Below are 131,746 nucleotides of genomic sequence, written 5' to 3'. Positions count from 1 at the left end.
ACACCCGGCTCTGCATGGCCTGCAGGGAGCCGCCCGTGCGCTGGGCCAGCCGCTGCAGGCCGCCCGCCTCCAGCCCCAGGCCGCGGCGGTAGCCGGACAGGGCCCGCACCAGCAGCCCCAGGTCGCAGGCCACCTCGGGCACCCCGGGCACCGGCAGCGGGTTCACGGTGCAGGCCACGGTGGCCACGAGCCAGATGTGCTGGAGCATGGAGCCCGCCTTCTTCTCCAGGACGGCGTTGGACACGTTGGGCAGGGCCAGCAGGAAGGCGTGGCGCTTGGAGCTCTCCAGGTCCCTCACTATGACCTCGCTGAGCAGCTGGAAGTCGAACTTGTCCAGCTCGAACGTGGACAGCAGGAAGACCTTGGGCTTGGTGACCCCCTCCGCTGAGGAAGACAAGGGTCCCCGCGTCTGCCCGGGCCCCGGCTCCTGGGCGCCCCCGGCCGCCTCCTGGAGGCTCAGCCCGGGGGCCCCTCGGCCGGAGCTCGGGCAAAGCCCCCCCCTCCCCGTCCTGGGGGGCCTCCCAGGATGCTCTGGGCCGGGGGCTGCTCTCTCACCGCACCCCGATTTGAGAGTCAGGAGTCCTCAAATTCTGGGGGACAGAATCAGAGTCCCGGCGGGAACTTCGGGGAGGGGAGGTATCCAAGGTAACCCATTCCTGAGTGGGGCCTCCATCCACCTCCCAAGACGGGACACTCACTACCTGCTTTCCTTCTCTGAATCACTAAATCCTGGAGCAGGAGGGATTGGGAGGCCCCTGACTGTGCACAAACCCAGAATCGGAAAGGAGCGATCACCTGGCTTGGATACCTCCCACGGTGGGGAACTCACCCCCTGACCAGACATCTACATCTGGAGAGCTATTATCAGGATCCTGGATCTAAAAGTGGAAAACACTCCGAGGCAACGACCCCCTCCTGTGGCTGAGAAGGAAACTGACCAGCAGAACGTGTGTGATTTAGTCACGTGGTGGAGCAGGACTAGAACCCAGGACCTCCAACTTGGAATCCGGCCTCCTCCCCCCCAGCATGAAGCTGAAATCCACCTCTCCGCCCTTCGGCTCCCCGTTCTGCCTCAGGTGCAGACAGAACCATCGCTCCACTCTGTAAGCTAGGGTCCCGAGTTCAAATTCAGCCCCGTGCCCTCGGTAACTGAGTGCTTCCTCGTCCCGGACGGCCCACAAACCTCTGCCCAGTGGAGCTGTCTCCGGAGGGCTGAGAACGCCCTGAAAGCTGGGCCTCCATCCCACCTGCCGTGTTCCGAGAGCACCTTGTCCATAATTGAAGACGTGCACAGAACAGAACCCGCTCTCCCGCTCCCACCTGCCCCGTGAAACCCCCTAAGGCTGAGCATGAAGGGGGAGCTAACCACTGGTCTCTCCAGAGGAAGTTTCTACACAGGAAGCCCCTGCGCTGATGAAATCCCAGGTCTGAACCACTTCCAGACAATAAAAAATAAAAATAAAAAACCAGCGCTCTTTAGCAAGTTGTTGTTTCCCCTTCCTGTCAAGGCTTCTGATCAGAGCTGTACCTAAGGTGGAGTGAAGGGGGCTTTTTCCAAATTATTGCCCCTTCCTGTCAAGGCTTCTGATCAGAGCTGTACCTAAGGTGGAGTGAAGGGGGCTTTTTCCAAATTATTGCCCCTTCCTGTCAAGGCTTCTGATCAGAGCTGCAACTAAGGCAGGGAGAAGGGGCTTTTTCCGGGGCACTTAAACGTAAAGGGTACAAAGCCTTGGCAAGTGGGGGGCAGCTTCTATAGCAATCGTTGGCTGAAATACAGCTTAGTGCGGGATTTGCTGACCCGAAACATGAAGGAACAGAGATACGGGACTCAGCGATCACTAAGTAAAAAAACACCACCAGAAAGAAAGCTGAGGACAGAAAGCTGGCTGCGACGGACCCATTTCTGTATCCCGGATGACGTGACCACATCTGAAGGATCTCAGAAGATTCTGAGAAATGGGAAGGGCTTTTCTCAAGAAGAGGTTATGCAAGTCTTACGCAAGGACATCTATTATTTTTTTTTCTTTTTTTGGCTGAGGCAACTGGGGTTGTGACTTTCCCAGGGTCACCCAGGACATCTACTTTCTAGTAAACTGCAGCAGGACAATTGTCAACTTTTTTCCCAGGAAGAAAAAAAAGTTCTCCCCCAACTAAGGATTCCAACTGAGGCCAGAAATTGGCAAGTGAGAGAAACTCCCACAATTCCCGTGGCCCTACCTGCCCCCGAGCAGCCGGTGCTGGCCACAGGTCGGCCACAAGAGGCCGCTAGCGAGCAAAGCATCTTGTCACTGGTACCCTGCTCCATGTGTTGCCTAGCTACAGGAGCACATATTGGTGCCCTGGGAAGAGCGGGTCTCGGCCACACTCGTATTGTCTGCGTGTGCCCCTTCACAAGTGCATCTTCTCCCTCCCCCTCCCCCGACTGCGGATGCAACTTGTGGGAGCCTGATCCGGGTCCGTGGGGACTTTCCTTACCATGTGACCTCATCAAATGACTTTGCTTTGGACCCGTGGCCTCGCCGGCTGCTTTTACAAAGTAAACACACCTGTGGGGGCTCGTGGAACACATACCCCTCCGTGGGAGACACAATGCGCAAACCCAGGCCACTTCCTAGTGGTACAAGGAAGCATTTTCGACTAATCAGAGCGCCCTGGAAAATTTCCCACTCCCGGCCCATCTCCAAGATGGGAATAATAGCAGCACCTTCGTCCCAGGGTTGGCATATGAATAAAATGATTTTTTTTCCTGAGGCAATTGGAGTTAAGTGACTTGCCCAGGGTCACACAGCTAGGACGTGCTAAGTGCTTGGGACCAGATTTGAACTCAGGTGCTCCTGACTCCGGGGCTGGTGCTCTACCCACTGCACCACCTAGCTGTCCCCAAATATTTCTAAAACGTGTTGTGAGTCTTGCTTTAAGCAGCATGTCAATGTTGGCTGTTTTACGTAAGATCTCAAGAAATGAGATCTCTTGCCCTGTGGAGACCTGTTTCTCTATCTGTACAATGAGGAGACCAGTCCCTTCCAGCTTCAAAGGGATGAACCCATGATCCTTTGAAGACTTTTTTTCCTTTCCCTCACCTGTAGCTGAGTCAGTGAATGGAAGACATAAAGAGTGGACTCAACACAGAGATGTATCCTGTCGAGATCTTCAAAAGTGAAAGGGGCTCCCTTCAGGAAAGCTAGATGACTCAGTGGATAGAGCACCAGCCCTGAAGTCAAGGGGAGCCGAGTTCAAATATCAGACACTTAACACTTCCCAGCTCTGTGACCCTGGGCAAGTCACTTAACCCCAATTGCCCCAGCAAAAAGAGAAAAAAAGTAAGTGAGTGAGTGCAAGTAGTGAGCTCCCTATCACCGTGAGTCTTCAAGCAGAGGCTAGATCATCATTTGTTTTTCTGGGAGTACAGGAGTAAAGGTTTCCATCGGGGGTCCCTTTGGGGCTTTTTAGTTCAATGTCCTTTTTTTCCAGATGAGGAAATTGAGTTCCAGAGAAAAAGAATGACCTGCCTAAGCTGAGGGCAGGGAGAAGTGCTGTTCATGTATGAACCAAGCTAATAGCCCCCTGGGGAGCTCCAGGTTTGAGATTTCCTATTCTGGGACACTGAGGATACCCACATCCTTCCTGGGGAGACTCCGAGACCTTAAAGCTGAGCGTTTGTCACTGAGGTTGCAGGACTTCCTGTTCAGACCCTTTGGGGACCCATTTGATATTAGGATATGAAGGTAGTGAGTTCCCTGTCTCTAGAGGTTCCAGGTGCGGGTTACATGCCCATCTGTCACTGAATCTGCAGGGAGGTTTCTACCGGGTCCGCCTCAGTCCTGAGTGCTTGTGGGCTCCCCTGGCTCTATGAGTGACCACGGAAGGCAAAGGTTGGGGAGCTGCCCCTCCCAGCTTTGGGATCATGATCTTGGGGCCCTCACGTCGCTCTCCGGCTCCCGGGCCTCTCAAGTGTTCCCGGGTCCTCACGCGCCCCCGGGCTCTCACTTTCCTTCCCGCGTCCCCGGCCCTCACTTTCCTCCCCGAGTCTCTGGCCCCTCACGCGCCTCCGCCCCCTACATCGCTCCCCGCGCCCTCGGGCCCTCACGTTCCTCCCCGCGGCCCCGGCCCCTCACGCGCCCCCGGGCTCTCACTTTCCTCCCCACGTCTCCGGCCCCTCACGCGCCCCCGGGCTCTCACTTTCCTCCCCGCGTCCCCGGCCCTCACTTTCCTCCCCACGTCTCCGGCCCCTCACGCGCCCCCGGATTCTCACGTTCCTCCCCACGTCTCCGGCCCCTCACGCGCCCCCCGGATTCTCACGTTCCTCCCCACGTCTCCGGCCCCTCACGCGCCTCCCCCCCCTACATCGCTCCCCGCGTCCCCGGCCCTCACGTTCCTCCCCGCGCCCCCGGGCCTCACCTTGCAGGTAGGAACGGCAGTTTTCCCGGATGTCCATGAGCACGCCTTCCTCAGAGAAGGTGCTGGGTCGGCGCTGGCGGGAGGCGGCCACGTCCACGTCCACCTTGGAGCGGACCAGGTAGCAGGGCTTGTCCCGGGCCTGGAGGGCGCGCGCGAGCCGCGCGTGGCCGGGGCTGAAGCGCTCCGCGCTGAGCAGGATGAAGAGATCGTAGCGGCCCATCAGGACCTTCTCCAGGTACTGCTCGGCTGGCAGGGAGGACGTCCCCAAGTCGGGCAGCTCCCAGACGATGACGTTGGGGTACTTGGGGTGCGGGTACGGCGTCGGGGCCGACGTGGTCTCGGCCAGCCCGGTCTGCGCCGAGCCCTGGTCCTCGTCGCCCAGGCCCCGCAGCGAGTTGACGAAGGTGGACCTGCCCGAGCCCGCCCCGCCCGTGACGGCGATGTCCAGCCGCACGTTCTCCAGGGACTGGAGGGTGGAGCGCAGCTTGGTGGAGGTGGCGGACAGGCTGTCTCCCTGGAAGACCTCTCCGATGGACGCCATCTTCTCCGGGCTCAGAGTCAGGGTGGTCTTAGACTCCTGGGTCTTCGGGGCAGCCATCGAGGGGAAAGATGGAGGTGTCAACGTGGGGAGGATGGTGACCTTCGGGGCAAGGAGGGGGCGGCCGTCAGCGCCTCCCTGCTGGGAGGGGCTCCCGGAAAGCCTCCTCCCCCCTCCGGGTCTGCAGCGGGCAGAGGCCCAGCGAGGGCCCGCTCCGACCCCGTGTTCCAGGTTCCCCTTGTGCAGTTCCCTTACGCTTATACCCCATGTTCTAAGTCCCTGCTCAGGTCTATACCCCATGTTCTAAGTCCCATCTCCACTCATCTCTTCTAGATTCCCCTTGTGCTTACATCCCATGTTCTAAGTCCCTGCTCAGGTCCACATCCCATGTTCAAGATCCCCGTATTGGTCTGCACCCCATGTTCTAGGTTCCCTCTTGAGCCTATATCATATGTTCTAGATTCCCACTTAGATCTACATCCCATGTTCTAGGTTTCCCCTCCCCACTCTGATATTCCATATTCTAGGTCCCCCCAATCTGACATTATTCTAAGGCCCCTCCAACTCAACATTCCCCATCCTCTGTCCTTTGCAGCTCTAACACGATAGACTGGGACAACCTCCAATCTCCGGCTTCTAAATCCTGACTCATGGTTTCCTGTCCTAATGTGCGCCTGAGTGGTGCAGGACCTCTAACCCGCCTAGGGCGGACTCTGGGGCTCCACGTTCTCACCCTGGGCCTTACGTCCACTCTGACCTAGGGGGACCCCCCCCACCGGCACCGAGTCCTTCCCTGGGCCAGGCCCCTTATCTGACCAGCACTCCCACACTGTGCCGGGCGCCCGGGCCCCGAACGAGGCCATAAACACATTCTCATCCATTCATTCCCCGGCCCTGCAAGGTCCCAAGTCGGGGAGAGGGTGGGAACCCGAGGGAGGCCACACTCCGGGCTGGGCGGCCGCTCCCTCCTCACCCTGAAGGGTATTTTTCCCTGGCTCGCTCTCTTCAGCCCACTTGGCTCTGTAACAAACTGCACACATCCCCTCCTCATCCCTACCTGTCCCCCCCCAGCCGAGTTCTGTCACTCACCTCCTGGGAGCCCCGTCAGGCTGCTGAGCCCCCCCCAAAGGCCCCCACGCCATACTAACCACCGCTCCTTGCATTGAATTGGGTCGGAAAACCCAGACCTGCCAGCAGGGAGTCTCCAGCCTGGAGCTTTGCTTTCAAGGTTACAAAATAATCCCAGTGATCTTCCTACTAGTGCTGTAATGTGGACGCTGTCGTCCCATCTTACAGATGAAGACATTAAGGCTTTGAGACCAGTGATTTACCCAAGGTCATTCCTCCTTGGGTCACCCTGGACCCTGAGGCCAAAAGTCTTTCCTCTCCTTATCAGCATCCTTCCCACCAAAGCAATGACAGTAATAAGGGTTTCCATTTCCGTGGAGTTATCCCGGCCATGACCTCATGAGCGCCTCACATAGTTCTGAGATGTATGTAGGGCCATTGTTGGCTCCATTTTGTAGATGGGAAAGTGGAGGCTTGGGGAACGATCTGGGCACCCAGTGAGGCAGGGGATCTGAGACGTCCTCCGGGGGTGAGGGGAGCCGAGGGGAGCAGAGAAGAAAATGGGAAGACTCTCTGGAGAAGGGGAGAGGGACTTTCTCTGGAGTGAGCCCATGAGGGTGGTCCTAGGGCAGAGGGGAGGGGGAGGTGCTGGGAGCCGCTGTGGAATCACCTCCTCATCCCCTCCCCACAACAAACTCCCCCCATCCTTTCAAAACAAAGCACCCTTCCCGGCACGCACCGCTCCCCCACCGTCACCTGGGAACCAGCCACCCTCGAGAAAAACCTTCCTGTCCTCAGTGTCGCTTCTCAGCACCCACCGTCTGGCTTCTCTAGCGCTCTGGACAAGAGGGATTCGCTCTCCCGGGTCTCTGCCTCTGCCTCTGTCTGTGTGTTTCTCTATCTCTCCATCTCTCTCCCTCCCTCCCTTTCTCCCTCTTCATCTGTCTCTTTCTCTGTGTGGTTTTTTTCTGTCAGTCTCTTTTTCTGTCTGTGTCCCTCTGAAAGGAAGAAAGGGAGGGAGGGAGGGCGGGAAGGAGGATAGGGTGGGAGGGAGGGAGGGAGCAGGGACTTAGAACATGGGATGTAAGCACAAGGGAGGGAGGAGGGTAGGAGAGAAGGAAGGAAGGAGGGATGGAAAGAAGGGAGTAAGGAAGGAAAGAGATGGGAGGGAGAGGAGGAGGGAGAGGAGAGGGAGGGGGAAGGAAGGAGGGAGGAAGGAAGGAAGGGAAGAGAGGGAGAGAAGGAGGGAGAGGGGAGAGAGGGGGAGGTTAAGGAGGGAGGAAGGAAGGCAGGAAGGAAAGAAGGGAGGAAGGAAGGAAAGGGATGGAAGGGAGAGAAGGAGGGAGGGGGAGGGAAAGCAGGGAGATGTGTTCTTGAGGGGCTGGGCTCCAAGCTGAGAGCGAAGGAGTCCAGAGAAACTAAGAGCTAGTTCCCAGAGCCTCCCAGGCCCGGGGGCCACCAGTGCCGAGGGGAGGAGAGATGGGCTGTTGGGTTCTCTATTCTACAGCACGCGGCACAAAGAGGGGCCAAAGACCGGAGAGGTAGAAGGGCCCAGCACAGGAAAGGCTCCAAAAGCCCAACAGAGATTTTCTATTTGATCCCAGAAGTAATAGGGAGCTGCTGGTATTTACTGAATGGAGGTGGGAGGTGGGTGGGAAAAGGAAAACCTACTATCCTATCTTCATCAAAACTTCCTCAGTAACTAGATCTTGAGTGTTGCTCCCCTGGCTCAAGAAACTGCTGTGGCTCCCAGCTCCCTCTGAAATAAGATCCAAACTCCTCTATTGGGGCTTTTAAAGTATTTCATAATCTAGTCTGTCTTTCCAGGGTTATTTTATATACTCCCTCTCAAGCAACTGATTTGGCTCCTCTTATACATCCTGTATTCTTGATGCATAATAAGGACTTAAAAACAGTTGAACTGAAGTGGAGTGAATTGAATTATTGAAAAATAGTAATAATAGATGTCCCTTACTACCTTGAGATGTGATTCCACCCCGGTAGGGACTGTCTCCACCAGTACAGATGGTAACCCCCTCTATTTTATTTTATTTTTTGTGGAGGCAGTTGGGGTTAAGTGACTTGCCCAGGGTCACAGTCAGGAAGTGTTAAGTGTCTGAGGTCAGATTTGAACCCAGGTCCTCCTGATTTCCACAGCTGGTGCTCCATCCACTGCATCCCCTGGCTGCCCCCAACCCCCTCCATTTCACGGGATGATTTTCACGCTGTGGCAAATCTGGTAATGAGCCTCCGGAAGCTCGTAGAGGCTGATCCTCAGGGGCCGGAGTCTCTTATTCCCAGGCACATCCCAGCTGGCTGAAAACGGAGCGGGGGTTCTGCTAAAAAGGCCTTAGAAGGAATACTTAGGGTGAAGGCATGTGAGGAAATACTCAGTAGAGGAAACAATGCATCTACTGACATCTACCTCGTTACTACGCCAGAGCATGACTGTGTCCCACGTACAGAGGCTGCCTCTGTACCTTGCACAGAAGACTGGCCTCGGGCTTAGAAAGCTCTGGCCTTGGACTTGGATTTGGAAAGCTCCAGCCTCAGGCTTAGAAAGCTCCGGCCTTGGACTTGGACTTGGAAAGCTCCGGCCTCAGGCTTAGAAAGCTCCGGCCTTGCGTCCCTCGGGTCCATCCTGGCTGTCAGTAAAGGAGAGTTTGCTTAATGGGGCAGCTAGCTGCCGTGTGGGTAGCTCTGTCGGGAGGACCTGGATTCAGATCTGGTTTCAGAGGCTTAGTAGCCGTGTGATGGGAAAGTCATTTAACTGTCTTAGTTTCATCTGCAAAATAAGCTGGAAAAAGGAAGGACGGACCACGTCAGCCTCTGCCCAAGAAACTCCCAATGGGGTGGGAGGGAGCGGACACCCTGGAGATGACTGAAGCGCCATGAGGGGAAGGATCTGAGGCAGTGTCTGAGCTAAGTCAGGGTGGAATCCATCACAACAACTCATTGGCTCACAGGGTGAGCAGTACTGGGCGACCCTGGACAAACGGCCTCGGGTAATTCTCTCCTGAAGAATGGTGCAAATCACTTCGGGCAGACAGCTTTCCCATACTGGGAGTTCCTACCCGGGTGAGCTCAGATTGTGTTCAAAATGATGCTCTCTGGGGGCAGAGCTCTCCTTGTGTGGGGGGCTCTTCCATGGAGGCAAAACAGCTCCGGAAACCTGCTCAGGTTTGAGACGTGTATGGAACACAGGGCTCAAATCCGATCCCAAGGCAAGTTCGCCCTTGGCTGCTGCCACATTGCCCATTACTCTAATAATCTGCCCTTGGATTCTAATAGTGAGAGTGTGGAGTCGCATCCCCGCAGGGAGTCCCAGGTGTGAATGCGCTTGAGCGAGGCCCTGAGTGTGAGAAGGATCCCCCACCTCTGTCACGGGCGGGGGTTTCCTGGCCCATCCTGCCACACACATCCCAGCCCCCAGCAAGCCCCCCTTCTCCAGAGAGCATCAGAGACGTGACTGGGGAGAAAGACTCCTGGGAACCAGGGCAGGCGAACTGGCCGGAAAACAAGCCGGGCCTTCCCCCACCTTCTCCCTCCCCCAGCTCACTCCCTTCAGTTGCCTGAAGCACTAATGCTTCCTGCGGGCTGGAGCCCTGCCTGCCTGAGACTGGGAGCCCTGCTTCTGGCCAACCCTGTCAAGGACCTAGGCCCGAGTGGCCTGAAGCACCTAGATCCCAGTGCTCCTGGGGCCGTCCCGGGAGAGACGGGATCTTACAAGAGCTCAGAGCCCCGAGTCCCCGTCTTGGGCAAGTTCCCTGACGCCTTTTTTCAGTAACGGTTTCTTCTGTAAAATAAAGGGATCGGCCTAAATGGCCCCTAAGGTCTCTTCCAACTCGGATGGAAGGAAGTTTGGTCCAGATTTGGCTGCTCTGGATCCTAGGGCACCTTTCCTGCCTCCAAATTTCACAAGCTGTGCTTAATCTTGAACAATTATTTTTCCGTCCCTTGCTGAGCTGGTTTCCTCGGTAAAATAGGGATAGTAATGCATGTACTACCAGGAGACAGTGGGAAAGGGTAAATTTGTTGTCAGTGGTCCTGGGTTCAAATCTTCTGCTTGCCATCTGAACTGACCAGACAAACCACTTCCCCCTGTCTCAGTTTCCTCATCTGTAAGTGAGCAAATATGACTAGATGGCCTTGAAGGTCCCTTCCAGCTGTAGCTCTAGGATCCCATGGCCCTCTCCATGTGATCGATCCTCCCTCTGAGCCTCAGTTTCCTTATCTGTAAAGTGAGGTTTCTAAACAAACTAGCTCTAAATGGATCCCATAAAGCTGTGAAGCTGGAAGACTCTTAAGTCCTCATTCCCTGTCCTCCCCCTCCACTCTGCTTTCTCTTCTGAGCCTCCTCATCTCTGTTTCCTTCGGTTGAGAGGCCCTGGCTTCCTGGCTGGTCCTCTGCTCTCCTCACGTCTGCTTCCTGCAAGTTCCAGCTAAAAGATATATATATATATATAATTTAACATATACTTTAACATATTTAACATGGATGGGACCGCTTGCCATCTGGAGGGGGGAGGGGAGGAGGGGAAAAGTTGGAACAGAAGGTTTTGCAAAGGTCAATGCTGAAAAATTACCCGTGCATGTGTTTTGTCAATAAAACGCTATAATAATTAAAAAAGAAGTTCCAGCTAAAATCTCCCTCTGTCCAGGAAATCTTTTGTGAGCCCTCCCAGTACCAGCATTTTGTTTCCAGTTTCTCTAACTCGTCTCTAACTCGATCGTAGCTGGGTTTGTGCTGCTCTCCCTCAGACCGTAAGCTCCTTGACAGGAGACATTGTCTTTTGCCTTCCTCTGTATGGCTGACACACAGTCGGTCCTTATTGCTTATTGACTGTTGGCGCTCTTCTCCGAGTCCTCAACAAGAGGACAAGTAGTGAGTCTCCCCCGGCTTAACAGAGTGGGGGCCCCAGGAGGCTGAAGTGAGAGAGATGCTTTAACACAGGTACTCTCACTCTCTCTCACACTTTCCCTTTCTCTGTCGCTCTATGTGTCTGTTTCTTTGTATCTGTCTCTTATTTGTCTGTTTCTGTCTCTTTCTGTGTCTCTGTCTCTCCCTGTTTCTGTTTCTTTGTCTCTGTTTCTTTGTCTCTTATCTCTGTCTCTTTTTCTCCCACACACACCCCCCAAAAAAGAGCAGTAAAAGCCGGGCCAAAAGCTCATTCTGTGTTCACTCAGCCAACCAAGTAACCATCACAAAGTCACAATAATCACCAGCCTAAATTACCCTCCCAATCATCCTCAAGAACTTCCTACCTGGCCCAAATCCCAGCCCAGGCCACAGACCCCTCACTACTCAGTCACTCAGAAAGCCTTCCGACCACCGTTACACAGATTCATGCGCCTTCCCCCCCCCCCCAAAAAAAAAATCCTTCCCCAGAGTTGCCCTTTGCAGAGATGGAGCATGAAAGGGGCCGGGGCTGAGCCACACTGGACTGGGGCCAGTTGGGGGGAGTTTAGGGAGTTTTTAGGGGCTGAAACTCCTCTGAAACTTCCCGCTGGAAGGGTATAGAAGGGGGTGGGGGCAGGGAGTTGGGGGCCGGGGGCGATTCTGCCTCATCAGCCCCCTCCCTAACTCACATTTAGCAGGGCCTTCCTTTGACCCTGGCCCCTCTTGTGCTTCCTCTTCTAGTGCTGGAGCATCTTATCCCCACCGATTCTGTTGGCTTCTCGGCCAGACCTGTTGCTAGGGTCCATTGTATTGAGAAACGAACGCTGATTGGTTGGCTCCTCGGGGAGGGGGAGGGGGAATCTTCGAAGGAGGGGGCGGGGGTGTTGGCGTGGAGCCAGAGGATTGCCATCAAAGGTCCCTTAGGAATCCACAGAAGGAGAGATTTTGGGGGGTTGGGAGGTCGCCCCAAAGGGACGCCTTTTCTGCAGGTTCCCCAGTTCTAATTTCCCTCGTTTACACTTGCTTCCCGCCGGGAATCCCCGTCTCCCTAGTGGCCCCCTTCCCCGCAAGGACGCGTCTATGGGACAGAGAAAGTGAAACCAGCCCTTGAATGGGCTCTCCTCCCCCCCCCCCCGCTCCATCCCAACACCCCTCCCTCCCTTCCCCCCCCCGCTCCATCCCAACACCCCTCCCTCCCTTCCCCGCCCCCGCTCCATCCCGACACCCCTCTCCCCTTCTCTTCCCCCTCCCCCCCGCTCCATCCCAACACCCCTCCCTCTCTTCCCCCTCCCCCCCACTCCATCCCAACACCCCTCCCTCCCTTCCCCGCCCCCGCTCCATCCCTACACCCCTCTCCCCTTCCCTTCCCCCTCCCCCCCGCTCCATCCCAACACCCCTCCCTCTCTTCCCCCTCCCCCCCCCGCGCCATCCCAACACCTCTCCCTCTCTTCCCCCTCCCCCCCTCCATCCCAACACTCCCCCCTCCCTCCCTCCCGCGCCGGGCCCCGGCCGGTCTGGAAGCAGTCGGGAGCCTTCCATTGGTTTCTTCACATGAATTTTTTTTTGGTAGGGACAGGGGACAGGGGTGGGGGAATGGGAATGGGGGATGGTGGGGTGGAGTGGTCAGGAGGGGGGTTTTCTTTCTTTGGGGGAGAGGTGGCCGTTTTTATTTGTCTTCGACCCCATCCCGTTTTTTCCAGCTCTCCAGAATGTACTTGAGCAGCAGTCCAAGCTTCCGGCGGGCTGAGATTGGAGGATCCTCCCCGCCGCCCTCGCCTGCCCCCCTCTTCTCCAACCCGGGCCCGCTGGCGACGTCGAGGCGGGCGTCGGAGCCAGGGGAGGTGACCTCCTCTTCCAGGGCTTTGATCCGGACACGCTGGGCGTCCTCGGCCATCTCGTTAAGGCAGCCCTGTAGCATGGTGTAGACGGTCCCGAAGGAGATCCCCCCGGCCACCAGTGTCCCGAACACGGGGATGCCCTTCTCGAAGGCCCGGGCCACGCGCATGGCCCCGTCCGATGATTGGGCGTACATGCGCAGCACCGCCTCCGGCGAGACCTCGGTGGCCAGGGGCGAGCGGATCACGGAGCGCAGGTCGCCGGCCTGCTTGCCCACCTGCTCGGCCAGCCTGGCCAGGGAGTCGTCGTCCAGGCCGAAGCTGCGGTGGTAGCCCCGCAGGGAGCGGATCAGCAGGGCGTCGTCGTAGGCGGCCGCCAGCCCGGGCACGGGCAAGGCCTGGATGACCCCGGACACCAGCGCGGTCTTCAGCACCTGCTCCTGCAGGGCATCCTTCTTCTTCTGCAGGGCCTGGAGGGAGATGTCGGGCAGGGACAGCAGCCCGGCGTGGCGGCGGTGGGCCGGCAGCTCCCGCTCCCAGGTGGCCACCAGCAGAGGGAAGTCGTAGCGGGCCGGCGACAGGTTGGACACGAGGAAGATCCGGGGGTCCTGGACGCCGGCGGCTCGCAGGCGCTCCGCGCAGTGGTCTCGGATCTCCTGTAAGACAGCGCTCTCGCTGTAGCCCGAGGGGCGCTGGGTGCGAGAAGCCGCCAGGTCCTCATCCACCTTGGTGCGGATGAAGTAGAATTTCTTGCCCTGACGGAGGATCTCGGTCGCCAGCCGGGTCTCCACGGCCCCACAGCGGCGGGGTGAGACCAGGAGGAAGAAATTGTAGCGAGCAAAGTCTACCTGCTTCAGGTACTTGTCGGCTGGGCAGCCGGGTGAGCCGGCCCCTGGCAGGTCCCACAGCATGAGCTCAGGCAGCTGGGGGTGGGGGTAGGGGGTGGGCTGGGTTGTGGTCTCGATGACGCCAGTCCGAGCCGCGCCGGGATCCTCGGCCCCGATCCCTCGAAGGGCGTTGATCAAGGAAGACTTGCCGGCCCCGGACTCGCCGGTCACGCCCACATCGAGGCGGCTACTCTCAGCTGAGCCCAGAAGCTCCCGGAGGCGGGAGGCAGCCTTCGGGATATCCCCCAGCTCGAAGGCCGTCCGAAGAGCTTCGAGCTCTTCCTTAGCCATGAGGATGGTGCTCTCCTCCTCGGTCGGGGGGGCTTGTGACTTGGACGCCATTGCGCCCCTGGGGAGAGTGGGGGGGAGTGGGGGAGTCTCGATGCGTGTGCTCCTTGGGGTAGGGGGCAGGCCGCTCACACCACCTAGGCCCTGAGACGGGCGGGAGGGAGAGAGAGAGAGAGAGAGAGACGGGGAGGGGGGACGGAGACGCGGTTAGCGGAAAGGCGGCCGGCCCCAGCGGCCCAGCAAACGCCCCGTCCCCTCCCTTACCCAGGCTACGCTACGGGAGGTAGCCTCGGAAGCACCGGCGGATGGCGGGGTCTCTGACCCGGCGTCTCTGACCGGGCCCTTGGCCGGGCGGCCCGTCCCTGACGGATGGGCCTGAAACGGCTCCCAGCTCGGCCGCTCGCTTGCGGATCCTGTTCCCCTCTTCTCTCCTCGGGCTCTGCCTTCTCGTCCCCCTGCCCGGCCCCCAGACGCTCCCGTCTGCGTGAGGGTGCGGGACCTCCTTACATCTGGGGTTTCTGGAGGCCTTGCCCCATCCTCATTTCAGTCTCGCTGCCTACCATCTTTGCCGGGAAAGCAGGGATTCTTCTCCCAGTTTCCCGACAGGTAAAGAAAGCAATGGAGGGACTCTCAGAGCAAATCAGTGGGCAGCTGGCTCGGGAAGCAGTAGACATTAAGACTGGGGAAGGACTGGGAGAACCAGCTTCAGCCAGTCCCTACAGGGAAGGGAAACTGAGGCCACAGAAGATGAAGGATAGGAGATCTCACCACTCAGGTGGGATCTTTTAACTCCAGAACTATTGTCATTCCCACAGCCTTTCACATTTAGACCCACGAGGCAGTTTGGTCTGACCCCAACATGGCGCCAATGATAGGGCATGTGGATCCCAGCTTTTAATCCTCTCATACTCTAGACCTCAGTTTCCTTCTCTGTAAAATACTAGAGGTCAGACTAAAAGTCCCTTCCTGTCTGAGAGATCTCTGAGCCCATGGTTCTGACCCCCATTTCTCCCCTTTATTACCAAAGGGAGGGATGATTCCCTGAGATGGCCCACCCATTGGAATTCCCCATCCCATCTCTTCCTCTCTGGGTTCCCTTCCACTGGATCTCCCCATCCCATGTCTTCCTCTCTGGGTTCCCTTCCATTGGATCTCTGCATCCCATGTCTTCCTCTCTTTTTGAGTCCCCTTCCACTGGATCTCCCCCATCCCATGTCTTCCTCTCTGGGTCCCCTTCCACTGGATCTCCCCATCCCATGTCTTCCTCTCTGGGTTCCCTTCCATTGGATCTCTGCATCCCATGTCTTCCTCTCTGGGTCCCCTTCCACCGTATCTCCCCATCCCATGTCTTCCTCTCTGGGTTCCCTTCCATTGGATCTCCCCATCCCATGTCTTCCTCTCTGGGTTCCCTTCCATTGGATCTCCCCATCCCATGTCTTCCTCTCTGGGTTCCCTTCCATTGGATCTCTGCATCCCATGTCTTCCTCTCTGGGTCCCCTTCCACTGGATCTCCCCATCCCAGGTCTTCCTCTCTTTCTGGGTCCTCCTCCATTGGATCTCCCCATCCCATCTCTTCCTCTCTGGGTTCCTTTCCATTGGATCTCCCCACCCTATGTCTTCCTCTCTTCCTGGATCCCCTTCCATTTTGCCTTTGTTTCTATCTCAGGGTCCCCAGGAGATGGAAGACCAGGAAGTCTGAGATGAGAGGAGATATATAAGCAATAGAATGTGGGGAACTCCGACTATTTCTCCCCTGTAAGCATGGGGTCCAGGAGTGACAGTTTATCAGTCAGTCTCTCCAAAGAGACGGGGGAATTAGCTCTACGTCCCATTCCTTCCCCCAGTCTCATGGATGGCTCTGGAGTTTTTGTTTGTTTGTGTTTTTTTTTTTTTGGAGGTGGGGTTTGAGTATGATTGAGTATGGAAATGAAGGAAGGGGACCCCAACCACACCCTTCCAACACTTATAAGCTGTCTTCCCCTCCTCTGGTGCATGGGGGGCCCGGGATTGTCTAAGCAGCAAGCCACAGTCCATAAAAAGTCAACAGAATCACAGTCTCGCTTCTCTGCCCCTCTCCCACTCACCCCGACCCCTCCTCACTTGAGATACTTCAGGGGCTAAGGCTGGTTCCCTCCCACCCTGGCCTGGCCACGGCCCGGCCACCACCTCCCTCCGCCTCTCTCGACCTCGAAAAGTTCCGAGTGTTTGAATAAGCAGTCCGGAGGGCCCGTGGGACAAAGGGCCTTGGACTCCCACGTCTAGGATCTAGCCCTTCGTAGAGAGCTCCAGGTATTCAGGTGGGGACCTCATAGGAAACCCTTCTTCCCACACCCCAAACTTCTCTCCACGGGCTATCTGAATTGATAGAGGGGATTGGGCTCAAACTCCCCACACCGGGGATTTCTCTTTTCTGAGCAGGGTCTGGGGCATCGGAGCAACAGAGCTAACAGCTGGGGTCTGGAGAAGGAACTGTGGAGTGGGACTTGGCCACAGCCCCCCGATTTCTCCTGCCCTCGTTTCCACGAAGGGCCTAGCATCTCTGAGACAGCTAGCACAGGCAAGAGAGCTCAGCCCAGGCCCATATGGACTCTGCCTCAAACCCGACGGTCTCTCATCTCGAGAAACCGAGGGGCAGCCGTGCGGCTCCATCAAGACTAGACCGAGAAGCGGACTCTTTCCTCTTGGCCCTGACCAGACCTCTCCTCTCCCAAGTTTTCGGGGTCTGTTGGAGAACTTAATGAGGTTGAGCTCTTGCTACCTAACCCTGGGCTCCCTCCTCCCCTCCACCGTGTGATTGGCTCTGGGTGGCTGAGACTACGGGGATCCAAAGGGCAACCGGGAGAATTGGACCTAGCGTCTAAGTACCCGGGACTTCTCTTCCCTTCTTCCCTCGGAATTGCCCTTTCTCACCCACATTGGGTACCATTTCCCCCCAAATCAACTCACATTCACAGAGGAATTTCCCACACCCCTCAGACTCTCCCCGCCCACGGGGTCTCTCCCCGTTTGCCTGGACTCATACCCCGTTGCTAGGGGCCATTATAAGAGGGACTAGCGGCTGATTGGCTGGCCCCGCCCAGCCGGGTAACACCAGCAGGGACCCAGGCCAACAATGCCCACTGGGGTGACCTCATGAGTGGAGCCCGAGGGGGGAGGGGAAGGGAGAGATGGGTCCCCCCACTGACCAAATGATTGGCCCTTGATTCTTTCAGCAAACAGTTACTGAACTACCACTGAGCACAGGGTTCCATACAGGAAACTGAGGTAAATAAGACATGGTCTCTTTATGTTTAAGGAATTCACAGTCTAGGGAAACCCACGGCCTACTAGAGAGATGTCAGTCACATACATGAATGTCTCTCTCCTTGTCCTATTCACCTTTCTCTCTCCTCTCTACCTCTCCTCCCTTTCCCGTCTCTTTCTTTTTCTCTGTCTCTCTCTCTCTCTCTTCTCCCTTTTTCCTCTTCTTCTCCTTGTGTTTTTCTCTCTCTGGCTGTGTGTGTGTGTGTGTCTGTCTGTCTGTCTGTTTCTCTCATCATTTTCCTCTCTGCCTCTCCTAACAAAATTTGCCTGGGTGATCTTTGCCGTGTCCATTTCCTTCTTTAGTCCTGGTTTCCTCAATTGAATGGAAATGGCTGGAGTGAGACTGGAGGTTTAGAAGTGCTGAGAAATCCTTCTCCTGTTGTTTCTCTCTCTCTCTGGCTGTGTGTCTGTCTATCTGTCTCTGTCTCTGTCTCTGTTTCTCTCATCATTTTTCCCTCTCTTCCTTATCTAACAAAATTCGCTTGGGTGGTCTTTGCCGGGTCCATTTCCTTCTTTAGTCCTGTTTTTCTTAAATGAATGGAAATGGTTGGAGTGAGACTGAAGGTTTAGAAGTGCTGAGAAATTCTTCTCCCTGTAGTTTTTCTCTCTCTCTAGCTGTGTGTGTGTGTGTGTGTCTGTCTATCTCTCTGTCTCTGTCTCTCTCATCATTTTTCTCTCTCTGCACCTTCTAACAAAATTCGCCTGGGTGGTCTTTGCCGGGTCCATTTCCTTCTTTAGTCCTGGTTTTTTTAAATGAATAGAAATGGTTGGAGTGAGACTGAAGGTTTAGAAGTGCTGAGAAATTCTTCTCCCTGTAGTTTTTCTCTCTCTCTGGCTGTGTGTGTGTGTGTCTGTCTATCTGTCTGTCTCTGTCTCTCTCATCATTTTTCTCTCTCTGCACCTTCTAACAAAATTTGCCTAGGTGGTCTTTGCCGTGTTCGTTTCCTTCTTTAGTCCTTGGTTTTTTCAACTGAATGGAAAGGGTCGGAGCGAGACTGGAGGTTTAGAAGTACTGAGAAATTAAGGCATCCTCATTGGACAGATGAGGAAACAAGTCTAAAGAGATTAAGTCCAAGATCACAGAGCTAGGAAGTGAGATGGAGTAGGGAAACGACCTAGGATTTGAACCAAAGTCCCGACTCCCAAGCCCTCCCATGATTCTGTGCCTGTGTATGGTATATGCGACGCCTTGAGAAGTTCCAGGTGGAGAGCTGCTGCTGTTGGAGGTGCTCCAGGAGGATTTCCCGGAATGGGAGGTAAGGCGTCCTGTCTAGCCACGGAGCCCATCGGCCCATCAGCTCAGCCCAAGCCACTTTCAGGCAGCCTAGGACCAGTACCGGGTCCTGAATAAAACATGGGTTCAGTTTAGCCTAACAGCAATTCGAGGTTCCTGAACCCCAAGACTCCCCAGCTGCCTTCTCCTCCCAAGCAGCCCCAGGCCCCATCTCCTCAGTCTTCAAAGAGAATGTCAGGCTCAAAGGCTGCCCCTTGGGGACTAAAAATTCCCAGAGGAGCCGAGGACCCAGCGCAGGTGTGAAGGACGAGCCGAGCGGGAGAGGGAGGGAGAGAAGTTGAGAAGAGACATTGGCCGTTTGAGGAAACTGACCGATGTATAATTTATTGGCTGCTGTGCACGCCTCGGGGTTCTGAGATTTGGGGCGGGGTCCTCCGAGCTGGGGTTTGTCCCAGCAGGCTCTGAAGGATTCTAGACTCGAGGTGAGCCCCTGCTGTCAGAACAGGCGGCTGCTCCTAGCTGGGCTGGGGAGGGTGGTGGGAAGGCTTAGGCCAGCCAAGCGGCCATCCCCGCGGCCAGCAGGGCCGGGAGGAGAGCGCCTCCCCCAGGGCCAGCGGCTGCGTTGTGCCGGCACTTGGAGCCCAGCACGGCCCGCCGGGAGGAGCTGCAGTTGGGCTTCCCGACAAGCTGGTAGTCCAGACCCAGGGTGAGGTTCTCGGGCAGCTGGCAGAGGTCCTTCGAGCCGCACCCTCGGAAGAGGCTTCTCTGATTCCCTGGGGAGAGGATGGATTGGGGAGTTTGGAGCCCACCAGCCCGGGGGCAGAAAATGGCCCCTCCCGGAGCACCAGCCAGGACCTTCAGGTCTGATGCCGTCATTTTATTCATTTATTTCTTTGTCTGTTTTGCTGAGTCAACTGGGGTTAAGTGACTTGCCCAGGGTCCCTAGGATGCGTTAAGTGTCTGAGACCAGATTTGAACTCAGGTCCTCCCGACTTCAGGGCTGGGACTCTATCCCTTCATTTTAAAGATGGATGGGCAAAGGGGGAAGGGCTACTTGTCCAGAGACTGAGCAGCTCCCTCTTCCCTACGTCCAGTCCCAGGCCCTCCTGGCTGGGGGCCCCCAAACCCTCTTGCCTCTCCATCGTCTCTCCCTCCTTCCTCCCATGCCCGTTACCTCCGAGCTGAGCCACGTTCACGCTAACACAAGAAGTCTCTCCTCGAGAGCAGAGCATGTATGAGTTTTCATCACAGGAGGGCTCGTTTGGGGAGCAGACGGGACACAGGAAGTCACTGGCGGTACCCTTCGGCAGGGACTCTGGGGGGTACAGGAGAGGAACCCCTCAGAGAAGGCTCCCCGGAGTCTCGGAGGCCGGTCCCTGGCTTCCGTGCTCTCAGACACCCTACGCCCCACACACCCGCCCTTCAGGAGGTTGGTGCTAAGGGGCATCTGGTCCTGGGGAGCAGCACCGAAGGTGGGGGGCTGTCTCATGGGCCTGCCCTCCCAACCCCCCTGATCCCCCTTAACCGTTTCTCCTTCTCTCACTGCCCCCCGACCCCCCTGAGCCGTTTCTCCCTCTCTCACTGGCCCCCGACCCCCCTGAGCCGTTTCTCCCTCTCTCGCTGCCCCCTGACCCCCCTGAGCCGTTTCTCTCTCTCTCGCTGCCCCCGCCCTGCCCGGGCACACGTACCTGGCTGGGAGGGCTCACCGCAGTGGCCGCCGCTGCAGCAGGTGACATTCGCCCAGAAGCTCCAGCTGGGGCTGTAAGACAGGCTGTAAACCCCGGGCCGGCAGTCCCCCGGCGCCACGCAGGAGCCCTGCCTTCTGAAGACAGGCTTGTCCTTCCCCCGAAAGTCACCTTGGGGGGAGAGCGGGGGGAGGGGACGGAGCTCAGCCGGAGGCCAGCAGCTGGGACCTCCCCCGGGCTCCCTTCCTCCTCTCAGCCGCCAGTGGCCTTGGGGGGGAAGTGTCCCCCGGGACAGGAAGCGGGTGCCCGAACCCCTCCCCACCCCCCCCTCCCAGGGGCCCCGGCAATCCTTGTTCTTTCTCCCCTGTGCTTCCTTCCGCCATCCTTCCTCCCCACGTGCCTCCTGTCTCTGGGATCATAAGGACCTTAGGAGGCCTCCGGTCCAAATCCCCCTTCACACTGAGCCTGAGCCCCGGAGGGGGAGGGGGGCTCGGTTTGCACCCAGTGGCCCCGGGCTCACAGGCTGCCAAAGAGAGCCATCGCTAGACGCCTGACAAATTAAACAGAATCAGAATTCCAACTGGAGACTTGTGACTCGGCGTTCCTCCGTCTCTCCCCCATCCTGCTCTGCCTCTGCCTCCTTTTCCCTTCGGGCTTTCTCCTCCCCGTCCCCCCTACTATCTCCTCCCTGTCTCTCTGTCCCGTTCCCCTCCTGTCTCCCCCTGCTCTGCCTCTGTCTCTCAGCTCTCTCTGCGTCTCTGTCTCTGTCTCTCCGGGCTCTGGAAGGCGGCTGGGACTCTCTGCAGGCCACGGAGGGAGTCAGAGATCCCCTTGGGCTTCAGCGGGGGGGACACGAGGGAGGCTCCTCCCCGTCCCCGCACAGGCCTTTGCACCAACAGCAGTCCCGGCTCCAAGGACGGCCGGCCCAGGAGTTCTGCCCTGGCCAGGAAAGGGCGCTCGTGGGCCCCCAGGGAGCTCCGGGGCAACTCCGGCCACTCACCTTGGGCCTCCACCATGCTGAGGCAGGTGTCCTTCCCGGCAGGACAGAGGAAGCTGTGGCAGGGCCCAGAGTCTGGGCAGGAGAAACAGGTGGTGTTCTTGTGTTCCCCTGAGGTGGTGGTGGGTTCTGCGGAGAGAGCGAGGAGGGGGCTTAGAGGCAGGAGGGGGAGGGGGCAGGGCCTAAAAGTTCTCCAGAACTTCCTGTCACAGTCAGGTTCAGTCAGTGGCTGGGACTCCACCCCTCCCCTCGGGAGATTCCTCCTCCTCCTAGGGCCCCCGAAGTCCTCCCCCTGAGGCACTGTGGTCCTCCCCCTGGGGCACTGTGGTCCTCCTCCTGGGGCACTCTGGTCCTCCCCCTGAGGCACTCTGGTCCTCCCCCTGAGGCACTCTGGTCCTCCTCCTGAGGCACTGTGGTCCTCCCCCTGAGGCACTCTAGTCCTCCCCCTGAGGCACTCTGGTCCTCCCCCTGAGGCACTGTGGTCCTCCTCCTGGGGCACTCTGGTCCTCCCCCTGAGGCACTGTGATCCTCCCCCTGAGGCACTGTGGTCCTCCTCCTGGGGCACCCCGGTCCTCCCCCTTCCCTCCTCCCCTTGGAGCTGACCATACCTGAGCAGTTTCCTTGGCAACAGGAGACGTTGGTATGGGACATATTGTTCAGCTGGTGCACATAATCCCAGCAAGTCTGCTTATCCATGCAGAGGTTCTTCAAGAGTTCTTTGTCTGCGGGTGGAGCGGTGGGGGGACAGCATCAGGGGGTGCGATCAGAGGCCCCCCTCCCTCCCATTCCAAAACGCCGCCTCCCCCCCTGCCCCCGACCTCTCACCCGGCCCTTCCCCTTCCTGGCCATTCCCTCCCCGTCCCTAAATCCGGGGGCTGCTCCCAGGCCCCTCCCGTCCCTGCCCCCACCGGCCCCCCTCCCCAGGGCCTTCCCCGCACCGGAGCCGGAGTAGTTGAGAAGGCAGAAGCTCTGGTTCAGGGAGCACGTGATCTCGTGGCACTTTCCCGGGTCGGAGCAGGACAGGCATGTCGTCCGATTGGAGCTGGAAGCTGGAGAAGAGAGTCGTGGGAGACCGTGATGGGAGACACTGGCCCGCTCCCCTCCACCGCACAGGAGGGGGACGGGCCCAGAAACTGGCAGGGGCCGCCCGCTCCCCGTGGCCCGGGATCAGAGGCTCCCAGTGGTGACGCGGTCAGAGATGCATCCATCCGGGAGTTCTTAACGCGGGGCTCGTGGCGGGGAGAGAACTGCACCCTGAACATCTATCATTTCCTTCAAGTAGTAAAAAAAGGGGGATTTGAGAAGAGATTCCTAGACTTCCACAGACCGTCTAAGGAGCCCATGACAAAAAAAAGGGAGGAAGAATCCCGGATTACTCTTTGTGCCCCATTTTGCAGAGAAATGGGATAAATAAATAAGGAAGGAAGGAGGGAGGGAGAGAGGAAGGGAAGGAAGGAAGGAAAGAAGGAAGGAAAGGAAGGAAAGAAGGAAGGAAGGAAGGAAGGAAGGAAGGAAGGAAGGAAGGAAGGAAGGAAGGAAGGAAGGAAGGAAGGAAGGAAAGAAGGAAGGAAGGAAGGAGGGAGGGAGGGAGGGAGGGAGGGAGGGAGAAAGGAAAGGAAGGAGGAAAGGAGGGAGGAAAGGAAGGAGGAAGGAGGAGAAGGAAAAAGAGGGGAAGATGTAATAGGAAGGAAGGAAGGAAGGAAAGGAAAGAAAAAAAAGAAAAAAGGGAATGACTGGGTCAGTCATACACCAACAGGAAAATAGGATTTTAAGCTGGCCTGAACTTTAGAGGTCACCAAGGTCGTCATCCTCAGCTTACAGAGGAGCCGTAGAAGACCCAGAGATTTTTAAGCCATGACCCAAGTTGAGAGAGCAGTCGTTTGCTCCAGAACCCAGTTCTCTCGGTTGGAATCCAGTGCTATCATTCTGGGTCAAGACAGAGGGTAAATGGGAGTGGGGAGGCCAGCGGGAAGGCGTGTTGGGCAGAGGGAGCAGGGGCTGGGGTTCGGAAGGGGAGGAGAGGCCGGGGCGACCATGAGAGGGAGAATCTGAGGGTCACGGGAGAGAATCCACCCCCTCATTTTTGGAGGAGACCGAGTCCCAGAGAGCTCCCTCAGATCTGAGAGAATTCTTGAGATCACAGAAGATCAGCGCCGGAAAGACCCCTTAGAGATCATTGTGTCCAACATCCCATAAGAAACGGAGGCTCGGGGGAGCTCGGAGGGGCCCCCATCATATCTCAAGTCCAGGGTGGGGCTGGAACACGGACCCAGAGCTTCCAGGGAAGAGAAAGAGGGGAGCCACAACATAGAAGGGCAGGCAGACATCTCCCCCCGGAGAAACCCCTCTACTCACCTCCAGGGGCAACTAGGATACAGAGGAGCCCAAGGACCAAGATCATTGTGGCTAAGGACGGGAGGGCCCGGGAGGAAAGTCGGGACAGAGGGCATTGGGTCCTTTTATCCAGGTACCAGGGGCCGGGCGAGATAGAAAAGCAAACAGTGGAGCCGAGGCCGGCCACCACCCACACCCAGAACACAGTAACCCCTTAGATTCCAAAAGGATGCTGAAAAGGCTTTTCTCAGGCCCGCGCTCAAGACGGGGTCTGAGCCAGCCCAGGATCCGCAGGGAGCCTGACATGATTCCCTGCGTAAACCTGGCCACGGCCACTTCTTTCTCTCTCCTCAGTTTCCATAAGATCATAGACGCACAGCAGAAAGGGACCTTGGTGGACATGGACCTAAAGCCCCCATTTTCCAGGTGAGGTTAAGTGATGAAAATACCGTCTCGTACCTGAGGGAGCATTTGAACTCGGATCCTTCTGCATCGAAGCCCCATATCAAGCTAGTCCCTTGTTTTTGAAATAAAGGAGACCAATAATTACAAATGTTTTGCTTTTCTTTTTTTTTCCTAGTGGGGGGTGGGGAGCCACGCAAAAAAAAAAAAAGTGGTAGTTGAAAAAGATAAAATTTAATAATTAAAAATAAAATCTGTAAAGTATCAGACCAGACGATCTACCTCTGACTCCTATAATTCTATAAAAAGTTGATTTACCTTCTCTAGGTCTTAGTTCATCTTTAAAGTTCTAGCAGCAGTTCTTAATCCAGAGTCACTGAACTTGTTTCCTTAATATTTTGTTAACTGTACCTCAATATATGTATTCTGATGGAAGTGGCTCTCTTTGTTAAAGAGAGCGAATTCAGTGTCAATTAATCAAGGATGGACACAAGCAGCTACACCCAAAGAAAGAACACTGGGAAATGAATATAAACTGTTTGCATTTTGGTTTTTCTTCCCGGGTTATTTTTACCTTCTGAATCCAATTCTCCCTGTGCAACAAGAAAACTGTTCGGTTCTGCACACATATATTGTATCTATACTGTGACATATTTAACATGTAAAGGACTGCTTGCCCTCTGGGGGAGGGGGGTGGAGGGAGGGAGGGGAAAAATCGGAACAGAAATGAGTGCAAGGGATAATGCTGTAAAAAAATTACCCAGGCATGGATTCTGTTAATAAAAAGTTATTAAAAAATAAAAAAAAAAACTGTGCCTCAACATAAGTTGGTTTCCTTGGGTCAGCGGATGTGTTTAATATTCTAAATGTGCCTCAATATAATTGGTTCCCTTAAATCATTGGACTTGTTTTATATTTTGTTAACTGTACCTCAATATAACCGATTTCCTTTGTCGTTCTATGCATTTTGTTTTGTGCATTTAAAAACCTTTGGAGAATGGGCCTTCAGGTCTATGGTATAAAAAGCAAACACACAAAAAAGATGAATTCCTGCTCAAAATGGTCTGGGAGCTAAAGCTCCTCAATGGACCTTCTGTGTTCTGCATGACAGCCCATGTAATAAAAGGTGGGCGCGCTCTAAGCATTTATTAAGTGCTTACTGTATGCCCATTGGTGGGCAAACACACGCTGGCAAGGAACGACCTCTGTAACCAGTCACGGAAGCCTTGGTCTTCCTGCTCAGGAACCAAGAGCAAACACCCGTCCATTCCTCATTTTTGTTCTGTGGAAAAGTCGCTGCTAAATTGGGGGGAACGGGGCCCTCTCTGGGGCTCATCCCAGCCCCCTGTTCTTCAGTCAGTCCTGCAGGGCAGACGCCAGAAAGGGAGGGAAATGTTTTCCCTAGAAGGCTATGGAAAAACAGGTTTTCTGTGTGCATAGGGAAATGGGGAGGAGGCCCGAGCGAGGTTGGGCCGGGGGGAGGAGGGCTGCCACCCACCCAGCATCGTGGATTTGTGTATTCCTGGACAGCATCGAGGGGAAGGGATGGGGACTGGAGGTGGGAAGCTCCCTGGGCTGGAGGCTCACTCTGTTTCAGCCCTGGGGGTTTGGGGGCAGAAAGTGAAAAACTGGGACCCGCTCCCAGCTCTGCGAGTCCTAATCTTTTTTGTGCCTTTATTTGCCTTTCTGCAAAATGGAGTCAGGGTGGGTATCTGGGAAACTCCGAGGGCCAAGCTCCTGTATGACCAGGCCCTAGTTCTTCCCCCAGGGCGTGCCTGGCCAGAGCAAACACCTACGGGGGAGGAGAGAGGGTGGAGGCCCTCAGGCAGCAAGAAGGGAGGTGGGGATCCCCCCCATACTCGGGACTCGCCAACCTTGAGCTAGCCCGGCCCAATCTGGACCTGCCAGCCGAGGGAGGGCCCTGGAGGAGGCGAAAAGACCCGGCCGATTTCCAGGTTTAGTTCTCTGGCTAACTGACCTCACAAAGATTCCCTTAAAAAAATAAAATAAAGAAAAAGAAAAAGAAAAAAGAAAGATTCCCTTCTCTGAACCTCAGTGCTCCCTGAGAAGGGGGGTATTAGGTGGAGACCTGGCCCGAGCTGCCCTTCCTTGTCCCTCCGGTCTCGGGCCCCGGGCACTAAACGCCAGCTTCATAGACCTCTTCCCTTGAGTCCTGGGCTTCCGGTGACTTTGAGCCAGGAAGGCTGGGGGCACAGCCCCTGAGCCCACTCCCCTGGCCCTTCAGCTATGGTGAGGAACTCTCTCTGCCACATGAGCCAGGCAGGAAACAGCCAAAAGATCGCACACTTTTATTTTTTGTAGCAGTCGAGCTTAAACGACACTGGGTTGCTTTCCAGTCATTTCGGCCGTGTCCTACTCTTTGGGACCCACCTTGGGCTTTTCTTGGCAGAAACACTAGAGATTTGCCATTTCCCTCTGGACCTCCCTTTATAGATGAGGAACTGAGGCAAACAGGGTGAAGGGACTTGCCCAGGATCGCAGAGCCGGGACGTGTCGGAGGCCACATTTACATTCAGGTCCTCCTGACCGAAGAGCCAGAGATCTAGCCGCTGAACCACTGAGCTGCCCTCGGGGACTGAGCTCAGCGACATCGGGGGGGTCCCTCCCAGAACTGCACTCTATGATTAACTGATTCCTTTCCGATCGGATCTTTCATGAGGGCTTTTAGCCAGGACCTAACACTGGGAGACTGGAATCAGAGGAAACCCCGGAGACCTTGGATCCCAACCCCATCTGCCTGCCTGCCACTGAAGGGAAGGTCCCAGGTCCAAGGTCCAGAGGGAGTTAGACCTGAATCCCTGAAGTCCGGGCCTAAACCCTCCATACAGCCCCCTCCCCCTCATACGTAACAGTTCCATGTTCACAGGAGATGCTGAAGCTCAGTGAAGGGCTGCATCTGTTCTAGGAAGAAGGCAGAGAGTGGGGTGTCCCTCATCCCCTCCCCTGGACAGAGGGGGTGCTCTCAGCGCCAGGAAGCTCTGAGGGAAAGGAGCTCAGAGGAGTTGCCAGTCAGCAAACATTAAGCACCTTCCACGAGGAGTGACTACAAAACCCAAACCAAGGGCTCTGCGCCCAAGGAGCTGGCCTTCTAGATGGGGGGGGGGGGGGGGGAGGGAGAGGGAGGGAGAGAATTCTCAGCTGGTATTATCAGGAAAGGGGTTATGGAGGAAGGGTAACCGAGGGCAGAATTCTAGGCAGCAAAGTGAGAAGGAAGAGCATTCTGGGAAGGAAAGGGGGTCGTACCGGGAGCAGATACGCTGAAGGGTTCAAAACTCAGCCAGCTTGTCTGAAATTGAACCCCAAAGCCTGGGGGTTAAATCCAGACTGCCAGGGCAGAGAAGTTTCTTCCTGGTGGTAATAATCCCAGAAGGGGAAATCTGTGTATCAGATTATTCTGGAGCTGAGTGAAAGAGGGGAAAGGCTAGAATAAAGGAACCAATTAATTACTGATTCCAATGAGAGGCAATTAAGTTGTTGGCGGGAGAATGGAGATAAGGGCCGAATGTGACAGGTGTAATTAGCAGAGATGGCCATCGATAGACTTTACAACTGATCGGACACGGTGAGGGGGAGCAGTGGATGATAAAGGGGAAAGAGCTCTGAAGCTAGATTCAAATCCCTTGAGCGCTTGGACAAGTAGCTTGACACCTCCAGCCTCAGTTTCCCTCTTTGATGAAATGAGGATGGGACTGTGGCCTGTGAGGTCCCACCCCATAAGTAAGTCCAAGTTTATCTGGAGCAGGGAGAGAAGGTGCCAGCCACTGAGGGAGGGGATTAGGAACAGGCTGGTGAGGAAGGAGGTAGAGAAAGGAGTTTCCGAGGAGGCAGGAGGTCCGGGTATAGATCCCCCGACATGTGCCAGGCAAAGGCCCGGAGACTGATGGGACATCACGCAGGGCTCAGCCCGGCTACGCGCCTCTACCTCCTGCCGTTCCGAGTGGGTCAGTCTGCCTCTGTGCTGACTGGAAGAGGAACGGCGGGCCGGGGGCTGGGAGGGAGGGGGGCTTTGAAGATCAGGGTCAGGGTCAGGGTGACACACGCCTGATCTGGGATGGCCAAAGCTGAGGTCACTTCCTGGGGGGAAACAGAGCAGGAGGCCTGACTCAGCCCTCACACCACACCCTACCTGCCCCCTATCCCCACGGCTTTGGAGTCTCAGCTCCGGGATGTGTCTCCCTATAACCCTTCTTTCTCTCAAAGTTTCTCCCTCTTAAAGACTGCCATATTAGGCACAAAGGTCCTTTGGGCTAGGAATTTGAGTTCTGTGAGTGGTTGGGGTGGAGCCGGCCCTGCCCAGTGTGACTCAATCAGTCACACATCCAGTATCGCAGCCCAGGGCCTTCCCCGGAGGCTGATGGGGGCACTTGGGGCTGCTCCTGACTCAGCGAGACTGGAGGAACACAGAGACACAGGTGGAGACAGACGGAGAGACCTGGACAGGAAGACAAACACTGGACTTGGGGAGAGACGCTGATGGGGGGGAGGTGGAAAGAACAAATTCACACAGACACCGAGATAGGGAGAGCCAGCTGTTGCAGCTGATGAAACCAAGGCAAACAGAGGTTGATTTGCCCAGGATCACACAGCTGGGAGGTGGTTGAGGCTAGATTGGAATTCAGATCTTCCTGATTTCAGACCCAGCACCCTGTCTGCCACCCTGCCTAGCAGAGATAATTAAGAAATGCTAAGTCAGACTGATACATTCATGGTGGAATTGTGAACACATCCAGCCATTCTGGAGAGCGGTTTGGAACTGTGCTCAAAAAGTGATCAAACTGTGCATCCCCTTTGATCCAGCAGTGTTTCTACTGGGCTTATACCCCAAAGAGATACTAAAGAAGGGAAAGGGGCCTGTATGTGCCAGAATGTTTGTGGCAGCCCTGTTTGTAGTGGCTAGAAACTGGAAACTGAGGGAATGCCCATCATTGGGCGAATGGCCGAATAAAGTATGGTATATGAATGTTATGGAATATTAATGTTCTGTAAGAAATGAGCAGCAGGAGGATTTCAGAAAGGCCTGGAGAGACTGACAGGAACTGATGCTGAGGGAAATGAGCAGGGCCAGGAGATCATTATTTACTTCAACAACAACACTATGCGATGATCCATTCTGATGGACGGGGCCCTCTTCAGCAACGAGATGAACCAAATCAGTTCTAATGGAGCAGGAATGAACTGAACCAGCTACACCCAGAGAAATAACTCTGGGAGATGACTAAGAACCATTCCATAGAATTCCCAACCCCCCTATTCTTCTCTGCCTGCATTTTGGATTTCCTTCCCAGACTAATGGTGCACTATTTCAGAATCCCACTCTTTTTATACAGCAAAATAACGGTTAGGACATGTATATTTATATTATATTTAACTTAGACTTTAACATATTTAACATGTATCGGTCAACCTGCCATCTGGGGGAGGGGGTGGGGGGAAGGAGGGGAGCAATTGGAACAAAAGGTTTGGAAATTGTCGATGCTGAAAAATGACCCATGCAGATAACTTGTAAATAAAAAGCTATTAAAAAGAAGAAGAAGAAGAAATGGTGAGTCAGATGCTAAAAATGGTCAGTCTCTCTAAAGGAAAGAGAAACTGAGACTTGGAGAGAAGGACAAGGAGAGGAGAGAGAGGCTGGGAAACAGAGAGAGACCAGGAGCTTAAGAGGGAGACAGCCCGACGTGGGAAGACACGGACAGGTGAAAAAGCAGACGGAGATACAGGCAAAGAAACCGACGGAGGACAGGTACGAGGGAGCCAGGAGGAGAAGGAAGACGCAGGGAGAGAGAAAACGGGCTAGAAGGTGGGAGAACTCGGACGTCGGGACGCTGAGCGATGGGGGGAGGGACCCGGGCGGACGCAGTCCGAAATGGGGGAAAGGGAAAGAGCCAGGTAGCCGCAGGCGGAGAGAGAGGGCGTGGAGTAGGAGGGGCCCGGGCTCGGCCGCGGGGGCGGGGAGGGGGAGTTCCTGCGGCCTCAGGGAGGAGCCGGCCCGTCCGAGAGCGCGTGAAACCTCCCTCAAGAGATGGGACAAATCGGTTCGAGCTCAGTCTCAGCCCGGCGGAGGGGGAGAGTGTTTGCAATTAGCTGGACATGAGGGCGCTGACCCTGTGCCTCCTGTGGCTGGCTTCAGCCCGGGCTCCAGGTGGGTGACCCAGAGGATTCTGGGAAGGGGGTTCTGGAGTTTCTGGAGAAAGGAGGGGAAAAAGAGCCTTCTTCGCGTAATTCTCCTGAGGGGAGCCCAAGACAGACCGAAACTCAGGAAGAAATAAAGTATGGTAGAGAAAGGGGAAGAGACAGGCAGCTGGGGGCAAGCACGCCCTCATTCAGGGTCCCCGCTCCCCAGGGGGATCCTAGATCTGGGGGGTGAGGGCTGTCAGCCCGCTAATCCAACCCCGTTATTTTAAAGATGAGAGAACTGAGTCACAGGCCGGGAAGGGGCGTCTCTGGGTTGGCCCGGGGAGCCAGCTGCCGACCCCGGCTTTCGAGCTCGGATAGACTGGCGGACTCGGAGAAATCAGGCCGTCGGGACCCTTTGGAGGGAGACACGGAGGATGGGAATAGGAAGAGGGCAGCCCTGCGGACGCAGGGAGGGGGGCCGCCAGTCCTCCGAGGGCCCGTCTGAGACTTGAGGGCTTCGACGGGAGGGATCGGGCGCTGGTGGCGCTTCAGGAGGGGTCCTCCCGCCCCCTCCCCCGCCAGCTCGCACTCAGATCAGACCCGGGGTTGGGAAACCGGAGATAGAGGAACTTAGTCAAGCTGGGGGCGGGGGAGGGGGTGCGGGAAGGAAGCAGCCCCCGGGGGGGGGGGGATGAGTAACCCAAGGGAAGCGCAGCTAGGGATGTGAGTAAACCACGAAAGAGGGTCCACTGGAGGGATCGAGGGCGGGGAAGGCGGCCGGGATCCAGAGGTGGGGGTTGGGAACAGTCAGGGCTAGGACACCGGCTGGGGGGACTCGAGGGCCCTGGAATAGGGCCAGGGGTGGGTCCGGGAGGGGACAGAATACGGGTGGGGGGAGGGCAGAGCTCGAGTGAGGGACAGGGAAAGGACGCAGGTGAGAAGCCGCTGAAGGGATGGGGGAAGGGGAAAAGGGGGGAGACAGCGGGAGGGCCGGGATGGAGAGACTTCGAGGGAGGCTGAAACAGGGAGGGACAACGGGGAGGATAGGGGCCGCGGAACGTCGGGGCGGAGGAAGAACCGAGGCTCAGCGGGTGCGAAGCCCCGGCCCGAGCAGCCCCCTCACGGAACCGTCCCTCTCTCCCCAGTTTGCTCGGGCTTGAGCTGTTACCACTGCGAGAGCCACGGGCCGTGCTCGGTGGAGGAGTGCCTCCCGGGGCAGGAGCTGTGCCGGACCACCGTGTACCGCAACCGCTGGAAAGGTGAGAGCCCGGACCCGTGCCCAGCTGTCCCCCTTCCTCCCTCTGGGGGACGGGGAGGGCAAGGCCCCTGTGAAGCAGACAAAGGTGGATGCTCCGCTCTAATCCCTCCGTTTGACATACTGGGAAACTGAGAAACTCCCAGAGCCCTTTGCGTATTAGCTGCCCAAGGTTATACGGTCACTTAGAGACAGAGACAGGATGCCAAAGGCCTTGAATGCCGAACCCAGTTACCCTGCCAAGCCCATAGGAGATGAAAATAGGAGGTGGCAGCAGGGGGAGCCAGGCTGAGGACCAGCTTATTTGGACCAATCCCTGGGCTCCATTTTGGGACTAGAGGAACCCGCTATAAGGAACCTGGGCTAAGTGCCCCAAGGTACTCTCCTCTGAGGGAAGGGCAGAAGCCTTATTGCTACCACTTCTCCCATCTTAAGCCTCCCAATAAAATAGTCCTAGCAGGACCCTGGAAGCCCTTGGAGATCATTCCTTCCAGCTCTCACATACGATGGAAATTGGAGGCCCAGGGAGAGGAGTCTTTGCCAAATGTCACCCAGCGAGGCCCTGGAGGAGCTAAGAGGAGGAACTAGAACCAGCTGTCTGGCAGGGTTCCTGGCCAAACTGCCCCCCCCACACTATTACCTTGAGTCTAGCCTCCTCCCTGCAAGCTGACTCCATCACTGGCTTTATTATTTTCAGTCTCTCCCCCTCTCCTAGATTTCTCCCTTTGCTCTTTAAACCTCAGTTTACAAAATCACAACGTGTCTAAGCTAGAAGACAGTTAAGTCTCTGAAGTTCAGAGAAAGGAGTTGACCCCCCAGTCACTTCCTAATGGAAAATTCACTTTAAGACTTTAAGGCCCCGAAAAACATTTTACAAATATCTCACTGACTCTCCCAACGATCTTGGGAGGTGGGTGCTGTTATCATCCCCATTTTACAGATGAGGAAAATGAGACACAGAAGGATTAAGTATCTTGTCCAAGATTACACAGTTGGGGAAAAAAATGAGACAGAGGTTAAATATCTTGCCCAAGATTACACAGCTGGAAAATGTCTTTCATGGTCCTCCTGACTCAGCGTCCAGCACTCTACTGTGCCCCCTAGTGTTCCTCGGCACAAAACAGCATGTACAAAATCGGGAAACTCTAATGGAAGTGGTTTTGGGGGGCGGGGGGGGATACTAACAATGGGGAAGAGCAGGAGAGGCTTCCTGTAGGAGGCAAATTTTAAGGCCACTGAGGGGTTTTAAGAGTCAGAGATGAGGAGCAACTGGAGAACAGCCAGTTTAGAAGGTACCCATAATTCCCACTTCCTCCCATCCTCCATGCTGGGCTAGCAGGCTGTTTCCCAAACTTCTCATCTATTTCTTCGTTGGTGGTAGACCATCCCTTTCTACATATAACCGTGTAACTTCTGTTTTCTGTTTCAACCGCTTAATCTCCATTGGAAAGCTCTTTTATCTTGCTTCCCCTTCCAGCACTTAAAAAAAAGTCTTAATATGCAATTCCAGCTGACACGTTTTTCTACTCGGTTCCTTTTCAAAATATTATAGCCTTCCAGGCCATACTGAGTCTCTTTCCGCTCTACAAACCTCGACATTATTCCTGAAGTTTGATTTGCTTCAGAGAATCGCAAAAATTGGAAGGTCCTGGTCCTGAAAAAAAAATCCCCGATAAAACGTCTGGGTCATCCCAACCTCCTTCCCCCATAATCTGGGGGTCTTTCTCTGCTTCCCTTTTCCCTCTACCCCTAATATTTCAGACTGTTTCTTCTCTTTTCTCTCTTACCTCCATATTCCTTCCCCATTGAACTTCTCAGCTTGAGGCTTCTCAAAGCTTTCTAAAGTAGAACCTTAGACTTGTCGTCAAGAACGCCTGAAATTGTCTCTAGCCTCAGACACTCACTAGCTGTGTGACTCTGGGCAAGTCATTGGAGCTCTATTTACCAAAAAGAAAAGAAAAAATAACCCCGGCACTTTCCCGTCTTCATACATCTTATTTGGCTATCATGTACTCTACAATTCGGTGAATCCGGCTTCCAGGTTGTTCTTGGAACAAGCCATTCCTTCTGCGGATTTTCCACGGGCTGTCCTCCATGTCCGGAAATGCTCTGCCTCCTCACCTCCACTCCCTGGCTTCCTTCAAGACTCAGGGTTTTCATCTTACCTTCTACAGGATCTCTTATCCTCTCACTTAGCCCTGCCATCCCCCCACCTTCCCTCTGAGGCTACCTTCCATTTACAGTATAAACATCTCTCATGTACATGGTTGTATGTTGTCTTTTCCCAATACACTGTGAGCTCCTCCAGGGGAGGAGACTGAGTTTGGTTCGGCTTGATTTGGGTTTTTTGACTGTTTTTGCATCTTTGGGACTTAGCACATGCCTTGCATACAGCAGGAGCTTGATAAATGCTTGTTGACCGATTGGCTAAAGATTGCCCCCAGAGGCAGCCTATTCCACTAAGAAATGCCCGCTAGGTTTTTCTGTACTGGAGCTGAAGTCTCCTTCCCGGTCCTGCTCTTTGGGGTCAGACAGGACATTTCTAATCCTTCTTCCACATGACAAACCTTCCACTATTCAATCAAGTTTTCTCTTCTCCACGCTAAATCTCCTGGGTCCTTTAATTCTTCCAGTTCCATCTGATCCTCCTCTGGGGAACACAATGATCCTTTACCATCCTTTCCACTGGATCTTTCCAATATTCATCTTGAACTGTCACGCTCAGAGCTGGACATGAATCCAAAACATGGCCTCAATTAAGGGTGGGACCCTCACCTCCCTCCTGCCCCTCCCAGGATCCCATTGGTTTTTGTGGCCGCCACGCCACATTAATGACTCATCCTGCCCTGGCAGTCCACTAAACCCCCCAGATGTTTGGCAGACAGAAGTCTGTCTCACCAAGCTTCTTCCATCTTAAATCTGCTGGTTTTCTCTGCTTGTAACCCTCACTAAATGCCGTAGAGTTAGCTTTGACTCAGTGTCCACGGACTCGTGGATTTGTAGCACTCAGAGGTGACCCTCTTCATCTTAAAGATGAAGGCATAGATTGGGAAGTGACTTGGCCAAGATCTCAACCCATTTCATCTGTTGCCAAATCTACTGGTAGTCCCACCATATCCCACAGACCGTCAAGGTCATTGGAAATGTTGAGCCAACAGGAATTGAGTGGTGGAAGAAACACGGGGCCTGGAGTTTGGTGTTCAAATCCTTCCTCGGACCCTTTCTAATGGTGTGATCTTGGAAAAGTCACCTAAGTTCTGCTACTTCATTTCCTGCATCTGTAAAATGGGGACATTAGTAGCCCCCACCTCCCAGAGTTGTTGTGAGGAATAAATAAGCTAATATCACAAAGTGCTATCCAGATGCTAGCTATAATTATGCATTAAGTTAGTATTGTGTTCTTAGCATGAACATGTTAGACATATTTTTATTCGAGTGTAGTCAGGGTGTGAGAGGGCTTATGATTTGCTACAATGAGTAGACACCCTTGGAACACATACCTCAGTGGAAGGATGTGATAAAAAATCAAAGGTTCCCCCGACTACCAACACCACTAAGGTAACATACTAAATGGCACAGAGCCAAGGGCAGAACGCTGGGACTTCCACTGGAGATCTTTTCATGAGTGGACCCCTAACCATTAATGGCAAATCACTGGGCCACTTAATGGGTTCCAATTCACCTCGGCTGTATCTTTCTATTAGACTAACTGGCTCTAAAGGGAGTTACGGACCTTTCTCTTCCCCAGCCAACTCTCCTCATGGCCTTGCTTCCCGGTTCCATCCCACAGAAGATGTCCACCATGAATAGGATGGTGCTTTCCATATCCCCATCATTGCTGAGTTTCCCAGAGTTATAACCCTTGAACTCATTATCCTCTTGCGGGGGGAAGGGGGTGACCATCTGCCTTGCCATAACTCCCAAGGGTCCTCTGGCTCTTACATCAGTCTTCTCAAAGTAAAACTTCACTTCTCCATCTGCCTTGAACCAAGCCCCCTTAGATAATTTATTTCTCCTCCCCCCCCCCATTAGAAGGTAAACACCTTCAGTACAGGAAGCGGCTCCTTTTCCTATGTGCATCCCAAGCACTTACCCCAGCCAGTTTAATAAATACTGTTCCAGATCCAGAAGCAACTGGAGAACAGCCAATTTAGAAGGTACCCATAATTCCCACTTCCTCCAATCCTCCATGCTGGGCCAGCAGGCTGTTTCCCAAACTTCTCACTCTGCTACTACACTGAATGCATTGCTTTAATCTCTCAGATTAGGAACTTTGTCAAAAAAGGGCAATCAAGTCAGCCTCAAAGTGACTTCCCAGTTTGGTGGAAACCACCGCTGCAATGACTGTTTTTCCCTAGATTTTCCATAGCTCTCTCTTTCATTATACATTCCAGAAACAGTCAATCAAAATCTTGGGGTGATTTTTGCCCTTTTCTAGGGCTATTCCCCATCTACTACTGAGTTAATCCTGTTGAGACTATAGCTCATCTCAGCTAGGGAACTTGTTTCTTCAGGGCTCAGGGCTAGCTAGTTTCTTCTTCCTGCTTCCTTATTTTTCTTGGGCACAAATTTATTTTCAATCTGTCCTTTATGGTCTAGAAGAGTTGTTCCTTGATAAAGAAAACAGACAAAATCCAAGCAGCCCTACTTGTATTCTGTTGTTCATTTCAGGACCCCATCCATCCTGGACAGCGGTCCTCCTATTCATTCTTTAGTAGCTATCCTTCCCTGATATATAGTTCCCCTCGCCATTTTATTTTATTTTTCAATGAACAAGTTAAAAAACAAGTTTAAAAACCTTGTTTCGGGGGGACTACCATCCCTGAAATAAAAAAAAGAAAACTCTAACAATACACATTAATAAATTAACAAAAACAAATTTCTACATATTTCATGGCACCCAAATGTGCCGCTTTTCTGCATCTTGAACCCGTCACCTTTCTGTTAGGAGCTAGGTTATCACCTTCATCATCAGTGAGTCATGGTTTCTCATTGTGTTCATTAGAATATCAAGGTCTTTCAAAGGTCTTCGGTTCTTACCATGTTGTTGTTATTTATCCATTGTTCTCCTGCTCCTTTCACCTTCCATAAATACATAGAAATCTTCCCAGGATTCTTAGTATCCCTAACCACACCCAACCAACCACCTTTCTTACCTACTTGACTTCATTCTGAACGTTAGCACCCCTGGCAAAATCCTCAGAAGGGAAGCACTGACCACTATTTTTCTTCCCTTCTTTTTTTTTTGTTTTTTCCTGGTTAGACATCTTTAAATATATGTTTCTTTGTGAATTATGTCAGGAGAGAAAAATCAGAACAAAAGGGAAAAACCACAGGAGAGAAAAGAAGTGAACACAAATCATGTGTTGATTTATTTCAATCTCCATAATTCTTTTTCTGGATGCAGATGGCGTATCCTACCCAACGTCTACTAGAATTGTCTTTTTCTTCCCATCTTTGTCTTCTGACTCATTCTAGGGATTCCAGTCCATATTCCTAAAAACCCGAGAAACCAATTTCTCCATAGACAGTCTATCTCTCCCCTGCAGAAGAAAAATACCCCCTTTTCCACATGACTCTACGTTTCCATTTGTCCTGGCTCAGGTTCCCTTTGCCCACGTTCCAGTCAAATCTTGGGTGAAGGGCAGAGTTGATGCTCCATAATGGCCCAATGATATCATTCACCCGAATTAGCGGTGGGGAGATGCTAGCTAAGACCCATCTTAGAACTTCGCTTGAATCCCTTTTCCCTCTAGGCCCCAGTTCCCACCCTTGATCTATACATATTCACATGCTTCTTTTCTCCCCAATAAATGGACTTGAGCCATTTCAACAAATAATCATTGAGCATTTCTACTGTGGACAGAACCCAGCTCAAGACTAGGAGGGATATGGATTCCAGGTAGAACACCTCCCTAGCCCTCATGAAGCTCCCGGTCCAGGATGGGGAGGAGACATTTATTTATTTAATCCACAGCTGGGAGCTGAGACGTGTGATTAGCTCTGAGGAAGATATTCAAGTTAGTAAAAATACGCCCCCAGCTCTTGTCTAGGAGGATGAGACATTTGTTCATCTGGTGGTGCAGTGGACGGAGTTCAAATCTGGCCTCAGAGGCTCCCTAGATGTGAGACTTTGACGTCTAAAAAATGAGCAATACAATAAGGTACCCTGCAGAGTTGTGGGGAAATATTGGCAAGCACTTTGCCAAACTTAAAGTGCCATATAAACGCTGGCTGTTATTGTTGTCTCACTGCTATTTATTAAGCCCCTACTGTGTGCAGAGCACTGTACTTGCCACAGGCCCTGCCCTCATGAAGCTTCCAGAGAAGTTCAGAGAAGTAAGCAAAGGATGGAAAGCCTCGAGTCCCTGGATGAGCTACCAGAAGGAGACCGAGGAAGGGCTTACGTGTCTCCCTGCATATATTTTCTCCCCAGAAGGCCAGGACCTGGAAGTGGTGGTGAGAGGCTGTGTTGAGATGGGGAAAGAGAACAGCTCCATGTCCTACCGAACGAGCCAGGAGATTATCATGCTGAAGGAGACCGTGTGTGACTCTGACCTCTGCAACGAAATGGAAGTCCGTGAGTGCGGCCGACCAGCCCAGAGCCACTGAGGAGGGAGGAGTCAGCCTGGGAGAGTGCAGAACTGGGAGGGCTTTTAGAACGCAGAACACAGATTGTAATGACTGGCGGGGACCTAGAGGCTCTCAGAGATGAGAGGGACCATAGAATGTGGGATGGCAGGACTGGAAGGGACCTCAGGGCCCAGAACCTTAGCACAGAGAAAGTCACAGCTGGGAAGGGCCTGAGAAGAAAAGATGTTGATGGTCAAAGCAGGACAGAACCTTAGATCATGGAATGGTAGACTGGGAGAGATTTTAGAACCTAGAATACAGGTGAATGAGACCTCAGGGTGGAGAAATCGGGCAAGGAAGTTATAAAACTTATAAATTCAGAAAAGTTCTCTTCCTGCAGCTTCCAGGTGAGAGATGTTAGAGTAGGTACTCCCCACCTCCTCCTCCTCCTCCTCCTCTTCCTTCTTCTCTTCCTCTTCTTTATTCTCCTCCTCCTTCTTCTCTGTCTCTCTCTCCTCCCCCTCTCTTCCACCCCTTACCTGGGGCCAGCAGACTTACTCTCTTCCCTCTCCCTGATTCAGAACCCAGCCCTACTTTCCCTGGGATTCGGACCTTAGAGTGCGAGTCCTGTGCCTCCTCTGACCAAAGCTGTGAACGAGGCCGGCCCCGGCCCCTTCGCTGCCCAGACCCCACCGACCAGTGCTTGGAGAGGATCATCCAAATCAGCTCTGAAGGTGAGGGCGGGTAGGGGACGCTCTCTCTTTTACTCTCCCTATCCCTGCACCCCACCCCCTCCCGAGCCTCCCTCCCACCCGTCACTAGTGACCCCCGCCATGTGACCTCAGCAGCAGGTCCCTCGGACGAGCGTTATGTGCGTGGCTGTGGGACTTTTCCTGACTGCCTCGGCACTGTCGGCTTCCACAACAACGAGACGTTTCTGTTCCTGAGATGCTGCAACTACAGCCAGTGCATCAGTGGCCCAAGTGAGAGAAGGAAGAAGGAGGAGTGGAAGGGAGGAGGGAGGGAGGAGGGAGGGAGGGAGGAGGAAAGGTGGAAGGGAGGGAAATGGAAGGAAGAGAGGAGGGGGAGGAAGAGAGGGAAGTGGGAAGATGGAAGGGAAAGAGGAGGGAAGGGGTAGAGAGAGGAAGGATGGAAGGTGGAAGGGAGAGAGGGAAGATGGAAACTGGAAGGGAGGGAGGGAGGAAGCTGGAAGGGAGAGAGAAGAGAAGGTGGAAGGTGAATGGAAGGTTGAAGGGAGGGAGGAGGGGAGAGGAGAGGAGGGAAGGGAGACAGAGAGGATGGAGAGGAAGGAGAGAAAGTGAAGGGGAGCGGAAGGAGGGAGGAAGATCAGGCAGGCCCTGGAGAAAAGGGACGGGCTCCTGGGGACTCAGGCTCGGGAACCCACCTCTTTTGTCTCCCCTCATTGCCCCCAGTGATGAAACTCTCAGACCACCCCCTGAATGACCTTCAGTGTCACAGCTGTGAGGGGAACGGGACCCACGGCTGCTCCCCGGAGGAGACAACCCTCACTGCCTGCCGGGGACCCATGAATAGGTGCTTTGAAGCCACTGGCACCCACAGTAAGGATCCCACACCCCTGAGGCTGGGGAAGGGGACATGGAGGGCAGGGCAGAATGGGGAAACTGAGTCAGAAATTCCCATGGGAGGAGGAGTAGCTTCTTTTGGGGAAAAGGGAGGGCAGTACACCCATGGGCAGAGGTGTGGGTGGAAGAGTCGGGGTCCCTTGGTTCAGGGGATCGTGTTCTGGGCTCAGAGTCAGTCCTGCTCCTCGTGACCACGTGCCTCAGCTGCCTCCCCTGTACAGGAGGGCCTGGGGCCTCTGAGGGCTCAGGACGCTATGACCCTCTAAGGCTCGGAGAGAGAATCACCAAACTTCAGCCAGAGACAGGACGCCCTGTGGGGGTGAGGGGAGGACGTCCTGGCGAGGGCTGAGGGATGGGGGCTAATGAGAGCTCCCTGCATGCACTCACAGCCGCTCTCACACACACCCCCCGCCCCCCCCCCCCCCCCCGCGCTCCCGCTCCCGCCGTTCGCGTCCCAGGGCCCGGGCAGGCAGCCATTGTTGGGATGCCCCCCTCCCCCCGGGGCCGCCAGGCTGGGCCGCTGACCCCTCCTTCCCCTGCCTCCCCCGCGCTCCCACAGAACACTGGGGTCCCGGCTACACCGTCCGCGGCTGCGTGGCGCCCGCCTGGTGCCAGGCCCCCCATCTGGCCGCCACCTTCTTCGACCTGGTGCAGCCCCAGACCTTCTGCTGCTTCAGCAATGAGTGCAACGCCGCTACCGGAGACGCCAACCCCCGGAGGGGCGGGGCCGGGCCCCGCCTCCAGCCCCTCCCCCTCGCCCTCGGCCTGCCTCTCCTGCTGCTGACTCGGACTTGAGCCCGCCCCCTCTGCTCCCCTCCCCCCATAACGTAAGGTTTTGTGTGTGACCGAAGCTTGTTTAGGAATCTTGGCATCGAATCCCCCCCACACACTCCCACCCCCAGCCCCCGGGAGGCCCAGGCGCTGCCCGTCGCGGGGAGCCAGCGCCCGGAGCGGAGGAAAAGGCTGGAGGGGCCTCGAATGCCCGCTCTGCCGGGTGCCCCGTCCCGGGCCTTCCAGAGGCCGGGGCTGTTACACGGGCCACACCTCCCAGCCCCCACCCCCCACCTCCCAGCCCCCACCTCGCAGCCCCTCACCCCCCACCTCCCAGCCCCCGGAGGCCCAGGCCCTGCACGTCGCAGGGAGCCAGCGCCCGGAGCGGAGAAAAAGGCTGGAGGGGCCTCGAATGCGCGCTCTGCCGGTGCCCTGTCCCGGGCCGTCCTGAGGCCGTCGAGGCTGTTACACGGGCGCCCCACCTCCCAGCCCCCACCTCCCAGTCCCCACCCCCCACCTCCCAGTCCCCACCCCCCACCTCCCAGACCCTCACCCCCCACCTCCCAGCCCCCGGAGGCCCAGGCCCTGCCCGTCGCGGGGAGCCAGCGCCCGGAGAGGAGGAAAAGGCTGGGGGGGCCTCGAATGCCCGCTCTGCCGGGTGCCCCGTCCCGGGCCTTCCAGAGGCCGGGGCTGTTACACGGGTCACACCTCCCAGCCCCCACCTCCCAGCCCCCTCCCCCCCCAGCAAAGGAGCAGGACCGGCTCCCGTGGTGCTCTGGGAGAGGACTGCCTCGGCAGGGGCACAACATCCCAGCCTTCTCGGGGAAGCCCCGTGTCCCTTGTCCGCAGACAAGGTGCATTTATCAAGCGCCTACTGTGTGCCGGGCTGCAATCTGAGCGGGGGATTGCCAATAAAAGCAGAAGGAAGGAGAGTCGCTCCCTCCAGGGGCTAAGAGCCGAAGAAGACCTGCTGAGCAGGAGGAAGAGGTCCGGTCCAGAACATGGCGGCTAAGTTCTCTGAGGCCCGAGAGGGGAATGGAACCATCTCCCAAATGGGCACCCGCAAGGAGCTCGTCAGTGGGAGTTCCCGCCCTGATCTAGGAGGACCCTCATTCCGGGCCTGTTCTTCCTGACACTGAACCAACGTTTGCCTTTGCAACTTGTGCCGCCTTCGTGGCCGTGACATCCCTTGGGAGAGTGGAAGACATTTCTTCTGCCCCTTAAGGCTTCTTTTCTCCAGGCCCACAATCATCATATGGTCTTCGGTGGGATGCCCTCAACGGTCTCCACCTCCCAGAATGCTGCCTTCCTTAAACCTGGTACCCAAAATGGCCTGACCGGGACAGGACAGAGTAACTCATACCCGCCTCCTGGAAGCTGGGCCCTCTCCGTGCAGCCCAAGAAGGAACTAAGCTTTTTCAGCAGCCCTAACACTTATGATTCATATTGAACTTGCAGGGCCCTGAAAGCCATCAAATGTCTTTGTTTGTTTTTTTCAGGCAAATCCTCTCCCATCTTGTACTTGTGAAGGTGATTTTTTTTTTTTACTTCATATTTTTATTCCTTTCAGCAATCTACTGACGGCAGGATTTTTTTAATATATATTTATTTAATATTTTATTTTTTCCATATTCCATGTAAGAATAATTTTAAACATTCATTTTCTAAAATCCCTGAGTTCCAAATTCTCTCCCTCGCCTAGCCTTTTATTGAGAAGGCAGACAATTTGACACAGGTTATACGTGTGCAGTCATGCAAAACCTATTTCCATATTAGTCATGCTGTGGAAAAAACAGACCAAAAATAAACAAGAAAAATAAAGAAAGCAAAAAATATGCTTCAATCTGCATTCAGACTCCATCAGTTCTTGCTCTGTAGGTGGCTAGCATTTTTCATTTTAAGTCGTTCAGAATTGTCTTAGATAATTGTATTGCTGAGAATAGCTAAGTCTTTCACAGTTGATCACGGGTAAGAATAGTGCTATTACTGGGTACAATTTTCTCCCGATTCTGTTCATATTCCTTTGCTTCCGTTCCTGTAAATCTTCCCAGGTTTTTCTGAAAGCATCCTGCTCATCATTTTTATAGCACATTAGAATTCCTTCATAATAGTGAATTTGTTCAGCCATTCCCCTCCGTTTCCAATAGGTCCTTTTCTTTTTTGATTTTTATGTCCTTGGACCATAGACTTAATATCAGTATTTCTGGGTCAAAGGGCATGTATATATGTTTTTTTAATCCTTTGGCTATAGATCCAAATTGCCCTCCAAGATGGTTGAATCAGTTTCCCATTCCACTGACAATGCAGTAGTGTCTCAATTTTTCCATGTTCTCTCCAACATATATCATTTTCCTTTTCTGTCTCATTAGCCAATCTGATAAGTGTGGGATAGTACCTCAGAGTCATTTTAATTTGCATTTAATTTATTTAATTTAATAATAACACAGAGTTATTTTAATTTGCATATCTTTAATCAACAGTAATCTAGAGTATTTTTTCATATGAGTACTGATAGCCTTGAATGTTTTGTCTGATAACTGCCTGTTCATATCTTTTAAACCATCTATTCATTGGGGAAAGTGTCATATTTTTGCAAATTTGACTCAGTTCTTTAAATATTTGAAAAATTAGGCCTTAATCAGAGAAACTTGCTACAAATATTTTTCAGTTATGATTGATAACTGTGTTCTCTCTATTCTATTTCCTCCCCTGTTTATCCAACTCTTTCTTTTCACCTTGTCCAACCTTAGAAGCATTTTGCTCCTGCTACCTCCCCCAATCATCCCTCCTTTCTATCAGCCCCTCCCTTTTCTTATCCCCTTCCCATAGGGTAATATAGATTTCTATAACCAACTGAATGAGTATGTTATTCCCTTTTTGAGCCAGTTCTGATGAGAGTAAGGTACAAGCACTCTCCCCCACCTCCTTCATCTCCTCCTCTAGTGTAAAAGCTTTCATATTTCTTTTATGCAAGATAATTTACTCTATTCTGCCTCTCCCTGTTCCCTTCTCCCCATCCTTTTTCTTACCCCTTAATTTTATATTTTAAAATATCATTTCCTCACATTTGACTCAAATGCCTTCCATCTATGTGTACTCCTTCAATCTGCCCGAACAAAGAGAAAGTTCTTAGTGTCATCCTGCCAGGTAGGAATGTAAACAATTTAACCTTATGCTTTCTCTTTCTTATTCACTTTTTTATGTTTCTCTTTTTTCTGGGGTTTTGTAAGTGTTCAGTTCTTCCAAGGCTATATAATTTAAGTCACATTTTCTATTCATCTCTGGTCTTTTCATCAGAAATGCTTGAAAATCCTCTATTTCACTGAATATCCTTTTTTCCTTGAAGACTTATACTTAATTTTGCTGGCTAGGTGATTCTTGGCTGTAATCCTAGCTTTTTTGTCTTCTGGAATAGCATATCCCAAGTCTTCCAAACCCTTAAAGTAGAAACTACAAAATCTTGTGTTATCCTGATTGTGGCTCTAGGATACTTGTTTCTTTCTGGCGCATGCAATATGTTTTCCTTATCCCCATCAACTCTGGAATTTGACTAGTTTTCATTCTGCAATCTCTTTCAGGAGGTGACTGGTAGATTCTTTCAATTTCTAATTGAGTCTCTGCTTCTAGAATTCCAGGGAAGTTTTCTTTTGATGATTTCTTGAAAGATGATATCTCAGCTTTTTTTTTTAATTTATCATGACTTTCAGATGGTCCAATAATTCTTAAGTGATCTCTCCTCAACCTAAGCTCAGTTGGCTTTCCGATGAGATATTTCACATTTTCTTCTATTTGTTCATTCTTTTGATTTTGCTTTTTTATTTCTTAATGTCACACGGTATCATAAACTTCCCTTTGACAAATTCTAATTTCTAAGGAAATGATTTGCTTCAGAGAGATTTTGTACCTCTTTTTTTCCCCTTCTTTTTTATTACAGCTTTTTATTGACAAAACATATGCATGGGTAATTTTTCAACAATGACCCTTGCAAAGACCTCTGTTCCAACTTTTCCCCTTCTTCCCTCCACCCTCTCCTTTAGATGGCAGGTGGTCCCATAAGTATATCTTAAATGCAATATATGTATACATATTTATACAGTTATCTTGCTGCACAAGAAAAATCAGATTTATAAAGAAGGTAAAAATAACCTGGGAAGAAAAACAAAAATGCAAGCAAACAATAACAGAAAGAGTTGTACCTCTTTTTTTTTATTTGATCGATTCTGCTTTTTAAGGAGTTCTTCTTTTCAATGGATTTTTATGCCTCTTACCATTTGATCTATTATGTTTTCTAATGTACTATTTTCTTCAGCATTTTTTGTGCCTCCTTTACCAAGCTGTTGATTTTTTTTCATTATTTTCTTATATAACTCTAATTTCTTTTTGAATTTTTCACTCCTCTCTCCTAATTTACTTATTTTTTAAAGCTTTTTATTTGCAAAACATATACACAGATAATTTCACAACATTGATCCTTGCATAGCTTTGTGTTTCAGATTCCCTCCCTTCCTCCACCCCACCTCCTATGGCAAGAAATCCAATATATATTATACATGTTAAAATATATATTAAATCAATATGTGTAAATATATTTATACAATTCCCTTGTTGCATAAGAAAAATCAGATCAAATAGGAAACTGAATGAGTAAGAAAAAATGCAAGCAAACAACAACAAAAAGAATGAGAATGTTGTGTTGTGATCCACATTCAGTTCCCACAGTCCTCTCTTTGGATGTAGATGGCTTTCTTCATCACAAGATCATTGGAACTGACATCAGTCAGTTGGAAAGAGTCACGTACATCAGAATTGATTGTCATATACCTTAATTTATTTTTAAGATCCTTTTTGAACTCTTCCAGGAATTCTTTTGGGGTCTGAGACCAATTCACATTCTTCTTTGAGGCTTTGGATAGAGAAGTCTTACCTTTGTTTTCTTCTGAGGTTGTATTTTGATTTTCCTGTCACCATAATAACTTTCTGTCAGGTTCTTTTTGGTTGTTATTTGTTCATTTTCCAGCCTATTTCTTGCCTCTTATCTCTGTGTTAAAGTGGGGCTCAAAATTACCCTGGCATGGATTCTGTCAATATAAAGTAATTATTAAATAAAAATTAAAAAAAAAAGTGGGGCTCTGCTCCCAGCGGTGGAGGGAGCACTGCCCCAAGCTTCAGGCCTTTCTTGCTGCTGTTCTCAGAGGTAGCTCTGGGGTTTTTAAGTTTTCAGTTCCTCCAAGGTGATATGATTTACCTCCTCTACTACTGTTTTGGCCTGTGGTCTGTGAGTAACCACAAGCACTCTTTTCCATCCTAGAACTATGACCATGGTCCACATTTCCCTAGAGCCACAAGTTCTGGTATTGTAAGGGCTGCAACCTGGATCTGAGTGTGGGCCAAGCAACAGAGCCCTGTCCCCGGTACCAGCAAAGGGGCCTCTCTTGAGCTCAGCCCACATATCCAGTCTATATAACGTCTCTCCTACGACTCCTCCTCTCTCCACTCACCCAGCCGCCACCCCGGTGAAGGTTCTCATCCCAAAAGTCTTCAGCTGGCTGTCCCCAACTCAAGTTTCTCCTCCTCTGGCCTATTCTCAACTCATCCCCAAAAGCGAACTGCTAAAGAAAGCCCAGGTCTGACTGCAGCACTTCCCTGCACACCTATCACTCCCTGATCAAATACAAAATCTTCTATTTGGCACTAAAGTCTCTTCACATAAAAACGTAAGCAGCTGGAGGACAGATACTGTCTTTCTGCCTGTTTTTATATTTCCAGAGCTTAATAGGTGCTTCATAAATAGTGGCTGATTTCACATCCTTGCCACTTCCTACTTTCCAATTTTCTTCATACTTTACTACACTATATATAATCAATAATACAGTGACATCGCTGTCCCTCAAACATGACACGCCATCTCCCCTTTCCTTGGCTCTCCACAATACCTAGAATGCTTACCTCTGCCTCAGTTTCCCCTGATTTCCTTCCGTAGTTAACTTTAATCCCACCTTCTGACGTTCCCATTCCCATTTCCCATTCTACCTTTCATGTGAGATCAGCTTTCATGTGTACTGTGATGATACTTATATATCATTTACAATGTGACAGATAGATGGATAGAGTTACAGCGATATAAAGATACACTGTGTACGTCTTCTACGAACATAATTGTTTCCATATTGTCTCCCTGATAGTGAACTTCTGGACCCCAGGGATTGTCTTTTACCTCTCTTTGTATTGTCAGCGCCTTAGCACAGCACCTGAGACTTAGTTGGTGCTTAATAAATGCTTATTGTCTTGACTTTGAAGCGTCAGTTTAGCTTAGTGACTGTAGGGACTAAATACCCGTTGTCTAAAGTTAGACATAAACCTATTAAATTCTATCTTATTCCACCTCAGTGTTCCAGTCTGTCAAGGTCTTTCTAATTTCATCATGCAGTTCTTAATTTTTTCTCATTCTCACATTAGATAAACACACTATCTCTGACTTTATCCAAGTCACCACCACAAGGCCAAGCTGAGCTGCTTAGAATATCCCCATTCCCTTGGGAAGAGGAAAGGAGAATAAGCATTTATTAAGCACCTACTGTGAATGAGACATTTTATTTTATTTTTCTGAGGCAATTGGGGTTAAGTGACTTGCCCAGGGTCACACAGCTAGGAAGTGTTAAATATGAGATCATATTTGAACTCAGTCCTCCTGACTTCAGGGCTGATGCTCCTTCTACTGCACCACTTGGCTGCCCCGAATGAGACATTTAATTGACTTTTTTTATTATTAGGATTATATTACATTATTAATATTAAATTATGCAGAATGACCTCCCTTAATATTCCTCTTTGAGACATTCTTCCCAGTTGACATGGAAACATTCAATTATGACTACTCCTTTTGGATCTGACCACTCAGCTAGTTTCAAATCCGCCTAAACAGTGCTATTTTCCAGACTCGGTTTTTTAGTCATTCCCTCAAAAAAAACCGCTTTGTGGAAACCTCTGCAAACTCTGTCTGTTTCATTTCCTGATTTGCCCCTCCACTAATGACATTAATCTGTCATGGCCAGGGCTAGAAGAAACCACGACTTTTCCACATAGGTGACTCAGCTTACATCAGTCGACTCCCTTTTGGCCCCTTATGGCACAGGCTCTTGGAACTCCGTATACTCTTAGAGAGATTAATATCCATTTCATCACAAATCTCCCTTTCTCCCTTAGCCCTCCAAGGGTTAACTCCTGATTGCTGAAAATCAAGGCCAGAATACAATTTCTCCCTCCTTGGGTCACATTTTCTTAAGATGGCTGCTTCATTTTGCTTGTTTCTCATGCTTAGGAAATTTGTATAGAGCTCTCTGAAGCTATGGGCTTTGTTACTCATTTCTTGGATTTTTGCCTCCTCTGAATTTATGAGTTTCTATATTGTCCTTTGTCCCAGACTTGGGGCGATGAAAAGGGCCATTCTTGAGAGAAATGAGCTAAAACTCAGAGCAATGATGGAGGAGAGGGATAGGGAGGTAATCCTGACCAGAGAGTGAGCTCAGCCTGGAGCTGAGGCTGAACCTCACAATCTCTCGTATTTACAAAGCATTTGGTGAATTAGAAAGCAAATTCTTCATCCTTAGAGTATCTGTGATTTTGTAGTGTGAATTATCTCTCCACCGTGGTCTTAGGGTCGCAGATTCAGGTCTACATACAACTGTGAGGCTCAGTTCAACTCCTCTCCTTTTCCTGAAAACTAACTGAGGTCCAAAGAGACATTCCAATTTCTTTCTACTCACACATGATCTTCAGGGGTTGTCTTTTTTTTATAGCCTTTTATTTACAAGTTATATGCATGGGTAATTTTTCAGCATTGACAATTGCAAGACCTTTTCTTTCAACTTTTCCCCTCCTTCCCCCCACCTCTTCCCCAGATGGCAGATTGACCGATACATGTTAAATATGTTAAAGTAGAAATTAAATACAATATAAGTATACATATCCATACAGTTATTTTGCTGTACAGAAAGAATCAGATTTTGAAATAATGTACTATTAGCCTGTGAAGGAAATCAAAAATGCAGGAGGACAAAAATAGAGGGATTGGGAATTCAATGTAGTGGTTCATAGTCATCTCCCAGAGTTCTTTCGCTGGGTGTAGCTGGTTCAGTTCATTACTGTTCTATTGGAACGGATTTGGTTCCTCTCATTGTTGAAGAGAGCCATGTCCATCAGAATTGATCATCATATAGTATTGTTGTTGAAGAATATAATGATCTCCCGGTCCTGCTCATTTCACTCAGCATCAGTTCCTATAAGTCTCTCCAGGCCTTTCTGAAATCATCTGTTGGTCGTTTCTTACAGAACAATAATATTCCATAACATCCATATACCACAATTTGCTCAGCCATTCTCCAATTGATGAGCAGCCACTCAGTTTCCACTTGCTGGCCACTACAAAGAGACCTGCCACAAACATTCTTGCACATACAGGTTTCAGGGGTTGTCTTGACCAAAACTCAATATGTGGATAGCCAACCCAGGGATGAGCTGCTCCTAGGTGCTCCCGATCCCTCTCAGCTACTGGTTCCCAAGATCCAGCCCGTCAGTCGCTGCCTCTCACACGCATCAAAAGGAATTGTTTCAAAGGGCCACCTTCTACCAATTCAGGGGTTCACATAAACAAGATAGGATTGTTGTGCAGTCATTTCTAACTTTTCAAGCCCATTTGGAGGGTTTTTTTGGGCAAAGATACTAGAGTGGTTTCCTTCTCCAGCTCATTTTACAGATGAGGAAACTGAGGTAAATATGGTTAAGTAACTTGCCCAGTTAATAAGTCTCTGAAGTTGGATTTGAAATCAAGACTCTAGGCCTGACATTCTATCTGCTAAGCCATCTAGTAGTAGATTGAATGGGAACATTTTTCAAGTTTTAGCGTCAGGCAGAAAATTAAAAGGATGGATGGATGGATAGATAGATATATAGATAGACATCAGATAGACAAATAGATAGATAGAAAGAAAGAAAAAAGGAAATATATATGTTACTTTAACATATTTAACATATATGGGACTACCTGCCATTTAGGGGAAGGGGTGGGGGGAAAGAGAGGAAAAGTTGGAACAGAAGTTTTTGCCAGGGTCAATGTTGAATGTTGAATGTTGAAAAATTATCCATGCATATGTTTTGTCAATAAAAAGCTATAATAATAATAATAATAATGTATATATATACACATTTATATATGTGCTTTCTAGGAAAAAAAATATATGTGGGTATGTATGTATATGTGTGTATAAATGTATATGTGTATAGATATTCTCAATACCATAAGGCCAAGGGAAAGCTCCCTCCAACAACAACACATATCTTGCCTCCAGTTCCCAAAGAGCTGCCAAAGTGATTGTACTGATCATGTTACTCGATAAGCCCCAGTAACTTCCTATTGCCTTTAGGATCAGCCATAAACCCCTCAAAACCTCCCTTCGAGGCTCTCTGAAGAGACCTGAAGCTTCCTTTCCTCAAAGGGTTGAAGCGGTCATTCCCCAATGCACATACTATTACTGGACATTGTTAGTTTCCCAGTGGGAACTCCAAAATCTTTCCAAATTCTCCTTTCAAAGTTCACAAGGTCACTCTCTAGTTGGAAAAGGGGAGGAAGAGAAAGAAGAGGAAGAGGAAGAGAAAAAGGAGGAGAAGGAGGAGGAAAAGGCAGAGGAGGAAGAAATTCTGCTTCCCTCAAGAAATTCCTTCAGGGAGGAGGGAGCTGTTCTCTCCCCCAGGGCTGGTCCTCCACTCTGTTCCAAGTTCCAGATCAGTTCCTTATTTTAGCCGAACCACACCAAGCATGACTCCACCTCCTCAGTGGAGCCCGCTACACTTCTCTAGCACCATTTCATTTCCTGGAATGCCTTTCACTCCCTCTACACTGATTAAGAAGCCTTTTCACCTAGTCCAACGCGTCTCATTGATAACTTAATTCAGTAGATATGTTCTCACCAAATTAACAAAATTACTTAAGTGGCTGGATGAGTGATGGATTCGTTCCCTTGTGGACCTTTCGCCTCCTGTGGTATTTGAAGGCAACTTTGTTTTGTCCCTGGCACATAGTAGAAATTTAGTAATAAATGCTTACCCGGTTGATTGATTGCTTCAAAACAGGTGAGAAGAAGCATTGACTTCCATTCCTACTTGGCCAAGGTTATACACACTAAAGCTGTAAAAGGATCCAGGCTCCGAGACACAAATATTATTGTGTTACTGCGTGCCTACTGTGTGCAAGGCACTGGAATAAGGCAATGGACATTAAGATGAAAAAATAACCCTTGCCCTCAGGGAGTTTATATTCTACTGCAGAGACTAAATCATGTCCACAGATGGACATAAATCATGCATGACCTGGGGCTCTTTTCTCAAATCCAACTTGCATATGTGTGGTGAGTTTCTTCTTTAAAATATAATATAATAATATGATGGTTCTCTCTGGGAGAAAGCAGGTTTCTCAGGGAGGTTTTCTGGAGGCAACCTTAGTTGCAGTTGAAAGTAATAATCACCCAAAACACAGCCAGGTGATAAAATGCAAACGTTTATTTTCTCCCTCCAAAATAGCCGGGTTAGTTGAGGCCTATCTCTCTCCTTGGTTCTAAGAGCTCTTGCAGTTTTGTCCTTTGCGTCTGCCTCTGCTTTCTTCAACCTCCAGCCAGCACCAAGGTGAATCTGTCTTGCCTCCAAGAGAGGGCTTCTGGCTCTCAATCTCCCAGAGTGCTCTCTCCAATGTAATTCAGCTGAACTCTCTTCTGCCACCAACCAGCCAAGTGAAAAATGGAATGAATCTCTCTCTAATCGGGACTCTGCTTTCTTCTTATATATCAGAGAGCGGGATTATGGGTTTTCTCCCAGAGTGCTCTCTGGCCCTAAGAGCTTCAAAGGAGGTGTAAATTCACAAAGTTACAAAGTTTACTTTGTAAACCTCCCATACTTGTGAACTCCAATGAGTAAAGGTGTGAACACAAGCATTGTATCAATTAGTTCTACTTAGTACCTTATTTCAGGTTCTGGCCCAAAGCATCTTGTAAGATTAGATCAAGGATACTGAACGCTGCTAAATTAGATAATTATTGTCTGTATCAACTCTAACGACTTAACAATTTGTAAAGATTCCAACACACATGCATGCTATTATTTCTCCCTCTGGATTCTAGCTCTGCAGTGGTACTTAGGTGGTACAATCGATAGCGTGCCAGTCCTGGAATCGGGAAGACTCATTTTCCTGAGTCAAATCCAGACTCAAATACTGCCTAGCTGTGTAATCCCAGGCAAATCACTTAAGTCTGCCTCAGTTTCCCCATCTGTAAAATAAGCTGGAGAAAGAAATGGCAAATCGCTCTAGTATCTTTGCCAAGAAAACTCCAAATTAGGGTCACCAAGAATCAAACAACAAATCATTAAGTCAGAGGGTTAGATTTTTGAAACAAGTGTTTACTGTTGTTGGACAGTTGGTATTAAACATGTCTCCCCACAAGTTTTCCACCAGTACGTATAGAATTCAAAGGAGAGGGGGTTTAGGCTTCCAGAGCACATATGGCAAATCGCCTCCTGCTGGGTGTACCTGCAGGCCCCCTTCGGCCATGGGGACAGCTTTTCTGCTGGGCGCTTGTAATGGGGAGGTGGGGGACATGACCAGGGTTCCACAGCTCCTAAGTGTCTGAGGTTGCACTTGAACTGGGGAAGTTGAGTGTTCCTAACTCCAGGCCTCTCCATCCACTATGGCGCCACCTAGATGTCCTTCTATAGAGTCTCAAAGCTGACTTTCCTCAGCATCTAGCTTGTCTTCAGCTCCAGATGCAGACACTGAGTCAGTTATTCCACAGATGCTGCTGGGGACTCTCGGACTCCTAGGGAAGTCCCAGACCCTGCAAGTCTCCAAACTTCAAAAGGGCTTCTTCTAGTCTAGGCGTCTCCGAGACCAAGGTCAAGGCTCCTCTTCCTCCCCCTCCCCCCAACCAAGCACCAAACAATTCCTTCTCGGAGGCTTGGCTGGAACGGCTTTCCTTGGGGACGCTACTGGTCACTACTAGAATTCTCTGCTCCAAACTAGCTCCTTGCTTTTATAAAAAAACCCCCTTTCCCCTTGGCCAAGTCCCTTAACAATCCCACCAGACCTCCTAGTTGAACTGCCTTTTGATTGATTCATTCCTTCACTGCCGGGGCCTTGTTCTCCCCTCTGATTCAATGAAGATGTGTTCTTGCGGCATACAAAGCAGGATGCTGCCCTCCCGGTCTTACTCCAACGGTTGTGGATGATCAGGGAAGGCTTCCCGGAGGAGGCATCCATACTGAGTTTTTCGAGGAGAATAGAAATGTTAAAAAGAAGAAATAACGGAAAGGACAATTCCAGGAATGGGGGATAGTCTGTCCACTAGAGACCATAACACTTTAGAGACCCCAAACATTTTTAACTGGGACGTGGCTCTTCGGTCGTTTCAGTCAGCTCCAGCTCCTCGTGACCCCATTGAGGTTTTCTTGGCAAAGATACTGGAATGGCTTGCCATCTCTTCCTCCAGCTCATCGGACAGACGAGGAAAACGAGGTGAAGTGACTTGCCCAGGACCACATGGCTACGAAGCGTCTGCGCTCGGATTTGAACTCGGTCTTCCCAATTCCAGGTCTGGGGAGTAATGCGCTATGGCGCCACCTAGCGGCCATGAATCATAACAACAGCTAGATTTTATACACTATGTTAAGGTTTACAAAGCACTAAATTTATATATGCTATAAATAGAAATTTATAGTTGTGAGATGGGCGCTGTTATCGCCCCATTTTAAAAACGAATAAATAGAGGTCGAGGGGCATTAGGTGACGTGCCCAGAGCCACAAAGCCAGGAAATAGCCAAAGTCATATTTGAATTCAGATTTTTCCGACTCCAGACCCGATGTGCTATCCACTGCGCCACCTACTGGCCTATGCTTGAAATGCATGGAAGGAAGGTCAGGAGAAATCACTCTATTTTGAAAATAATGCGATGAATTTGATACATACTTAAAGTAAGCAATTTACTTAAAACCTAAATTAAAAAAGCAATTTTATATATAAGATAAAAGCAATCTGCACATAATGGAGAGCTGTAATTTCATAGACAACCTCTCTCTTCGTAGCACACAGTAGGTGTTTAATAAATATTTATTGACTGATTTTAATGGATGTTTTTAAAGTAGAATTGTTTCTAAATGGGGGAAGGGAGTTAGGGTAAAGACACAGAGAGAAGATGAAATCATGAGTCCAGCAAATAGAGGTTAACTGGAAAGTAGATTTCAAGAAGGGGGAATACAAGAAATTTAAGAAAGTGGGTGGAGGACTGACTGTGGAGGACCTTAAATACCAAGCTGAGCACTTCCTATTTTATTCCAGAGGCAATGGGCGGCCAGTTAAGATTTCCTAATTGGTCTCAGTTGGCCGTGGTCAGATTTGTGTCTTAAGAAGATAATGTTGGCAGCTGTATGGAAGATGGATGGAAAGGGCAGAGACCAGAACCAGGAGAACAATTGGTCACCCAAGCAAAAGAAAAAGAGGACCTAGTTATTGGAGGGTGGTGGCCCCATTGTTAGCCAAGAGCGTGAGAAACGTTGTAGAAAATGGAAGTCATAAGACTCGGTAACTGGATACGAGGAATGAAGGACAAGGAAGAGTCAAAAACAATGCCAAAGTTATGACAACGAGTGGCCAAAAACATGATAGTACCCTCAAAAATATAAGTGGAAATTTTTGCTGTATCCTCTTTTTAATAAAATGATTATTATTTAGGGTCTCTTTCTTCTCTAATCTATACTCTACCCAGACATCAAATTGTTTTTTCCTAAATCACAAATCTGTCCGTGTTATTCCTCTGCTCAGGAATTTTCAAAGGCTCCCTATTGCCTCAGTAATTAAATACAAACTGATTTCAAATTGCTTAAACTTTCAAGGACAGCTGAGGGGAGGGAAGACATAAATTTGGAACTCAACTAAAACAATAAAAATGACTAACACGGAAATGTTTTACATGATTGTGCGTATGTAAACTATAATAGATTGCTTACCTCCTCCAAAAGGAGGGAGAGGAGGGAAGAAGGGAAGGGCGGATATTATTTGAAACTCAAAATTTTATTTAAAAGCTTAAAATTTTATTTTAACACATAATTGGGGGAAATAAAATAGTATAAAAATTAATGCTAAAATTGTTTCTCCATGTAATTGGGAAAATAAAATATTGTAGAAAAAATTTTTAATTAAATACAAACTCCTCCATTTTGACATTTAAAGTCTTTTGCGATCTGACTCCAACTTGTCTTTCCAGTCCGGTGTGTCACATTAGTCCTTCTCACTCTCTAGATTCTATTTACATTGGCCTGCTTCCTGGTCACACATCATATTTTGTTTCCATTCTCTGGCTTAGTAGAAGTTTTAAGGGCTACCTCCCCTTAGGAGTCTTTTCTGATCTTCACTAATAAAGTACAATAAGTATTTATTAAGCATCTACTAACTGCCAGGCCCTGGACTAAGAATTCAGAATACAAATAATAAGAAGATAAATAGCCTGAGTCTACTGCAATCTTCCTCATCCTATGATTTGAATTTATTTTCATCTTTGTTCACATGTTCTTTCCCCTAAGCAGGATATAAGCTCCTTGAAGATCGGCTCTATTTCATTTTTAGCATGTAATAAAGTTTCCGGCATGTGGTAGCCCCTTAACAAACGCTGAAACTGAATAGAAATAATGAAATTTCCAGGAAGGCTGGATTTGGAATAAAGACTGGGTCACTTTGCAACATGGTGAGTTGGAAATGCCTATGGGACAACCCAATGGAGGTATCCACGAGCTGCTGGTGATGTGAGACCAAAGAGAGGTGAGGCTGGTAGTATACTGTCTTGTGTATTCTGTGAGTCAGGGCCTCCCCAAGGACTCTGGGCCTATACTAACCTAGGCTTGGTCCTGAGGGCCCAATCTCTAACAGAGTCACTTCCTGGTTTTGGCTCGTTGCTACCAATCAAGAGTAAACTCCAGGGAAATATCTGTATAAGTTTAGGGAATGACTGAGTAAATCAACCAAATCACCCATATCCCACTTAAAGTAAGCAATCTAATGGGAAACTCTGATATCTCGATCTCATTCAATCAATCAGTTATAGGCTTTAGACGGAGTCATTTATTCCCCGGGAAGAGTGGTCAGAATGGCTGGGAATATCTGGCCCCACTCCGTGAGGTCTATATAAAACCAGGTAGTTCAGAATTCAAAAGATTCACACAAGCAGAAAGGAAAGATCACTAACTGCCTGAGGAAGAATCCATCGGGGAAGAACAGAGTGTTGATTTTCGGTCTCCCCTCCCCTCTTTAACCAAGGAATATCCCATGAGCTTCCAGTCTATTGATGGAGGGACTCTACTAAAATGGTGATGAATGGTCAGTTGGAGTGTATCTTGAGCAAAGAATAAACTGGACTTTAATTCAAGGCTCTACAAAGAAGCTAATGGAAATCCCATACCTGCCACGTCCCAGAGGAACATTTTAAAGACTCCCGAAATAGAGAGGTAGACAGAGAATATCGCAGCAAAGGGACATTCGGAAGCTTTGAGTGACTCCTTTTGCCTAACCCCTTCTGAACTTAAGCCTACATTTCCTTAAACTACATATGTACTTGTAGAAGGGGTTACCTCTGCTTTGGGAGGGAAAGGGGAATGTGGCAATACCAACACCTTCGTAAATATCTTTTCCTATAAGCTGAATCTGATTGGCTAATTCATATCAACTGATTATCACGATGGGAAGTACACAAGTTGTAGTATCAGGAAAGCATCTCTTAGCCCTCCAGAATGAGATGTTGAATGCCTGCAGCTAGGTATCAAATAGTTGGCATAATTACCTCAGAGCATGGCTCATGGCGTTAATTGTGGGTAAAAGTCCCTTTGGCAAAAGTACTCAGTATAATGTGGGTATCGTGTAAGGGACAACTTTTATTTCACCAATCACAGAAAACGCACAAGATACAAAGCGGAGGCCAAAATATAGATACATAGAGGACTGGGGTCTCAGGGGTTAGTCACCGGCCCCTCAGGGGGGAGGATGTTCAGATCACAGACCTCTCACAGGCAGCACCTTCAGAGATGTTGCTGTTGATACCCAACCTTCCAAAATTCTTCATCATTCCTCTTTAATGTCTGGGTTGGGACTGAGACGGAACCGATTTCAAGACAGAGCAGTTGTTAAAGGTCACAACAGCAGCTGGTTAAAGTTCACAGGCTTTACAGGAAAGGAAAGATTCTCAGTCAAGTCTCCTGGTTTGTTTTTTTTTTCATCCATCACAGGAGAGTTAGGAAGACACCGGGTATTGGTAGGAAAGGGCCTTCTATCCTACCTAGGTAGTGCAAGCATGGGGTATGGAAATTTCCAGAAAATTGCAGGAAGAGAGAGCATCACTCCCAGGGTCCAGAGCAGAAAGAGCTCGAGACAAAAGAGTCTAGTTGGTCTTAGAAAGCCTTATAAGCAGCTAAGTTTTTTGGTTGTTATTATTTTGTTTTGTTTTTTTTTGGATACTCATAGACTACATTTCCCATGAGACCATGGTAAAGTGGACTACACCTCCTATAATGCTCTGAGAAGACAGAACTACATCTCCCATGGTGCTTCGAGTCTAAAATTAGGGGAGAAGGAAGCAATATCTAAATCTATCTTATTACCCCAGGATTCATCCCTCTTGGTGGGCCAGGGATCAGACGAGACAGGGGCATCTTCCCTGGTGACTGTTTTGGAGAGAAGTGCCAATAGATCTTGGATGCCTTGGGCTAAGGCAGTGAGTACAATGGGGCAGCCTTAGCCCTTACCTCTCACTTTCCCACTCGCTCAGGTTCACATTCAGCCTCTCCAACGCCCCCATGGGTCAGTCATTTCCTCACTCTCACAATGATTCCTACAATCAGGCATGCGGTCCTTACGCATTCAGTCACTCAGTTTCACCCCATTCCCTTTTCATTCTTAGTTTCTCTACACAGAGAATTGCGCAGTCACCTCTCAAATATTTCTTTTCTTTTATATTCAAGGCTTTCACTCACCACCGCCCTTCCATAATCCGATTGCTACAATTTACACACCCAGGCTGGAGCCACTCTCGCACATACTTAGCTCCATCACACTGACATACTCCATACTCACACACTTCTTCCCACGCACATCCGACCCTTTCACACTCTTTAGAACACTCTCCCTCTCACAGTCCCATGTCCTTATCTTTTTCCACACTCGCCCTTTTCCCTACTGATCTGGGACAAAGTCTGCCTCTCCTTTGGAACCCTTTTCCCATGATCCTTAAATTTACTATCTCCCCTGCTCCTTCCACCCTTCTCCAGGAACTTGTTCATCACTTATATAACTTTAACATATTTAACATGTATGGGTCAACCTGCCGTGAGGGGGAGGGGGTGGGGGGAAGGAGGGGAAAAGTTGGAACAAAAGGTTTGGCAATTGTCAGTGCTGTAGAATTACCCATGCATATAACCTGTAAATAAAAAGCTATAATAAAAAAAAAATAAACTTATATAATTCACATTGATTCAATCCGTGTACACTCACCCTTTAGTCTCCCATCATGAAATAAAGGAAAAAACCTGGGCCAAGAGACCTGAGATCAAATCATAATGTGGCCACACATGGCTCTGTTGACCTTGGGGAAGACATTTTCTCATTTCTGGATCTCCGTTCTTCAATGTGTAAAATGAGGGAATTGGATTAGATTTTTTGTACCTCTAATATTCTATTTCATTTTCCTATTTCTGTTCAGAGCAGCCCCATCCTCCCCTCCCCCAGTTGATGACTTCAATGTCATCCTTGACTTTCTCTTCTTCTCACCTTCCATAGCCAATGCTATACCAACTCTTGTGGCTTCTACTCCCATGAAATTTCTCATGCCTTCCCCACCACCACCTAGTTCAGTCCCTCATCCCCTCTCCTTTCTTTCTTTTAAAAAAAAAATTATAGCTTTTTATTTACAAGTTATATGTATGGGTAATTTTACAGCATTGACAATTGCCAAACCTTTTGTTCCAGCTTTTTCCATCCTTCCCCTCATCCCCTCCCTCCACAGCAGGTTACCCAATACATGTTAAATATGTTAAAGCATAAGTTAAATACACTATATGTATACATGTCCAAACCATTATTTTGCTGTACATAAAGAATCGGACTTGAAATAGTGCACAATTAACCTGTGAAGGAAATCCAAAATGCAGGTGGATAAAAATAGAATCCCCTTTCCTTTCAACTACTGAAAGAGCCTCCTACCTGCCTACTTCCAGCTTCTCCCTTCTCCCAGCATACTTCTGACCATATCACTCTGTTCCAAAACTTCAGCAACTCCCTATTGCCTCTACGATAAAAAACAACTTCCTTAATCTGGCGTTCTGGCTCTTCCACACTCTGGCCCATGTTAACTTCTGCTCTTCTAGCCAAACGATAGGACATGTATTTTTTCTGCTCTTATGGGGCTTCAAGAATTCCCAGAAGTCCAGCCCCACCCCCAGGCCTTGACATAGGCTGTTCCCCAAGTCTGGCTCGCCCTTCATTTCCACGTTTCAGCATCCTTCCCTTTCTTCCACTCACTTTCCCGGTGACATTTTCCCTGATATCTTCAGCTTGTAAAAGTTCTCTTTCTTTTCCACTTTTCCCGGTCTCTTGTCAGAATCTTTGTCCCCATTATATTCCATTTTGCATTGTTCTCATCTGTGTACTCGTCAGTTTCCACCCTTCGTCCTCACAGCGTCCCTTTCCCATAGGGCCATATTCCAGTGATCACATCCCGTGTTCCGAGGACTGAGGTCACTTTCATGTGTGATAGAATCCATGTGAACACCCTGCCCTCCTTTGTGGGTCCCCTCAAGCTATTCCAGGTGAATGAGTCCCCTTATTAAGGAGCCCAAGACACAGCAATTCATAGCAAAGCCATGTAATTAAGGGAAGAGAAAAGGGGGAGGGAGGGAAAGGGCTAGTATTGAGAATCCACGGTGTGCTAGCCACTTTATAAATATTTGATCTTCATAACAACCCCGAGAGATAGATGCTATTATTATCCCCATTTTATAGTTGAGCAAACTGAGCATACATTGGTTAAGTAACTTGGCCATGCTCAAACTGTTATTATCCCCGTTTTACAGTTGAGTAAATTGAGGCAGACATTAGTTAAGTAGCTTGGCCATGCTCATACTATTATTATCTCCGTTTTACAGTTGAGTAAACTGAGCAGACATTGGTTAATTTGACTATGCACATACTATTATTATCCCCGTTTTATAGTTGAGTAAACTGAGGCAGACATTGGTTAAGTAACTTGGCCGTGCTCATATTATTATCTCCATTTTACAATTGAATAAACCGAGGCAGACATTGCTTAAGTAACTTGGCCGTGCTCCTGCTGGTAAGGATTTGAACTCGGGTCTTCCTGTCTCCAGACTTGCACCTAGCCATCTACTAATAAAATAGCATAGTAAAAGAAAAGAAAGGCCAAATGAACATCCCCGTCACAAACGTGGGCTTCACGTCCCACAAACGCACAGCTCGTGGGTGCGGAGAGGACAGAGTCAGGGCTCCCTGTGCCCAGGTGTACCTACGCCGGAGGGACAAATGCGTCAGGATTGTGGGGGTCAGAGGGCACGGCGCTGGGCGCCGTCCTGCAGGGCTGACACACGTCGGTCTCTGAAGGCAGGGGTGGGACTGGGCTGCCCCTAAGCTTCCTTCTCAGAGGTCCCCGGTGCCAGTGGGCGGGGCACGTCCCCCGCGGCGCCCTCTGAGGGACCCGGCCGGGTGGTCTCCTTCCGGCTGGGCGGCCCCTGCCGGGGACAGCGGGCGGCGGAGCCCTCGGGCCGCGGAGTCCTTCGCAGGGAAAGCGAGGGCTCTGCCGTCGCCCACCTGGGCCGGGCTGGAGAGCATCCCTGGCAGCTTTTCCCCGCCCCCTCGGAGGAGCGGCTGTCAGTCACGGGCCGAGAGACGCTTTTTTCCTCGGCAGGAGAGCGCTGGCCCCAGGGCTCGAGCCTGCGGGAATCCGGAGCGCCTGGGTCCGAAAGCTCGGGAGCCCGCCCCGCCCCCTTCCCTCCCTCCCCCCGCGGGCGGCTGCTGCGCCCGACAGCTGGATGTGTCTCGCTCCCCGAGCCCCGCGAGCCCCCGCGAGCCCCGCTCTGGCCGCTCGCCTTCATTACCATTTCACAGGCTGCCCTCCAAAGAGCCGCCAGGCCGCCGCGTCTGCGCCCCCACCCCCACCCCCCGGCCCTCCTTTCGCTATCTGAAGTTTCTTATCGCTCTCCGGGCCAACCCAGGAAGGCAGCGGGGCTTTCCCCGCCCGGGGCCCGGCCCGGGCCCTGCCCGCGTTCTCGGTCGTGGCTACTCGGACACCTTGACTTTCGATGGTCCCAGGGACCTCCGGGGCTGACGTGCGGCGTCCGGGGGACTCCTCCAGCCCTGACAGCCCGAGACTCTTCCGGTAATAATACCGGGGGGAAATGACAATCGAGACTGAGACGTACTGGCCGTGTGACCTTGGATAAGTCACTTTCCCTGTGCATTTCGGGCAAACTCCTCTAAAGTGAAGGAGGCTAAGTGACCTCAGAACTCCCTTTCAGCCGTAAACCCTGTGATCCTACGATCCTCCTCCCCCAACTTTGTCCCCGCCTCCTCATCCCCCCCCTCCTTCTGGGCTCCCCAGGCTCCGCCCCGCGCTCTCATTAGGCGGTAGGGGGCGGGGCCGGGCCGGGCGGTGCAGGTGCGGGGCCGGAGCAAGCCAGCGGGCGGGCGGGAGGGAGGGAGGGAGGGAGGGAAGGAGCGGGCCGGGAGCGAGCGGCGGCGGCGGCGGCGGCGGCGGCGGCGGCGGCGGCACCACCATGGGCCCGGCCCGGCGCTTCCCGTGGCCGCTGCTGCTGGTCTGGGCGGCCGCGGCCGGGACAGGTAGGGAGCGCGGTCGGGGCGCCGTGCTGGGGGGAGAGGGCGGACCGGGGAGGGGGGAAGACGGTCACGGCTGCTGCAAAGGCCAGAACAATGCGATCTATCCGCAGACACCCCCCAGCACCCCCCGCCACATCCCCGCGGCCCGAGCTCCCGGAGCATCCCTGGCCGGGCAGACCCCGCACTCTCTGCCCTTTCCGCGTCCCGGCCTGCCTTCCTCCCGCTCCCGGTCCCCTCGGCTCCCGTCCTCCCGCTCCCGGTCCCCTCCGCTCCCGTCCTCCCGCTCCCGGCCCCCTCCGCCCCCTCCCGCTGCCGTTCGGAATCGCTTGCCCGCTCCGCGTTGCACCCCCTGTCTCGCGCCCCCCCCCCCCATTTCCTCCACGATCCATCCCTTGTCTAGCGCACTCCCCCCGCCCAGCTCCAGCTCGAAGCTCCGGCCCCTGCGCGATCTCCCCGGCCCGCTCCCCCCCGCCCGCTCCCCTTTCGGATTTCCTGTCCTCGGCGCTCCTCGCCGTCCCCGGGCTCGCTCCCTCCCGCCCGCTCCGCGGCAGATCCCGGCGCTCGCGCCCCGAGCCCTCCCGGCTCTATTTCGAATCTCTGGCACCCTCCGCGCTCGAGCCCGAGTCTCGCGCCTCCCCGCCCCCGCCGCCACACACCCCCGACAAAGAAAGGACCGGAGCGCAGCCCCGCAGGACGGGTGGGGGTGAGGGGAGACGCAGCCCCGCTCCGGGCGTCCCGCGCCCCGATGCGCCGCCGGCCGATGCTCGGGCTCGGGGTCCAGGGGGAGAAGGGGAGCGGGAGTTCCGGAGGGAGGGATGCGGCAGCCCACCTATCCCCCCCATCCTCCCCGGCACAGCCGCGCAGGCCCCGGCTCGGCCCCGGGACAAAGAGGCCCATCTTTGTGGGGCTTCCCCGTCCCTGTCGCCCACCATTCCTTCCAGCTGCCCCCGGCTCGCGGTCCCCTCGTTCCCTCCATCCCCCTCGTCTTTCTCCATCCTTTGCTTCCCGAGAGTCAGATCCCTGTCTCCGTCCCTCCCCTCCTTTTCCCGTCCTCTCACCCCCTTTGTCCCCCTCCATCTCTCCGTCCCCGTCCCCGTCTCTGTCTCTCCCATCCCTGTCCTCTCCATTGCCGCCTCCGGGCCCCTTCTTCATTCCCGTCCTCCCTTGACCCCTGCCCCCCTGGCCCTTTCCCCATCCCGCCGGATCGGGGGCTGAGCTGGAGACGCTGGGGTTGGATGAAGGTGGATGTGAGCAAGCACACAATGGGGGAACTTGTGTCAGCGCCGGAGGCACCAGCAAATCCATACATTCCCACACTGGAAGGCAGCCGTGGGCCAGCGGAAGGACCGCTAGACTCGGAGGATAGAGAGCAGGGATCAGATCCCAGCTCCCGTAGCCACTTACCTGGGTGACCTTGGACAAGTCCCTTCCCATCTGGTCCTCCGGCACTGACCCAAGTCCCCCCATTGTGTGAATTTCTCCCTCTGACAAATGCCTCCACTGCGTTCTAAGCTCCTTCCATATTGGTGCTCCATGTTCAAGATCTCTTCCATCTCAGACACCCTGTGGTTCTGTCAGACACCGGGATCTCCACTCTGCCATAGCCTCCTCTTTCACAAATCCATAGCCCTTCAAAGACACAGAAACCGGGCGGGGAGAGGGGCCCGCTGCGGCCTCCTGATGGGGCCAGTGAAGAGGTACCTAGTGTGGGTGTTGGGACCTGCTGAGCCTAAAATCCATCAGGGATGTGTTCTAGGTTTGAGGCGGCTGAGATCTGTTGCCAAGGAAAGAGCCCCAAGCTGGTGGCCAGGGAGCTGGATTTGTAGTCTTACCTGTGCCCCTGACGTGCTGGGACCTTGTCCAGTCCCTCGTCCCCTCTGGGCCCGTTTCCCTCTAACTTGAACAGACTAAGAGAACTCTCCTGCCTTTCCCAGCTCTGACATCCCATGTTCTTCCTAGTCTGCCACTGTGCCGGCTCTTAATGTATAGTCTAAGCTCTCTTCGAGACCCTTAGGTTCCTTACGTTCTGTCTTAAGGTCCCTTCCGGCTCTGACAGCGCAGGAGTCCTCCCGTCCCTTCCAGTTCAAACATTCTAGCTTCCAGGCCCCCTTCCAAATCCAAGTTCTCTTGCTTTACAGGGCCCAGGCGGCTCCAGGCACGGGGCCAAAGAACCCAGTGCCCCGAGGTCTCTGGCAGAAGCGTCCTCTCCTAGGACTGTCCCAGAGACACCCCACACCACTCTCCTCAGCAATTCCGCATTCTTCCCCGGCCTTGCAAACTCCTATCATTTCCTCCCATCTCCTGGCAGGCCATTCCAATTGTCATAGAGCTTAGATCTTCACAGAATCGGGAGTTCTCCCCCTTGCAGAGTCCCCGACTCTCGGGATACAAAATCAAAGCTTCCAAATCCTAGCCTTGAGTGTTAGACTTAAGCCCTCGGAATCTCAGACTCGCAAAGCAGGGAGTTACATGCGGGCTCCAGAATCAGAAAAGACTCCCCGGTTCTAGCTTCTTCTCGTGAACTCTGGCCTGGGGTGAGAATCATTAACTTTCTTCACCTTGGAGAAGCAGGCTCTAAAAACAACTTACAAACCCTATAGATTCCTCTCATCCTGAGCTCTGAAAGCTGAAGCCTGGAGCTAGACAAGCACAGCTTTTAGGATATGGAAAGACCAGTACTCTCAGCCTGCAACAATAATCTCCAGAATCTGAGCCTTATGGGCTCTAGAATCGTCCCGCTGAGTCTTAGAATCTCCGGATGAGAGGCTCTTAGAATCCCAGAGAGAGAGACAGCCATCCAACTTCTCCTGGCTCTGAGGGTGGCCACCTTCAGGGCATTGCCTTCATTTTAGAAGCAAACTTTGCGCCAAAAGAACACAGTGAAAGGCCAGTTGTGATGGGAGAGATAGACTCTTCTGGGAATCAGACCTGAACTCTAGCGCTGGCTCTCCACTAGAGATTCATCCTATGGGCTTGGGGAAATCCCTCCCGCTCTTCTGGGCCTCAGTTTCCCTACCTGGAAAACAAGAGGGTTGGGCTTAATGGTGTACCTATAGGGCTTTCTAGTTTGAGAATCCCTCCTGTTCTTTTGGGCCTCAGTTTCCCTACTTGGAAAACAAGAGGGTTAGGCTTAATGGTGCGCCTATAGATCTTTCTATTTTGAGAATCCCTCCTGTTCTTTTGGGCCTCAGTTTCCCTACCTGGAAAACAAAAGGGTTAGGCTTGATGGTGTGTCTATAGGACTTTCTAGTTTGAACACGTATGACCTTGTCTCCAGATTTTAGAGACTAGGGGGGAGGGAATGAGTAAGGAACACACTTATTCTTTAGGCTACTGGGAGCTGCTATGGAGGCGCTGCTCTGGCTCCCTACCTTTTCTCTAGCTCCCCTAACACAGAGCCACCCTACTCGCCACTGGGAAGGACATTTGAAAGGTACCAGAGGGAAAGGATACACAGAAACACCAAGAGATGTGTGGAAACAGACAAACAACAAAGAAAGGGGAATAGAGACCCTGGAACACAAAGGCGCTCAGTGGTCACCGCCTCCCACTCCCCGGGCCTGGCCGCCGGGCCGCTGGGTGCCGGGCTGGGGAGATGGAATTCTGGTTTTTTGAATGGGGCTCTTCTGAGTCATCCACGGGAGGATGCCCTGGGTGTGGGTGAGGGGTGGGCGCGGGAGACGAAGGGAGGGAGATGTTAGGGGGGAAAGGAGTCCAAATCTTCCAGCTCTGCAATTCTAAGGGCTGGGGTGGGGGGGATCAGGCCACCTGGGTCCCCGATGGGCCCGGGGGATGAGGATGCGCGGGTCCCCGAGGTGACCGAGCTGGGGGGTGGTTAATGCCGTGCGAGGCAGCTCTGTCCCCGCCAGGACAAAGCAGGCTTTCTCTCCCCCAGGGAGGGAGACAGACAGACCTATTAGTTCCCAACCCCTCATGGCACCAGTAAACTTTTTTTCTCCCTCCGTCCCCACTCTTCAAGAAGCCGGGCACTCGGCTGCCCAGCCCTGCCAGGCCCCAGGTACCCCCACCTTCTGTCCCCTCCAGCCCCTCCGGGTGCCCAGGCTGGTCAGGGTGCGTCCCGGGTGGTATATTGGGACACTTCTGGGGAAGCCTCCTAGGAATCCCCGCCCCCGGCTTGGGCTCCAGCCCAGCATCTTGGGAGCTCGGGGAATCCCAGGAATGCGGGGGCCACAGGGGGCTTTGTGTGACTCCAACTGCTGACTCACCCTCCCCACCCCCACTGACATTCCCCCGTCAGCCCTGGGGCTCTGGGTCCCCGGAGGAGCTGGGCCTGGGGGTGCTCGGGCCGGCTGAGATTTGGGGGTCCTGGGACTGACCCGCTGACCGAGAGCACTACTCCCAGGATGCCCTTCCACCTGACTTCTCAGAAGGCTGGAACTTGGGGTCTCTGAGCCTTGGAAAGACTATCAGAAAGCCCAGGTGCTGGGGGGCCTCAGGGACTGAGAAGGCAGGTACCTGCTCCCTGGAGCCCAGGACTCCCTGGCACTGGGAGCTCAAACTGGGGGGGGGGGGAGGGGGGCGGGGTGGACACCTGAGCAGCTGAGCACAGTGAGAGCCCAGAGACCCGGATCTCTCAGAGGAAGGTGGAGGGAGGGGCGTTCAGGTGCCTGCTTCATGTCAGGGAGGGTCCCTGGGGTGGAACAGGAACTCAGTTGTTTGGATGCTTGGAGTGAGGTGAAGGGGGTTTGGGGCGCCTGGGTCCCTTAAGGCAGAGGTTGCTCTGGGTGCCCGGGTCCTTAAGGTTGGAGGAGGAGGAGAAGGAGAATCTGGCGCCTGGGTCTTGAAGACTGGGGGTGGAGGGCGGTCGGGAGCTTGGGTCCCTGGAATACAGGCGCCTTTACACCCAGAGCTGGAATAATCGGGGCTTTGTGCAAAGGATGCTCCGGACTCGGCCACTGATGGGGGGTGGGGGGCGTGGAATGTACCACCTCCGGAAACCTGGGGGGTTGTTCAGAATCTTGGGAGCCGGGGTGGGGGGGAATGACCTTCTCCGCCGAGCGACCTTGAGCTCCCGCGGGGATTCGCTGACTCAGCGTGAGGGGCGCCCCCCTCCCCCTCTCCTCCTTTTTGATTCCCCCCTTCCCTAGGATCGGTCCATCACCACGGAAACCCGACTGGTGACAGCTGGGGCCCGGATGCCTGGGTCCGGGGAGGGGAGGGGGGGAGGGCGGTCAGGACTCCTGAGTCCCTGTGGAGTCGAGGCTAGGGGGGGATCAGGCTAAGCCGTTCTATGAGGGGAGGGGAGAAGAACTGGGGAATCGGGACGCCTGGGACTCAAAACTGAGCGCGAGTGGGGAGAGAACGCTCCTTGGGTTGTCGTCCCTTTCCTTCTCATCGCTCTCGCTCCCCTCCTCCTCCTGCTGCTCCTGGCACTATTTCTATGGCAATGCCCCGGCGCTGTCAACACAACCTCGGGTTTAAAGGGCCCGCGCCCGGAGCCTGAGCCCTCTGGCCCAGCCTTCAGCCCCCTGGCCCAGCCTCCTCCCTAGAGCTTTTAGGCTCACCCCTCCCCCCCCAACTCCCAATGGACACAAAGGCTCGGGGGACATTAACATTCCTGCCACGAGCCCTGCTTGTTACTGAGCCCGGGAGGGAGACGCACAGAGACCCCCCAGGGACAGGAGGGGGAGGGAGAGGAAAGCCATGAGGCTGGGGAGGGTAGCAGGGAGATATGGAAATGCGGATGAAAATGAGGATGGGGTGGGATGGCAACGCGATGGAGCATTTGAATAGGGTGCTGGGGGGAGCAAGAAACTGAGGGAGGCTTTGGGGAAAGAAGAAGATATTTCTTTCTGCATAAATAAAAAGAATAAAATTGGGGTGGAAATGCTGGGAATAGGGTGGGGATGGAGCAGGGATGGGGCATGTCTCAGGGGTGGAGAAAGGAGAGAGTCTGGATTAGCAGAGAGACGCCAAGGGTGGCTTGGAAGACGGGGAAGGGACTGGGGATGGAGAGGAGGAAGAGGGTGGGCTGTGGCTCAGCCACGGGAAGCATGAAGCTCCAAAGGGCCAGAGATGGTTGGGGAGTCCCGGCTGCCTCTGAGGACCGTGTGTTTCCACGTCTCTCTGGTGAGCAGGGTCGGCCCAGGGGGTGCAGACTGAGAACGTGACCGTGGCAGAGGGCGGGGTGGCGGAGATCACCTGCAGGCTCCACCAGTACGACGGGTCCATCGTCGTCCTCCAGAACCCGGCCCGGCAAACGCTCTTCTTCAATGGCACCAGAGGTGAGGCAGGAGGCTCCCGGCGCTCTCGTGGGGTGGGAGACTAGGCGAGCAGCGAGCCTGGGGCCCTGGGTGGCAGGTGCTGCTGGGACAAGTCCCTGCAAGCCGCAGAGGCACCCCAGCCTTAGGGTCTAGACTACGGAGGGAAGGATGGGTCAGGGAAAGGATTAAAAGGGGAGGGGAGAGGATGGTCCAGCGTGGGGAGGTGAGCAGGGATGGACGTGTGGGTTGGATCAGTGGAGAAGAGTCAGTTGGAGAAAAGAAAGGTGAGATGGAGTCGGGAAGGGTTTTAGAAAGAGCAGGGGGACCAGAGATTCAAGATCCCTGGGGCTCCTCTCACCCTCCTTCTCTTCCCAGCTCTAAAGGACGAGCGTTTCCAGCTGGAGGAGTTCTCCCCCAGAAGGGTCCGGATAAGGCTCTCGGATGCCCGGCTGGATGATGAGGGCGGCTACTTCTGCCAGCTGTACACGGAAGACACCCATCACCAGATTGCCACCCTCACTGTGCTTGGTAAGGCCCCTCAGAAACTGTCTGAAGCCTGAGAAACTTGGGACTCAGCGAACCTTGATATCTCTGTGACTCGGACCAAGCTCCCTTTGATTTATCAGTCTTCTCCCCTATCACGGTTTGATCTCTGGGCAGAATTGCTCTGATTCCTAGAACTTCCATCCCCCTGCCCTCTTATTGTAGACTAAGACTTTCATTTCCCCGATTAATTTACCCTGAAGTTTATAAAGTGTTTGTGTCCCACGTAGCTGGAATCAATAAATATTTGAAAATATTAAGAAAGAAAAAAGATAAGAAAGGAAAGGAAAATTTAAAAAAAAAAAAAAAGAAACAGGCTCTATCTTAAAGAAGCTTGAATTCTATTAGAAGAAGCCTAAATGTCCATCTCTATGGATAGGCAGCTAGGTGGCACCACAGTGGATAGAGTATGGGAGACTCATCTTCATGAGTTCAAATCCAGCCTCAGACACTTACCAGTCATGTGATCCCGGACAAATCAGTTTCTTCGTCTGTAAAACGAGCTGGAAATTGAAATGGCAAACCACTTGAGTATCTCTGCCAAGAAAACCCCAAATGGGGTCACAAGAGAATGGATAGACATGACAAGACCAGCTGGCTCAAGGTGACCTTGGATGGAGAAGGCACTAGTTCCTAAGGAGACAAGGGGAGGTTTCCTATAGCAGGAACACTTGAGTCAAAAAAAACTAGGTGCCCTGAGAGGCAAAGATGAGGAGGGAAAGACTTTCAGGCCCCCTTCTCTACTCTGACACTGACCCTCTTCTGCTGCAGACCTTTACCATCTTGCACCGGGACTACTGCACTAGCCAAATCTCTCCCTGCTCCAGTCCATCCTTCACTCAGCACCAAAGTGATCTCAAAGCATAGATGTAACCATCCCATCTCAGTGAACTCCAGTAACTCCCCCTCTTGCCTCCAGTATCAAATATAAAATTGTCCAATTGGCATTCAAAGCTCTTAGTAACCTGCTACACACACACACTCACATCACAATCACACAATCACACACACACACACACACACAGTTCCTAAGACATCTTCCCACTCCGGGCATTTTCTCTGGTTGTCCCTTATGCCTGCCGTGCTCTCCCTCTTTTCCTCTGCCTCCTGACTTCCTTCAAAACCTTATTTTCCACAAGAAGTCTTTTCTGATCCCCTTTAATTCATTCTAGTGCCTCTTTCTGTTGCTCATCTCCCTGCCTCCAGCTGTTCTGTAGTTGTTGGTACTCTCTGCCTTGTGAACTCCTGGAGAACAGGGACTGTCTTTGCTCTTTCGTTGTATTCCTAGTGCTTAACACAGTTCCTGGCACACGGATATTCATATTTATTAAAGAGGCAGAGGGGCGAGATGGCACAGATATTGTTCTTCTAACATGGTGTGCCGGGAAGGCAAGTGGACTGGGCTGGTGGCCAGACAGTGGATGAAGAACAAGAGCTACATGTGATACCAGACACACAAAAGGATCAACCTCTGCCCTCATGGAGTTTACCTTTTATAGTGGAAGGGGAAAACAACATGTAGAGATGAATAAATTCAAAATATATGCCATGTAGGGAGTGAGAAGGCATTAAATTTGATGAGCTCAGGAAAAAAAAAGATTGAGGGAAGTGAAGTGAGCCTTAGGAAGCTTGGGGACAGGCGGTGCAAAGGCTTTGAGGAGACATGGGATGATTTGTGTGGGGAACAGCAAAAGGGAAGTTTTCTAGTATCGGTCCTTTCTCCAATCAAGAAACCGAGTCCCCGAGAGATTAAGTGAGCTCCCCGGCCACCTGGCATATATATATAGTTACTTAAAAGCTTATTGGCTGACTGATGAAAGTGGAAGAGGCCGGATTTCAACTGACTCCAAATCTTGGTGAGTGTTTTGCGTGCATCCCCACTCATCTGCCCACTGTGAATGTTGAGATCCCCTCCATCTTTGTTGCAGTGGCCCCCGAGAACCCCATAGTGGAAGGTCGGGAGCAGGCGGTAGAAGGTGGCGAGGTGGAACTGAGCTGTGTCGTGCCCCGGTCCCGACCGCCAGCCATGCTTCGATGGTACCGGGACAAAAAAGAACTTAGAGGTCAGAGGAGTTAGAGGAAGGGCCTGGATGGGGAGAGGGGGAAAGAGGGAGGGAGCTGGGGCAGGGGAGGGGTGCAGCCTGGAAACGGGCCTTTTCTCTGGAGACCTTGAGGTCTGGACACTGAGGAAATGAGGGGGTGGATCCGGGAGTGGGACGCTAAGAGAATTCATCTCTCGGGCAGGTGTGGACAGCCGGCAAGAGAACGGGAAGGTGTGGAGTGTGGCCAGCACGGTGCGCTTCCAGGTGGACCGGAAGGACGATGGCGGCATCGTGACATGTGAGGCTCAGAATGCAGCCCTCCCTCCAGGCCACAGCAAGCAGACTCAGTACGTGCTGGATGTCCAGTGTAAGTGACCAGGCTCCGGGGAGAGGGCGCCACACCCCAAAGCAACAGCACAGGGTGTGCCGGCCGGAAAGGGCTTTGGATAGGATTCCCATCCAGCCCTGCTTTTGATGGACAGGGACACTGAGCCTCGGAGAGGAAATCTCAGGGGTAACAGAACCTACCCTAGACATTCACAGAGAGGAAACCAAGGAATAGAGAGTTCAATGACTCACTTTTGGTTAAACAACCAGCTCTCAATCTAGTTCAACCTCCTCCTCAGGAGCAAGACAAGCTCTCGGCTTCACTTAGTGAAGATCTCAGACAGAAATGACAAATGTCGTAGGTCCTTAAGAGAGTTCCAATCCAGTTTGGTCCAGTTTAGGAGAGAAGTCTGGACCCAAATCCGGCTCACGAGGTACCCCAAGCCCTAGAACATGCGCGCTGGGCGGGCCTTGACAGGAAAACGGGACATGAGTTTGAATTCCCCCTTCACTGCTTATTTGCCTTTGTGACTTTGGACACGTTACTTTATTTCCATAAACCTCAGTGTCTTCATCTTTAAAATGAGGAAGTTGGACTAGGGGACTTTCGAGGGTCCTTTCTGATGGAAATCTAAAATACAAAAAGAATTCCTAGCTTTATAAAGTTCTTTAAGGTGATCTTCACAACAACCCTCTAAAGGGAGGTGCTAACATCCTCATTTTACTGATGGGTAAACTAAGGCTGAGGTACTCGGACATCTGAGACAGAGTTAGAACGCAGGTCCTCCCCACACCGAATCCGGTGCCCTTCCCCTCCCCCATCCATGCTACCTGGCTGCCCACCCTCATGTAACTTGGAGTATCTGAAGAAGGTCACGCTAGATTCAGTGACTTCCCCAAATTCAGGAAATAGCCAAGTTCCAAGCTTGGGGCCCAGGTCTCCTGAACCCCGCAGGAGTCTGTTCTCTGCCGTCTGGAAAAGGGGGAGAGCAGGGCTCGGCAATCCTGGGCGGGGCTGGAGTGGGAGGAGAGACGGCTCTCCGTCTCTAGCTGGCCTTTGCTGGGCCCCCCAGCTTTGACCTTCCCGGCTCCCTTCTGCCCACAGACTCCCCCAGTGCCCGGATTCATGCCTCCCAGGCCGTGGTGAGGGAGGGAGACACGTTGGTGTTGACTTGTGCCGTGACAGGGAACCCCAGGTCAGAGAGTGGGATGGACGGACCGGGATTCCGTGGGTCAGATTGGCGGGGATGGGGGCCGGGATTGGGGGCCGGGGTCCTACACGGATTGCGGGTTGGGGAACTGCTGGGATGCCTGGGGGAGGAAGGTCGGCGGGATTGGGAGCCTGGGGCCCCCAGTGGCGAAGCGGACTTGGGGGTCGGCATGTCTGGGTCCCCAGATGGAGGGAGGGAGGAAGACCTGGAAGACTGAGAGGCCTGCCAGGCCTGGGTCCCCGGGGGGAGGAGGAGGGCTCCCTGCAGGTCCCAGAGAGCAGGGACTCGGCTGGCCGGCTGCCTGGGCCCTTGAGCTCTCTGGCCCCTCCTCGCAGGCCCGGGCAGATCCGGTGGAGCCGGGGGAATGAGTCGCTCCCCGAGCGGGCAGAGGCGGTGGGAGAGACGCTCACACTTCCTGGCCTCACCTCCCTAGACAACGGCACCTATACTTGTGAGGCCGGGAACAAGCACGGCCAAGCGCGAGCTCTCTACGTTCTGGTGGTCTACGGTGAGGCACGGGGGGCGGGGCGGAGGGGGCGGCGCCCAGAGCTCCGGGGCACGAGGAGAGGGGCGGGGGGCGGGCTCGGAAGGTGACAGAGGGGGTTCCCCGCCCCCGTCCCTGCGATCGCCCCGGTAACTGTGGCTTCCTTCGCCGAGCAGACCCCGGCGCGGTGGTGGAGGCCCAGACCTCAGTGCCCTATGCTATCGTGGGGGGCATCCTGGCGCTGCTCGTCTTCCTCATCATCTGTGTCTTGGTGGGCATGGTCTGGTGCTCCGTGCGGCAGAAGGGTGAGTGGGGGCGGGGCCGGGCTGTCTGAGGGGTGGGGCTGGGGGTCACTGATTGGCGAAAAAGCGGGCAGGGCGGAGCTTGGCCGGGAAGGTACGCGCAGGGGGCGTGCCCCCGGGCCGGTTCCGGAGGCGTCCCCGCCCTTCCCGGCTCAGTGCCTCTGAGCACCTGGTCTCTGTTAACGAAACCCGTGTCCGGCCCTGCCTCGCCTCTCTCTGCCGGACTAGCTCTGCTTCTCTCTGCGCCCCATCTCTGCCGAGGCTCATTCCCCATTTCTCTCTGCCCCCCCCTTCCCTCACCTTCTGCAGGCTCCTATCTCACCCACGAGGCCAGCGGACTGGATGAGCAAGGGGAGGCCCGCGAGGCCTTTCTGAATGGGGGCGATGGACATAAGCGCAAGGAGGAATTTTTCATCTGACCCTTCCCCGTGTCCCGGGCCCTGGTCTTGGCCCTGGCAGGGTCTCCCCAGTCCAGGCCGGAACCAGCAAAGACTTTGACCTGGGCTAAGGGCCATCTGGGAGTTTTCCCCACCCCTAACATCCAACGAGACAGGGAGGCCGCACCTGGGCCATTGTGAGGGAGGTTAGGGCTGGGGGCCGGATGTTGAGATGCCTAAGGGGGTGGGAATGGGGAATCAGGACCCTCGGGTCCCCAAAGGGGCAGGGAGTGGGGAATCAGGGTGTCTTGAGTTCCCCAGGAGGGGAGGCTAATACTTGAGTTCCCCAAAAGGAAGAGGAGATCTGGAGACTTGAGTCTCTGACGGGCCAGGGGCTGGACGCTTGGGTCCAGGGTGGGGGTAGGGGGTGGGAGTAGGGGTAGAGTCTGGGGGAGGGGAGGGTGGCAGGGTTGGGGAGCAGCCTGGGGTGGGGGTAGGGGACTTGTCTTCTCCGGGATCCCTCCCTAGGCGCTGTGCCAGCCATTGTGAGAGTCCCCACAGACATGGGGGACTGCTCTTTGCAAAGCCATGTTCGCACGGTTGGGGGGGAGGGATGGGGATTCTGTGTCTTTGTCATAACTCGTAATGGGGGAGGGGGGCCTGTCCCCCTCTCCAGGCCCCACTCCTGCCCACAGCTTGGGCTCCCCCCACCCACCACATGCCTCCCCTGGATCCCTTCTCCCTCAACCCCCCAGGCCTCCCACAGGGCTCGCCCCCATCCCTTCTCTCCTTCTCCAGGCCTCCGGGGGAGAGGCCCAGGGTCCACGTGTGCGTCTCTGTGGTTTTATATATAATATATTAAAAAATGAAAAATCTGTATTAAAAAAAATCAGATTTCACCCCCCACCACCACCACCACGATCCACCCCCATTCCAGGCCTTTTTCTTGTAAAAACACGTTTTGTACGGGGGGGAGGGGGGTACGGAAGGGGTGGCAGCCCCACTAACCACCATTAAACTAAGGAGAGATTAAGAGACTGTTCGTTTGTCTGTCTGGAGGGGACCCGGGCCGGAAGTAGAGCAGCTGAATTCTGGGCTGGGATGATGCCCCCTGGGAAGGGCGGAAGGAAAGTGGGAAAAGCCTGGAGAAAGTGTGAAAGAAGCCACAGGGAGAGAGCCAAAGAAGGGCCAAGCCCCCGGGGCGGTCAGGGGAGGTGGGGGAGGAGCAGAGGGTTTAGGACTCTGGGAGGGGCTACGAAATGTCCCCCGAGGGCAGGATGATGGAATCTGGGCAGAGGGTAGCACTCCAAAAACCTGGGAAGGGGGTCCAGGCGGAGAATTGGGGACATGAGCTGGGCAGGAGATGCCCAGGCCCCGGGCAGACCAGAGACAAGCTCCGCCCCAGAAGGGTCAGACGGAGGGACCACCCCCGAACTCGAGGCGGAGTCCTAGATATTGCACGCCCTCCCCCCCGCATTCCGCCCAAGTCCTCGTGCGCATGCTCTCTGGCCCGGACTACGGACCTCCCCCCAACTCCGGGCTCTGCAGATCCGAAATGCAAATTGCTGCGCCCCAGCGCGGCCCAGCCCGGGGGCATACAAAGCTGGCATCCCCAGGGCCCGGGCACGTGCGTGGATAGCGCCATTCTCCCAGCAAGCACCGGGGAATCGCGCTGCGGCCACCGTGGCCCCGCCCCCTGCCCAGCGCAGGGCGGAGGTGGAAGGGTATTTGCACATTTCTAAGTCCAACCACTTCATTTTATACTGGGGAGGTGGGAGAGGACGGGCGAAGCGGGGGGGGGGGTCACCGCGCGAGAGCGCGGATTCGAACATTAGACACATCCAGACCCAGATCCTGACACACTCTAGTAAAAGAAAGCGACAGGCCCGACCTTCGGCTAGGAAGGAGCCCCCTCCCCTGGCTGCGAGACTGAGGCCCCGCCCCAACTCTACCAAGCGTAGGAAGAGCGGGGGAGGAGCGACCCTCCGGGGGTCTCTGATGAGCCGCTCCCGCCGCCACTCCTCCCCCGTGCTGGGCCAGATGGTCCGACCCATAGCGCAGGCGCCCTGGAGCCCGCCAGCTAGCCTCTCGCTTTGCCCCCCGCCCGCAGCCGCAGCCGTCGCCGTCGAAGCTCGTTCTGCGCAGGCGCCGAGGCCCTGCGTGCTGCCGCCGCCGACCGGAGCGAGCGGAGCGAGGTCGCCAGGGGTGGTGAGTGCCCGGGGGAGGGGAGGGGCGGGGCGCTCGCGCGCGAGGCATGTCGGGAGCCCGCGGGGCCGCTTCCGCGCGCCCTCCCGCCAGCCCCGCCCCTCCCGCTGTCCTGGGAGCATGGCGGCGCTCCGGGCTTATTGTCCCGGAGCACGCTGGGGCACGGTGGCGGAGAGAAACCGCCCTGGGGCATCCTGGGATCTAGGAGCAGGCGGCCCCGCTGCATTGTGGGAAACGGACCCCAGTGCCGCAGTGTGTTCTGGGAGCGGAACCACAGTGCCTAGCTGCATTGTGGAAGTCGGGCTGCAGTGCCCAGTGAATGGCGGGGAGTGGGCTCCCCTGCCCCAGTTTGCTTTGAGAGCGGAGCCACGCCGACCCATGGCATCGCAGGGGCCCGGTCCTCCGCCTCAGTATCGTGGGGGAGCAGAGCCACACGACGCGTGCACTGCTGGAGCGAGAACGAGGCGCCTTGGTGCATTGTGGGGCGTCTGGGCGGTGCTTGGGGCGGCCCGTGGGCATTCAGGGAGCCGGGTCAGAGGCCTGTGGTGCCCAGGGACGCCCCCGGTCTCGTATAGGGCTCCCACAGCTTGGTGACGTTGCCATCGGGCCGCCAGTGCGTTCTGGGAACAGGCGTCCATCCATTCTGTAATTGGGAAAGCGGGCATCCGTCCCGCCCATTTATTGAGCGTGCACTGTGCGCCACAATCAGCACACATTAAGCTCCTGCTGTGCGCCAGGCCTTGCGCTGAGCACAGGGGATCCAAGAGGAGGCAGGCCTCGCCAATCTAATGCAGACGTGTAGAGCACCAGCGAGCGGGCACACGGGCCGTGCGGGGGTGGGGAGGGGGGCACATTACAGGGTCTCCCCTGGGCTCTCCTCCTGGAGGCGCCGCCCGTCCCGGGCCTTAGGGGCTTCCTCTCCCCCTTCCCCCGGAGGCCCCCGCAGAGCGCCCTGCCCTGCTCCTGAACCCCGTCTTTCCCCGCTGTCCCAGCTGCCAGGGCCGCTGGAGAGAAGAGGCCCTGCCCTGGAAAGGGGCTGGGGGGGATCCCATCTTGCCGTCGCCGTCACCGCTGGACATCTCCCCCTCCTGGTAGCCTCCCCCGGCCATGACGGAGACCCGGGAGACCACGGAGACCGGGGGCTATGCCAGCTTGGAGGAGGATGAGGAGGAGCTGTCCCCAGGTGAGGTGCTGAACCCGAGCTGTGCCCTGGGGGGGGCCGGGGGAGCAGCCTTCCTCCTGAGGTAGCCCCGCATCGTGGCCTCGGCGCTGACCCCTCGAACCCCCCTTTCTTGGCAGGCCCAGAGCACCCCTCCGACTCGGACTATACCCTCTCGGAGCCCGACTCTGATGAGGAGGAAGAGGAGGAGGAGGAGGAGGAGGAAACCACAGATGACCCAGAATACGACCCTGGCTACAAGGTGAAGCAGCGTCTCGGTGGGGGGCGAGGGGCACCCTCGCGGAGGGCCCCTCGGGCTGCCCCACCCCCAGGGCCCCCACCCCAGCCCTGCGCCCTGTGTGGCCGCCCGCCCCCGGGGGAGGGGGCCGCAGCCCCGGGGGGCCCACCCTGTCGGCTCTGCCGCCCCGCCGCCCCCCAGGCGACGCCCTCCGCCCGCACTGCCGCTCAGCGCCAGGCGGGGGAGGAGGACGACGAGGACGAGGGGGCCACCTCCACTGGAGGCGATGGGCCCCCTGGGGATGAGGGGGGCGCTTACCACTGCACAGAGTGCGAGGATTCGTTCGACGACCTTGGGGAGCTTCACGGCCACTTCATGCTGCACGCTCGAGGGGAGGTGTGAGGCTGGCCCCCTCAGAGGGGGGCGCGGGGCTGAGAAGGGGTCACGGGGGGGCGGAGCCACCGGTCAAGTCTGTGTCTTCTGGACAGTAGCTGTGTTAGGTTCAAATAAAGCCAGATTTCTGTGTGTGATGGCGTCTGTGCGAGTGTGATCCTCCCTGTGCACGAATCTCGGGCACTGACGGCGCGTGAGAATGGTGGCGGTCGTGGACTTTTAGGCCCGGAACTGAGAGGCCAGAGGTCACCCAGCCTGCCGTCCTGTCCCCTTTGCCTATTTTTGACATGAGGTCCAGGTCGCCTTGACAAAGGTCACAAAGCTAGCAGACCGAGGGCCTGACCCTCCCCTCCCTCCCCCCCCGGTGAGAACCAGAGCTTGGATCTTTAAGCAGCGCGGCTCTGACGGCTTTTGTTGCACAGGATGCCGGGCATCCATCCCAGAGAATGCTCCGGTCTGCGCAGCTACGGGCACGGGGCGGGGCCGGAGGAAAGGGGGGAGTGTGAGGGGAGTTCTGGAGGTGGAACCGATGGGATACGTGGGCAGTCTCATGATTGGAAGGCTGGGGGCAGGACGGGCAGGTGTTCCAACGTGAGCAGGGTTCTGTCCGGGACAGTCGGGCCCGTGGTTTCTGTGACTGGCCGGCTTTGAATCTCCTGTCGGTGGTCAGAGACTCGGGGCAAGAACCAGAAGCGGGAGTCCTGTTGTTGGAGACCGGTATTAATTTAGCACCTCGGAATTCGTCTTGTCTGCCAGGAACAATTCTGTCCGACACGAAAGCCATTTCTAACTCGGAGAGACGGCCAGGCCCCCAAACGATTTCAGAGCACATTTGTGGGGCTCTTGAGCAAAGAAAAGATGGCCTAGCTTAAGGGTCCAGCATGAAACAGCCCCATCTCTGGCCCTTTCCTCACTTGGGACCGCCCGTCTAGAATCTAGAGGGGTCACTGGGCTTCTCCCCTAGACCCGTGTCCAGAATCCAAGTGAAGTGGAGGCTGTGCCTTACTCTGAATGGTGGAGGTGACTTTCTTTAGGGTGGAACAGAGTCTGATTTCTCAAGGGACTGAAAGAGGTGACTTTGGATGGTCACTATTCTAGGGCGCCTTGGGGTGGAGTGGGGAAATGCTGCCTGGTTGGGAGATACTTTTTTGGCTTTCTCTTTATCCCATAATTCTGTTCCTAAAGGAAAGCTTTTTTTTTCCCCTCAGGAGTCTAAAAAGGACTTTAGTGGAAAATAGCATTTTTTGGTATTTATAAAGAAAATTAAAATTTGTACATATGCTTTCACCACAAGGTCGTCGTGAGAGAGTCTAGAATTAGCATCAGCCAGCCAATTAACATTAAGCATAGAAAATCGTTGGGAGTTCTGTAGGCCCGTGGCTCCTTCGGGCCATCTGATATGCACCTGGCTGTATGTATGGGGTGCCCAGGAGCACCAGCACTCTAGGCCGAGGGCTGCCCCCCACCGGCGCGTCTGCTTCTCGCCCACCTCTGACTGCGGCTCCGTGAAGCTGCAGCCTGCCCAGGGGCGACACCCTGGTGACCTAGGCCTGAGGGGCCCCAGCCCACTGGGGAGCTGGGACGAGGGCCGGGGGGAGCCCCTGGAAGACGCCGAGATCATCCCCTGCATCCTGGGCCATTGGCCATCATCCCAGCAGGGGTCCTGCCCCTGGACTTGGATGACCAGGAGAGGAAGCGAGCGGAGGACTCTGTGCAGTCCCCCACAATCCAGACAGCACCTCATGATGTCACGGGTCTTGGAATGAAGGAGCAACCACGGCAATTAAGGGTCTCTGGTAAGCCCAGCGCAGACTGTGGGCTAGGGGTTCCGGAGGAAAGATGGATCCCAAGAAGCCCCCTGCCCTCAACCACTCTGAAGACAAGCCAGTGCCTCCCCTTCTCTTCTCTCTTAACCCCTTGGGATCCGGATGCTGACCTGGTCATTCCGCCAAAACTGTTCTTTCCAAAGCGACCAATGGTCTCTCAGCTGCCAGAGCCAATGGCCTTTCCCGTTCCTGATTCTCCTGGCTTTTCTTGCAGCCTCGGATACTGGGGAGCATCCTCTCCTTGAGACTTTCTTCTCCAGGTCTCTGGGATACTCCTCTTTCCTGGTTCCCTCTGTCTCCCCTGCAGGATCCTCCTCACGATCACCCCCTCTGACCATAGCTATCTCAGGGCTCCATGCGGAGCCCTCTTCTCCTCCAGATAAGGGTATCCTTTCCACCTCGCAGCGATCCCCATCTTGGTTTCAGGATTTGGGGGATTCAATGGGAATTTGGGGGGTAGTTTTGCAGGAGCCACAGAGTACACACAGAGGCCAGTGGATGACACAGAAAAGAGTTTAGAAGCTCAGAGCTGCACCTGGTGATCTCATCCACTTCCAGGGACTTGGTAACCTGCTCTGTGCTGGTGATTCTCCCATCTGCCTTTCCTGCCCCCAGCTGTCAGCTGACCTCCAATTTCTCATCACCATGTGACTTAAAGACCTCTGAAAGTAAATCTGTAAGAGAACTCATGATCTTCATTTTAAGAGCCTCTCTTTCTTCCCTTCCCTCCTTCCCTTCTCCCTCCCTGGTCTTTCTCTCTTCCTCCCTCTTTGTTTGTCTCTGCCTCATGTCTTCTCATTTTCTCCCTTTGTCTTTTTGTCGGTCCTTCCCCCCCTCCCTCTATACCTCTTTTTCTGTCTCCCTCTCCCTCTTTCTTCCTTTTTTCTTTCATCTCTCTCCCTTCCTCCCTCCCTTTCTCTCCCTCTTTTTCTCTCATCTCTCTCTTCCTTTTCTCTGTCTTCTTCTCTCTTCCCTCCCTCTCTCTGCCTTCCTCTCCCTCTCTTTTTCTCTCTCATCTGTCTCCCCCTCCCTCTTTCTCTTTTTCTCTCTCCCTCTGTCTCTCTCTCTGGCTCCTTTTCTGCCTCTCCCTCCCTCCCTTCTCTCTTTTTATCTCCCTCTCTCCCTTCTCGTTTTCTCTCCCTTTTTTTCTCTCGTCTGTCTCTTCTTCCTTTTCTGTCTCTTTTTCTCTCTCTCCCTCTCTCTCTGTCTCTTCTTCTTTTCTGTCTCTTTTTCTCTCTCTCCCTCTCTCTCTGTCTCTTCTTCCTTTTCTGTCTCTTTTTCTCTCTCTCCCTCTCTCTCTGTCTCTTCTTCCTTTTCTGTCTCTTTTTCTCTCTCTCCCTCTCTCTCTGTGTCTTCTTCCTTTTCTGTCTCTTTTTCTCTCTCTCCCTCTCTCTCTGTCTCTTCTTCCTTTTCTGTCTCTTTCTCTCTCTCTCCCTCTCTCTCTGTCTCTTTTTCTGTCTCCCCTTCCCTCCCACCCTCTCTCCCTCTCTTACATAGGGTGTTGCCAAAACCCGTCGATGTCAGCAGCAGCCGGATGGCTCCCTGGATAGAGCACTAGGCCTGAAGTCAGGTGGACTCATCTTCCCGAGTTCAAACCTGGCCTGACATTTCCTAGTTGTGTGATCCTGGGCAAGCCCCTTCACCCTGTCTGCCTCAGTTTCCTCATCTGTAAAATGAGCTGGAGGACAAGGCCGGCCTCTGCAGGACAAAGAATCGGACACGACTGGAGAGCAGTTGACGTACAGCCGTCCTCCCACCTTGCTCCCTCGTGTAGACTCGCCTCCCCCTGGATGCTGCAGTAGCTGCTGTGGATCCACCTGACTCGTCTCACTAAGAGGGTCTTCCTAAAATGCAGACCTGCTCATGTTGTACCCCACTCCGCCCCCCCCCCCATAGGGCCTCTGGCCTCCAAGAGCAAATGCAAAATGTGCTGTTTGACATTCAGAGCCCTTCCTCCCCTGCTCCCCCAACCTTGGCTGGCCCGGCCTCCCGGCTGATGCGTGGACAGGGTCCCCAGTCTTGGGGCTCCATCTTGGCTGTTGTCCGGCCCGAGATGCTCTTCCTCCTCTGCTCCGCCCTGGTACAGGAAGCCCTCTCCATCTCTTCTCCTCCTAGTGCCCCCCCTCCGCTAACTCCCCAGACCCAGCGGTCTCTCCTTCCGCTAACTGCCTCTGAACCCAGCTCACCCCGAACCCCCCAGGACTCGGAGACGCTGCCCCATCCGCCATTACCTCCTCGTTCTTCGCCGGCACCCCCTGCCCTTGCTCTCTCCCCTTTCCCCCCTTTCTCCACCATCATAAGTAAACTAGCGGGAAATGACTCCAAGTGTTCACCCGCCCGGCTGCAAATGGGAGAAACGCCATTTGGACAAAAGGCTTCTGCTTTTCTGCCCACCAAGAGTTCCTTCTCGTCCCGGAGTCGCTTTTATTAAACACAGTGTAAATGTCAGTGATTGCCGTTATGTTGATACTCGCTGTGTTACCGCGATTATCACCCCTGGAGGCAGCGGGAGGTCCTGGAGGCAGGAAAGCCCCTTATTCCACGGAGAAGGAAATGGCAGCGCTTCAGGGCCTTTGCCAAGAAAAGCCGGTGGCTGCCGAGATCCCCGGGACGGCCGAACAGCAGAGACCGTCCTCCTGCCCGGCTCTCGGGCCCGGCTGCTGTCTGCAAGGGCCGTCGGAGACGGTTCAGTTCGTGCCTCTGGTTTCACAGATGGAGACGTGGAAGCCCACCAGCTCAGCTGCCTTGGCCCAGGAGCCGGGACTTGAACCCGGGCCTGCAGGTCCCAGCTGAGGGACGGCCACAGGCCTGGCTGCTGTGCGATTTGCACCCCGGCGTCGGCACGGAGCCCGGGCTCCCTTGGAGACAGGAAGCTGCCCGTTGGCGCGGCGGCCTCGACGGTGCCCCGGCAACGTTCCTGGGCCGTGGCTGAGAGAAACGGCAGGGCGGGCACACAGCAGGGCCGGGCCCGAGCTCCTCCCTGTCCCCCAGCCCGCGGCTGGTTAACCTGCGCCCCAGCGGGGAAGGGAGGCCCCAGGGCCGCGGACTCCTTTAGCGTCGCCTCCTCCGGCCGCAGCTTTAAGGCAGAAGGGTCTGGATTCAGCTCAGCCCCAGGGCAGGGGGTCCCAGAGACGCTTCCTTCTGGGGGAGGGGCCCACGATTCATGTCGGGCTGATTACAGGGAAAACGGACAGGGCACGATGGGAGGGGAGAAAGAATCAGGGAAAGCTCCACGGAGGAGGCGGCACCTCGGCCAGGTCTTGGAAGAAGGCATGGAGCAGGAGAGAGATCCTGTGTCATTCCTCCAGGATTCACCGAGACGGGCACTTTGTCATTGGGGGCAACCAGGAAAGGCATCGGCCGGGTTAGGAGAATGGAAAGGATTCCAGAGAAGAGCCGAAATGCTGGGCACGATCCCTAAATCCGTCCGACCGCAGCATGGAGGGGCTGGAAGGGGTGGTGGGGGATACGAGTCTGGCCGAGAGCCCGGAGTCAGACCCCAGAGGCTGAGAGGGCCCGGAGGGAGAGGGCCAGAGGGAGAGGGCCCGGAGGGAGAGGGCCCGGAGGGAGAGGGCCCGGAGGGAGAAAGCCCCGAGGGAGAGAAAGCCCCGAGGGAGAGAGAGCCCGGAGGGACAGGGCCCGGAGGGAGAGGGCCAGAGGGAGAGGGCCCGGAGGGAGAAAGCCCCGGAGGGAGAGGGCCCGGAGGGAGAGGGCCCGGAGGGAGAGGGCCCGGAGGGAGAGGGCCCGGAGGGAGAAAGCCCCGGAGGGAGAAAGCCCCGGAGGGAGAGGGCCCGGAGGGAGAGGGCCAGAGGGAGAGGGCCCGGAGGGAGAGAGGGCCCGGAGGGAGAGGGCCCGGAGGGAGAAAGCCCCGGAGGGAGAAAGCCCCGGAGGGAGAGGGCCCGGAGGGAGAGGGCCCCGAGGGAGAGGGCCCGGAGGGAGAAAGCCCCGGAGGGAGAAAGCCCCGAGGGAGAGGGCCCGGAGGGAGAGGGCCCGGAGGGAGAGGGCCCGGAGGGAGAAAGCCCCGGGGGACAGGGCCCGGAGGGAGAGGGCCAGAGGGAGAGGGCCCCGAGGGAGAGGGCCCGGTGGGACAGGGCCCTCTGCAGGGATGAGGAAGCCGGCACACGGGACCGTGCTGTGAGACGCCTGCAGGAGCGGTTTGTGAGGGGGGGGGCCCGGCGCAGAGGAGAGAGCCCGGGGTCACCTGCAGGGAAGCACCTGGCGAAGCCGCGGAGGAGGACCCGCATCCTGGAGAGCGCCAGCCCTCGGGGGCACAGGCCAGACGCTGCTGGTGGGAAGGGGGCCGCCATGGGAGCTGCCGAGGAGGGGGAAGGGCCCGGGGCTCTTGGGCCACGTCTGCTGGGGAGGTGGGAGGGCAGAGGAAGCCGGGCCCAGGGGACTCTTCCCGGTGTTTGTTGGGGAAGGGCGGAAGCTCAGGGAAGACGGGGCAGAGCGGAGGGGCTTTGCTGACAGCCCGGAAGGAGGTAGGCGGCCTCGGGCCTGCTGCTCCCGGCCCCCAGGGGGTGCTCTCCTGAGGGAGTCCCTCCTTCTGCCGGGCCCCATCTGCGCCCCCTGCTGGCACAGCCCGCTGGGCGAGAGCAGGAGCCGAGGGAGGGGCCTTTTTGTGCAGGGGAGAGGTACGGGGAGGGGGCGGGTACGCCAGGGCCAGGCCGCACACGGGGGCTCCTGCCCCACACCCACCCTCAGGCACCCAGCGGCCCCTCAGGGCTGCACCTTCCGGCTCCTGGCCAAGCCCCTCCTGAGTCCCCGGGACCCCGGGGGATCACAAAGGGTCAGTGGGAAGAGAGGGGCTCGGTACTGGGCTTAAGGACCTTTTAGGCAGAGAAAGCCCCGCTGGGGGCTCCCTTTTGGGTCCCCTTCCCCTTCAGAACAAATAACAGGAACCCTCTGAAGCCCACTTCCCCCAGGCGCCCTTTAGGAGCAGGGATAGGAGGGAAGCGGCCCTGCCCTCCGGGAGCTGCTAGTGGGCAGACAGGGCACCGGGCGGGGAAAGAGCTGCGGGGGCCGGGGATCACGAGGAGACCAGGAGCAGCTGCAGGTGAGGGGGGGCAGAACCTGGCCCCCAGGGAGCCTTCCCTGGCCCCTGCAGCCCCAGCCCTGGGCTCCATCTTTGTCTCACACCCAGCAGCGGTCACGTGGCCACGGACGCGCCGCTTGTTGTGGTTCTTCGAGACCCGTTTGGGATTTTCTTGGCAGAGACCCCGGGTGCCTTGTCCCCCCTCCTCCAGCTCCGTTTACAGATGAGGACACCGAGGCAGAGGAAGGGACTTGGCCTGGGTCGCCCGGCGCCGGTTATGGGCCAGAACCTGAAACAAGGGGCCAAGTTGGTGGAAATGATAGAGACAATGGCCATGTTTCAAGCCCAGAGCTCTGGCCCCTAACAGGAGCCGACCAGAGCGGGATCTGGGCTGGGGGGCCGTCCTGCAGCGTTGGGCTCGGCCCAGAGGTCTCCCGGAGCCGGGCAGGCCTGGGGCTGGGGGCCGTGCCCGAGCCGACGGGCAGCCAGGCTCCTGGGGAAGCCAAGGGGGCCCCGGGCAGCCAGCTCCCTGCTGCGCCCTCTCAGTGGCCTTGCAACCTGGCCTGCCGTGCTGGGCCCGGGACTAGCTCAGGGCAGGAGCCCCAGGGCCTGACCTCAGGGCGGGGGGGAGGTCAGAGGTGCCGGGAGGAGGCTTGTGGAAAACGGCCCACCCCATTTTACAGAGGGCGCGAGTGAGGCTCCTCAAGCCCAGAACGCTTTCCCCTCTCCCAGTTACTCTCCGGGATCTGGTGTGCCTCCGGGCAAAGCACCCAAGCTCCGCGCCTCAGCTTCCCTGTTGGAATCCTTACAAACTGCTCACTCATTAGAGTTGATCTGATCTTACAAGAAGATGTTTTGGGCCAGAACCTGAAACAAGGTACTAAGTAGAACTAATTAGTACAATGCTTGTGTTCGCACCTTTACTCATTGGAGTTCACAAGTATGGGAGATTCACAAAGTAAACTTTGTAACTTTGTGAGTTCATACCTCCCTTAAAGCTCTTAGGGCAGAGAGCACCATGGGAGAAAACCCATAATCCCATTCTCTCAGAAGAGTCAGATATAAGGCCAGTGAAGAGAGAGCTATTCAGGAATATTTTCCACTTGGCTGGCTGGTGGCAGACGAAGAGTTTTCAGAGGAAGAAGCTACGAGTTGAGAGTTCAGTGGACAACCAGATTCATCTTCATCTCACACCACTGTAGTTGGTGGCTGGGCTCCTGCACTTCCCCCACTGAGACCAAGCTGGTCTGAAAGACTCACCGGAAAGCTAGGCAAGCCCCAAGTGAAGGAGACGAGAGATTCATTCCATCTCTGTGCTGGTTGGAGGCAGAAGAAAGCAGAGGCAGAGGCTGAAGGACAAAACCTTTGGATTTGGAGATATTCGGAGGGCTCTAAGCTAAACCGGCTGTGTTTTGAGAAGAACAAGAACCCCAACATTTGGAGGAACATCTAAGAGCCCAATGTAGATATGGAGATAGAGTGAGAAGACAGGGTGAGAGAAAACCCCAAACCCCATGTCCAAAATGTAACCGAGGCTTTCACTGGGCCTCTAAATGTGAATTGACCCAGAGAAGTGAGAGGCAGGGCCCAGCTCCAAAGTATCAATCAAAAGATAGGTGGGGCATGATAGCAGCTGAGGTTACACCCAGAGAGACTTTAGAAATTCAGGACTCTGATGTCATCAACCAACAGAAAAGCAAAAAGGATTACAGTTGGGAAGAATACAGGCCTTTTAAGACAACAAGACAATATCCAATGCAAACAGCTCCAATGTAATTACCAGATGATGAGGAGAAATCCCAAATTTGGTAAATAGAAGGGAATTAGGTTAACTGCTTGGGGAAGAGGATCTGCTTATATTTCCACAGATGGAGAAAGAATCAAATGGCTGACAAGGAGACTGTTAAAAGGACTTTTAAAATCTTCAGGAATCATTGGATTTCCTAAGACAAGATGAGACTGTTTCAGTTCCTGAAAAACCAGCAAGAATCATTGGATTCCTTGAGAAGAAAAAATGTTGATGAGACTTTTTGCAGTACTTCAGGCTTACAGGAATTATTAGATTCCTGGCACGTGAACTAATGGACAATGGATTCAGTGTTTTGAGAAGAACAAGAACTCCAACATTTGAACTCCAACACTTCCCCATCTGCAAACTGGCACAAGTCGGCCTCGCTGGGCTGCTCTGAGCACTAGAGAAGGGCACTGGGGCTAGAGAAGGGCACTGGGCTAGAGAAGGGCAGCAGGGCTAGAGAAGGGCAGCCGGCCTAGAGATGGGCAGCGGGGCTAGAGATGGGCAGTGGGGTTAGAGATGGGCACTGGGCTAGAGAAGGGCACTGGGGCTAGAGAAGGGCACTGGGCTAGAGAAGGGCACTGGGGCTAGAGAAGGGCACTGGGGCTAGAGAAGGGCACTGGGCTAGAGAAGGTCACCGGAGCTAGAAAAGGGCAGCCGGCCTAGAGATGGGCAGCGGGGCTAGAGATGGGCAGTGGGGTTAGAGATGGGCAGCGGGGCTAGAGATGGGCAGTGGGGTTAGAGATGGGCAGCCGGCCTAGAGATGGGCAGCGGGGCTAGAGAAGGGCACTGGGGCTAGAGAAGGGCAGCGGGGCTAGAGAAGGGCAGCCGGCCTAGAGATGGGCAGCGGGGCTAGAGATGGGCAGCGGGGCTAGAGATGGGCAGTGGGGTTAGAGATGGGCAGCGGGGCTAGAGATGGGCAGCCGGCCTAGAGATGGGCAGCGGGGCTAGAGAAGGGCACTGGGGCTAGAGAAGGGCAGCGGGGCTAGAGAAGGGCAGCCGGCCTAGAGATGGGCAGCGGGGCTAGAGATGGGCAGTGGGGTTAGAGATGGGCAGCGGGGCTAGAGATGGGCAGTGGGGTTAGAGATGAGCACTGGGGCTAGAGATGGGCAGCGGGGCTAGAGATGGGCAGTGGGGTTAGAGATGAGCACTGGGGCTAGAGATGGGCAGCGGGGCTAGAGAAGGGCAGCCGGGATAGAGATGGGCAGCGGGGCTAGAGAAGGTCACCGGAGCTAGAGATGGGCAGCAGGGCTAGAGAAGGGCAGAGCGCTGGGCCTGGAGCGAGCTCCACGAAAGGACAACCAAAAGTCTGACACAAACAGGGCCTAAGCCTCCGGGCCAACCTGCACCTGCACCTTCTGAGAAGCAGCTGGCACAAGGCTGGCCCTGGGGCTCAGGGGGACCAACAGGCCCACAAATGTTAGGACTTTCCTGGGGCCTTTTCTGTGCCAGGCACCTGCTGAGGGCCGTGGGCACACCAGGAAAAGGGCCCGAGCCTGGGGGAGCCCCAAGAATCTGGTCCCGGCTCCCCCCACTCCAAATCCAGCCAACTTTCTCTTTTTGGGGGGATGGGCACAGTTTGATACCAACTCTTAATGATAATAATAGTATCAAACCCAGAGCAGGGAGGGACCCCAGAGAGGGATTGGATCCTCATTCTCGCCTTGACCTTTGACACTGACCTTTGTTTACTCTTACCATCTCTGACTCGGTCCACGCCCACCCCTTTATCCCACAGCACTAGGACCCTTTCCCGCGCATCCAAATATGCTCAACGATTGACCTTTGACCTTCACTGAGATTTATTCCTGACTTTCGACCCCACGTGACTGTCGCCTTTGATCGTGCGATGACATCACTTGTTTTTGATCCCCACGTGATTCCATCCACGCGACGCTTGGGCCCCACCAATCCCCAAGGGTTCCGCCCCGTGATCTCTGACCCGGCTCTTTCCCCTCCCTCCTCGGCGTGCTCCGACTTTTCCACGCCCCTACCCCTTCCCCTTCCGCCAGATGGGGCGGGTCGGAGCATCTGCGCAGGCGCCGAGGCTTTGATGCCTTTGTTTCGGCGTACGTCACCTGATGCGTTCGCCATCCTGCCTTTTCTAGGGAGCCTCCCTCCGGTGACGTCATTGTCATGACTGAGGGCCGTGACGTCACCTAATTAGATTTCTTCTTGCCCCTAAGCTCCGCCCTACGTAGGGGGGCGGGACCCCGGGGAGCTGACCGCCCTCGGTACTGCGCCGGACGCCGGGTATTTATTTACCGCGAGTCTTGCGGCCCGGTCCGCACGAGGGCGTGGCTAGCGCGTGAGCCCGTGGTCCTTGCCAGGTGAGGGAAGGAACGAACCTGGGCTCTGCCCGCTATGGGAGAGGGAGGGGGACGGGGTGGGACGCCTGGGTCTTTGTCAGGTGCGGGGAAGGGAGCGCAACGCCTGGGTCTTTGTCAGGCGTGAGGAGGGGGACGGGACGCCTGGGACCCTGCCGGGTTTGAGGAGGGATGGGGATAGGACGCCATTCATTGCCAGGTGTGGGGAGGGGGACGGGACGCCTGGGTCTTTTTCCGGTGTGAGGAAGGGGACGGGACGCCTGGATCATTGTCAGGTGTAGGGAGGGGGACCGGACGTCTGTTGTCATTGCCGGTTGTGGAGAAGGGGACAAGATGCCTGAGTCATTGCCAGGTGTGGGGAGGAGGAGGAGGGGGACAAGACGTCCTTCCATTTTTCAGGAGGGGAAGGGGCAGGACGCCCGGGTCATTGCTTGGTTTGGGGGTGGGGAGGGGGTAGGATGCCTGAGTGTCTGCCAGATAGGGAAGGACTAGATGTCCGTCTCCAGGGAATGGGTCCAGGACGCAGGTGTCCCTAGGACGGAAGAGGAGGATGGGGGGAAGGATTTTGACCTTGGGGCGCATGGCTCTGGGTGGCTGACACCCGGATGCCGGCTGAGTGCCTGTGGGTGGTCTGGGGAGAAGGAAGCTTTGGTCCTGAACAGGAGGGAGGCGGGATTCTTGGCTCCTGCGGTGTTTCTGGAAAATGTGGTGGGGGCGATGCTTGAGGAGGAGGTGGGGAAGCCTGGGACCTGAGCTGGTGGGGACTGAGAGTTAGGGCCTCCGGGGATTGTCCCCCGGTGCTGGGGCAAGGCTGTGCGGCCTGAGTGGAAGGATGAGGAAACTGAGTTCTGAGCCCCCCCCCCCCCCCAAACCGTATGGATCTCTCTGGGGAGGGGAGAGCTAAAGAAAGGAGGGGATTCCAGGAGAAAGGCCTGGGGGGGGGGCTTAACAGAACCTGGGTGCTGAGCGCTGGGCCCACCTGGCTCAATGACCACATGGAAGGCTGAAGATTTGAATGTGGTCTCTCTAGGAGCCAGAATGCTGGGAAGTTGGCTGAGTGGGGTGAGGGTCCTCAGGGGGGAAGGAGACCCCGATGGAGGGAAGAAGTGGTGACCTGCCTCCTCTCCCCCCGCAGCCCCAAGCATGCCTGCCCCGAAGGGGGACGTGACCGCCCTATTCCTTGGTCCCCCGCGTTCGGGAAAGTCGGAGCTCATCGCGGCACTCAGGGAGGCTCCAGAGGCCTGGCACGAAGATGCCCGAGTCCCCGCCCTCTACCCCGCAGGCCCGGGCCTCTTCCTGGGCGAGCTGAGCTGCCCTCCGGCACCCCCCGAACCCTGGGCAGCCGAGGCTGACGTGCTGGTGCTGGTCTGGGGGCCCCGCGGCGAGAACGGAGAGGAGGAAGAGGATGGGACTCTGCCCGAAGGGCTGGGGGCAGCTGGGCGAGCAGCGCTGGCTCGGGGGGCACCCCTGCTAGCCGTGTGGAGCCGGGGCCCCAGGAACGGGAAACCGGGCAGCCCGGAGCAGCCTGAAGACCTGGAGCAGGAAAGGGTGAAGGCGGCTGCTCAGCTGGCCGCTGCCGGGCTGGGGGCGGCTCCGCTTTATGTGCTTAGCCGGCCTGGGCCCCAAGGCGCTGACCTGACCAGACTTCGGGAGGCGCTACGCGACCGGGGGGCGGCGCTGGAGAGGTGAGTGAGACGTCCCCCTCTGCCCACGCGGGCCCCCCAGGGCGGGCTCCCTGCTCCTCGCCCAGCCCGCTTCTCCCCACGTCTGGTCAGAACCCCACTTCCTGACCATCGCACAATCTCGACCCGCGGGAAAGGGGGTGATAGCCCTAGAAGAGGCAATTGGTGACCTCGAGGGGAGGGGGCAGGTTACGGGACCCCGAAAGTGCCCTGAAGTTCCCCGCCTAAGGCTCAGGCTACTGGCGGTCTTCTCCTAGCGCTTCCGCGCCATCCCAACCCCCGTGCTTTTCACTTCCAGGCTGCTGCCTCCTGCCCAGGAAGGCTTCGAGGTCGTAGGAGGGGCCGAGCTAGAGGCGGTGCGCGAGGCTTTCGAGGCGGGCGGCCTGGAGGCCGCCATGACCTGGCTGCGCTCGGGCCTCGAGCGTCTGGGCAGCGCCCGGGTGGACCTGGGCGTGGCCGGGGCAGAAGCCCCCACGGTCATAGGCTCCCTTCTTGGGCAGGACCCTGAGCCCACTCCCTCCTGTCCCGGACCGGCCCCCCATCCTGCCCCCGAGAGGCCCAATGTGGTGCTCTGGGCACTGCCGGCCGACGCTGACCCCGCCCCCGGCCCTGACCCCGGGCCAGCTCATTACGATGCCCTGGTGCTGGTGGTTCCGGGAGCCCCGGAGCCGGCCGATGTCGCCAGAGGGAAGGCGCTGGCGGGCCCTGTCACGCCCCTCTTCTTCGTGAGGACTGACGGCGAGGGCGAGGACCCTGAGCCAGAGGAGGACGAGGAGAAATCCGGCGGAGGGGACGGGGAGGACAGAGGGAACTGTGGCGGCGGGAAGGACGCGGGCCGCGGGACCACGTCGGGCGGCGGGGCTGGGGGGCGGCAGACAAAGTCGGGTGGGGGGGATGGGGAGGAGGAGGGCTGGGAAGTGCTGGGCCCCGAGGAGGCAGAGGATGCCCCGCCGCCGGTCTTCCCTCTGCGGCCTGGGGGCCTCCCGGGCCTGACGGCTGCGCTGCGGAGAGCCCTGACCCCCGCCCAGGGGAGCGCTCTGCTGCTGGCGCTGCCCCCCGCGTCTGCTCGGGCGGCGCGCGCCAAGGCGGACGCTCTGCGGGCAGGAGCGTGGCGCGCGGCGCTGCTGGCGAGCGTGGCCGCGGCTGCGTCCCCGGCCCCGGGGCTGGGCCACGCGTGCGACGTGGCGCTGCTGCGGGGTCAGCTGGCCGGCTACCGGCGCGCGCTGGGGCTCGAGGCGGCCGCCGTGGCGCGCCGGGAGCTCGCCCTGGGCCTGGAGCCCGGAACCCTGGTGGGGCGCGAGCGCTCGCGCCTGGCCTTGAACGGAGCGGCCCGTGGCGAGGTGGAGGCGCGCTTGCGGGGCTGGGCCGGCGAGGGGACCGCCGGCGGCGCGGCCCTGGGCGCGCTCTCCTTCCTGTGGCCGGCGGGCGGAGCGGCGGCCACCGGGGGCCTCGGCTACCGCGCGGCCCACGGCGTGCTCCTGGAGGCCCTCGACGAGCTGCAGGTCGACGCCGAGGCCGTGCTGGGCCCGGGCCCCGACGCTGAATAAAGCCCATCCAACTTTGCTGGGCCAGAAATCCTGGGGGTGGGGGTGGGGGCGCTGCCGGAGAAGGACGCCTGCACGTTCCAGGAGCTTGGATCCCGGGGCTGACGGGACATTGGCTGGGCGATCTGGACGTCTGGGACTTGGAAGTGGGAGGAGTGGGGTTCGGAGTGCTGGAATGGAAGATGGGACCGGGGGAGAGGAGGCTGCCCGGGCCCTGGGATACGGAGACCTAGCCGGAGCCCACGGAGGGACAGCGTTGAAACAGATGGGAGAGAGGGGAAGCATCCAGCCCGCGCGGGATGCTCCCATCTGCGGACTGCCTCTCCCTCATTTGTTGTTCCTAGGTCTGCAGTGCATTGTAGGTGGAAAGAGCTGTGGACCCGAAGTTGTCTTTTTTTATCCCCTTTCATCCACCTCAGTAGCGGGGGGAGGGGGGAGAAGTTCTATCAGGGTGGCTCCATTGAGATTGTGTCTCCCCCGGAGAGGGGAAGAAAGAGCAACATCTCCCATGATGGCGACCTTGAAGCCATCCGGGCCCCACAAATACCCTGGCCACTAAGAGATCCCCAGCTTCAGGCTTTTAAAATCAGATGGTCAAGAGTCGGGAAGAACCGAAGGGAGCAACTACCCGGATCTAGACGTCATCTTTCCGCGGGAGAGCTCATTCCCAACGGCGCCGGTCCATGGTGATCTTGGAGAGCAGGGGGTCTAGACCCGGAATTGGTTGCGTTTTTAATAAATATTTTAGTAACGTTTCAAGAGAATGTGTTTGTGATCCCATATATGTGTATGCTTTTAAAGACAGGCCGAGAACGGGTGGTAAGTGCGGGTGTGCTCCGCCCTGGTTCTAATTGTCCGGGGGCAGGCCCTCCAAGAGGCCTGGGACACTCACGGAAGTGCAGTCCGCAGAGCCCGTGTATGGCGCGATTCGGGCTTTATTGGGTTAATTGAGGAGGTGCTGGCAGCAGGGCACCGAGTCATAGATCTCCAGCCCACCCTCCCACCAGGTCACATTATACAGAACCAGAACAAAGACGCATTGCCAGGGAGGGCACAGGGTCAAGTCCATCTCCCGGGGTGTCCCCTGTTCAAGTTTCTTTTGGTGTTTACATTAAACTGGCCATACATAGGTCACCTCACACCTGGCTCCTGCCATTCTCAGATCTGTAGGTCTCACCAGCCTGCCTTAGGGGTCCAGGAAGGAGAAGCCCCTGCTTTCCGGATTAGAAAGTTTCCCCCTTACCTTGAGCACAATTCCCAGCTGGTTTCTCCCTGTTCTGCCCAGGGGAACCATTTCAACAAGTCTAAAATCCTTCCTGTAGGGACTGGTGATGTCGTGACCTTTGTACAGCCGCAGCTTTTGATAGGATCTTTAGGACCATGGCTACCTGGTTTTCCCTCTGTCAGACATTATTATGCTCATCGCGGTCTTTCCTAAACTGGAGGAGTCCGGAACTGAATATTAATATACCAGAGGACCTGGGACCATCACTTCCCCTTGTCCTTAACATGGAGGCTTTCCGACCAGTCATCCTAGCTTGATGATCAAGGACCTGGGTCCTTGATTTTTTTTGAACACAAATATAAGACTGGATACTTGTCCTAGTCCTCTTATTCTATTCAGTCGAATGATCTTTTAATTGCCCAGTTTAGCAGTTTCTCTCCCAGCTCCTGGAAGATTTGATGTCTTCTCAAACTTCCTGTGGCTCCCCTCCTCTCTCTCAGCGGAGAACCTTCATTTTACAGATAACATGGAGGTCATTCACCACCTTCTCTCCCCTCCCTCATGGCCTTCTCGCACACGGAGATGGCCTTACTCCTTAGCAAGGTCCCCCCTCTGCTACCCAGAGGATCCTAGTGCATCCTGTCTCCAACAAATCGCCGGCCTGCCCTCTGCAGCTAAACTTGTAAAGGCCGGCTCAGCAGACCACTTTTCCCTCTCCACTTCCCTCACAATCCAGCTTCCGAGGCTACCCATCATGCTACTGACGCTGCCCTCGCCAAAGTTTCCGCTGATCTCCTGGCCAAGTCAAACGGCCTTTTCTCCATCTTCCTTCTCCTTGACCTCTCGGCCCCCCTGACATGGATGGCTCTCTCCTTTTGGAGATCCCTTTCTCCCCAGGCTCTCCCTTTGGTTCGCCTCCCAACAATTAGACCACTCCTTGTCTCCTTTCCTGGACTTTGTTCCAGGTCACAGCCTCTAACCTTGGTTCTGTCTAAGTCTCCAGTGGGAGGGAGGCGCAATTTAATTCAATAAACATCCAGTGCCTAACCTGGGACGGCCCGGTACTCGGCCTTAAGGGATGCAAAAGGATCGAGACAAAGTCTGCCCTCGGGAAGCTTAGTGTAATGGAGGAGATACTGGGCAAACAAAGGAACAAAGTAAGCAGTAGAGTGGATTAAGAGGGAATTAAAAGAGGGAAAGTTTTAGAATTGAGAGGATTTGGGGAAAACTTTGCTGGGAGGGTGGGACCCTCTTGCCAGAGGGAGGGCTTTAGGCACAGCGCCAGAAAGCCAGCCTTCCTAGCCTGGGGGAGAGAAGATGGAGCTCTTAGTGAATGGTCCTTTCCCTTCTCCCTCCACTACTTCGCTTGGACATCTCATCACCTCAGATTTAATTACCCTATATTAGGGATTCTTAAATCTACCCTTCCTGCCCCAATCTCTGCTGACTCACAGTCTCCATCTTAAGTACAACTTATCTTTCCCCCAAGCCCTCCTCGCCCCTATTTCTTATTACTGTCTCGCTGTCTTCCCATCCCTTGGGCTCCCAACCTTGGAGTTATTCTGGATTCTCACTTTCCCTCCCCCACTCTCCCCCAAATGCCCAAAGTGTGGCTGAAGCCTGTGGATTTTGCCTCTGCGGCGTCTCTCACCTACACCCCCTCCTCTCCTAACGCTCCCCCTTCCTCCAGTCTTGGGTTTTGGTGACAGTACTCTCTCCTGACGCTTCCTGTGACAACTGACTAACCGGTTTCTTCTGGACTCACATGACCCTAGTTCGGGAACTTATCACACCTGTTTTGAGCTATTACAACCTCCCACCCCCTTCCTTCTTCCTGATTGCTGCAATCCATTAAACAACTGCCAATGTTTTATTCCCAAAATTCAGGGTGCTCTCTTGCTCAATAAACTGCAGTAGCTCCCTATTTCTTCTGGGGCCATATAATCTATTAAGTATTTAAAGACTTTGCAAACTGGTTCCCATCTACATTTCAAGACTTAAGCATTACTCCCCTTCAAACTGTGTAAAATCCAAACAAACAGGCTTTATATTTTGTTCCATAGCCCACTGCATCTTCTTTCTTTGAACAAGTTGAATCCTTCATGTTTAGAATGCATTGCCTTCTTCCCTTTGCTTATAATATTAAGGCATTTATATAATGCCTACTATGTGCCAGCCACTCTATGAAGTGCTTTTTATAACTATTCTCTTATCTGATCCTCACAACCAGCCTTCGAGATATCAACATTTTACAGTTGAGGAACTTGTTAAGGGACAGATCAATTCCTCAAGAGCCTTCACAGCTGTGAATCACAGTAAGCTGCGGGGCAGCCTTTGCTGACTCGGGGACTGGGAATGAGATAAGTTGGAGGCAGAGGGAAGAGGAGGGAGATAACACAGCGGCCTCTCAGTCAGAGACTGTCTCCCTCTCCTTGTGTCATCCCCTCACTAGAGGAGGTCCATTCTGGGTTGGATCTTCAGCAGCCACTGGCAGGTGGCTCCTGTGTGTTCCAACAGGAACTGAGGGAAACAGGTTAAGTGACTTGCCAGATTCATACAGCTAGTAAATATCTAAGAGTGAATTTGAACTCAGGTCCTCCTGACTGTAGACCTGACAATCTTTCCATTTCTTCTCTTTACCCACAACCATTCACAACTATCTATCAATTCACAACTAGTTTCTACTTAGCCACAACTAGCTTATCTACTACTAATTTCTACCAGGCCACAACTATCTTATCTACTACTAGTTCTTACCTGGCCACGACTATCTTATCTACTACTAGTTTCTACCAAGCCACGACTCTTATCTATTACTAATTCCTACCTGGCCACAACTATCTTATCTACTACTAGTTTCTATGTAGCCACGACTATCTTATTGACTACTCTTCCTACTTGGGCACGACTCTTATCTACTACTAGTTTCTACCTGGCCACGACTCTTATCTACTACTAGTTTCTACCAGGCCACGACTCTTATCTACTACTAGTTCCTACCTGGCCACGACTTTTCACAACGAGTTTCTATTTGTTCACAACCATCTAGCCACAACTAGTTTCTATCTACCTACAACTAGTTTCTATCTAGCCACAACTAGTTTCTATCTAGCCACAACTTTCCATACTAGTTTCTATCTTAGCCACACGTAGTTTCTATCTGCCCACAACTAGCTTCACCTTAGAACTGCAAAAACCTTTGGGCCGCCCGTCGGGAGGGTCTCTCCTGAGCTCCCCGAGGCTGCTAGCCCCCCTCCGGTCCCACCTTCCAAAGTATCCCCATTTCTCTGCATGATTCTGTCGCATCCCCTGAGAGAATATTAGCTCGTTGGGGGCTGGCCCGTTGTTGTCGTTCCCTATTGGGGTTTAAAGGTGCCGGAGAGGTCTGTCATTCCTTCTCCAACCCATTTTACGGATGGGGAGCTAAGGCAGCCGGGGTGAAGGGACTTGCTCGGCCCACACGGCCAGTAAGTGTCCGGGGACAGATTGAACTCATCCTGTCAGTCTTCCTGCTCCAGGCTGGGCGTTGCGTGCGCTCTGGCGCCACCTGCTGCATTCCGCCTGCCAGCGCCCGTTGCCACCCCCTGCCTCTCTTTGTAGGGCTCCTGCGCTGACCCTTGGGAGGGGGGGAGGGTCAGGGCCTTCCTTTCCAAGGGACCTCCTCCATTTAACACCATAACCCAGAAAGCCACGTACAATTCGGTTTAATTATAGTGACCACATTTGGCCTCCAAGAAGAGTTGAAAACTCCATCCTGGGGCCGCCAGGTGGCGCAGTGGGTAGAGCACCAGCCCTGAAATCAGGAGGACCCGAGTTCAAATTTGACCCGAGACACTTTTAACACTTCCTGGCTGTATAACCCTGGGCTTAATACCTAACACTTAACTCCAGCTACCTCATTCTCCCCCTCCCCCCAAAAAAACAACCCTCCATGCTCCTGTGCAGAGGTGGGGGCGAGGTGTGTGTGTGGCTGTCGTGCGTGATGTGCGGGTTGATTTTATTCTTTGTGGCCAGGGCTGGAGCTCGGGGAAGCTAGAGAGAGCGCTCTCTCTGGAAACGAAACTGAGGCAACAGCAGCAGGCTCCCCTCCCAGGGGGAAGTGGGATTTATTCTTGGGCTTCCTGCCTCCTCAGGGTCCCAGACGCAGACCATCCGCGCTCAGGCTGGGGGCCGCCCCGAGCTCCCCTCCCTGCCGCCCACCGGGACTCCCGAAAGCCGCCCACAGAGCTGGCCTCCGGGGGATTCCAGTGCCCGGGGGACGCCCGGGTTTGCGACGGGCTCCGCGGGGATCCTCAGGGGACCGAGCCAGCGGACCTTCTCTCCGCCCTGCCAGGGGGTCTGGGGGCAGGGACGCAGTCGGCCCTCCGAAGCTCGTAGGTGTAAGTCACCGAGGGCACCCGGGCGCCAACCTGGGCGTGGCAGGCGCTGCTGGTGGCGCATCCGCGGGTGGCAAATCTGGTGTTGATGATGCCTGATGGAGGAGGGCGGGGTCAGCCTCGCACCTGGGAACTCGGAGCGCCTCCCTCCCCGCCCGCTCGGGAACCCGGCCTCTCTCACCCTCCCTCCCAGCCGGAGGAGCGGCCCGGGCGGTCCGAGTCCCGCCTCCCAGTTCCGTCGGGGGCCCAACCCCGCCCCGCTCGGGACCCCGCCCCGCTCGGGACCCCGCCCCGCTCGGGACCCCGCCCCGCTCGGGACCCCGCCCCGCTCGGGACCCCGCCCCGCTCGGGACCCCGCCCCGCTCGGGACCCCGCCCCGCTCGGGACCCCGCCCCGGCGGCTCCTCCCCCCCACGTGCCCGAAGCTTTCCACCTGTCTGCACGATCCCCGAGAAGTAGATGCACTGGGTCTCGTGGCCCACGCACTGCACCACCTGCTCCCCAGAGCAGGTTTCCTGGAAGGCGGCCTTGCAGGATGGGCAGCGGAGTCCGTTCAGCGTGCTGTTGTTCTTCGGGGCTGCTCGGGGGAAGGAAGGAGGGGGAGAGATTGCATCTGCGGGGGGGGGGGGGGGGGGGGGGGGGGGGCTCGGGGCCGGAGAGCTCCCAGGGAGGGGGAGGGGTGGGAGAGGCCGGAGAGCTGGCCCGGCGGCTGGCGTCCGGGAGCCCTGGATGCGGGAGGGGGAGAGACAGAGGGGAGCCTGCTCCGGGGGATTCTGGGCGCGTGGGCTGCGAGGGAGCGGGACTTTTGGGGCCCGGGCTGAGAAGGGCGCCCTCCCGGAGTCTGGAAGCCAGCAAGGAAGAGCAAGGCCCCGCAAAGATCGCGAAGGGGGAGCTGGGCCCGGGGAGCAGAGGGGGCCCGGGACGCAGAGGGGGCCCGGGACTTGGAAGACCAGAGGGAGGAAATGGAGGTTGGAGAGCTTCAGGGCTCTAGGACATGGGCCGGGAGGGGGGGAGGGGACGTAGGGCTCCTACTCGGGATTCGGCCCTTGTTGCAGCCGTCCTCCTGGCAGCAAAACGAGTTGGTCACCATGTGATCCTCGTGGCCCAGGGTGGTGGAGATGAAGCCCGAGTAACAGTCCTTGGACTTCATGCAGCTTTTGGAGGTGTCCACCGACTCTTTGTTCCCTGGAGACGAAGGGGGGGAAAGTGGCCGGAACGCTTATCATTGGCCCAGACCGACACTGACACTGACCCAGCCCGGAAGTGATCCTCCCTTAAGGCCTTTCTCCCCATCCCATAGCTGGGGAGGGAAAAGAGGCTGGGCTTATTCCATGGATCTGGGTTCAAATCTTAGCCTTGCCATCTACTGCCTCTGAGTCTATGTAGGTGCTTAATAAATGTTTATCGAGGTGGCACAGGATAGAGCACTAGACCTGAAGTCGGGAGGACCTGAGTTCAAATGAAACCTCAGATACTTAACACTTCCTGGCTGTGTGATGCTGGGCGAGTCACTTAACCTCACTTGCCTCGGGGAAAAAATAAATAAAAACAAGTGCTTATTGATAGACTGATTTTGGAGAAATTTCTGACCCTCAGTTTTCCTCTCCTGTAAAATGGGGAGGGATGAAAGCGGAAATGGTGGTCTCTAAGCTCCCAGCATGACCCCGTGGGGGTCATCTCTCCCCACATTTGTCAGCATTTTCTTTACCTCATAATACCCCTATTTTAGTCTATCTGTGGATCTCCATACCAATTTTAGTCTCCAATCATCTGTAACGATGCCGTCCCCCCAACACCCGAGATGGTCTTCCTCCCCCCTGCTCCCGATGGACTCACCTCATCATCACCCCCCTCCCCATACCTGTGGTGGACAATCCCACGACAGTCACGCAGGCGTCCTTCTCCGGCTCGCAGAGCTTCAACTTGCCGGTGCAGGAGGGTCCCGAGTCCTTGCACACCTCACAGGATAGAGACTGAGCTGGGGGGAAACACTGGGGCATCAGGACCCCTGGGTCTCCGAGGGCGTAAAATTGTAACAAGAGACGGGATCTCTGAGGATCAGGAGCTCGGGGTCTCTGAGGGCATAGAATTGTAACCAGAGACAGGATCTCTGGGGATCAGGAGCCCTGGGTGATTGAGGACTTGGATGGGGTTCAGGACCCCTGGGTCTCTGAGGGCGTAGAATTGTAACAAGAGACGGGATCTCTGGGGATCAGGAGCCCTGGGTGATTGAGAGGGCCTGGATGGGGATCGGGACCCCTGGGTCTCCGAGGGCGTAGAATTGTAACAAGAGACAGGGATCTCTGGGGATCAGGAGCTCTGGGTGATTGAGGACTTGGATGGGGTTCAGGACCCCTGGGTCTCCGAGGGCGTAGAATTGTAACAAGAGACGGGATCTCTGGGGATCAGGAGCCCTGGGTGATTGAGAGGGCCTGGATGGGGATCGGGACCCCTGGGTCTCCGAGGGCGTAGAATTGTAACAAGAGACAGGGATCTCTGGGGATCAGGAGCTCTGGGTGATTGAGGGCCTGGATGGGGGATCGGGACCCCTGGGTCTCCGAGGGCATAGAATTGTAACAAGAGACAGGGATCTCTGGGGATCAGGAGCTCGGGGTCTCTGAGGGCATAGAATTGTAACCAGAGACAGGATCTCTGGGGATCAGGAGCCCTGGGTGATTGAGGGCCTGGATGGGGGATTGGGACCCCTAGGTCTCCGAGGGCGTAGAATTGTAACAAGAGACGGGATCTCTGGGGATCAGGAGTCCTGGGTGATTGAGGGCCTGGATGGGGGATCGGGACCCCTGGGTCTCCGAGGGCATAGAATTGTAACAAGAGATGGGATCTCTGGGGATCAGGAGCCCTGGGTGATTGAGGGCCTGGATGGGGGATTGGGACCCCTGGGTCTCCGAGGGCGTAGAATTGTAACCAGAGACAGGATCTCTGGGGATCAGGAGCCCTGGGTGATTGAGGACTTGGATGGGGTTCAGGACCCCTGGGTCTCCGAGGGCGTAGAATTGTAACAAGAGACGGGATCTCTGGGGATCAGGAGCCCTGGGTGATTGAGGGCCTGGATGGGGGATCGGGACCCCTGGGTCTCTGAGGGCATAGAATTGTAACAAGAGACAGGGATCTCTGGGGATCAGGAGCCCTGGGTGATTGAGAGGGCCTGGATGGGGGTCGGGACCCCTGGGTCTCTGCTGGAGATCTGGAGGGCAGAGTTTCTGTGAGGACCAAATCCTGTGACCTAGTTGGAAGCATGGGGGAGACCCCGGACACTCACAGCCAGACTGTCCTGGAGCAAAGGGAAGCCACTCGGTGGGAGGCTGCATTGTGTAATTACGTGGCTGGGGACGCCAGGATTGGGGCAGGAACGGGAGGTTGATGCTGTTAGCCACGGGAGGGCGGATGCTTCCTTGGGGGGGGGGGCAGCCACGGGGACCAAGGAGCTGGCTCTCCCCATCTCGTTAGCTCAGGGGAGGGGGGGATAGTCCAGGGAATGGGGCATTAACATCAAACCCTCCAGGGGACTACCACCCAGCTCCCCAGCTCCCGAGGCAATGCGGGACCCAACCATTTGTCTCCCTGCAGGTTCTGGAGGCTCAGACGCCCAGATTCCAGAAAGTAAAGGGGCTTTCCTGAGGGAAGGAATAAGGAAGTCCAGAGACCCGTTTCCCAGGGAAAGAATTATTTGGGGGATCCTGCTAGCCCCTCCCCCAACCCTGGACTCCGGGACCCCCGCCCAGGGGTAGTGGGAGGGCACTCACCAAGGGAGAAGAGGGTACAGAGCAGGGTGAGGGTCAGCAGGCCCAGCTGGGGTCTCCTGGTGATCATCATGATGTCTGCTCCCAGGTCAGGGCCCACGGGCCTTATAGAAGGGCAGGGACGGGGTGGGGGGGGCAGGGCCAGGCTAATCCCCGCCTCCCCCCAGCCCCATTCCAGTTACGGGGATAATCTCTGAGCCTGGGGCTCGGGCTCCCTCTCTCCTCCCCTTCCTTCCTCCATCTCGGCCGGGAAGGATGGCAAAGCTTGGGGAGAAGAGACAGGTGTTGGGAGGGGTCAAGGCCCCCGAGTCCCTCCTCTTCTGCCCAGTTTTCTTAAGACAGCTGCCTCCCATGAGTCACCCTGCCTGCCCAGCTTCCCCACCCAGCTTGCCTTTGCCCAGCTTGTTCCTACACGTTGCTGAGGGGGACAGCATGTCTGGGGCCTCCTCCCCCAAGGCCTGCTCACACTCCTGCCTTTGTATGAAGGCTCCTTCCCCTGCCACCCCCAGACCTGACCCTCCCAGGGAGGGGGCAGAACCCTGGTCCCTGAGGGGGGGAGGGACGAGGGAGTCCCCCAGTCTCTCCGGAAGATTCTCCGGGGTCAGAGCCGGACGGTTCCCTGGAAAACAGACCATCCGAGCACCCTAAAACCCGTCACGTCCGAGCGGGGGGGACGCCCAGAGCTTTAACCGCCTCATTTTCCAGAGGGAAAATGGAGCTCACTCTCGGTGGATTCCTTCATGTCTCCAGGCCTGTTTTCCCATTCTAGAGTTCCTACCAGATCAACACCCACGATCTCGTAATCAAGAGGATAACTCGGGCTGGAGAATTGGTCCTTCTGATGACTTTCCCACGCACCTACTATCATTGCCCTGAGCAAATCACATTCTCTCTCCTCAGTTTCTGTACCTGTACAATGGGATCATTGATGCTTACCTCACAGAGCTGTCTCAGAAAAGGAGCTTGTAACCTTAGAGAGACTGAAGGGACTGGGGGCTTCCCGTAGTACACCCCCCCAAGTGCCTGAAAAACACTTAGGAGGGGAAAAGGAGGTCTGTAACCCACTGGAGAAAGGGCCCACTCACTCATGGAAGAGCACCTGAAGGTCTTCACCGGGCAATTTGCTGTCAATGGACCTGAATTTTCTACCTGGACCAATTATCCCTGCCTCAGTTTCCATGTTGGCCAGAACCGGGGGCAGTGGCAGATTTTCAAGTGAACCATCCGGCAAGAAACAGGGGTGTGACTTCTGGAGAGCGATTGGGAACTGTGCTCAAAAAGTTAGCAAACTGCATACTCTCTGACCCAGCAGTGCTACTACTGGGCTTATACCCCAAAGAGATCTTAAAGGAGGGAAAGGGACCCAGATGTGCAAACATGCTTGTGGCAGCCTGTTTGTAGTGGCCAGAAACTGGAAACTGAGGGGATGCCCATCATTGGAGAATGGCTGAATAAATTGTGGTATATGAACGTTATGGAATATTATTGTTCTGTAAGGAATGACCAGCAGGATGAATACAGAGACCTGGAGAGACTTACATGAACTGATGCTGAGTGAAATGAGCAGAACCAGGAGATCATTATATACCTCAACGATGATACTATATGATGATCAATTTTGATGGACGTGGCCCTCTCCGGCAATGAGATGAACCAAATCAGTTCCAATGGAGCATTAATGAACTGAACCAACTACACCCAGGGAAAGAACTCTGGGAGATGACTGAGAACCATTACATTGAATTCCCAGTCCTTCTATTTTTGTCCGCCTGCATTTTTGATTTCCTCCACAGGCTAATTGTACACTATTTCAGAGTCCGACTCTTTTGATACAGCAAAATAACAGTTTGGACATGTATACTTATTTTGTATTTAATTTATACTTTAACATATTTAACATGTATCGGTCAACCTGCCATGGTGGGGGGAGGAAGTGGGGGGAAGGAGGGGGAAAATTGGAACAAAAGGTTTGGAAATTGTCAATGCTGTAAAATTATCCATGCATATATCTTGTAAATAAAAAGCTATAATAATAATAAAAAACTTTAGGTTATTATATATATATATAAAAAAAGGAAACAGGGGCATGACTTCTGGGGGCTCAAGTGTTGTTCCTTGCTCTTGAGAAAGTGGCAGAAATCGGAAGTCAGGTCCTTGTAAGAAGGGACCAAAACTGGGTCTGGGTTTGAGGGTGGAGGCAGGGAGGGGGGCTGGAGGAGGGGAGAGTTGGCTTAACCTCCTGCTCACACCCAGGATTCATTCCGGGAAATCTCTGAATATGGTTCCTGGTTGGTTGTTAAAAAAAAAAAAAAAAAAAAAAACTTCCCTCAGATCCTTTACGAGGACTCAAGGTTAACAGTAGATTTATAGGGGACACAAAGCAGCCTTTATTTCATTCAATCTGTCAATCGGCCTACTATATGGCAGCCATTGTACTAAGTTCTGGGGACGCAAAAAGAGGTAAAAGAACGCCCCGCCCTAAAGAAGTTCGAAAGCTGATGGGAAAATCTGCAAAGCAAGTGACATCATAAGGAGGCAATCACCCGCAGGAGGGCCTGAGATTGAGGGTTCTCGGGGGAGGGGGCTTAAAGGAAGCACGAGGAGGGGACGGGAAGCCAGTGTCTCGGGACTGCAGAGTCCGGAGCGAGGTCTGAGGGGGCTGGACAAGAAGGGCCGGGTGAGGAGGGAAGGCCGCGGGAGCATTGGGCACCCAAAGGCGGACAAGAGGGAGCCACTGGAGTTTATAGAGGGGGGGAGGGAAGTAATGAGATCTGGAGTCTCACAGGCAGGAGACCCCCCTCCCCCCAGCAGCTGTGGCAATAGTCCAGGTGGGAGGCGATGAGGGTCCGCACCAGCCTGGTGACTGTAGGGGGAACAAAGGGGCACATTTCACTGCGTAGCTAATGCAAACTACATTTCCTAACATGTTATATATCGTGTAATAATGATATAACATACAACATTAATGTGAGCCAGACCCTTTGCAAATACGATCTCATTTGATTCTCACAACTTGGGAGGAAGACGCTCTTGTCTCCTCCATTTTACAGATGGGAAAACTGCACAGAAGAAGTGATTTGACGGGGGCACCCGGGGAGTGGGGCTGGATTTGAACTCGGGCCATGCTGACCGGCGCTCTCAGCCCCGGGCCGCCCCTCTTCCCAGATCTGAGGCGGATCCAGAAAGGGAACCGCCGCCAGGACGGGAGAGGCCCTGAAATTCTGGGGGCTTTTCCGAGACGGGGAGCCTGAAGAGGACGCCCCTGAAGCAAGCCCCGCCCCCAGCCCCCTTGTTCAACCGCGCCAGCCGTAGCCAGGCCCCCCGCGCCTGTCACCCCGACTCCGGGAGCCCCGTCCGGGGCCTGTGGCCTTCGGACCCCTTCGGAAAGCTGAGCTCTCTCCCAAGGCAAGCCCCGAGCCCAGAACCACCCCACCCCCACCGGAACATCGGCTGGCGCGCTGGATTCTGGGTTCATCCCACCGTGTTTGCCGGTTTGGGGCATGGAACCTCCCCAAGAAAAAGAACCCCCGAGGAAGTCTTATTTTTTTTTTTTTAAGCAGATTGCAAAGATTTTTAAAAATTCAAGGCGGAAGCTCGGTGGGGTCTCTGAAGCCCCCACCTGCAGGCAGACACATAGACCAGGACCAGCAGGTGGACAGGGGCATCGAGGTGAACCCAGACCGCCCGCGGGCGCGCCTTACCCCAGGGTTGATTTAGGGGGGATTGGGAGTAACCCCACCCACTCCCAGTTGCAATGGGGTCCCGGCCCTCCCCGCTACTGAAACCTTCCTCCCCTCGGGCTGTTTCCCGGGCTCTTGTATTTGGGGTTCCCCCAGAAAACTGGGAACACCCCCCACGGAGGAGTGTCCAGAAGGGGGCCCTCCCGGATTCGCCCAAGTGGTGAAGTCGGGTACCGGGCGGTGGCCCCGTCCCGTTCCCGGAGTCCATGCAGGGGAGGTCTGGGGGATGGGGGAGGTGTCTACAAGGTATAAAGTCAAGTGTAGACCACACGATTTAGACCCGAGTTTGATCAGTGTTATTAAAACTTTCTCCATTGAAGCCCCGCCGAGCAATATTTGTCCCCCAGAGGGGGCCACGGGCACCCCCTCCCCCAGGAAGCCTTTCGTAGCCCTTCCCCGGCGTTACTTTGTATTGATTGGTCTCCCAATCAGCCTCCCCCCAAAACAAAAAGCCTCCCCAGGGAAAGATTCGGGGGGTGGAGAAACGCGGAGCTGTGAGAGATAGAGGGTCTCTTAACTGAAGTCTGTAGTCAGAGGGCCTACTTCTGGGTCCTGGGTTCTAGTTATGCCCTCCGACCACGCGGGCTCAACTCCAGGTCCCTGCACTGGATGTGCAGCTGCTTGGTTTTAACGGGCCCGGGAGGGGTCTGCGGAGCTCGTTCCACCCCCACCCGCAGGGAGCCCCTCAAACTGGGTTGATCTAGGGTACAGAAAAGCATTGTACTTGGGCAGTCCGGAGGAGGTTCCCTCGGACCAAGCCATCCAATGGGAAAGGAGAACGGGAACGCAGACACCAATGGGAATGGGCTCCGGAGTCCGGAGGCGGGAAATGTCATGGTACACGCCTGAGGGTGGGTCAGCGAGAGGAAGGGCTAGAAAGGGCCTAGAAAAAGGGGTGGAGCAAAGGGAAGGTGGCCATAGAGAAAAGGGGCTAGAGTGGAGAGTCGAAGAGGGGCGGGTCTAGGAGAGAAGTGCAGGTAGAGAGGCCAGAAAAGCTGGCCATTGGAGGGACAGGCCGAAGAAGGGCGGACTCATGGGGCGGGCTTAGAGCCAGGACGAATCATAGAGAGAGGAGGCTAGAGTGGCTATGGGAGGCGGAGCCAGGGGGAAGCTGGGGAGAGGGCCAGTAAGCCTGCGCAGCTGCAGGGCGCGCGCGCTCGACTTTAAACAGGTCCCGGGAGGCCGCGCGCCTGCGCACTAGAGCTGCCCTAAAAGAGCGGCCACCTCCTTTCCAGGCGCTGGCCTGGTCCAGAGGCCTCGGACTTTAAGGTCTCATCCTGCCTGGCCCTTGGCCCCGCTATGCCTGAGATCCGCCTCCGCCACGTAGTGTCGTGCAGCAGCCAGGATGCGGTGAGGGAAGCGGAGGGGAGGGAGGGCCATGGGTTTCTGTAGACTTCCGGTTAGGGAAGCCCTGCGGGAGGGACTTCCGGCTATCTCTAAGGTTCCAGGAGTGTCTATGTTGGGTGTTCTGGGGGGTGTTTCGGGGAGCCACCTGCAGCGTGTCTATAAGGGGCACCTGGAGGTGTATAAGGGTCTCTGGGAAACACATGGCGGCGTTTATAGGAAACATCTGGGGGTGTCTCATGAGGGTCTTTAGGAAACCAATTAGGAGTGTCTATGAAAGTGCCTGTAGGAGGCACCTGGGGCTGTCTGCGAGGGTCTCTATAGGAGGCACCTGGGGATGTCTGTGAGGGTCTCTATAGGAGCCTCCCCGGGGTGTCTGTGAGGGTCTCTATAGGAGCCCCCCGGGGTGTCTGTGAGGGTCTCTATAGGAGCCCCCCAGGAGGTGTCTGTGAGGGTCTCTATAGGAGCCCCCCAGGGGGTGTCTGTGAGGGTCTCTATAGGAGGCACCTCGGGGTGTCTGTGAGGGTATCTATAGGAGCCTCCCCGGGGTGTCTGTGAGAGTCTCTATAGGAGCCTCCCCGGGGTGTCTGTGAGGGTCTCTCTAGGAGCCCCCCGGGGGTGTCTGTGAGGGTCTCCATAGGAGCCCCCGGGGTGTCTGTGAGGGTCTCTATAGGAGCCCCCAGGGGGTGTCTGTGAGGGTATCTATAGGAGCCCCCCAGGGGGTGTCTGTGAGAGTCTCTATAGGAGCCCCCCAGGGGGTGTCTGTGAGGGTATCTATAGGAGCCTCCCCGGGGTGTCTGTGAGGGTCTCTATAGGAGCCCCCCAGGGGGTGTCTGTGAGGGTCTCTATAGGAGACACCTGGGGATGTCTGTGAGGGTCTCTATAGGAGCCTCCCCGGGGTGTCTGTGAGGGTCTCTATAGGAGCCCCCCAGGGGTGTCTGTGAGGGTCTCTATGGGAGCCCCCCGGGGGTGTCTGTGAGAGTCTCTATGGGAGCCCCCCGGGGTGTCTGTGAGGGTCTCTATGGGAGCCCCCCGGGGGTGTCTGTGAGGGTCTCTATAGGAGCCCCCCGGGGGTGTCTGTGAGGGTCTCTATAGGAGGCACCTGGGGGTATCTGTGAGGGTCTCTATAGGAGCCCCCTGGGGGTGTCTGTGAGGGTCTCTATAGGAGCCCCCCGGGGGGTGTCTGTGAGGGTCTCTATAGGAGCCCCCGGGGGGTCTGTGAGAATACAGGAAGTACCTGGGGGTGTTTGTGAGAGTCTCTATAGGAGCCCCCGGGGTGTCTGTGAGGGTCTCTATAGGAGCCCCCGGGGGGTGTCTGTGAGGGTCTCTATAGGAGCCCCCGGGGGGTGTCTGTGAGGGTCTCTATAGGAGCCCCCCGGGGTGTCTGTGAGGGTCTCTATGGGAGCCCCCCGGGGGTGTCTGTGAGGGTCTCTATAGGAGCCCCCCCAGGGGGTGTCTGTGAGGGTATCTATAGGAGGCACCTGGGGATGTCTGTGAGAGTCTCTATAGGAGCCCCCCAGGGGGTGTCTGTGAGGGTCTCTATAGGAGCCCCCCGGGGGGTGTCTGTGAGGGTCTCTATAGGAGCCCCCCGGGGGGTCTGTGAGAATACAGGAAGTACCTGGGGGTGTTTGTGAGAGTCTCTATAGGAGCCCCCCAGGGGGTGTCTGTGAGTGTCTCTATAGGAGCCCCCGGGGGGTGTCTGTGAGGGTCTCTATAGGAGCCCCCGGGGGGTGTCTGTGAGGGTCTCTATAGGAGCCCCCGGGGGGTGTCTGTGAGGGTCTCTATAGGAGCCCCCCGGGGGTGTCTGTGAGTGTCTCTATAGGAGCCCCCGGGGGGTGTCTGTGAGGGTCTCTATAGGAGGCACCTGGGGGTGTTTGTGAGAGTCTCTATAGGAGCCCCCCGGGGGGTGTCTGTGAGGGTCTCTATAGGAGCCCCCCGGGGGTGTCTGTGAGTGTCTCTATAGGAGCCCCCGGGGGGTGTCTGTGAGGGTCTCTCTAGGAGCCCCCCGGGGGGTGTCTGTGAGAATACAGGAAGTACCTGGGGGTGTCTCGGAGCACCTCGGGGATCGGGACAGGAGGGGATGTCAGTGGGAAGCACCAGTTTCTCTGGGGTCTGTGGGAGGTGCCCGAAGTCTCCGGAGAAGCATCTCGGGGTGCCTGGAGACCACCCGGGGCGTATGGATGACATTCGTCCCGTTGAGGTCCCAGGAAGGGCCGTTTAAGTCCTCGTTCTGGGAGTGAAGCCCCTGGGGGACATTTCGGCCTTGGGGAGTGGCTCTGGGTGTCGGTCGCAGAGGCCCGGGACTGTCCGTGGGAGGTTCCCCGGGGCCTGGCGGTAACGCTTGGGGACCTCTGCGGGCTCCCTGCCCCCTCTCACGTGGGGATCACAAAGCCCGGCCCCACCAGGAGTAGGGGGTTTGCCGGGTGTAGACCAGAGACTGGATTTCACTAAAGCCTCCGCCCGGAGCGCCCGCGCCCACAAGGGGCAGCCTGGCACCCAGGGAGACCCAGGACCGTGTTCTTTCAGCATTGCAGCGATGGCTTTGGGCAGGGCCTGGCGGGCGCACCCACCGGGCTGGCCGTTAGGAGGGAGCCGAGTCCAAAGCTGGCATTGCCCAGGGCCAGTCCTGCCCATTTCTGCCAGGTCTGTTAGGTCCCAGGCAGGACGCAGACGGAAAGAAGGAACCTCCTCCTCTCACAAGCAGCTGACACTCTTGTCTTTACCAATGGACTTAAGAGGGTCGCCCCTGCGGCCTTCGGGGATCCTGGAGGGCACGTGCCGGGCAGCAGCTTTTCTGAATGCTCTGTGTGGTGCCCTCCGCCTGGGGCCCCGGAGCTTCCCCCAGAGGGAAGCTGAACTGCAGGCCCCCCAAGGGCTCCCCCAGACCCACGTGGCCCCGGGGGGGACTGGGAAGCCACCAGGACAGATATTTCCTCATCTGGCCCCGGCGGGGGTGGGGGAGCAGACACAGGGACATTCTGCAGGGGACGGTGATTGGGGCTTCTCAGGTTTGTCTTGGGGGTTTCTGTAGGTTTAGGAAACTGTCTCTAGGTGGCGTCCTGGAGCTACTCCCCAGGAAGAGCATGGGGAGCCCCCAAAGCTTTCTTGGGGGGGTTTCCCCGGGTGTTTGTCGTGATCGTCTCTAGCAGCGTCGAAGCGGTGATTCCAGGAGTGCCCAGGAGGGCTTCTGGGAGTTTGCCCATCTGGGAGCGGGGCTGGGCCCGTGGCGGGGAGGCCCCAGGGAGAGAGCCCTTGGCAAAGTGGGGGCGTTGCCAGGGCCCCTTGGGCCAGAGATGGCTCTCGTTGCCCACCCACCGGCTCTAGAGGACTGAGGGTCTGGGCCGAGGGGGGCTGACCTCAGAGCTTTGGCTCCCCTCCCTGCACCCTTTCCACACTTGAGGCTCTGTGGAGAGAGCTGGGCAGGCGGGCGACTGGAGTCCCCTCCCAGGGCTGCCAGGCTCAATGTCACCCAGGAGGTGTTTAGTAAGGGCTGTTCCCTTGCAGACGCACTGCGCAGAAAACCTCCTGAAGGCCGACACCTACCGGAAATGGCGCTCCGCCAAGGCTGGGGAGAAGCAGATCTCCGTCATCCTGCAGGTGCCCCGGCCTCTGAGACCCCCCCCTGCAGGCAGCCCCCCCCCCCCCCGTCTCATGGCTCCGCCCCTCCCGCCCTGGACCCCATCTCCGGGCGGGCGCGGGATCCCCCTCCGGCATCTGGGGCGGCCGCTGCCCGGGGGCTCTTGCTGTGCGGGGTCCCCGCCCTGACGCACTCTCCCCCCGCCCCCAGCTGGAGAAGGAGGAGCAGATCCACAGCATAGACATCGGCAATGAGGGCTCTGCCTTCGTGGAGGTGCTGGCGGGCAGCTCCGCGGGGGGCGCCGGGGAGCACGACTACGAGGTGAGAAAAGGACCCCCGGATGGGGGGCTGCGGGACAGGCCCGGGGCAAGATGCCACGAGGTTAGAGCTGGGTCTGTCTCTGCCTGTGTCTCTGCTCTCAGGTCCTCCTGGTGACCTCGTCCTTCATGTCCCCGTCCGAGAGCCGGAGCGGGACGAACTCCAACCGGGTCCGCCTGTTTGCCGCCGACAAGCTGGTCCGGGCCACCGCTGAAAAGCGCTGGGACCGCGTCAAGATCGTGTGCAGCCAGCCCTACAGCAAGGTCGGGGGCGGCCGGCGGGCTCCCGGGGGGCCGGGCAGGGGGCACAGGGCTCCCCGAGCCTGGCACTCTCCCCTCTTGTGGCCCCCAGGACTCCGCCTACGGCCTGAGCTTTATAAGGCTGCACAGCCCCCCGGAGAAGGAGGCGCCCGAGGCCAGCCCCGGCCCCGTGAGTGTCCCCCCTTGTCTCTCTGCTGCCTCGGGCGTGGGGCGCGCCCCCCCTGACCCCACTTCTTCACAGAAGGTGACCAAGCTGGGAGCCTTCCGAGTGAAGGAGGACGAGGGCACCGGCAGCTCCCTGAGACCCGGCTCCCTCTTCTTCAGCCGGGCCGGCAAGGCTCCCCCAGGTGACGTAGGACCGGGCCCGAGAGGGGTCGGCCTGGCTCCCCCGGGGCCGGGGGTTGGGGGTCCTTGTTCCTCAGGGGGGTCGGGCCGGGGGGGTCAGGATGTCTCTGAGGCTGGGGGAGCCGGGGGCCCTCGGGAGGCCGCGTCCCTGGGAGACCTCGGGGGCGGCTCCTGGAAGCTGGCTCTCCTCCCAGCCCCCCCCAGAGAGCAGCCGGGCCCCAGCTACGCAGCCGCCACCCTGCAGGCCTCCGAGGGCGTGACCCCCCAGACTCCTCCCTCGTCGTCCCCCCAGCCCCCCTCCGCAAGCAAAGCCCCCGGCAAGGTGAGTCCCCTCGGCCGGGCGGGGAACTGGGGGGCGACCAGATCCCCGGATGTGCCCCATCCGCCCCTCCCCTTCCAGCCCCAAGAGTCTCCCAAGGGAAAGAGGAAATTGGACTTAAGCCAGGATGAACCAGGAAACAGAGCCCAGGCCCGTCCGGCCCAGCCCAAGCTACCAGCCCCCAAGAAGCCCAAAGGTGAGGCGGCCGGGGCCGGGGCCGGGGCCGGGGGCCCCCAGGACTCAGAGTCACAGTTTTCTGCCTTCTCAGGGCCTGCCGCGGGCCCGGCCCAGGGGCCTCCCCAAGCTGAAAAGAAGGGGCCGAAGGCCGGGGTCGGGCCCGCGGAGCTGGGGAGGATCCTCGAGGGCGTCGTGGTGGTCCTGAGCGGCTTCCAGAACCCCTTCCGCTCGGAGCTTCGGGACAAGGCCCTGGAGCTCGGCGCCAAGTACCGGCCAGACTGGACCTCGGACAGCACCCACCTCATGTAGGCCGCCCCCCACTCCCTCCCTGTCCCCTCCGGGGGCCAGGCATCTTCCTGACCTCTGCCCTTTGCCCTCAGCTGTGCCTTTGCCAACACGCCCAAGTACAGCGCGGTCCTGAGCCGGGGCGGGCGCATCGTGCGCAAGGAGTGGGTGCTGGACTGCCACTGCATGCGGCGGAGACTGCCCTGTCGGCGGTGAGCGCCCCTCAGGGGCGGGGGAGGGGGGCTCTGACCTCTGACCGCCTCCGCGCCTGACCTTTTCCCCTGTGCCCCTCCCCAGCTACCTCATGGCAGGCCCGGACTCCAGCAGCGACGAGGAGACGCCGCCCCCTCCCGCCACCAAGGTAAGGCCCAGCCAGGCCCCTCCTCCCTCTGGGGCCAGAGCAAGAGGGAGCCAGACCCGATGAGGGGCAGCTGGGGGGCACTGGGTCTGAGGGGGAGGGGAGGAGGAGGACCAGTGGGGAGGGAGGGGGAAGAGCTTAGGGGAGAGGAAGCAGGGGGGGGGGGGGAGAAAAGGAGGAATGGGGGAGAGGGAGAAGGGGGAGGGAGGGGGGCAGACTGACCACCCCAAAGTGAGATGCTGAGACCCTGGCTCTCTCTTAGCACCCCAAGGCTAACCACCAGGCTCCCCCAGCGGGGCCCAAGTCAGGCTCCAGGACGCCGTCCCCCGAGGAGGCCGGCCCGGCCCACAGAGAGCCCCAGCGCGCCCCAGACCCAGAGGAGGAGTCGGCAGGTGGGCCCCAGAGCTGGGGGGGGGGTGAGGCAGGGGGGAGCCCCGGGAGCCCAGGTCCGAGCCGGTGCCTTCTGCCCTCAGGTGCTCAGGACCACGGGACCGAAGACTCTGGGGACACGGAGGACGAGCTGAGGAGGTGGGTGAGCCGAGATGGGCCCGGCCGGGTGGGGCGAGGGCCCCGCAGTCACCGGGCCCCAATCTGTACCTCCCCAGGGTGGTCAAGCCGAGGGACCAGCAGCAGCCCCCAGACCCAGGAGAGAACGGAGAAGACCCCTATGCTGGCTCCACGGACGAGAACACGGAGGATGAGAGCCCCGAGTCCCCGGACCAGCCCATCCCCGAGCTGCCAGGTGGCGTCCCCGCCCCCTCCCTGGCCCTCCCAGCATGCCCTGGGGGCACTCCCTGCCTCCCAGCTCCCATGCCCTGGGACCACCTGCCTGCCCGGCGCTTCCAAGCTCCCTTACTGTCCTGTTCCCTGCTCCCCTCCCCTCCCCTTCCCCAGATTTTTTCCAGGGCAAACACTTCTTTTTCTATGGAGAGTTTCCTGGTGAGGAGCGACGGCAGCTTGTCCGCTACGTTACTGCGTTCAACGGGTCAGACTCCTGGGGGGCGGGTACCAAAGGGGGATAAGGGGAGCACTGAGGGGAGGAGGAGAGCGGTGGGGGTTTGGAGAGCTGCAGAGTTGGGAGGAATGAGGACGGCAGTCGGGGAGGAGTGAGGGCAGCAGTCAGGGAGGAGTGAGGGCGGCAGAGTCAGGGAGGAGTGAGGGTGGCAGTCAGGGAGGAGTGAAGGCGGCAGAGTCAGGGAGGAGTGAGGACGGCAGTCAGGGAGGAGTGAAGGCGGCAGAGTCAGGGAGGAGTGAGGACGGCAGTCAGGGAGGAGTGAGAGCGGCAGAGTCAGGGAGGAGTGAGGGTGGCAGTCGGGAGCTTTCAGGGGCTCCCCTTTGACGTGTTGCCTCCCCAATCCCGCAGGGAGATAGAAGATTACATGAATGATCAGGTCCAGTTTGTGATCACGGCCCAAGAGTGGGACCCCAGCTTTGAGGAGGTGAGGGCCCCTTGCTGCCCGCCCCGGGGAGAAGGGGAGGGGGAGGCAGGGCTGGGACATAGCCCCAGCCCCAGCCTGTGCCGTCCTCCCCAGGCCCTGCTGGACAACCCGTCGTTGGCCTTCGTGCGTCCCCGGTGGATTTACAGCTGCAACGAGCAGCAGAGGTTGCTGCCCTATCAGCTCTATGGGGTGGTCCCCCAGGCCTGAAGGCTCGCGCAGATGAGCGCTCCCCTTTCACCCCAAGTTCTAATAAATGTCACTATTGGAGCAGCCCCTGCCTGCCCTTTTCTGAGGACCCTGAGGGGGCCGGATCCCCGCTGCTCTCCTGGCCCCGGTCACTCTCAGCGGAAGAGCCTCTGGGGAGCTGTCCCGCCTCGGGCCGTGGGAGGTGTGGAGAAGCCCTTCTGGGGGGACGCTCCACCTAACACTGCTCCCTCCGGGCCACCCACGGCAGCAGTGCCGAGTGCCCCAAGTGCTTGCACAGGACCCCGGGTGTAGAAAGCGTCTCTTTATTGGCAGCAGGCGAGGGCCTGGGGCAGGGTTCAGGCCCGCTCCCCCTTTCCTCCCTTCCCAGCCTTCCCTTCTCCTCGGTGGCTGCGCTGGTGAAGGGCCAGGAGGCGGCGCTGGCCAAAGGTTTGGTCACAGCTGGGGCAGCGGTGCTGAGGGTCTGCTGGGGCGGCGGGCGTGGGGGCGGCCGGGATAGGGGCTCCGGCGGCAGTGGGGGCGTGGCGCCGCTGGTGGGCTGCCAGCTTGGAGGGGTAACAGAAGGACTTGGGGCACTGTGGGCAGGGGTAGGGCCGAGTGCCGCCAGCGTGGGTGTGTCGGTGGGCGGCCAGCTTGGAGGGGTAGCAAAAAGACTTGGGGCAGTCTGGGCAGGGGTAGGGGCGGGCCGGCGAGTGGGTCCAGCGGTGGGCAGCCAGCTTGGATCGGTGACCAAAAGCCTTGGGGCAGTCCGGACAGGGGAAGGGGCGGGCACCGCTGTGGGTGAGGCGGTGGGCGGCCAGCTTGGAGGGGTAGGAGAAGGCCTTGTCGCAGTCAGGGCAGGGGTGTGGGCGGGCACCGCCGTGAGCCAGGCGGTGGGTGGCCAGCTTGGAGGGGTAGGAGAAGGCCTTGTCACAGTCCGGGCAGCGGTGCGGGCGCTGGAGGGGCGGTGGGCGGCGGGCCCTGGACGGACCGGGGCGCTCGGCCGCAGCTGCCGGGCTCCGCTTTGGCTTGGAGGCTTTGCCGGAGGCTGAGGAGGGGGATCAGACGGTGCCCTGGGGCTGCCACCCGGGCCACAGAGGCCCCCCGGGGCCCCCATGCCCCTCCTGGGCTCCCCTCCCTCCAATGGGTCCCTCCCGTGCCTTTTCTAGGGGGCTGCCCGCAGGATTCATGCCTCTGTTCGCCAAGCTTCCGTGGGATCCCCGCCCTCTTCCCGGGGTGGGGAGCCCCCAGCCGGTGCCCAGTGGTTCTCACCCCCTCCGTTGGTAACTGATTCCTTTGCAGAAGGGCTCCTGCCTCTGCCCCCAGGCCCTTGCTCCCCTCGCTCCAGCATGATGCCAGGGGGGCTGGAGCTGGGAGGGGACAGAGGGGCACTCAGCAAGGCCAGCCATGTCTACCCCAGCGGGCACAAGGTGGGGGAGCGCGGCAGGGGGCTCCGCTTTCCTGGCAGAAGCAGGAAACCTGGATGGGGGCGGGGCCTAGGATCTCCGGGAGGCTGGTCAGGGGCGGGGCCATAGTTGACTGGGAGGTAGAGGGGCGCGGTTTTTCCGGGGGCGGGGTAGTGGATGATCGGGGACTGGCCTGGCGCTCTGGGGGCGTGGCCGAGAAGCCTGGGGGCGGAGTTACCCGGTTCCGGGGCTCAGGCTCGCTCCGGGTCCATGGAGGGTTCGTTAACCCTTTCGTGCCCGTGGTCGCGTCGCATCGCCAGCGCCTGGCGGGGAAGGGCGCAAGGAAACCTGGAAGGGGAAGCAGCTGGATCGAACGATGCGAGGAGGACCCAGGCGTCCGGCCTCGGCCCCTTGACAAGCCCAGAGTCGGGCCCCAGCCCCGTTCACCCTGCTCGGGGTCCAGGGTCTGGGACCCGGGCCCTCACCCTGACCTCTGGGCAGCCCCTCCCTGGGGGCGGGGCTCCGGCCCCTCCTGCCGCCCCTCCGCCGCCGCCGCCACCGCCAGCTGCTGCCGCGCTGCTCCTGGGCCTCTGCGGGGGCTTGCAGCTCTGAGCGCGTGCCCGAGAAGTGGGCGGGGACGGGGCCACGCGCACGCGCCCTGCGTACTACTTTTTCTACCGAGGAAAACGGGAGCGAGCACAAAACGCAGGGCACGCGCGCAGCTCTGATGCTAAGGGAGAAGGGGCGCATGCGCCGAGGGAGGCGATCCGGAGAGAATGGTGCAGATACAAAAAATCTGCGGGATAACGTGGGGAAGCGATGCTACAGTGGCCGCCCTGGATCAAGATCGTTTTTTGAGACAGCTTCGCTTTCTCAGGATCCCTCCTAGCTCTTGTCTGGATTTCCTTGCACAGAGCGGGAATTGAGGCCCAAAGAGAAAAGTCTTGCCCAAGCCCCCAGGCCCGCCCATACATACTGCCTGCAAAGTCACTTCGTTCAGTGCCTCAGTTTGCCTCTCTGTAAAATGACGGGGCTGACCCAAAGACTCCTGAGTTTCTTTGCAGGCTTTTATTTCTGATCAGAGACACCGAGACAGACACATAGAGCCTCCGAGCCAGAGCTGAGGGTGCCCCAGGGCCGTACAGGCGGAGAGAAGAGGTGCCAGCTGCTTGGTAGCTGGAGCCCGAACGAGAACTGGCAGATGAGGGGACGCGGGGCCTGGAGGTTGCGGGCTGGGGAACTAAGGAGCAGGGGGACCCGGAACCTGGAGGATGTGGGCTGGGGTCCCGCAAACCGGGGGAATACTTTGGGATGAAGATGGAGGATGGCTTTCTCTGGCTTCCTTCCCAGGACAGTGACTGTGCACTTTCCTCCCAACCCCAAGTTCTCTAAACTTCCCATAAAGAGGAGTTCCTCAGCCATCGCCCCCTCCCTCCCCTCCCCCTCTCCTCCCAGTCCCGGCAGGAACCAGGACTGGCCTCCTGCCCTGCTGTCAGCGCACTGATCTTGAACCGGCAAGGCCGAAGTCTTCTCTGCCGCCGCTAGATCGGAATGCCCCGGCCGCGGTGGGGGGAGCCTGGCAGCTGAGCCCTAGGACCCCGAGGCCTGTCTCCTGGCCCCTGCCCCCCAACCGCCTCACACTACTCACTTTCCGGGCCTTCGGGTACATTCCAGTTACCATTCATTTTGCATCCATCCATCCACCACTCGGTTCATGCATCCACCCTTCCATCATCCATCCATCCATCACGCCATTCATCCACCCTTCCATCCATCCACTCTTCCATTCATGCGTCCGTTCGTGCATCCGTGCACGCCTCTGCTGGGGCCTCTGGGGCTACTGGGCGACTGGACAAGGCCTGGGGAGGAAACTGACGCCTACAGAGCCCCACGGACTCGCCCAGGGTCACACAGGAGACTTGAACTCAGGTCCTAGTCTGCCAAAAAAAGAGTCCCGGGCCCCGGAGTCTTGCCTCGGGGTAAGACGCTACAGGCAACGTCCCTTGGAACTGCCTTTGGGGGAGAGCGGTTCCATTACTAAACCCTGCCTCCCCACACCCCATGAGCACTGGCGGGGAGAGGGACTGAGTCCCTGCCAAAGGCGGGATTGGAACCCGGGTGTCCGGAGTCCGGTGACGAGAACAGCAGTTATGATTGTGAAGAATTGCCGCACAAGGCCAAGCACCCAATAAGGAACGGAGACTCGGGAGTCAGCGGGTTAGCCTCGGGGCTTCTCCGTGGTCCACTCGGAGCCTCGGTTTTCTATCAGCGCTTCGCTCATGTGAGTTCCTCCCCTCCCCATTTCCTCGGCGCTTCGAGCTCCCCCAAACACGCTTCTGCGCAGGAAATTAGCAGATCCTTTTTTATAGACTGGAAGACTGAGGCTCAGACAGGGTGAGAACCTGGCCCGGAAGCCCGGATTCGAACCTGCCCGGAGTCCAAAAGGGATTCGCGCGGCCCCTTTAAGGCCCCTCCCTCCCCGGCGGGTCCAGACTCCGCCCCGGGGCGGGCGCGGCCCCTCCCCCGCCTCGCCTCCCGGGTCCGCCCCGGCCGCTCTGACTGTCGCAAGGATGGGGCCGGGGCGGCTGCTGCGCGCGTGCCGGCTGCTGCGGGCTCCGGGGCTGCGCCGGGGACCGGCCCCCAGGGCGCTCAGCTCGCGGGGGGACGGCCTCCTGCTGCGCCAGGTGCGGGTCCGGGCGGGCGCGGGGAGGGGGAGCGGGGCAGCGCCCAGGGGGCTTCGGGCTGGGAGCGGGGACCCCCTTCACCCCGCGTCTCCCCCGTTTGCAGCTCTTCGAAGCCAACAGTTGCACGTACACGTATCTGCTGGGGGACCGGAGCTCCGGGGAGGCTGTGCTGATCGACCCCGTGCTGGAGACGGCCGCCAGGGATGCTCGCCTCGTCCGGGAGCTCGGCCTGCACCTCCGCTACGCAGGTGAGCCTGGGCCCGGGGGCGGCGGGGCTGGGGGCGGGGCGCTGCACCCGCGGGCGCCCTGAGCTTGTCCCGGCACCCGGAGGAGAAGCGGCCGCCCTTCCCTCCCCACCCCCGGGAGGCGCGCTGTCCGCAGGGGGCGTTACGCTAATTGCTCGGGGAGGGGCGGGTGGAGGCGGCCATCCGCCTCGCCCCACTGGCGGCCGGGGAGAAAGCGTGCCCTGGAGGAGGGGGGCGGGCCGGGGAGGAAGCGTGCCCTGGAGGAGGGGGGGCTGCGGGCCGGGGAGGAAGCGTGCCCTGGAGGAGGGGGGGCTGCGGGCTCTCCCGGCCAGAGGGCGCCCGAGGGCCTGGGGGAGGGCCGTGCCCCTGACCACCCCTCCCCCCTCCCCCAACAGTCAACACGCACTGCCATGCGGACCATGTCACGGGCACCGGGCTCCTCCGGTCCATGATTCCAGGTTGCAAATCGGTCATCTCCCGCCTCAGCGGGGCCAAAGCCGACCTGTTCCTGGAGGACGGGGACATCCTCACCTTTGGGCGATTTGTGAGTTGCCCAGGGCACAGGGGTCTGAAGCCGGGCTCCTGGGGCACGGCTGCAGGGGCCATAAACACCTTGGCGCTGGGTGAGAAGGGCAGGTGTGGCCGGGGACAGGGCAGTGACTCACAGGGCGCGCGGGCTAGTGGCCCGGACTTGGCCCCAGGGCGGGGGAGGGGCGGGCCGCAGGAAGTGGCGGCCGGTGTCTGCAGCGGGCGCCCCGGGACACCGGGAGGTGGCGCAGTTCCCGCCCGGCTGCGAGGATGGGCTGTGTAGGGACTGTGTGTCCCACAGAGGTGGGGACCCGAGCTTGTGGCCTATGCACACACCTGGGCCCCTTGTGGAGCCGGTGCTGATCTCGTCATGTATAAGGAGGGGGGTTACACATCATGTACATGTGTGTTACATCTGTGTCCGTGGGCCCCTTGTAGAGACGGTGCTTATCACATGTATAAGGGGATTACACGTCACGTACATGTGTGTTACATCTGTGTCCGTGGGTACACACACACATGGGCCCCTTGTGGAGCCAGTGCTTATCACGTGTATAAAGAGGGGGGTTACATGTCACGTACATGTGTGTTACATCTGTGTCCGTGGGCACGCACACACATGGGCCCCTTGTAGAGACGGTGCTTATCACATCCCGCTCTGACCTGTGTGTCTGAGCGCGTGCGTCTGTACAGGTGTGTGTGTGTGTGTGTCACCTCACAGTACGCGCCGTCAGGGACACGGGGTTTTAGAGAGACGATGTGTTCCTTAGGTCCCATTCTGTGTGCATAAGTACGTCTGCATGTACACACACACGTGACTTTCCCCATAAAGCCCCCATCTTGGGGTCAGTTGAGGTGACTGGATAAATGCCATTGCTCCCCCATGTCTGTGGCTCCGAACAAGTCACTTAACATGAGACTCGAGGGCCTCCGGGCAGCCAAGGAGGGGCAGGCTTTGGGCAGTCTGCGGAGAGGAACAAAGTGAGTAGTTCTTTTGAAATTCTCCAGGAAGGAAGTGAGGCCCCAGAGGAGCCCACTCTCTCCGGAGGTCACGCGGCCAGTTAAGCAGTGGCAGGGACCTCCGTCTGACCCGCTTGTTACAGATGGGGAAACTGAGGCTGGAAACAAAGGCAGAGTTCCCTAACTGCAGGCCCTCGAGCCCAGGTGAGGTGGGGCCAGGCGGGCCTGCTCTGATCTCCGTTTCCCCCCTCAGGCCCTGGAGGCCCGGGCCAGCCCGGGCCACACGGACGGCTGCCTGACTTTTGTCCTGAGTGACCACAGCGTAGCCTTCACGGGGGACGCCCTGCTTATCCGAGGATGCGGCCGCACCGACTTCCAGCAAGGTCCGGGCCCTCCCCCTCTAAGAACGTTGCGCCCTCCCCCAGCACTCCGCCTTGGGCAGTATGGGCAGGCCCGAGGGGGAGCCCGGGGTTCGCGGGGGTCCTCTGCGGATGGAGGCCCAAAGAGGACAAGGCGTTCCCCTGAGATGGCACCGAGAGGCAGGCAGGGAGCCCAAGATTAGACGTCTTCCTCCTCAGCCACAGCCCCCTCTCGTCTCCCTTCCTTGTCTTCCCCTCCCCCACTATGTAGGTAGGGAGGTGGGTGAGGTTGCTGCGGGATTCTGGCTCTTCCAGGGAGGTTGGGTGGGAATAAGCACTAATATGGCACCTCCGTGTTCAGTGTTATTTGTTCCTGGGCAACCCCGCCCTCACGAACGGACCTCCTTTCCTCTTCCCTCTCCCTCCAGGCTGTGCTAAGACCTTGTACCATTCAGTCCACGAGAAGATCTTCACCCTTCCCGGGGACTGCCTGGTTTACCCAGCCCATGACTACCAAGGTGTGGGGGCTTCCCGGAGGTGGTGTCTGGGGGGAGGGAAGGCTGGTTAGTAGATTGTGGACATGAGGAAACTGCAACTCCCAGAAGCCCTTGGAGTGTACACACAGATGATCCACACCTCCCAAAGCTCCTTAGGGACCCAAAAACACAACTCCCAGAGGCCTTTGGGGGTGTGCTCAGACTCAGGGATCCTAGAGGCCCTTGGAAGCTTAGAATCACATTTCCCAGAGGCCCTTGCGAGCTCAGAGCCACAGTTTCCACAGGTCTTTGGGATGGGCACAGAACTACAGTTCCCAGAGGCCCTTGAGAACTCAGAACCACAGTTCCCAAAGCTCTTTGGGACTCAGAACTACAGCTCCCAGAGGCCTTCAGGCCTTGTGTTTTTAGCATGGAGGGAGCAGTAGAGTTCTCAGAGAGCATCAGGATGAGGACTTCATTCTTCTCAGTAGAGATGGAACAGACCAGAGAGCATGGGAGGCAGCCTTGTTGCCACTGCCCATAAAGGCACCTGGGCTCAGCCACATTCACTCCAAGGGCTGATGGGATATGTAGTCCAGCCTGGATCAGCCTGCCCAGGACAGCTGGAGGTGCAAAATGTCAGTTGCACCACAGAGAAGTGGGATAAGACTCAGAAGCAAAGTCCCTACTCCTGGGGTTGGGGGGAAGCCCGAGGCTGACTTGAGGGTGTCTGGGCCAGAGAGAGGTGCTCTGGGAACCCAACGGACGCATGGGGCGATGCTTGTTGGCAAACAGGGCACACAGTATCTACGGTGGAGGAGGAGCGGACCCTCAACCCTCGCCTGACACTCAGCTGCGAGGACTTCGTCAAGGTCATGAACAACCTCAACCTGCCCAAGCCCAAGCAGATCGGTGAGAAGCAGGAAGACTTGGCTTTGGGGCCGAGCCGGCGGTCCCCTGCCGAGGAGGGCAGGACGGCCGGGGTCTGGCATTGGGAAACGGGGTCCCTCGCGGTCGCCCCCCTTATCTCCCCTCCTCCTCCCTCTCCAGATGTCGCCGTCCCCGCCAACATGCGCTGCGGCGTTCAGGAGGTCCCCAGCTGACTTCTCTCCGGGCAGCCCACAACTCAGCACCTCCGTTCTTGGGACGGGGCTCTGACAGGAGGAGCCCCATCCCCCTCTGGATTCCGTTAATAAACGTTTTTGCCTAACGTCCCGGCCCTCCTTCGTTAGGCGCCTTCCCCAGCGCCTCCGGGAGGGCTCGCTCGCCGCCCTGGGCCCCCACTTTACTTTGCCAGGCTCCTCTTCTGGGGTTGTGGTCACAGGCAGAGTTGGACCCGTCCCATCTGAGAGCTCCCCGGCCACGGGGCCTGGTTTGGCTTGGAAGCCGGAGGCTGGGGTGCCAGGGTTGGGGGAGGAGGCAGGGGTGGCCCCCCTTGGAGCCCTGACTCTGCCTGCGGCCCGGCCAGCTCTGCGATGATAGCATCTCACCTGTCCCGGATGGGGGTGATGTTATGTCCCTGCTCTCCACCTCAGGACAGGCAGAGGTTGGGAGGCTGGGTCTGAGGTGCTCTTGGTGACCAGGGCCACTAGGGGGAGCACGTGGGGGACTCGCTGGGCCGAGGGCACTCAGACCAGAAGACTGGCCCTCCGGCAGGCGGCCGCGCTGGGATGTTTGGGGAGGAGGGAGCTGGAAAGTTTCACCCCAGCTTCCTGTTTTGCCCCGAGAGGAAGGGTCTGGCCGCGTGACCTTGGGCTCCTCCCGCCAGGGCCCCCCACCCCCTTGTGCCGTAGGGACTCGGCCGGCTCTCCCATGACTCACCGTGGGGTCCCCTCCCCAGGCCCCCAAACCGGTCCCAGCCCTTCCAAAGGGGTCATTAGAGGGGAAGCGCCCCACCCCTGCACCTGCAGCCCGCGGCCCAAGGGGGCCGGAAGTGAGGCTGGGACACAAGAACCGGGGGCTTTGAAGGTGGAAAAGTGGCTGCTTCTGTCCCTCAGGGTTGGGGGCTCGGGGGCGGCAGGACACCTGGGTCCCTGAGGAGGGCGTCCTGAAGACCAGGCGCTCGGGGTTTTGGGTGGGGCCTGAAGTGTCCCCCCTCCCCCGGGGAGGGGGACCAGGACGCCTGGTTCCCAGGGTGTGTGCACTGGAAGGGCCAGATACCTGCTTCCCTGCGGAGCTGTCAGACCTGTTCTCTCTCCTCCCTTCTCTCCTCCCACTTCCCACCACCCCGCATCCGGGCTCCCGCAGGGGGGCGGCCCCTCCCTCCTCCCCCGCCACCTGTCCCGTGGGCAGAGGCCCGGGCTCTGGGAACAGGGAGAGGCCTGCGGAGGAGACGGAGCAGGTGAGGGGGCCGGCACCTGGGCTCGGAGGCTGCGGGGGCCGGGGACTGAGACACCCGGGTTCCGGAGGGGGCGGCTGAAGGAGCGGGGCGCCCGAGACCCCCACGGGTGGGGGGAGGGGGAGGGCCCCGGGTCCCGAAGGAGGAGTGTGTGCGAGCGGGTCGGTGTCCGTGTGGAGCAGAACGCCGGGGCTCCGGAGAGAGCCCTGGGGACTAGATCTCTGGGTCGGTAAAGGTCGGGGTTAGGGAAGCTTTGGCTCCCGGGAAAGGGGCTTCCCGGGCATTTCCCCAGGCCGAGGGCTGGGGGAGAGGAAAAGGGGAGCGGGGCTGGAAGGATGAACTCCGGGCCCCAAGATCCGCGATCTGAGCCCCGAACACCCCCTGAGCCCAGCTCGCCGAGCCCCAGCGCCTCGGGATCCCACTCCCCAAGTCCCTAAAGTCCCTCCCCCAAAGGCTTCTCCCAGCCTCGGTCCCGCCCCGAGCTCATCTCGGAGCCCGCCTCCCCAGCTCGGGCTCGGCTCCCGAGTCCGTCCGATCCCACCCCCGAGCCGCTGCCCAATCCCTGAGCCCTCCGCCCGGAGCGCCCGAGCCCCCTCTCGCCTTAGACCCTTACCCAATCCCGGAGCCCCTCCAGGTCCTGCCCCTGGGCTCCCCAGTCCTTCTCCGGGTCCCTTAGGCCACACCCCCTGAGTGCCCTTGTGCTCGGCTCTCGCGGGTCTAGTTCCCCGAGCCCCTCCGAACCCCCCCGTCCCTCCCCCGCTCCGAGCCCTCTCTTCCTCTTCGGGGCTCCGTAGGTCCCGCCCCTTGAGCCCCTTACCCAATCCCTGAGCCCCCTTGCTCCATCAGCTCGGAGCCCCCAGACTCTGGTTTCAAGTCCCTCAGGCCCCGCCCCCAGAGCGTCTGTGGAGTTCTGCTCACAGCCCCCTCTCCCCCCGCAGTCCCCCTGCCTGGGCCGGAGGAGTCCGGGAAGCCGGAGACATGAGAGTCCCGACGAGTCCCGAGGACGGGAGCCTGGAGGAAGCCGAGCGGCGCCAGGGCCGAGCCGAAGGCAGCGAGACCCGAACGCAAGAAGCCTCCGGGACCCCTGAGGGGTCCCGGGCCCCCCGCGCAGCCTGCAGGGAAGAGGAGGAGGAGGGGGAGGGGAGCAGCACGGAGAGCGGCCAGGACCAGGTGAGAGCCAGAGATAACCGAGACAGAGAGAGACGGGGAGCCAGAGACAGCGAGAGATACTGAGAGACATGGGGAGTCAGAGACAGCGAGAGATACTGAGAGAGACGGAGAGCCAGAGACAGCGAGAGATACTGAGAGCCGTGGGGAGTCAGAGACAGCGAGAGATACTGAGAGAGACGGAGAGCCAGAGACAGCGAGAGATACTGAGAGACGTGGGGAGTCAGAGACGGCGAGAGATACTGAGAGAGACGGAGAGCCAGAGACAGCGAGAGATACTGAGAGACGTGGGGAGTCAGAGACGGCGAGAGATACTGAGAGAGACGGAGAGCCAGAGACAGCGAGAGATACTGAGAGACGTGGGGAGTCAGAGACGGCGAGAGATACTGAGAGAGACAGAGAGCCAGAGACAGCGAGAGATACTGAGAGACGTGGGGAGTCAGAGACAGCGAGAGTTACTGAGAGACATGGGGAGTCAGAGACAGCGAGAGATACTGAGAGAGACGGAGAGCCAGAGACAGCGAGAGATACTGAGAGACGTGGGGAGTCAGAGACGGCGAGAGATACTGAGAGAGACGGAGAGCAGAGACAGCGAGAGATACTGAGAGACGTGGGGAGTCAGAGACGGCGAGAGATACTGAGAGAGACAGAGAGCAGAGACAGCGAGAGATACTGAGAGACGTGGGGAGTCAGAGACAGCGAGAGTTACTGAGAGACTTGGGGAGTCAGAGACAGCGAGAGATACTGAGAGAGACGGAGAGCCAGAGACAGCGAGAGATACTGAGAGACGTGGGGAGTCAGAGACAGCGAGAGATACTGAGACAGAGAGCCAGAGACAGCGAGAGATACTGAGAGACGTGGGGAGTCAGAGACGGCAATAGATACTGAGAGAGACGGAGAGCCAGAGACAGCGAGAGATACTGAGAGACGTGGGGAGTCAGAGACGGCGAGAGATACTGAGAGAGACAGAGAGCCAGAGACAGCGAGAGATACTGAGAGACGTGGGGAGTCAGAGACAGCGAGAGTTACTGAGAGACATGGGGAGTCAGAGACAGCGAGAGATACTGAGAGAGACGGAGAGCCAGAGACAGCGAGAGATACTGAGAGACGTGGGGAGTCAGAGACAGCGAGAGATACTGAGACAGAGAGCCAGAGACAGCGAGAGATACTGAGAGACGTGGGGAGTCAGAGACAGCGAGAGATACTGAGAGAGACGGGGAGCCAGAGACAGCGAGAGATACTGAGAGAGAGAGAAACAGGGAGCCAGAGACAGCGAGAGATACTGAGAGACATGGGGAGTCAGAGACAGCGAGAGATACTGAGAGAGACGGAGAGCCAGAGACAGCGAGAGATACTGAGAGAGACGGAGAGCCAGAGACAGCGAGAGATACTGAGAGACGTGGGGAGTCAGAGACGGCGAGAGATACTGAGAGAGACAGAGAGCCAGAGACAGCGAGAGATACTGAGAGACGTGGGGAGTCAGAGACGGCGAGAGATACTGAGAGAGACAGAGAGCCAGAGACAGCGAGAGATACTGAGAGACGTGGGGAGTCAGAGACAGCGAGAGTTACTGAGAGACATGGGGAGTCAGAGACAGCGAGAGATACTGAGAGAGACGGAGAGCCAGAGACAGCGAGAGATACTGAGAGACGTGGGGAGTCAGAGACGGCGAGAGATACTGAGAGAGACAGAGAGCCAGAGACAGCGAGAGATACTGAGAGACGTGGGGAGTCAGAGACAGCGAGAGTTACTGAGAGACATGGGGAGTCAGAGACAGCGAGAGATACTGAGAGACGTGGGGAGTCAGAGACAGCGAGAGATACTGAGAGACGTGGGGAGTCAGAGACAGCGAGAGATACTGAGAGAGACGGAGAGCCAGAGACAGCTAGAGATACTGAGAGAGAGAGAAACGGGGAGCCAGAGACAGCGAGAGATACTGAGAGAGACGGAGAGCCAGAGACAGCGAGAGATACTGAGAGACGTGGGGAGTCAGAGACAGCGAGAGATACTGAGAGAGACGGAGAGACAGAGACACTGATGCAGAGACGACGAGAAACCCAGAGACACCCAGAAACTCTGAGGGACAGACACAGAAAGCCAGGGACGATGTGAGACACAGGCAGAGACGGAAACTCGAAGGCAGAAGACGCCGAGTGATACAAAGAAACAGAGACACACGGAGACATAGGCACAGGAAGCCAGAGACACTGAGAGACTCAGAGACTTAAAGGCCCGAGACATCGAGAAGCCGAGTTAGAGACTGACAGAGAACCTCAGACAGTGATAGAGGCAGCCAGAGACAGAGACCCGGCCCTGGTCCCGCAAAGGACCGAGACAGACCACAAATAACCAAGCCAGATCCCCACAGCCTGCCCTGATCCCGCCTCCCTCCCCGTGCAGGGCGAAGCCCCGCCCCCCGCGCCACCCCCGGCAGAGGGGCCACGAGGGGCCGCCCGGCGGCTTCGGGGGCAGCAACTGGAGGCGCTGACCCGGGTGGCCCTGATGGAGCAACGGGTTAAGGAGCTCCAGCAGCAGAGGAAGGAGCTGAGGATCGAGGTGCGGACCCAGGCGTCCTGCTTCCCGCAGCCCCTCCCTCAAGGACCCTACCTTCCGACCTCCCAGCCCCCGCCCCTCGGGGTCCCAGCTTCCTCCCCCTCCCAGCCCCCGCCCCTCGGGGTCCCAGCTTCCTCCCCCTCCCAGCCCCCTCCCCTCGGGCACCCTGCCGCCCCGCCCCCTCCCGTGGGGCCCCCGAGATCCGGGCCCTCAGCCCCCTTTCCCCGCCCCCAGATGGAGGTGGAGGTGGCTCTGCTCCGCGGGGAGCTGGCTGGGGAGCGCGTGGCCGCCCGCAGGGAGGAGGAGCAGCTGCGGGAGCTTCAGAGGCAGCAGGAGGCAGCTGAGCAGAAGGCGGGGGAGCAGCGGGAGCAGGTGTGTGAGGCGGGCCCGGGAGGGGGGCTCCCTGCCTCCCGCCTGGTGTCTGCAGAAGCGCTCCCATTGCACAGATGGGAACCCGGAGGCACAGGGACCAGGGCCGGGGCGTCCCCGTGGCAGCCGCTTCCCTTCCCCCCTCGGCGGGGGCTGGCTTCTCCTGGGTGGGCGGGGCGGACGGGGGCGGGAGTCGCCGGCAGGCCCCCCCCCCATGCGTCCCCTGCCCAGCCGTGGGAGGGGCCCTCGGCCACTGAGAGCCCTAAGGTCCCGCTCTCGGGGTCCCCGCCAGGAGCAGCAGCGTCTCCGGGAGGCCCGGGCCCGGGTGGAGGCTCTGCGGCGGAAGCTCGAGGAGGCTCAGGACAAGCTGGACTCGAAGCCCGAGGGGGACCGCGAGGGCCTGAGGAAGGGGGTCCAGGAGGTGAGTGGCGCTGCCCCCCTCGGCCGGCCCCCCCCCGACCGCCCGGCTTCCGGATGGCTCCCAGCCCTTCCCGCCTCCCCCCAGGTGTCCGAGCAGCTGGACGCGGCTCAGAGGGCCTACGAGGACCTGGAGTTCCAGCAGCTGGAGAAGGAGAGCAGGCGGGAGGAGGAGGCCGACGGGCTGGGGGGCCCCAGGATCCGAGAGCTGCAGGCGAGCCTGGCCCAGCACAGGGTGAGCCCGAGAAACTGCCCCCCCAAGGGACCCGCGGGGGTCGTTTCCTCTCAGTCTCTCTGTCCCTGGGTCTGGGGCCTCTGGGGGGGGGGGGCTGAGCCTCTGTGGGGGGGGTGAGCTCCCCATCCGCTCTGAGCAGAGGCTGGGGCCCCCTGGGCCCTCTCCCCTTCCCCCATGTCTGGGGCCTCTGGGGGGGGTGAGCTCCCTGTCTGCTTCCAGCGGAGGCTGGGGCCCCCTGGGCCCTCTCCCCTCCCCCGTGTCTGGGGCCTCTGTGGGGGGTGTGAGCTCCCCCTCCGCCCCTGGGCCTTCTCCCGGCCCCACCCCCACCCCCGGCCAGGCTCGGGCCTTTCTTCCCTCGGTGACTCCGGGGCCTTCTCAGCGTCGCATCCAGGTCCTGGAGGAGCAGCTGGGGTCGCTGGGGGAGCAGATGGCGGCCGAGAGCCGCGGCCTGAGCCGGAAGAAGGAGGAGGCGCTGCAGGCCCTGAGCCAGGTGAGCCGATGCCGCCCGAGCCCCGCGGGACAGAGGAGCCTCCCTGGGGGCCCCGGGCTTTGGGCTGTGCTCCTTGTTCTGTAAAATGGGCCTGAAGTCCTGTTGGTGCTGGGGGGAGGGGGTTCCGGGGTCCCCCGTGACCCCCACCCGAATTCTCCCAGGAGCGGAGCCGGCTTTTGGAGCTCAGCCGCCTGCAGGGGACGCCGGCCGCCGAGGGCAGCTTCGCGGAGCAGAGCCAGGCCCTGACCAAGGTACCCAGAAGCCCCCAGACCCGCCGGGACCCCCCCCCCGCCTCCGTCGGGCTGACCCCCATTCTCTGTGCAGCTCCTGTTCACCCAGAAGACGGATCGCCAGCTCCTGGTCCTCCAGGACTCCTCGGTGCCTGCGTCCAGCGCCGCCTCCTCCTGCCTCTTCTCGGTGCACAGCTCCCTCCAGGTGGGGCCGGGGAGAGCGCCCGGGGAGGGGGAGGGAGCGGCCCCCGGCTCCCGCTTCCCTCTGCTCCTCCCCACATCTCTCCAACCCTGCCCCCCCCTCTTCTCCAGGGCTCCTTCGGGCTTCAGAGGACCGGGAGTTTGCCTCGGAGGAAGGGGGACCGGACCCGACCGAGGGGGTCTGTGCGACCCCTGTCCCTGCACTGCAGCGGTGGGTGTCCTGTGTCCCGTCAGAGAGGGTTATGGGAGCGATGGTGGGGACGGGGCAAGGGGGCGAAGGCAGGGAGGGGATGTCTTCTCTGAGCCTCCTCCTCCCTCCCTCTCAGGGCCCCTGGAGGCCTCGGCCCTGTCGCCCCCTGCAGGGGACCCCCAGGGACACCCTCTGTACCACCTGCTGAACTGTGGCCCTGGAGCCAGGTGAGAAGGCAGGGAGGGAGGCAGGAGCCGATGGAAAGGGGGGCGGGGCACCAAGGGGGCGGGCTGGTACTCCCAGCCTTTCCTGCCTTCCAGTTGTGGAATCCCCCACCCCGACATCATCCGAATGGAGAAGCTGCTGCAGCAGGCCGTGGCAGAACGGGAGAGGCTGCTCCAGGCCCGGGTGAGCCGGGGCTTCCGGCGCCCCACAGTTCCTCGGGCCCCGGACTGGGACCCGTGTCTTACCCCCGGCCCCCTCTGCCCCCAACACTCTCGGGGACCCGGACTGGGACTTGTGCCCATCCCCCAACACTCTCGGGGACCCGGACTGGGACCGTGCCCATCCCCCGACGCTCTCGGGGACCCGGACTGGGACCCGTGTCCCATCCCCCAACACTCTCGGGGACCCGTGTCCCATCCCTCGACGCTCTCAGGAATCCGGACTGGGACCCGTGCCCATCCCGACGCTCTCAGGGACCCGGACTGGGACCCGTGTCCCATCCCCTGACGCTCTCGGGGACCCGGACTGGGACCCGTGCCCATCCCCCGACACTCTCAGGAACCCGTGTCCCATCCCCCGACGCTCTCGGGGACCCGTGTCCCATCCCCCGACGCTCTCGGGGACCCGTGTCCCATCCCCCGATGCTTTCGGGGACCCGTGCCCCATCCCCCAGCCCCCTCTGCCCCTGATGTGCTCAGGGACCCAGATGTCCAGATGCTCTAATCTCCTTAGAGACCCGAATGGACCAATTCCATTCCCCATGGCCCTCCTCCCACTGGGTCTATCCCTGCCTCTGCTGTTGCTGGTCACGGGGGCTCAGGTTTGGGGGTCTTGGGTCCCTCCTGACCTTCCCGCTCTGACCCCCCAGGAGGGGACGAAGAGGAGCAAGGAGGAAGCCAGACCTGTTCCAGCCATCATGGTCAGTGAGCGCCCCGGCTCCCCGCGGCCCTTTTCTGTCCCCACTGTCTCCCGCGTCCCGGTCCCTACGGACCATCCCCAGCACCCGGCCCTCCCGTCCCTCCCCAGCTTCGAGTCCTCCGAAGCCACAGCGGCCCCACCTTCCTGAGAGCGTTTCCTGGTCCCTGACCTAGCGGCCGTCCCTGCCACGCAGGCACAAACTGCGGCCTGGTGGGCTCCAGCCCCTGCTCCTCCCGCCGGCCCCGCTGGCTCCTCCCTTCTCTTCCCCTTCGCTCCTGGAGCCCCGCGCACGTGTCCCCCTCATTCAGGCCCCGCCGCCGCCCCCGCCCCGGCCCCCGGGCCCCCGGGTCCTGGACTTGTACCAGCACCTGGAACGCTGGGGCCACAGCCCCGAAAGCTGCCCTCACGTCCGAGTGACCAGCGGCTGCTGCCGGGGACCTCTGGTGAAGGTGGGGGGCCGCATCAAGACCTGGAGGAAGCGGTGGTTCTGCTTTGACCGCCACGCCCGCCGCCTGGCCTACTACGCTGGTGAGGGGGGACCCTTCCCCACGGCCCCCTTTCTTCAGGTTAAAGCATGGGACCGAATTAGCTGAGCTGCTCTCCTCTTAAAGGGAGGCCGAACACCTAAAACCCGGGTTCTGAGCCTGGCTCTGCCTCAGTTTCCTCCTCTGTAAAATTATCTCCAAGGCCCCACAGGTTCTGAATTCCAGGCTTGGAATTCTAAGTCCCAGTCTCAACTTCCTCCTCTGTAAAGTTATCTCCAAAGTCCCCAGGGCTCTAAATTCCAGGCTTGGATGGCCCGGCTCCCGTGCTGAGTGTGCAGTCTCAAGGATCTTTGACCTCAGGGCTCCGATTTGGACCCTGACCTCAGCCTCAGCTGTTGGGCTCATTCCCCGCCCGCCGCCCTGTCCACCGCAGTGACCTGCTGGAAGGGCTCCGGGCCTTCCCTCCCTCTCCCCCCCAAACCAGAACCAAAGCCCTCCCCGTTCTCTCCACCCTCAGACAAGGAGGAGACCAAACTGAAGGGAGTCATCTACTTCCAAGCCATAGAAGAGGTGTATTACGACCACCTGCGGTGCGCCTTCAAGGTCAGCTTCCTTTCCCCAAATCCATTAAAAAAAGAAAAATACTCGGGCTGGGCCCAGAGGCTCAGAGGGGTGGGAGGAGACCCTGCCCCTTTAGGCCCCGGCTTCCCCCTGCCCGGGCTCAGCGTTCCTGGGCCTCCCATCTTGGACATTCTCTCCCCTAGTTCTTCCTTCCATCCCCGACATTCTGTGGGCTCTTACTCATGCCCCGGATTTAGAATCTGAGCGCTTTCTGCCACGGGTATTTCCGCACTTGTTTCTTTCTGGGTCTCAGTCTCCCCAGAGTATCTCCCCCACCCCCACCCTACATCATGACCCCCCCTTCCTCTAAATTCGCACCCCGAACCAGCTTGGGGGTGGGGGTGGGGCTGAGCAAGGGGAAAGCGGCTCGGGGCCCAGATAATGGTGTCGCCCCGGGCTGGGGGGCTCAGATGCCCGGGCCCGGGAGAAGGGCCACCGAATTCACGCCCCTTCATCCGTCAGAGCCCCAGTCCCCGCCTGACGTTCTGCGTCAAGACCTACGAGCGGCTCTTCTACATGGTGGCCCCCAGCCCGGAGGCCATGCGCATCTGGATCGACGTCATCGTGACCGCCGCGGATGAGAACCACGCCCCCTGACCGGGCTCCACCTCCCCAGAAGCCCCGACCGCCTCCGCCCACAGCCTAGTAGTAACACAGCCCGGGCTTTTCTAGCCTGGCCCTCAGTTTCCCCTTCTGTAAAACGAGGCTAGACAAGCTCGGTCCTTCCAGCTCGGTCCCAGATGCTATGAATTCGCCCCCAGCGTTAAAAGATGCCCAATGCTTATAGCTCGGGCATTCTAGTCCTCTCAGAGTTCCCCGGGAGGCCCCGCCCTCGGCCGAACGTTCCTACTCTTAGTGTTCTATTGCTGGTAACGTTCCCGGGAGGCCCCGCCCTCTCTCGAGTGTTCGTACGCCCAGTGTTCTATTGCTAGTAACTTTCTCGGGGGCCCCGCCCTCACCGAACGGTCCTCCCCCCAGTGTTCTATTGCTAGTAACTTTCTCGGGGGCCCCGCCCTCGCCGAACGTTCGTACCCCCAGTGTTCTATAATTTGCAACTTTCCCGCGAGGCCCCGCCCTCCCTCGAGTTCGTGTTCTATGACTTGTAACTTTCCCGCGAAGCCCCGCTCTCGAGGGAACGTTCGTACCCCAGTGTTCTATTGCAAGTAACTTTCCCGGGGGCCCCGCCCTCGCCGAACGTTCGTCACCCCAGTGTTCTATTGCAAGTAACTTTCCCGGGGGCCCCGCCCTCGCCGAACGTTCGTACCCCGGTGTCCAACTGCTAGTAACTAGCCCCGCCTCCACTTGAGTTCGTTACTCCCAGTGTTCCATTGTAACTTTTTCGGGAGGTCCCGCTCTCGGTGGAACGTTAGTATCCCCGGTGTTCTGTTGCTTGTAACTTTCCCGCGAGGCCCCGCCCTCTCTCGAGTATTAGCACCTCCCAGTGTTCTGTTGCTCGTAACTTTCCCGGGAGCTTTCGTATTCCCAGGTAACTCCCGACATTCGTAGCCCCGCTGCTCTCCCCCAGCCCGGGAAGTCCAGTCCCCCGAAACGGTCTCCTCCGCCCGGGGGGCCGCCTCTGCTCGGCCGGTTCCGAGCTCGGCTTCCCGAGTGCCCCGGAGGAAGCGGCTGCCGGCTTTACCCCGCGGACTCTCCGGGGGCGGGGGCGGGAGGTTTATTTATTGATGCACACGTGGGGTTAAATTAAACACTGTGGAAAAACAATGGTGGCTGTTGTTGTTCGCCCCCAGCCCGGGCGAGCTGCTTCTCCAAGCGCCTTCCTCTCGGGACCCCCTCTTCCCCCCATCCGCCTCCTCAGAGTCCTGGGAGCGCCCACCCCCATCTTCATCCAGGGACCCCCACGTCCTGAGCCCCATTTCTTACCCCTAGGGGCCCCTCGCCTTTGAGCCTTTTTCACGATTCAGGGAAACCAGGCGTCCTGGCTCTCCCAGCCTTTCTTTTGGGGGGCATTCGGGGAGAGCGCTGGGCAGATACACCCTGGGAGCTTGAGGAGGGCGCTGGGGCTCCGAAGCGGGTCTGAGTCAGGGAGCCTCGCGTCCCCCTTCTCCTCCCATGACCCGCAGGGAGCCTCGAGCCCCACCCTTAG

General features: G+C 56.6%; 12 protein-coding genes and 2 long non-coding RNA genes across 21 annotated transcripts in view; 8 read left to right on the top strand and 6 right to left on the bottom strand.

Moving 5' to 3' along the window:
* Positions 1-11,717, bottom strand: part of LOC127556421 (interferon-inducible GTPase 5-like) — a 12,041-nt gene extending 324 nt beyond the window's left edge. The window contains exons 1-3 of the mRNA XM_051989564.1: positions 11,594-11,717; positions 4,399-5,038; positions 1-384 (exon numbers count right to left, since the gene is read on the bottom strand). The exon at positions 1-384 is cut by the window's left edge and continues 324 nt beyond it. Of these exons, the coding sequence (XP_051845524.1) occupies positions 1-384; positions 4,399-4,996 (982 nt within the window). The 5' untranslated portion in view covers positions 4,997-5,038; positions 11,594-11,717. The remainder of the gene's footprint in view (positions 385-4,398; positions 5,039-11,593) is intronic.
* A 725-nt stretch (positions 11,718-12,442) lies between these two features.
* LOC127556417 (interferon-inducible GTPase 5-like) lies at positions 12,443-16,954 on the bottom strand. Of its 2 annotated transcripts, none has more exons than XM_051989560.1 (2): positions 16,861-16,954; positions 12,443-14,058 (listed from the first exon to the last, which is right to left on the bottom strand). In XM_051989560.1, the coding sequence occupies exon 2, from the start codon at positions 13,966-13,968 to the stop codon at positions 12,571-12,573; it is 1,398 nt and encodes a 465-aa protein (XP_051845520.1). In that variant the 5' UTR covers positions 13,969-14,058; positions 16,861-16,954; the 3' UTR covers positions 12,443-12,570. The 2 variants fall into 2 exon arrangements, with proteins under 2 accessions (XP_051845520.1, XP_051845521.1); XM_051989561.1 differs by lacking the exon at positions 16,861-16,954 and adding an exon at positions 14,179-14,288.
* Positions 16,955-17,055: 101 nt separating this feature from the next.
* LOC127556420 (uncharacterized) lies at positions 17,056-19,073 on the top strand. The gene is made up of 2 exons (XR_007952458.1): positions 17,056-17,923; positions 18,140-19,073. It is a non-coding gene; the product is annotated as an uncharacterized LOC127556420 (long non-coding RNA).
* On the bottom strand, positions 18,809-23,605 carry LOC127556419 (uncharacterized). Its single transcript, XM_051989562.1, has 7 exons — positions 23,489-23,605; positions 22,072-22,182; positions 21,742-21,855; positions 21,137-21,262; positions 20,140-20,307; positions 19,626-19,766; positions 18,809-19,224 (listed from the first exon to the last, which is right to left on the bottom strand). The coding sequence occupies exons 1-7, from the start codon at positions 23,532-23,534 to the stop codon at positions 18,998-19,000; spliced, it is 933 nt and encodes a 310-aa protein (XP_051845522.1). The 5' UTR covers positions 23,535-23,605; the 3' UTR covers positions 18,809-18,997.
* Positions 23,606-29,938: 6,333 nt separating this feature from the next.
* Positions 29,939-40,231, top strand: PLAUR (plasminogen activator, urokinase receptor). 2 transcript variants are annotated; one of them, XM_051989559.1, is made up of 7 exons: positions 29,939-30,029; positions 31,150-31,263; positions 37,696-37,839; positions 38,414-38,566; positions 38,681-38,815; positions 39,266-39,412; positions 39,996-40,231. In XM_051989559.1, the coding sequence occupies exons 1-7, from the start codon at positions 29,978-29,980 to the stop codon at positions 40,229-40,231; spliced, it is 981 nt and encodes a 326-aa protein (XP_051845519.1). In that variant the 5' UTR covers positions 29,939-29,977. The 2 variants fall into 2 exon arrangements, with proteins under 2 accessions (XP_051845519.1, XP_051845518.1); XM_051989558.1 differs by having other exon boundaries at positions 38,678-38,815.
* Positions 36,609-38,759, bottom strand: LOC127556416 (uncharacterized). Its single transcript, XR_007952457.1, has 3 exons — positions 38,673-38,759; positions 37,667-37,819; positions 36,609-36,755 (listed from the first exon to the last, which is right to left on the bottom strand). It is a non-coding gene; the product is annotated as an uncharacterized LOC127556416 (long non-coding RNA).
* A 20,813-nt stretch (positions 40,232-61,044) lies between the features above and the next one.
* On the top strand, positions 61,045-73,671 carry CADM4 (cell adhesion molecule 4). Its single transcript, XM_051989553.1, has 9 exons — positions 61,045-61,131; positions 67,227-67,373; positions 67,728-67,880; positions 69,824-69,958; positions 70,140-70,304; positions 71,370-71,460; positions 71,811-71,983; positions 72,136-72,264; positions 72,571-73,671. The coding sequence occupies exons 1-9, from the start codon at positions 61,068-61,070 to the stop codon at positions 72,678-72,680; spliced, it is 1,167 nt and encodes a 388-aa protein (XP_051845513.1). The 5' UTR covers positions 61,045-61,067; the 3' UTR covers positions 72,681-73,671.
* Positions 73,672-73,765: 94 nt separating this feature from the next.
* Positions 73,766-76,770, top strand: ZNF428 (zinc finger protein 428). Of its 4 annotated transcripts, none has more exons than XM_051989554.1 (3): positions 73,766-74,362; positions 74,749-74,846; positions 75,836-75,941. In XM_051989554.1, exons 1-3 carry the CDS (start codon positions 73,898-73,900, stop codon positions 75,936-75,938), a joined length of 666 nt encoding a protein of 221 aa, XP_051845514.1. In that variant the 5' UTR covers positions 73,766-73,897; the 3' UTR covers positions 75,939-75,941. The 4 variants fall into 4 exon arrangements, with proteins under 4 accessions (XP_051845514.1, XP_051845516.1, XP_051845517.1 ...); XM_051989556.1 differs by lacking the exons at positions 73,766-74,362; positions 74,749-74,846 and adding exons at positions 74,976-75,315; positions 76,143-76,770 and having other exon boundaries at positions 75,836-76,026; XM_051989557.1 differs by lacking the exons at positions 73,766-74,362; positions 74,749-74,846 and adding exons at positions 75,325-75,456; positions 76,143-76,770 and having other exon boundaries at positions 75,836-76,026.
* A 9,619-nt stretch (positions 76,771-86,389) lies between these two features.
* IRGQ (immunity related GTPase Q) lies at positions 86,390-90,928 on the top strand. The gene is made up of 3 exons (XM_051989551.1): positions 86,390-87,616; positions 88,749-89,298; positions 89,594-90,928. Exons 2-3 carry the CDS (start codon positions 88,757-88,759, stop codon positions 90,840-90,842), a joined length of 1,791 nt encoding a protein of 596 aa, XP_051845511.1. The 5' UTR covers positions 86,390-87,616; positions 88,749-88,756; the 3' UTR covers positions 90,843-90,928.
* Positions 90,929-96,138: 5,210 nt separating this feature from the next.
* PINLYP (phospholipase A2 inhibitor and LY6/PLAUR domain containing) lies at positions 96,139-103,219 on the bottom strand. Its single transcript, XM_051989550.1, has 5 exons — positions 100,204-103,219; positions 98,301-98,417; positions 97,472-97,624; positions 96,873-97,016; positions 96,139-96,535 (listed from the first exon to the last, which is right to left on the bottom strand). Exons 1-5 carry the CDS (start codon positions 100,271-100,273, stop codon positions 96,357-96,359), a joined length of 663 nt encoding a protein of 220 aa, XP_051845510.1. The 5' UTR covers positions 100,274-103,219; the 3' UTR covers positions 96,139-96,356.
* Positions 103,220-105,058: 1,839 nt separating this feature from the next.
* On the top strand, positions 105,059-112,632 carry XRCC1 (X-ray repair cross complementing 1). Of its 2 annotated transcripts, XM_051989544.1 has the most exons (17): positions 105,060-105,290; positions 108,789-108,881; positions 109,072-109,182; positions 109,284-109,442; positions 109,531-109,608; positions 109,681-109,786; positions 109,979-110,106; positions 110,185-110,299; positions 110,372-110,585; positions 110,661-110,777; positions 110,863-110,926; positions 111,186-111,315; positions 111,397-111,451; positions 111,529-111,665; positions 111,818-111,908; positions 112,287-112,362; positions 112,456-112,632. In XM_051989544.1, exons 1-17 carry the CDS (start codon positions 105,240-105,242, stop codon positions 112,567-112,569), a joined length of 1,839 nt encoding a protein of 612 aa, XP_051845504.1. In that variant the 5' UTR covers positions 105,060-105,239; the 3' UTR covers positions 112,570-112,632. The 2 variants fall into 2 exon arrangements, with proteins under 2 accessions (XP_051845503.1, XP_051845504.1); XM_051989543.1 differs by having other exon boundaries at positions 105,059-105,290; positions 109,979-110,299.
* A 223-nt stretch (positions 112,633-112,855) lies between these two features.
* Positions 112,856-114,288, bottom strand: ZNF575 (zinc finger protein 575). The gene is made up of 3 exons (XM_051989549.1): positions 114,190-114,288; positions 113,818-113,915; positions 112,856-113,593 (listed from the first exon to the last, which is right to left on the bottom strand). The coding sequence occupies exons 2-3, from the start codon at positions 113,894-113,896 to the stop codon at positions 112,905-112,907; spliced, it is 768 nt and encodes a 255-aa protein (XP_051845509.1). The 5' UTR covers positions 113,897-113,915; positions 114,190-114,288; the 3' UTR covers positions 112,856-112,904.
* Positions 114,289-116,506: 2,218 nt separating this feature from the next.
* On the top strand, positions 116,507-120,413 carry ETHE1 (ETHE1 persulfide dioxygenase). The gene is made up of 7 exons (XM_051989548.1): positions 116,507-116,635; positions 116,739-116,883; positions 117,276-117,424; positions 118,622-118,751; positions 119,156-119,245; positions 119,999-120,115; positions 120,254-120,413. Exons 1-7 carry the CDS (start codon positions 116,522-116,524, stop codon positions 120,304-120,306), a joined length of 798 nt encoding a protein of 265 aa, XP_051845508.1. The 5' UTR covers positions 116,507-116,521; the 3' UTR covers positions 120,307-120,413.
* Positions 120,414-121,459: 1,046 nt separating this feature from the next.
* Positions 121,460-131,364, top strand: PHLDB3 (pleckstrin homology like domain family B member 3). Of its 2 annotated transcripts, XR_007952456.1 has the most exons (17): positions 121,460-121,544; positions 122,480-122,711; positions 125,109-125,264; positions 125,496-125,633; positions 125,923-126,051; positions 126,136-126,282; positions 126,662-126,772; positions 126,934-127,023; positions 127,097-127,207; positions 127,315-127,414; positions 127,530-127,620; positions 127,714-127,801; positions 128,487-128,537; positions 128,845-129,064; positions 129,539-129,624; positions 130,105-130,619; positions 130,853-131,364. XR_007952456.1 is itself a non-coding variant. In XM_051989546.1 (16 exons), the coding sequence occupies exons 2-16, from the start codon at positions 122,520-122,522 to the stop codon at positions 130,237-130,239; spliced, it is 1,845 nt and encodes a 614-aa protein (XP_051845506.1). In that variant the 5' UTR covers positions 121,460-121,544; positions 122,480-122,519; the 3' UTR covers positions 130,240-131,364. The 2 variants fall into 2 exon arrangements, 1 of the variants encoding a protein (XP_051845506.1); XM_051989546.1 differs by having other exon boundaries at positions 130,105-131,364.
* The last annotated feature ends 382 nt before the right edge of the window (positions 131,365-131,746 follow it).

Source organism: Antechinus flavipes, chromosome 3 (assembly GCF_016432865.1).
Source record: "Antechinus flavipes isolate AdamAnt ecotype Samford, QLD, Australia chromosome 3, AdamAnt_v2, whole genome shotgun sequence".
Classification (NCBI taxonomy): domain Eukaryota; kingdom Metazoa; phylum Chordata; class Mammalia; order Dasyuromorphia; family Dasyuridae; genus Antechinus; species Antechinus flavipes.
This window is presented reverse-complemented; position numbering and strand designations above follow the sequence as displayed.

What these genes read in the sequence shown, in the direction of transcription:
- LOC127556417 (XM_051989560.1), bottom strand. Translation starts at nt 13,968, where the DNA reads ATGGCGTCCAAGTCACAAGCCCCCCCGACCGAGGAGGAGAGCACCATC.
- LOC127556419 (XM_051989562.1), bottom strand. Translation starts at nt 23,534, where the DNA reads ATGATCTTGGTCCTTGGGCTCCTCTGTATCCTAGTTGCCCCTGGAG. An exon ending in TTGCCAAGGAAACTGCTCAG is followed by an intron (nt 21,263 to 21,741) that starts GTATGGTCAGCT and finishes CTCTCTCCGCAG; the next exon opens with AACCCACCACCACCTCAGGG. An exon ending in CAGCATGGTGGAGGCCCAAG is followed by an intron (nt 20,308 to 21,136) that starts GTGAGTGGCCGG and finishes TCTCCCCCCAAG; the next exon opens with GTGACTTTCGGGGGAAGGAC.
- PLAUR (XM_051989558.1), top strand. Translation starts at nt 29,978, where the DNA reads ATGAGGGCGCTGACCCTGTGCCTCCTGTGGCTGGCTTCAGCCCGGGCT. An exon ending in CTGCAACGAAATGGAAGTCC is followed by an intron (nt 37,840 to 38,413) that starts GTGAGTGCGGCC and finishes TCCCTGATTCAG; the next exon opens with AACCCAGCCCTACTTTCCCT. An exon ending in CCAGTGCATCAGTGGCCCAA is followed by an intron (nt 38,816 to 39,265) that starts GTGAGAGAAGGA and finishes CATTGCCCCCAG; the next exon opens with TGATGAAACTCTCAGACCAC.
- CADM4 (XM_051989553.1), top strand. Translation starts at nt 61,068, where the DNA reads ATGGGCCCGGCCCGGCGCTTCCCGTGGCCGCTGCTGCTGGTCTGGGCG. An exon ending in GCCGTGACAGGGAACCCCAG is followed by an intron (nt 71,461 to 71,810) that starts GTCAGAGAGTGG and finishes CCCTCCTCGCAG; the next exon opens with GCCCGGGCAGATCCGGTGGA. An exon ending in GTGCTCCGTGCGGCAGAAGG is followed by an intron (nt 72,265 to 72,570) that starts GTGAGTGGGGGC and finishes CACCTTCTGCAG; the next exon opens with GCTCCTATCTCACCCACGAG.
- ZNF428 (XM_051989554.1), top strand. Translation starts at nt 73,898, where the DNA reads ATGTCCCCCGAGGGCAGGATGATGGAATCTGGGCAGAGGGTAGCACTC. An exon ending in CGCAGGGCGGAGGTGGAAGG is followed by an intron (nt 74,363 to 74,748) that starts GTATTTGCACAT and finishes CCCCGCCCGCAG; the next exon opens with CCGCAGCCGTCGCCGTCGAA. An exon ending in GAGCGAGGTCGCCAGGGGTG is followed by an intron (nt 74,847 to 75,835) that starts GTGAGTGCCCGG and finishes CCGCTGTCCCAG; the next exon opens with CTGCCAGGGCCGCTGGAGAG.
- IRGQ (XM_051989551.1), top strand. Translation starts at nt 88,757, where the DNA reads ATGCCTGCCCCGAAGGGGGACGTGACCGCCCTATTCCTTGGTCCCCCG. An exon ending in CGGGGGGCGGCGCTGGAGAG is followed by an intron (nt 89,299 to 89,593) that starts GTGAGTGAGACG and finishes TTTCACTTCCAG; the next exon opens with GCTGCTGCCTCCTGCCCAGG.
- PINLYP (XM_051989550.1), bottom strand. Translation starts at nt 100,273, where the DNA reads ATGATGATCACCAGGAGACCCCAGCTGGGCCTGCTGACCCTCACCCTG. An exon ending in CGTGGGATTGTCCACCACAG is followed by an intron (nt 97,625 to 98,300) that starts GTATGGGGAGGG and finishes CTTCGTCTCCAG; the next exon opens with GGAACAAAGAGTCGGTGGAC. An exon ending in CTCGGGGATCGTGCAGACAG is followed by an intron (nt 96,536 to 96,872) that starts GTGGAAAGCTTC and finishes CTCCTCCATCAG; the next exon opens with GCATCATCAACACCAGATTT.
- XRCC1 (XM_051989543.1), top strand. Translation starts at nt 105,240, where the DNA reads ATGCCTGAGATCCGCCTCCGCCACGTAGTGTCGTGCAGCAGCCAGGAT. An exon ending in CCCAGAGGAGGAGTCGGCAG is followed by an intron (nt 111,316 to 111,396) that starts GTGGGCCCCAGA and finishes TTCTGCCCTCAG; the next exon opens with GTGCTCAGGACCACGGGACC. An exon ending in ACGGAGGACGAGCTGAGGAG is followed by an intron (nt 111,452 to 111,528) that starts GTGGGTGAGCCG and finishes GTACCTCCCCAG; the next exon opens with GGTGGTCAAGCCGAGGGACC.
- ZNF575 (XM_051989549.1), bottom strand. Translation starts at nt 113,896, where the DNA reads ATGCTGGAGCGAGGGGAGCAAGGGCCTGGGGGCAGAGGCAGGAGCCCT. An exon ending in ATCAGTTACCAACGGAGGGG is followed by an intron (nt 113,594 to 113,817) that starts GTGAGAACCACT and finishes CCCCCTCCTCAG; the next exon opens with CCTCCGGCAAAGCCTCCAAG.
- ETHE1 (XM_051989548.1), top strand. Translation starts at nt 116,522, where the DNA reads ATGGGGCCGGGGCGGCTGCTGCGCGCGTGCCGGCTGCTGCGGGCTCCG. An exon ending in CCTGCACCTCCGCTACGCAG is followed by an intron (nt 116,884 to 117,275) that starts GTGAGCCTGGGC and finishes CTCCCCCAACAG; the next exon opens with TCAACACGCACTGCCATGCG. An exon ending in TCCTCACCTTTGGGCGATTT is followed by an intron (nt 117,425 to 118,621) that starts GTGAGTTGCCCA and finishes TTCCCCCCTCAG; the next exon opens with GCCCTGGAGGCCCGGGCCAG.
- PHLDB3 (XM_051989546.1), top strand. Translation starts at nt 122,520, where the DNA reads ATGAGAGTCCCGACGAGTCCCGAGGACGGGAGCCTGGAGGAAGCCGAG. An exon ending in AACTGTGGCCCTGGAGCCAG is followed by an intron (nt 127,621 to 127,713) that starts GTGAGAAGGCAG and finishes CCTGCCTTCCAG; the next exon opens with TTGTGGAATCCCCCACCCCG. An exon ending in CCGCCTGGCCTACTACGCTG is followed by an intron (nt 129,065 to 129,538) that starts GTGAGGGGGGAC and finishes CTCCACCCTCAG; the next exon opens with ACAAGGAGGAGACCAAACTG.